The 129452-nt window shown below is 44.1% G+C and overlaps 9 protein-coding genes across 18 annotated transcripts in view; 2 read left to right on the top strand and 7 right to left on the bottom strand.

Annotated features, from left to right (window-relative positions):
- The window catches only part of LOC143525909 (AP-4 complex accessory subunit RUSC2), an 8061-nt gene extending 7718 nt beyond the window's left edge, over positions 1-343 (top strand). Inside the window, exon 11 of the mRNA XM_077020372.1 lies at positions 1-343. This exon is cut by the window's left edge and continues 735 nt beyond it. The gene's annotated coding sequence lies outside the window, so the exon portion shown is untranslated.
- A 2154-nt stretch (positions 344-2497) lies between these two features.
- On the bottom strand, positions 2498-6038 carry cimip2b (ciliary microtubule inner protein 2B). The gene is made up of 6 exons (XM_077020369.1): positions 5704-6038; positions 5021-5256; positions 4680-4834; positions 3680-3812; positions 2904-3116; positions 2498-2665 (listed from the first exon to the last, which is right to left on the bottom strand). Exons 1-6 carry the CDS (start codon positions 5811-5813, stop codon positions 2523-2525), a joined length of 990 nt encoding a protein of 329 aa, XP_076876484.1. The 5' UTR covers positions 5814-6038; the 3' UTR covers positions 2498-2522.
- A 1722-nt stretch (positions 6039-7760) lies between these two features.
- LOC143525905 (uncharacterized) lies at positions 7761-14524 on the top strand. Of its 2 annotated transcripts, none has more exons than XM_077020367.1 (6): positions 7761-8736; positions 10664-10825; positions 12075-12219; positions 12486-12562; positions 13100-13197; positions 13423-14524. In XM_077020367.1, exons 1-6 carry the CDS (start codon positions 8086-8088, stop codon positions 13490-13492), a joined length of 1203 nt encoding a protein of 400 aa, XP_076876482.1. In that variant the 5' UTR covers positions 7761-8085; the 3' UTR covers positions 13493-14524. The 2 variants fall into 2 exon arrangements, with proteins under 2 accessions (XP_076876482.1, XP_076876483.1); XM_077020368.1 differs by having other exon boundaries at positions 7764-8736; positions 10667-10825.
- On the bottom strand, positions 14270-29156 carry rnf208 (ring finger protein 208). 2 transcript variants are annotated; one of them, XM_077020371.1, is made up of 3 exons: positions 28227-29156; positions 16635-16816; positions 14270-16096 (listed from the first exon to the last, which is right to left on the bottom strand). In XM_077020371.1, the coding sequence occupies exon 3, from the start codon at positions 15794-15796 to the stop codon at positions 15014-15016; it is 783 nt and encodes a 260-aa protein (XP_076876486.1). In that variant the 5' UTR covers positions 15797-16096; positions 16635-16816; positions 28227-29156; the 3' UTR covers positions 14270-15013. The 2 variants fall into 2 exon arrangements, with proteins under 2 accessions (XP_076876486.1, XP_076876485.1); XM_077020370.1 differs by having other exon boundaries at positions 14270-16816.
- Positions 29157-30748: 1592 nt separating this feature from the next.
- Positions 30749-40951, bottom strand: slc5a1 (solute carrier family 5 member 1). The gene is made up of 15 exons (XM_077020366.1): positions 40657-40951; positions 39703-39774; positions 38814-38918; positions 38593-38652; positions 38088-38192; positions 36908-37013; positions 35608-35688; positions 35316-35527; positions 34771-34906; positions 34429-34536; positions 33972-34122; positions 33495-33663; positions 33039-33254; positions 32364-32469; positions 30749-32196 (listed from the first exon to the last, which is right to left on the bottom strand). The coding sequence occupies exons 1-15, from the start codon at positions 40792-40794 to the stop codon at positions 31982-31984; spliced, it is 1980 nt and encodes a 659-aa protein (XP_076876481.1). The 5' UTR covers positions 40795-40951; the 3' UTR covers positions 30749-31981.
- A 1413-nt stretch (positions 40952-42364) lies between these two features.
- ywhah (tyrosine 3-monooxygenase/tryptophan 5-monooxygenase activation protein, eta polypeptide) lies at positions 42365-45371 on the bottom strand. Its single transcript, XM_077020365.1, has 2 exons — positions 44905-45371; positions 42365-43796 (listed from the first exon to the last, which is right to left on the bottom strand). The coding sequence occupies exons 1-2, from the start codon at positions 44989-44991 to the stop codon at positions 43143-43145; spliced, it is 741 nt and encodes a 246-aa protein (XP_076876480.1). The 5' UTR covers positions 44992-45371; the 3' UTR covers positions 42365-43142.
- Positions 45372-45861: 490 nt separating this feature from the next.
- Positions 45862-66959, bottom strand: depdc5 (DEP domain containing 5, GATOR1 subcomplex subunit). Of its 5 annotated transcripts, none has more exons than XM_077020362.1 (43): positions 66697-66959; positions 66434-66585; positions 65961-66048; positions 65718-65764; positions 65548-65633; positions 65271-65354; positions 64975-65024; positions 64725-64794; positions 64521-64599; positions 64214-64275; positions 64050-64119; positions 63770-63842; positions 63374-63477; positions 63140-63214; positions 61937-62071; positions 61707-61768; positions 61514-61584; positions 61020-61089; positions 60615-60651; positions 60385-60505; positions 59901-60133; positions 59408-59608; positions 58876-59011; positions 58535-58629; positions 58352-58405; positions 56787-56970; positions 56148-56308; positions 55804-55924; positions 54295-54462; positions 53818-54058; positions 53368-53492; positions 52924-53035; positions 52295-52357; positions 51718-51851; positions 51510-51584; positions 51154-51286; positions 50764-50869; positions 50188-50367; positions 48271-48440; positions 47810-47981; positions 47481-47541; positions 46725-46807; positions 45862-46459 (listed from the first exon to the last, which is right to left on the bottom strand). In XM_077020362.1, the coding sequence occupies exons 2-43, from the start codon at positions 66498-66500 to the stop codon at positions 46161-46163; spliced, it is 4758 nt and encodes a 1585-aa protein (XP_076876477.1). In that variant the 5' UTR covers positions 66501-66585; positions 66697-66959; the 3' UTR covers positions 45862-46160. The 5 variants fall into 5 exon arrangements, with proteins under 5 accessions (XP_076876477.1, XP_076876479.1, XP_076876476.1 ...); XM_077020361.1 differs by having other exon boundaries at positions 45863-46459; positions 50128-50367; positions 56787-56943; XM_077020360.1 differs by having other exon boundaries at positions 45864-46459; positions 50128-50367.
- Positions 66960-69617: 2658 nt separating this feature from the next.
- rab36 (RAB36, member RAS oncogene family) lies at positions 69618-77630 on the bottom strand. The gene is made up of 12 exons (XM_077018336.1): positions 77435-77630; positions 77177-77302; positions 76748-76831; positions 75833-75924; positions 75059-75133; positions 74801-74902; positions 74602-74666; positions 74457-74508; positions 73713-73794; positions 73419-73509; positions 72937-73053; positions 69618-70045 (listed from the first exon to the last, which is right to left on the bottom strand). The coding sequence occupies exons 3-12, from the start codon at positions 76799-76801 to the stop codon at positions 69987-69989; spliced, it is 789 nt and encodes a 262-aa protein (XP_076874451.1). The 5' UTR covers positions 76802-76831; positions 77177-77302; positions 77435-77630; the 3' UTR covers positions 69618-69986.
- Positions 77631-83382: 5752 nt separating this feature from the next.
- gnaz (guanine nucleotide binding protein (G protein), alpha z polypeptide) lies at positions 83383-117883 on the bottom strand. 4 transcript variants are annotated; one of them, XM_077020357.1, is made up of 4 exons: positions 117466-117883; positions 108373-108573; positions 96069-97478; positions 83383-85502 (listed from the first exon to the last, which is right to left on the bottom strand). In XM_077020357.1, the coding sequence occupies exons 3-4, from the start codon at positions 96789-96791 to the stop codon at positions 85158-85160; spliced, it is 1068 nt and encodes a 355-aa protein (XP_076876472.1). In that variant the 5' UTR covers positions 96792-97478; positions 108373-108573; positions 117466-117883; the 3' UTR covers positions 83383-85157. The 4 variants fall into 4 exon arrangements, with proteins under 4 accessions (XP_076876472.1, XP_076876471.1, XP_076876474.1 ...); XM_077020356.1 differs by having other exon boundaries at positions 117471-117883; XM_077020359.1 differs by lacking the exon at positions 108373-108573.
- Positions 117884-129452: the final 11569 nt, after the last annotated feature.

Genomic DNA, 129452 nt, shown 5'->3' with positions numbered 1-129452 from the left:
TGAGGCAAGCTATGTGGTGAGTGAGCTAATCACCAGAGCTGGGAAGTATTTTAATGTTTTGTGGTGTGGTAAGCAGAGGTAGTAGGTACATCCATTGTCAACGTAACGGTTCATTTATTACGTGATTATGTAAAGAAGCCGTGATCACACAGAACAGACTCTTAACAACACTCGAAACATGAGGGAATGGCATGACAACACATACACACGGCAGGGAATAATCATGTCTGTACAACTGCATAAAATGACACGGGGCAACTTAAACTAATAACACTCACAATCACAACATAATCAATAATCACACAACATAACCTAATATGATATATATATATATATATATATATATATATATATATATATATATATATATATATATATATATATATATATATATATATATATATATATATATATATTAGGGGTGGGACGCGATTAAAAAAATTAATCGAATTAATCAGAAACTTTATAATTAATTAATCGAAATTAATTGCATTCAGTATTTAACATGAGAAATATTAATTTATGTTTGAATGAATCAATGAACATAATCATAAACTTCAACATCTTGTTTATTTTTCCACCAGTCTACTACACAGACCAATAGATGAGTGCAGAAAACAGAGCAAACAGTTTTCAGAACACTGGAAATTCTGACAAAAAATTGGAGTTTTGCTCAAGATATTGGAAGAATAAGAAGAATTGAAGTAAATCAGTAAATCAGAAGTAAATCAGAAGATGTTTTTAAATACCATTTTAGATGGTTTTTCTTTAATTTCCCAGGCCTCTGCCACAGGCGTCTCCATAGAAGTGGTCTTCTGCATGCTCAAAGCAAATGACTGGATCTTTATTCATCATCTATAATATGAGCTGTCACACCAAGATAATTCTTGTTGCTAACAGAGGTCCAGTGATCCCCAGTCAGAGCCACATTTGTGGCGCTCTTCACAATAACCTGTTTTACTTCCCTTTCCTCATCATAGCTACAGCTGCTGGATTTTCTTCGACATTGTCTTTCTGGATGGCAGTTCGTAACTTGCATCAGCTGACGCAATTTGCAGCACTTCTTGTAAGCCATTATCTTCGACCACAGCAAACAGCGAACAACACTGCAAATAATGTGACGCGTCGAGTATAAACGCCTCCGCCACAGCGTGAGGTGTGCAGAGTCGCGCACTACGGTCACTCGCGAAAGTTTAATCAGTCTTAATGGTCCAATGAAGGTAATTTAAAAACCAAGACATTTCCTCACTTAAAAAAAACCCGGGACGCCCGGGACAGGATGTGAAATACGGACATGTCCCGGGAAATACGGACGTTTGGTCACCCTATCGTACTAGGAATACATTTAGCAGCTAAGTTATCATTACTGACCTTTGCGTTAACACCAACATGTTTCCTTCCTACATAAAGTGCAAATAACACTATTTTTGTTTGTACTTCCATCTGGAAGTTTCTTATATTTAAATTTCCCATCCACCAGCGTAGCCTCTTCAGTCATCTCCATCATGATCTTATTGTGCGTCCATATAATCTGTATATGTCTGGAACTCGTGCACTGAGAAACATTCCACGGTGCTAAAGTGTCTCATGCGTTAATTTTTTTAGTTCGTTAATTCTCCTGTAATTAATTAATCGAAATTAATGCGTTAAAGTCCCACCACTAATATATATATATATATATATATATATATATATATATATATATATATATATATATATATATATATATATATATATATATATATATATATATATATAAAACATAATATAAACACAGGGCAATACCGGAGACGCGGGGTTTCATGGGTAGCTAGCGTCGTCCCTCATAGGACCGACGCTACAGTATGTAGCCTCTTTGAATTACTGTATGTGTACGTAGTTTTTATATATTAAAATAGTTGTTTTTCCCTTTTCCCACTGCTGTTTGTCATGATCCTTTAATCTGGCCCCTCATCGAAAACACAGCCTGGTTAGTGGCCCTCAGGTAATTTGAGTTTGAGACCCTTGGTGTAGAGCTTGGTCCCGACTCAAACTTCTGCAATGATGTCCAAGAGTACAGCTAAATGAGCCGTCAATGTGGGAGGAACTGTGGACATACAGTACAGTCATTACACTGCAGTCTATGTCAATAAACAGCAAACTTTACAAGTGACTCCCCTCTGTCCCCAGTAATGTATTAAAACATTGCCTATGGTTCCCCTTCTCAATAAAGATTTGTCCAACCATATTTAGTTTGGACTTTTCATATAGAAGGTGCCAAGATAAACATAACATAACATACTGCACAATGTTTATGTATATAAGCTTTGTTAGCCATTTTATACATATTTTACAGTTTTGTACTTATATACAATGAAAATTAATTTCTTTGCATTTTAAAATTCTATAATGAGTATAATCACTATAATGTCAATCAAAATGTAAGTATAATTGGAATTATCTTTTTGAACAGTTCCCTATGCAAATCTAAAGGTTTCCATTGAAAACCAGGTCCACATTGAGTTTTAGCCAGCACACGTTCTTTAATAGCTGTTTGAGGCCAAGATCCTCTGGCATGTTCCAGCTAAACGTCCAGGACTCCTCGCCTGCTTCCGTCTGTGAGTCACACCACTGAGGACATTGCTGGTAAGCTGCCCGAACGTCTGGCCATATCGAAATTTGTACCCTGTTGGCATAAAAACCACATCAGCTCAACTTTTGCAACATGGCTGAAAAAAGTGTCCTATTTGCTAAAAAAGTGAAACTTAAAATGAAAATTTAACCTGCCAAAGCAACTCAGCTAAAAACTAATGCTACAAAGTTTATTTTAATATTAGCTATTTTTACACACAGCCACAGGTTATTCTACAGGAATGTAAAGCATTGGTCCTGCAATGATTAAGCAAAAGAAAGTGTTTTGTTACCTGGCACATGGCCTGTGTAGGAGGGCATCAGGCCCTGGTGGGCAGGGTAGATAGTGGGGATCTGGGGCAGATTCTCAGCCTCTTCCTTTGGCATGCTGGGGGCGCAGTGACCAGCCTTCATCTCCTTGCCAAACTGGATAAGAGCCTTGTTGGTTGTGATTGGGTAGCTGGTTCCAATGAGGAATCGGGCTTTGGGCACATAGCCTGTAAAACCTGCAGGAACAATACAGCAACACCCACTCACAGGCAGACATCACTGTGGGCACCACATGGGCCTCCAACTTATTGGAATTAAAATAGACAGATTTAGTAAATATGCATCCATGCCATATTAAATTATAACAATAAAAGTGCTGGAATAATGTGGATTCTCAAGTTTTGCATTAACATTTAGAGCCCGTGCCACACAGAGCAGGAGGTGTGGTAAATGCAGAACGTTCTAGTTGAGACCTTTTAGTAAATAATAAACTTTTCTTTAATTACAAACTATAATATTTGTAAACAGTGTTCAATTGAATTGAAGCAAATATACAAAAGTTTTTCACTCTGGGAATATTAGCGCTAGTTTTCACTCATATTCTTGGTAATCCTGCATAGCACAGTTTAGTCTTTGAACCTCTATGTTAGGGCAGGCCAAACACTATAGTAGTACTAGGGCCATCTGTCACTGAGAGCCACTGCTACAGTATGTCAGACATGGTTAGTGGACTCTCACACATTCTGTGAGTGTGTCTTGTGAAGGTCTTATGTGTCTTCTACGTCTATGTGCGACTTGCCTGAGATGAAGTATTTATGTGGACTGCTGTCTTCTATGAAGTACGGAGAGCCTTGAGGCTTCCAAGCACCCACAGCTTCATAAGACAAAGGCTCTTTACTAATGGCTTTCAGAGGTGTGTTCAATTTATGTGGCTAAAGCATAAAACAAACAAACAATAAAAAACCATGAAAGTCACAATCTCTTCATGTTCTGCCCTGCTCCTGTACACATATGGTTCTAGAGGTCAGGAACCAAACCAGGGTTTTCAGTGGCAGGTGAGCCAGTTCATCGAGCCCTTCATGATCTGGGTCATGTGTGACAGATCCAGTTACACTGAGAATACCCCCCCCCCCAGATTATTGCACGTTCCCATGGGATCAGTAACATTTTACCACATAATCAATCAGTTAGTCAGTCAGGCAGCAGAGCTGCAAGAGTGAGTATTTCTGCTGAAATTTGCAAGAGGGCAGACCTTCACAAGCAGGTCTAGGAAGGTCTTAACTGAGACCACACAGACCAGCCCCACATGTAACAGACTCACTGGGACTTGACAGGCTGCTGAAGGGCTGAATTTCCAGTGGAAGAAGGGAGGACAGTAGCTGTGGTTACGTGCAGACAGATGATGCATGACACACATGAGATAATCAGAGACTGTGTGTTCAGAGATTACAGTAATGCCTCTGCTGGAGGTGTTGTTCCTCTGGCATGGCTGAAAGAGCACAGTCTACATGACGTGCTCTGACACCTGATCTCTACTGTATTCATATTTAATCAGGAACAGCTCAACATCAGGGGCTTGAGGCAGAGGGTGAAGGGATATTGGTCATTTTTACTTAACCTCAAAAAAACAATGGATTTTTAAAAAGTTATCTGAAAGTAAACTATTTTTTCACAAGCTAATCCTTTTCTAAAGATGTTGTTTAGTTTCTGTATTTCTGAATTGTGTGTGTGTGTGTGTGTGTGTGTGTGTGTGTGTGTGTGTGTGTGTGTGTGCGCGTGCGCCTAGGTGTGCATCTTACTTTGGAGTCAGGGAGTGTGTAAGAGATTGTGGGCTGAAACTCTTCAGAAGCCAGTTGAACTCTTCTTCTTTGGTCTGAGCCAAACTCACTCAGGGCCTCTCGACAAGTCTCTGCATATGTCTTTGAGAAGTAGTTCTGACTTTCAGGAATAAAACCTTTTGGTGAACACACACACACACACACACACACACACACACACACACACATACACCCCCCCCCCCCCCCCCCCCCCCCCCCACACACACACACACACACACACACACACACACACACACCACCGGTCTTCAGAATAACATATATAAATATTATGACTGCCAAACACCCCTGTGTAAAGCTGTAACCTGTGTATCCTGGTATCATTCTTAGCAACTGTCTTCCATGAGTGTTACGGCTTCTCCAGATCTCAGTTCGCGGCAGCATGGGCGTGTCTGTGGGCGTGTCCACCGGGTGGAAAGATCCTGTCTGCAGCACCAGTCTACGGGAGTGGGAGATGTTCGGAGAGGTGAGGAGCTTGGCCGTTAGCTTCCCGTACGACTTCCCCAGGCTGTACTTCAGCTGTGGGCAGTAGCCTGCATATCTGCGGAGCAAATACTACAATCATATAATGACCACTTTGATCAGTGTTTTAAATAGTATGAATATGTGAATGGTGGTTTATTATTATTTGTTTTGACTTTGATTAAATCCGCCCTTTGAAAAATCGGCTTTGTTCTTCCTGTTTAAGCGCTCCTTTGTGTGCATAAACTACCTTACACTCATGGTTCTTCTGGCTAGAAGGAAGCGAGGTTACCACGGCAACAGCCGCAGTTAAATAGGCCTAATGCAATTTCAGTGTTGTAAGCTGTTAATGTATTATAATAGTGAAAAACAACCAATGTGGTCTGCATAAAACCACAGTAATAAATAGAAAGTATACCGTTTTGTTTATAGTTCGCAGTAACCTTTAATGATATCCACAACAGTAGTAACCAAAACCTCTCATCCTATATATAAACATGAGCAAAACTTTTCAGGGTCTACTTACCCTGGTATGTAATGTGGATCAGCCGTTACCAACACCTTGCTGAATTTCGGGGGGAACTGCTCCATGTCGAGGGCGCTTCCGCGGCTGTTTGGAAGCGTTTTCTGCGACATAGCGCTGTGTCCAAACCAGTCAGACCCCCCTACGTTACTCTCCTCAGTCTCCGTGTTTGATGGTTGTCAAGAGTGACGAGTTAAAGGAGTTGGCGGCGAACGCGGAGGAGTTTCAGCCTTGTGGGGTTTAATTATTCCATCCATATTCCGACGTAATAAATCGTCCTCAAGTGATGACATTTATTACTGAGGTTTGGATATTATAATAGTAGACGATTTAACTGCGTCAAAAAACTACTAGGTGAGTTACTGGCAGGCTTGCAGTATTAATTGCAGCATAGCAGAAACTTAGAAGATGTGTATTCTGAGACGTACAATTTGCACATCCCAATTTACAGAAATATTTTTGTACATTATTGTAATAGTCTGTCAACACTATTAGAACAAAACTTGCTAAAGCTCCTCAAATAGCCTAACGACCTATCAAAAAGCATCGAACAGCATTTCCCAACATCGAAAATTTTTTTAATTATTCAAAGCCATCATCATGTTAGTTAAACACAATAATAATTACATAAATTATAAAATGGCGCTTTATACATTTTGTACCTGCAACTGAGACCAGATCTTTGCGCAATGATGTGCCAACCTGAGGCGTTTAGTATGGAGGCCTAGCGACCTCATGCGGCCATCATCAGAACTTCCAGCTCCGTGGCCTTGGTTTGACCTGAACACCAGTAGCGTTTCTCTTTATGTGCTTGTGATTTTGTTTTGCAGAGTAGACGTAGTTACTAAGCTACTAACATAATTACTGAAATATAAGAATGTTTACCACTTTTGTTGACGTGAGCTGTTTTCTTACATAATTTATACAATTAATTCAGTGGTAAGGATTGTAAATTCAGTGAAAGACCCACCCCCTTAGTTTCTTTCACATTCCAGTGCCAGGAAAAGGGATGGAATTTGGGGCATTTGAATGGGAGCAAACACTTGTGTGGAGACTCAGTTGAAGAGAAGGCACTAATGCAGTTTGAAATGCAATGAGAGCTTAGACTGGATATAAATTAAGGTAGATTGGACACTGACACAGACACACCCAATGCTGCTATTTTATACAGAGAAAACTACATTGAACAGGGCAAAATGCTAGTCAGCGCTGGCCGTTTTTAAGGATGGGTGTAGGAAATAGTTTGAATTTCATTCATTTTATTACTTTAGATTTACAGCATCAAAGGCACAAAACGTCAGGCATCGGGATGACAAAAGAATAGTAACTAAATACATATTATAGCTGTAAGAACACAGCAACTAATTCAGTGTTGCTACAGAAGAAATCTGATTTTGGGATAATAGTTGTGAACACACGGTGTGAAAGCAGCTGATTGAAGAGATGGTCTGACTCTGATAAGCTGTACCATCTCCTCATCTCAGCGTGCAGGAATGCAGACCTTATCAGACTTCAGGAATCCTTTTCTGCCCAGGTCGCTTCCTTGCGTGCTCTCTGTGAGATACTGTGTGAAAATGTGCCACCACTGATGAAAGTCGAGCTTGAAGCTGCTTACCCATGTTTATTTGCTCATAAGCAAGACCACATGGAAATGTAATCCAAACTGTATATTTTGCTTTTCGCTTACCTATTATCATTTTAATGATATTGAAGGCAAATTACTGAAATCTATATTTTTTGTATTAGTATTTATATAGCACGTAATTTTCTGAGAGGCCTAATAATTTTGCACAGTACTGTTATTTGATGGTTGTGAAATGAATGATTTTCTAGGACTTCCTATTGTCTATTCCATCCATGTACATAAGTAACAGACTTGGAGTATTGCATGTTACAACTGAGAGTGTTTTTCACATGTAATGTGCTCGACGTGTGTCTGTCACAGACCGTAGTTCCCCCAAATGTCCATTTTGAGTTTCGGTATGATTGGCTTTCCACGTACTCCCAGTTTCTGTATGCTTTGCTTCAGGAATCCTGGCACAGAGCTGTCACGTTCCAACATGCCGGTGCAGACGGACAGGCTGGGAGAATGACAGTGGAAGTGGGGGAAGACAAGTGTCACGATTCCCCTCAAGACGCAGCAGAGGAATGTAGGCGGTCCTTTCGGGATTCTTTGAATTGGTGTCACAAGCTTCAAACCGACTTCCTGCTAGGTGCAGTCAGTCATCACCTGTCAGGTGGAATACGTTTCTGCTCCGCTCTCGGGAAGGTGTACACATACGGCAAGCACACGTCTGCACACTGTGGAGGACAGCAGAAGACTGGAAGTCACGGTGGGAGGTTGGGAAGACGCTGCAAGCAGAGTCCAGACAGATCTGCGGACTGATGAATCTGTACAGGAGCTTCGGGTGTCTACTAGAGACCTGGGTAGCAGAGGGTTATCCAGCCACAGCCTTCCTGAATGGGGGTTCGGAGAGTCAGCTAGATGCTAACGACAGTTACTCCAGGTCCTCAGAGCCTGTGAGGCTGGGGGGAATCCCTCTCCGGTCAGAGTCTGAGGATTCTGGAGTGGAGCTGCCGTCAGTGGCCAGCGCCCAGAGCCCTCTAGCCAGCACACCCATCTCCGAGGACTTGATCCCACTCGCACAGGCCGCCGAAGACAAGTCAGCCTCCTCTTCTTCTGAAGATAAGTCACCCTCCTCTTCCTCACCAGCTCCTTCCCTGTGCTCTTCCTCCTCGTCTTGCTTCTTCAGAGGAGCGGAGGGGCTTGTGGAGTCGCCCGTAGCTGCAGGAGGGGCGGTGGAGCAGGCCCTGCGCAGAACTAAACCAGCCTGGAAACAGGCCACAGTGAAGGACTCAGCAGTTTCACAGTCTGCCACAGGCGACAGTACCCGCCAACGCTCCAACACCCTCTCCAGCTTCAGAACATACCATCGCACTGGAAAAGCTCCCAGGGATCAACAGGGACCAGCAGTAAACCACAGACGAACACACACAACACTGCAGCATGCGCACAGCACCACAGACCTGGCAGAGGTAGGGGCTGTCTTTGGCTCTTGCTTATAGTCTAGTGTACACTGGTAATGTTACAGTGGACAGTGTTTTTGCCACCACTGAACAAATACCACAGTACAAACATTGGTGTCATTAACAAAAAGTCTAAAAAAGTTCTGAGGGAATGGTTGTAATTCTGATAACTGATTATTTAGGTGTTGTTTGGAACAGTTTCATTTCCTCTTATGTTTGGCTCATTCACACAGTTGTGTAGGTGCATGAAGCAAGTGTTTGTGAGCACGAGCATGATAACTAAATGCGTTTTGTGTTCCTGTGTACAGCATTCTGCTTTTGCTTAGCACACCATTAGCATTCAGACATCTGATGTTAGTGCATGTTTACTTGTTACGTTGTAACACCGTTGTTACCTTTGTTTCCTGTTTTGTTTTGTTTTGTTTTTGGGGGGGGGGGGGGGGGGGGGTTTGGTAATACCTTCACCTTAAGCACAGGGCCGCTGATGGCTGTTTGGGGGACGGTCCAGTCGCAGGCCAGCAGTGACAAAAACACGCCACCTAAATATATGATCAGATTTCATGTGCCACAGTCGATAACTAGAAGCCTGTAAAATTTATTAAGACAGGTGTACCGAGTAAATTGACCAGTTAATGTCTGATGTGTCGACCATATCTGCTTTAACTGGGCTATTTACATAATCACAAAAGACACGTAAGTGACTTTGACGACGTGAAGAGAACACGGATAATCGAAGCATGAACTTCATACCACGTGACATTTATTGGTCTACAAATTACCATCAATCATCCAGTTTCATTATTTTTTTATCACATTGTTGTATAATTAGACGTTCACCTCTCACATACCTGATTGAGGTAATAATCACGCACGTTTAGGCCCAGACAAAAGCACGTCGTGCTGCGCCGGGTGTAGAGAAGCTCTTCGACGATGCTGTTTATGAAAACCGGTCGGTTCGGGCGAATGAAGCACGACTGGAATGGTTCCAAGACGAAGCGGTTCGGCAGGAATGCGGGGGTGTCTAGGACGCGCTTGTAGATAGCAGTGGGTACAGTACGTGTGCTGAGAGGTGAAAGGATGTAACATTTTAGACATGTTATTTCCTCTAATTTGTCTTACACGTTTTAATCTTACACGTTTTGATTTTGTTTTTGGCTGACGAAGGTTCGTTGCCGTTTGAAATTTACTAGTAAGGTGTATCTAAATTATTGAGAAGGTTGTATATTGTGCAACCTATTGTGATATATTACTTTTTTTAGATTATTTGTTTTGGAGGTAAATGAGTGGAGTATAAGATTAGTTTATTGTCTACCATCACTTACAATATAGTATCAGAAGCATTAAGCTTTAAGGACTCTGGGGCTGAATCTGAATATTAGGGGAGAAGTGCACTGCAGAGATTAGAATGTACTACACAGGGGAGATGTGTACTACAGGGGAGAGTTGTATACCACAGAGGGGAGATGTGTGCTACAAAGGGGAGAGTTGTATACTACAGGGGAGAGTTGTATACTACATTGGAGAGTTGTATACTACACAGGGGAGATGTGTACTACAGAGGACAGTTGTGTACTACAGAGGGGAAATGTGCAATATAGGCAATAGAAGTGTACTACAGAGGACAGAAAACCCTACAGATGGTAAATGTGCACTACAGAAAGGAGTTGTGGACTACAGAGGGTACCTGTACATTACAGGAATGATATGTGCACTGCAGAAGGCAAATGTGCATTATAGAGGACGGAAGGGTACTAGAGGATAGAAGTGCACTGTAGAAGGGAACAGTGAACTTTACAGGGGATGCCACGTGCACCTTTCATAGCACACAATTGAGCACTGTGTTGAATTCACAAACTTTCTTACTGATGGGTGTGTGTGTGTGTGTGTGTGTGTGTGTGTGTGTGTGTGTGTGTGTGTGTGTGTGTGTGTGTGTCAGCAGGCTGCATGCGACACAGAGTCCAGTATGTCCCCTGGCCTGCTGTACCTGGAGCAGGTGTGCCAGGTGATGCAGGAGATGGCTCGCCTGCAGCAGCTGAACCAGAGGCTGCAGATGGAGGTGGAGTCTCTCCGAGACCGCCGGCGAGAAACTGAGAGAGAGGTGAGATAAGGTTTCTGCTGTAGATACATGGGACTTAACAGTTAGCTGCCCTTCCTGAATGAGCACACAAATTCAAAATTGAATCCAGTTATTTGTATGGGTGCCTCTCGATGGTCTACACATGTTCAGACTGAATGGTGAAATATATTTGATAAATCCAATGCATTGTCAGGTTATGGTTATCAATAGGTTCTGGGGAAACAATACATTTTTCCAAGGAGATTTGCTTGACCAATGTCTAAAATCAAGTCAAATACTTGATAGTTTGGTCCGGGATGTCTGTTATAACTCAGCAAAATATTTGCAGATCTACCTTCTTACCTGTCCTTGTGCCAAAGGTCATTCCGTTTATCACTCTCGGTTCCTGCCGAGGTTCTTCCACAGCACCATTTCATGGATGGTCCTTCTCATGGTCTCCCGTAGTGAGCCCAGCAGGGCTCAGAGATGGTCCTTCTCATGGTCTCCCGTAGTGAGCCCAGCAGGGCTCAGAGATGGTCCTTCTCATGGTCTCCCATAGTGAGTCCAGCAGGGCTCAGAGATGGTCCTTCTCATGGTCTCCCGTAGTGAGCCCAGCAGGGCTCAGAGATGGTCCTTCTCATGGTCTCCCGTAGTGAGCCCAGCAGGGCTCAGAGATGGTCCTTCTCATGGTCTCCCATAGTGAGTCCAGCAGGGCTCAGAGATGGTCCTTCTCATGGTCTCCCGTAGTGAGCCCAGCGGGGCTCAGGCCAGCTGCTTTGTGACCATGTCTGCTGCCACACTGCCTGCTGTGAAAACTACTAAACAAGCTGATTGAATTGAAGGGCAATATTAAAACAGTGAAGTGGCCGGAGTGAATTCTAAAGCTATTCAGGTTCTAGGTTTATGCTCCCAGAACAGACCGGAGCAGCACGTGTTTTAGCGAAGCCATCTGCTTTGTGCAGCATTTGTATACTGTATATCCTTCAGATGCTTCTGTTACCCAAGGTTTTGATATACAGTATTCGTCTTAAGCTCAGTGAGTTGATTTGCTGAGTGTTATGTAGTTTTTACTATTTCTTCTGTACTTTTAATAACCTGGCTGGTTTGTGTCATTTGCTTTACTGATTGCGTGTTAAATGGTTTTTTTATTTTTGTGCATTTGACTGAAATGACTCAGATTTTTGTTATAATCAGGGTTGCATATGTGAAGCACTTGTGTTGCCCTAAATATTTCTGCAATGTAGTGTATTTGTGTTCAACTAATTCATTTGTAATTTTTTTCTTTTTGCAGTCTGCTTGTTTACAGAAGGGTGAAATAAAGTGCACAGTCATAGACAGACTAGAGCTTTGGGGTGTGGAGGAGCAGCCGGACTCCTCTTCTCCAGTCTTCCGCCGCAGGACTGTGTCTGACACAAGAGCTTTTCTCCGGCAGGACAGTGAGTACTTATGTGCTTATCCACCACAGCAACAGCCCTAACTAAGTACACAAGAGCTAAAGGAATATTTCTGCACTGTCATTACAACAAATGACAGGGTTATGTGACCATAACATAGAAACAAATGTTTTCATTAACTCTGTCCCAGCTCTTAAGAAGATACTGAGGAAAACTCTAAGTTACTTTTAAGTCCAGTTCAGCCATGAATCTCCTGCTCCTGTTCCTGCTGGAAGTGTGATGAATGTGGTTTTCTGTGTTTCTTGCAGACAGAGCTAAACTCTCCAAAAGTGGACAGTTCACATCCACAAACATCTTACTGGAGGAGCCAGAGACCATCCAGCCGGTACAGAAAACGCATTCACCCACTGTAGCAGTTTGTTTCCAAAGTTACCAGGATACACACTGAGCAAAACTGGTTAGGTGTGTGTTGAACCAACATGTTGTAACGTGAGAAGAGTATGGAATTTAAAATTATTGTTGAAATGTAGTTTGAGATCAGCACAAAATGTAGAGCTTTACTGTGGAACTGCAGCTTGATTTACTGAAAAGTAATCAGCACAGCCCAAAATTGCACCATAACTTTACAGTTGTGGTACAGCTAGTTCAGTAACCTAGAACGTCCATTGGAAAAATTATACTTAAATGTTCAACAAATCAACCAAACACCAGAGTAATAATCTTATCTGAAATAAAATTGTTTACCCAGCAAAATTACTTGTATTGTGTGTTGTAACTGTTGTGTTGAATGTTCTAATACTGGTATGGGGACATGTCATGACTGTTATTGTTGCATGTTCTAACACTAGTGCGAGGACGTGCATCGTAACTGTTATTGTTGAATGAGCTGGCGTGGATTAAGGTTTTGCATTTGTTTATCCAGGCAGGGGAAACAAAGATGAGGAAGGTGAGTAGTAGCCTGAAGCTGAAGATTAGCTCACTGAGAAGGAATGAAAAGTCAAAACCCGCTGGGAGAGACAGGTGAGACTTTGGCATGCTGGGTTATCATTAATGGGCTTAGCATTAAGAAACTATAGTGCAACATTCGTCACTTCAGAATGTGTCCAGTTTATGGTGATGTTCAAAAAATATTTAATTAAAAAGAACTTTAAAAATAAAGTTCCTTCTGTTTGCCATCATTGATTCACCATTCTTTATTGGTGCTGGTGTTAATTTTCTCTTCCTCTGTCTCATGTCATCCTAAAGCTCACAAAGTGAGAAGACAACATCACTAAGGCAGCTGTTCAGAAACAGGAGGCGGTCCACTCGTCTGTGAGACTCACACAGCGCCTTTACCCTAGATCAGCAGGAGGAAGAACCTTAGCACAAATGGACCTAGGGGACCCTGTAATGGATTCTTACCTATAAAGTTGCACCTACACACCTAATGCACAGTCAAAGTCTCCACTCATTTTGTTCAAGGGAAGGCTTAAAACTGTGGCTTGGCAACCAGGCCTGAATTATGGGATTACCTCAGGTGTTACAGCAAGTGTTCAAATTGCATCAGCATTTATAGGGCAAGGCTTAGTTCCGGGGTGAGGCTGGCTGTGAGCTAGGTCAGTGATACAGACTGGATCCAGCCTGTTTCTTGCTGTCCTATGTGTCACCCTAATGGCATTCAGCTATAACTATACCTTTTCAATCTTTCATAGCATAATAGATTTTAAGCTGTTTTATCTGAATTTATGTGTTAGATGAATGCTAATGAATGCACTTATAATGCATCAAACCTAATACTTCAAAAGAATGATGACAGTTGGAGAGAATACCTGGTAAGCTGAGTCTCTCCTTATTCGCATATTTGGTCTGACTTGTTTTTACAGCTCAGGTAAAAGAATACAGTTGTTACATTCTTAAAGCCCAGAGCAATCATATTTGAGGAAATGTAACATATTGCAATATTGTGTATGTGTATTCCATAAACATAAGCCAAATATACTGTGAGATATATTTAATATGTGCCATTTTTGATTGCTGCTAAAATCTTACCAAGCTGAGATAACACAGAGAGATTGCAGGTGTTTCTCTGCCAGAACACTTTTTCACCACACGAGCTGTTCTCTATGTGAGCTGTTCTCTATGTGAGCTGTTCTCTATGTGATGTATTTTCTATGTGAGGTGATCTCTATATCTGGACACTTTCATGCTAAGATACTCAGTGTAAATATTCCTTATTCTCGGACCACTCTTTCTCTCAAAATAATTACTGATTTCCATTGTATTTATGTAATCTGTGTGCTTGTTTTAATGATTGTAGTGTTCTGAATGTACATAGCAATGTTTAATAAACAACTTTTGTCTTATATGATTTCATTAGGACTTTTAGTTTGTTCCTGCTCCTTCATATCATGTGAATTTAACTGATCTGTTGTGTTATGTGTTCATCTCTTTAGCAACCTTAAGGAAGATTGAGCTTTCATGTTGAGACCAAGCCACTGCTTTGACATTATTCATTTATTTGCTTTATTTTATCCAGGAGGAGGGAGACAAGGTCTCCTTGGCATTCCCATGTGAAGAGATGACAAACACATCCAAACAAGAAAGACAGGGCTCAAGGGAGAGGACTTGACCAGTTCGTACATAAAATACATTTACTCTGATATTTCATTTCTCTTTTGGCTCCTTGCACAAGTGTCTCTTTCACTTAAAAGTCCAGACAGCAACCGTCTGTGCTAATAGATCTATAGATACATCTGTGTGTGAGACAGAGGACTTTGGAATAACAGTGTGGCGGGTAGGGGAGGTCGAGTACTGGCGTTTTGGCTCAAACAGTGCCACGCGGTGGTCTGTTTTGGAACTACATGATGCCACAGGAGGAGAGAGGGTTGGAGATGTGGCAGGTGCAGGCCGATTGGCAGTACTGGCGCACCGTCTGGTAGCAGCTGCGGTCGGTGTCACCGCCCCACTGCATGGTCCCACCGGGGTCGGAGGGCAGCCGGCTCAGGATGCTGGTATTGATGGCCAGCGCGGCCAGGCCATAGTCGGTGAAGAGCACCGTCTCCCGGCGGCATGTGGGACAGGAGATGAACTTGTACTTGGGGCAAGACTCGTACAGAATCTGCAGGCACTCCTCACACACAGAGTGCAGGCAGGACAGAATCCGCGGACGCTTGCCAGCAAAGTTGTAGGTGTGCCCACACGTTGGGCAGTCCAGGGGCTCGCATGGCATCACTGGCCCCGAGGACGTTGAGGAAGAGGAGGAGGAGGAGGTGGATGAAGAGCGTAGTACATACTGGTTCACGATCACGTCGTCCATCTTGTAGTGAAACTGGTGGTAGCAGATCTCCGCATTGCTGGCCTTGCGTTGGGCCAAGTAGGCTGCTTCACGCCGAAGGATCGGGACAGGGGGAGACACCAGAGGACGGGGGTTGACCACGGTGTTACCATTGACCTCCAGGTCACTGCAGGCCTGGTTAACAATGACCTCCCCCTCACCACCGCCATCCCAGGCCACGCGGGGGGGTGGAGCAAAGCGAGGCTGTGTGACAGGCACAGGGCACTCCCGAGGAAACTTCTCTGATTGGATGATCTTGACTGTATCCATGGGGATTGTCACAGGCTGGCGCCGGAGACAGGACATTCGCTCAAGGAAGAGAGCGTGGTCTCTGCAGGGGTGTGTGACTCTGCAGGCTTGCGTATCTCTGCAGGTGTGTGCGGTCAGACTCACAGCCCTATTAGTGGTGATTGCAGTTTTCTCAGGGTACAGTCAGCCATTGCAGGGGACGTGAGGGCGAATGGTTTTGTCCATCGTTCCGTTAGAGTCTCTCACTGGTCACGCTAAAGTATGTCTTCCACGGGGTCTGGATGTTTAGAGATGGTCAGTCTAAGCTCTGAGAGTCCTTAAGGCAAACAGAGGCTCCTGTCTTGCCTCAACACGCAACTGATGCTTCAATGTGAAGGTTGCAATATTCAGCTGTTTGCAAGGTCAGTAGTGTACAAGTTTTAGTAGTTTAATATATGCAGTAGTTCACTATATCCAGTAGTTATCAGTTTGATGATACCCTGTTTAATAATACTTCACTAATAGGCAAAAATACTCTATATCCAGTTTTACAAATGAATGGCTTCAAACAGCATAGCACAAATACCTAATGACAAATATATGTCTCAGATTTAATATTCAAGCGAATACTGTATAATCTTATAGTGGCATAGATACAATAAGCACCAACACAGAAAGTCCCTTTAAGAAGGCCTTAAAGAGTACATTTCCAAGCTTCGGTTTTTTGCATTCAGTCTCAGTGGGTGGTATAGAGCAAGTTCTAAAAGGAAGTGATGTAATGTGTATTGGGATGTTCCACAGACAAAACTGGCACAAGCAGCTTCACTTCCTTCCCCTTTCAGAGCGACGCATTGGAGAGGCTGAGATCATGCCCACTTAGGGTGTGATAAGCAGCACCTTTTTGGAAGAAGGATACAAAGTTCTAGAAGATTCTCTTCTGGTGCAGTACAGCTTGTAATTCCTTAAGGGGTGTGTCTGTACTCTGGTCTAAGAAGGCAGGTGTCCACTCATGTCAGGTGTGTTGAAGGTGTCCAAGAGGCTTAGCTGAGTCTCGTCTCTCCACTCTGCTTTTTCCCATGAAGTATGAAGAGTTCTTTTCTGGTGGCAAAGACACAAGAATCGAAGTGGTGCTTAAAATAAAATGACAAAGCAAAACTATTTTAAACTATTTATATGCTTGCAGCGTCCAACTGCAGTACACAGTGCTGTGGTCATTTACAGCACGAAAACGCAAAGTCCACAGTTACAAGTCTGGCATGCCACTGTGAGTTCTTACAGTGCAGAGAGAAGTGCAGATAGGTGTGTGGAGGTTGCCAGGAGCAGGCAGTACGTCTCCAGTACAGCAGTACTGAAGATCTCCACAGACATACTCATACAGAAACTGGCCTGGATACAGCACAGCTTGCCCCATCGCTACATGACACACACTTCTCTGTTCATGCAGTTTGTAACATAAGTCCATGGACCAACTGTAAAATGAATGATGCTATGTGGGTATGTGGTGAGTCACTACCAAATGAACAGCTCATACACAAAATGTGTTTAGTCTGTGGTATGAAATCTAAGATTTAGTCATCTGTGAGAAACTTGGAGAATGTGTGTCTGTGTTTGTGTGTTGTGCTTGAACGCGTATTAGACAAGGACACATTTCTGAGGACAGGAAAAAGTAGGTGAACGTGACACATTTGGAGTGGTCTTCAGAGTAAGTGGGTGGAGAGAAGAACAGAGACACAGGGGGAGAGAGAGAGAGAGAGAGAGAGAGAGATGGAGGCAGGGAAAGAGAGGTGACCTAGATGATGCACGGAGAGTTTGGTGGATGGGGGACAGACAGAGAGAGTTGTTTTATTAAGAGTAGCTATTTATGAACTCTTTATCTCTTCAGTTTCACAGCACCCCATACACCCCCTCCCCTCATCATTTCTGGGTGTGTGTGATGATTTGCAGGCCTTTGTGTATTTAAGCTTATCCACTCTCCATCCACACTCTAACCGCTAGCTACCTGAGCTTTATCGAAAGGATAGCTGGACGTGCTTCATCCTTAGTTAAACACACATTTTAGGGTGTACGTTCACTCGTTCCGTCTAATATGCGTTTATGTGCGTTAGGGTGTGGGATTATTTTCTGTGTACTGTCGTCCATTTTGCTATGCGCCTGCGAGTCTTAAAGCCTCGAGCTGCCGTCACTCACATTTGTTCTCGCTGCGTTGCCACGGCACCGGAGGGCTGCGAGGTAGCTCCGAAAATAACCGCGCGCTCTCAAGCGTAGGGAGGCACGCACGTACACACAAATGACACACAAACTAGTGCAAATCTGCCATCTGATATCAGTTAGTGTACAGGCGTCAGAGCGTGTAAGATGTGGTAGCGAAAAGGGAAAATGGACGTTCGCCGTTTCCTGCAATTGTCATCATTTATAACTGTAAACGGGATATTTTCTAACCGTGGAGATGCTGGTGAGATAAATTGCACACGACACGATATTACTAATATTCACCTGTCGTTTATTATCCTTGGGTCTTCTAATACAAAGCCCAATGCTCACTAAAGCTACTGTATAAGTATTAATAAACCAAAGTTAAATTATTATTGTTGTGGATAATAAAAATTATTATAATATGAAAGTCGTAAAGCCCCAACTGGTATGTAGTGAGTGCAGTCTTCCTAGCTGATGTAATAAGAAACACAAGCAGGCTAGTGCACTAGGGTTCCTGGGTAATGAAGCAGGTTAGTGCACTAGGGTACATGGGTACTGAAGCAGCAGGCTTGGAGACTCTTTCTAGTGCTGGTCAGAGGATGCTCAGCCATTAGCAGAAGTCAACTGGTAATGAAATGTACTGGGCCTGTTAGATGGGACAGAGGGATGGAGTGAAGGTATGAAGCATTTTATAAAACTGGAGAGCAGATGACCAAATTACCTCCAAAGTCCTCCAAATTACCACACACAGGCCTACAGGACACACACTAATCTACACTGAAGTATGCACACCTCTCCTTACCAATGTCCCCATTATTATCATCACCCACACCTCTCTTTACCAATGTCCCCATTATTATCATCCACACCTCTCCTTACCAATGTCCCCATTATTATCATCACCCACACCTCTCCTTACCAATGTGCCCATTATTATCATCACCCACACCTCTCCTTACCAATGTCCCCATTATTATCATCCACACCTCTCCTTACCAATGTCCCCATTATTATCATCACCCACACCTCTCCTTACCAATGTCCCCATTATTATCACCCACACCTCTCCTTACCAATGTCCCCATTATTATCATCACCCACACCTCTCCTTACCAATGTCCCCATTATTATCACCCACACCTCTCCTTACCAATGTCCCCATTATTATCACCCACACCTCTCCTTACCAATGTCCCCATTATTATCATCACCCACACCTCTCCTTACCAATGTCCCCATTATTATCATCACCCACACCTCTCCTTACCAATATCCCCATTATTATCACCCACACCTCTCCTTACCAATGTCCCCATTATTATCATCACCCACACCTCTCCTTACCAATGTCCCCATTATTATCATCACCCACACCTCTCCTTACCAATGTCCCCATTATTATCATCCACACCTCTCCTTACCAATGTCCCCATTATTATCACCCACACCTCTCCTTACCAATGTCCCCATTATTATCATCACCCACACCTCTCCTTACCAATGTCCCCATTATCATCACCCACACCTCTCCTTACCAATGTCCCCATTATTATCATCACCCACACCTCTCCTTACCAATGTCCCCATTATTATCATCACCCACACCTCTCCTTACCAATGTCCCCATTATCATCACCCACACCTCTCCTTACCAATGTCCCCATTATTATCACCCACACCTCTCCTTACCAATGTCCCCATATTATCATCCACACCTCTCCTTACCAATGTCCCCATTATTATCACCCACACCTCTCCTTACCAATGTCCCCATTATTATCATCCACACCTCTCCTTACCAATGTCCCCATTATTATCACCCACACCTCTCCTTACCAATGTCCCCATTATTATCATCCACACCTCTCCTTACCAATGTCCCCATTATTATCACCCACACCTCTCCTTACCAATGTCCCCATTATTATCACCCACACCTCTCCTTACCAATGTCCCCATTATTATCATCCACACCTCTCCTTACCAATGTCCCCATTATTATCACCCACACCTCTCCTTACCAATGTCCCCATTATTATCATCACCCACACCTCTCCTTACCAATGTCCCCATTATTATCATCCACACCTCTCCTTACCAATGTCCCCATTATTATCACCCACACCTCTCCTTACCAATGTCCCCATTATTATCACCCACACCTCTCCTTACCAATGTCCCCATTATTATCATCACCCACACCTCTCCTTACCAATGTCCCCATTATTATCACCCACACCTCTCCTTACCAATGTCCCCATTATTATCACCCACACCTCTCCTTACCAATGTCCCCATTATTATCATCACCCACACCTCTCCTTACCAATGTCCCCATTATCATCACCCACACCTCTCCTTACCAATGTCCCCATTATTATCATCACCCACACCTCTCCTTACCAATGTCCCCATTATTATCACCCACACCTCTCCTTACCAATGTCCCCATTATTATCACCCACACCTCTCCTTACCAATGTCCCCATTATTATCACCCACACCTCTCCTTACCAATGTCCCCATTATTATCACCCACACCTCTCCTTACCAATGTCCCCATTATTATCATCACCCACACCTCTCCTTACCAATGTCCCCATTATTATCATCACCCACACCTCTCCTTACCAATGTCCCCATTATTATCACCCACACCTCTCCTTACCAATGTCCCCATTATTATCACCCACACCTCTCCTTACCAATGTCCCCATTATTATCACCCACACCTCTCCTTACCAATGTCCCCATTATTATCAGCCACACCTCTCCTTACCAATGTCCCCATTATTATCACCCACACCTCTCCTTACAAATGTCCCCATTATTATCATCACCCACACCTCTCCTTACCAATGTCCCCATTATTATCATCACCCACACCTCTCCTTACCAATATCCCCATTATTATCACCCACACCTCTCCTTACCAATGTCCCCATTATTATCACCCACACCTCTCCTTACCAATGTCCCCATTATTATCACCCACACCTCTCCTTACCAATGTCTCCATTATTATCATCACCCACACCTCTCCTTACCAATGTCCCCATTATTATCATCACCCACACCTCTCCTTACCAATATCCCCATTATTATCACCCACACCTCTCCTTACCAATGTCCCCATTATTATCACCCACACCTCTCCTTACCAATGTCCCCATTATTATCAGCCACACCTCTCCTTACCAATGTCCCCATTATTATCACCCACACCTCTCCTTACCAATGTCCCCATTATTATCACCCACACCTCTCCTTACCAATGTCCCCATTATTATCATCACCCACACCTCTCCTTACCAATGTCCCCATTATCATCACCCACACCTCTCCTTACCAATGTCCCCATTATTATCATCCACACCTCTCCTTACCAATGTCCCCATTATTATCACCCACACCTCTCCTTACCAATGTCCCCATTATTATCACCCACACCTCTCCTTACCAATGTCCCCATTATTATCATCACCCACACCTCTCCTTACCAATGTCCCCATTATTATCACCCACACCTCTCCTTACCAATATCCCCATTATTATCACCCACACCTCTCCTTACCAATGTCCCCATTATTATCACCCACATCTCTCCGGTGCTTCTGCTCATGCCTAACCTGTGCTGACAGACGTCTGACATCTAACGTTTACCCTTCTCATTCAACTAAATAAACGAGTGAGTGGGTGTGTGCGTGTGTATACATACTCACTCACCGAAAGACAGAGATAGATAGTGAGAGAGAGAGAGAGAGAGAGAGAGAGAGATTGAGCGTAGTGAATAACTGAACTCAAAATTATAGTGAAGTACACAAAGATTCCAGAGAAACAGGACATTTCAGAGAGAGGAGAGAGGTCCTTCATCAGCTGTGCAAATTATATATATATACAGTTGTGATCAAATTTATTCAACCCCCACTGAAATAAAGTGTTTTGGCCAGTTTGACATTGATTTTGATCATTTCAGTCATCTTATTTACAATTATATCAAAGAGGCACTTATAAATTAGACAAACATAACATAATATTTATGATGGAATAACCACAAATGTCTTTACTGTGCTCACATCATTATCAGTTTTATTCAACCCCCTAGTGACATTATTTTTTAGTACTTAGTACAACATCCTTTTCCAGTTATGACAGCTTTCAAGCGTGAAGCATAGCTTGACACAAGTGTCTTGCAGCGACCTATGGGTATCTTAGCCCATTCTTCATGGGCAAAAGCCTCCAGTTCAGTCACATTCTTAGGCTTGCGCACTGCAACTGCCTTCTTTAGGTCCCACCAGAGGTTCTCAATTGGATTTAAGTCTGGTGATTGCGATGGCCACTCTAGAATGTTCCAGCCTTTCATGTTCAACCATGCTCTAGTGGACTTGGATGTGTGCTTCGGATCATTGTCCTGTTGGAAGGTCCAACGTCTCCCAAGCCGCAGGTTTGTGACTGACTCCATCACATTTTCCTCCAAGATCTCCTGGTACTGAAGGGAATTCATGGTACCCTGCACACGTTGAAGCTTTCCTGTACCATTAGAAGCAAAACAGCCCCAAAGCATAATTGACCCCCCGCCATGCTTCACAGTAGGCAAGGTGTTCTTTTGTTCATAAGCCTGGTTCTTCCTTCTCCAAACATAGCGCTGGTCCATTGTCCCAAACAGTTCTAATTTAGTTTCATCTGACCACAGTACACTGTCCCAAAACCTTTGTGGCTTGTCCACATGACTTTTGGCATACTGCAGTCGACTTTTCTTGTTCTTTGGAGTCAGCAAGGGGGTGCGTCTGGGCGTTCTGGCATGGAGGTCTTCGTTATGCAGTGCGCGCCTTATTGTCTGAGCTGAAACTTCAGTGCCCACATCTGACAGGTCTTTTTTCAGTTCCTTAGCAGTCACGCGGGAATTTTTCTCCACATTACGCTTCAGGTAGCGCACAGCAGTCGCGGTCAGGATCTTCTTTCTGCCACGACCAGGTAACGTTTCCACTGTGCCCTTTAACTTGAACTTACGAATGATACTTCCGATAGTGTCTCTTGGAATATTTAACAACTTCGCAATCTTTTTATATCCATTGCCATTCTTGTGAAGAGCAATAACCTCTTCTCTTGTCTTCTGGGACCATTCTCTTGCCTTCACCATGCTTGGAAACACACCAGTAGATGTCTAGAAGGAGCTGAGTATCACAGTCCTTTTAAATCTGCCTAATTGGTGCTTATCATGCTTGATTGCTGCTTGTTGACATCCACAGATGTTTTCAATACCTGATGGAAAACACTGGAATGAACCTCTGTTCTTAGGAGTGGTAGTCGTAAAGGGGTTGAATAATTGTGTCAATGAAGAAATCACAAAAAGGCCATTTAATACTTTATGACAAAAAAAATTGATGCTATCTTAGTTGCATTTAGTTCTTTAACAAGTCCTTGTAAGATTTCATTATGAACACAATTACAAATGTGCACTGAATTCCATAAAACCCTTCGCAGCATTGGGGGTTGAATAAATTTGATCACAACTGTATATATATATATATATATATATATATATATATATATATATACTGTATATGTGTGTGTGTGTGTGTGTGTGTGTGTGTGTGTGTGTGTGTGTGTGTGTGTGTGTGTAAAAAAACCACCACACACACGTACCTTGTCTGCGTACTCCCCCTTGAGGTTAAGCCTTCAATACCAGTACGCACTCAATACTCTCTTTCAGTTTTAGAACATTCTTGGTCACATCCCCCATTCACTCCCACAATCGCACACCACACACATGCACAGAAAACAAAAATAACACACACATACACACACACATGCACCGCCCAGAACATTCCTCAAGCCTGTCCTCCTCTCTGTCTCCTTCCGTCTGTGTCTCTCCCCTCTCTAGCTTTCTCTGTCTAGTTTACATGTGGAAATGTATGTGTCTGTGTCTGTGTGTATGTGCACGCACACGTGTGTGTGCATTTGCGCTGGATACATTCCACCTGCTCACTGAAACAATCAGAGAGAAGGGAATATGTCTCATGTGAGATGATATCAGCTACATGTCACCATCTCTGTATTTCTAAACATGTCACGGGGCTTCTCCTCGGAGCCTGCTGACCCGCCTGTTACACACACAACCATTCCAGATATTTACATCAGGGCACTGAGATGACTCACTCACCCACAGTGGGCAGGTACCTGACATTCATAACAACATGGCACTAGCTGTGCCTTTTTCTCACTGTAAATAGGAGAATGAGATATTTCAGAGCCCATAATTACAGTATTGTTAATACATCCACAATGTTCATATATTCAAAAGAAATGCCTTCTGTTGCGGTGTTAGAGATGTATACTCATCAGCTGTGCTCTGGACTGTAATTTCATATCTGGTTTAAGTTATTCCGGTTTTGTTATTTCTGGGTTGTGTTATTTCATACTTTGTGTGTGTGTGTGTGTGTGTGTGTGTGTGTGTGTGTGTGTGTGTGTGTGTGCGTGTGTGTGTGTGTGTATAAGGCACAGGTTGTGCTGGTTGTGGGGGAAGGCAGTGGCTTTTAATAATTTAGTGCTCGTCATTGAGAGCAAGCGTCAGCCATTTTGCCTACAGTTCAGTGAGAAACGTAGGAGAGGGATTCTTTGTTCTTGCTACATGTGCTGTCAGTGCAGCTTCAGTTCACTATGTTCTTAACACACACACACACACTCACCTCTACAACACTAACACTAACCGCTCACACTAACACTCACCTCTACAACATTAACACCAACCACTAACACTAACACTCACCTCTACAACACTAACAGCCACCACTATTAGACTAACTCTCACCTCCACAACATTAACACCAACCACTAACACTCACTCTACAACACTAACAGCCACCGCTGTAACACTAATACTTATCTCTCCAATACTGACACCTACCACTATAACACTAACACTCATGTCTACAACACTAACATCCACCAATATATCAGTAACACTCATCTCCACAACACTAACACCCACCACAATAACACTAACATGTACCTCTACAACACTAACACCCATCATAGCACTCACCTTTACAACACTTACACCCACCACTATAACAATAACACTCACCTGTACAGCACTAGCACCTACCACTATAACACTAACACTCAGCTCTATAACACTTACACCCACCACTAAAACAATAACACTCACTTCTACAGCACAGTACTAACACCCACCACTATAACACTAACTTTCCTTCGAGATCAATAAAGTATATTTTTCTTCTTCTATAACACTAACACGCACCACTATAACACTAACACTCACCTTTAACACCCATCATCATACTAACACTCATGTCTCCAATACTAACACACAACTTCACAACACAAACGTGCATGTTTAGAATGCTGACAGTCATATCAATTCTCTCCTTTACCACACTACCAGTCCCCACTACAACACCCACCTTTACAACATCCACCTTTACAACATCCACCTCTACAACACCCACTTCTACAACACCCACCTTTACAACACCCACCTTTACAACATCCACCTCTACAACACCCACTTCTACAACACCCTCCTCTACAACACCCACCTTTACAACATCCACCTCTACAACACCCACTTCTACAACACCCTCCTCTATGGTGTTGTAGCCACTACCAGTCCCCACTACAACACCCACCTTTACAACATTTACAACATCCACTTCTACAACACCCTCCTTTACAACATCCACCTCTACGACACCCACCTTTACAATTCAACCTCTACAACTACCACCTTTACAACATCCACCTCTACAACACCCTCCTCTACAACACCCACCTTTACAACATCAACCTCTACAACACTCACCTCTACAACACCCTCCTCTACAACATCCACCTCTACAACACCCTCCTCTACAACACCCACCTTTACAACATCCACCTCTACAACACCCACCTCTGCAACACCCACCTCTACAACACCCACCTTTACAACATCAATCTCTACAACACCCACCTCTACAACACCCTCGTCTACAACACCCACCTTTACAACATCAACCTCTAAAACACCCTCCTCTACAACATCAATCTCTACAACACAACACCCACCTCTATAACACTCACCTCTAGAACACCCTCCTCTACAACACCCACCTCTACAACACCCTCGTCTACAACATCAATCTCTACAACATCCACCTCTATAACACCCACCTCTATAACACTCACCTCTATAACACCCACCTCTACAACACCCTCGTCTACAACACCCACCTTTACAACATCAACCTCTACAACACCCACCTTTATTACATCCACCTCAACAACACCCACCTCTACAACACCCTCGTCTACAACACCCACCTTTATAACATCAATCTCTACAACACCCACCTTTATTACATCCACCTCAACAACACCCACCTCTACAACACCCTCGTCTACAACACCCACCTTTATAACATCCACCTCTACAACACCCTCCTCTACAACACACACCTCTACAACATCCACCTCTACAACACCCACCTTTACAACATCAACCTCTACAACATCCACCTCTACAACACCCACCTCTACAACACCCTCGTCTACAACACCCACCTTTATAACATCCACCTCTACAACACACACCTCTACAACATCCACCTCTACAACACCCACCTTTACAACATCAACCTCTACAACACCCACCTCTACAACACCCTCCTCTACAACACCCACCTCTACAACACCCACCTCTACAACACCCACCTTTATTACATCCACCTCAACAGCACCCTTCTCTACAACACCCACCCTTATAACATCCACCTCTACAACACTCAACTCTACAACATCCACCTCTACAACACCGACCTCTACAACACCCACCTTTACAACACCCTCCTCAACAACACCCACCTTTACAACACCCACCTCTACAAAACACAACTTCACAATATTTACTCTTTTATAATGCTGTCAGACGCTTAGTTATATCAGCACTTGCCTCTTCACAGCACTAACACCCATCTTTACAACACTAACACCTCTACAACACAATCAACTTTACTAACACAGTACTAAGACTCACCTCAACCTCACAACACTAACTTAGAGCTACATTACTAGAACTACCTAAACAACATTGCCACAACACTAACAGTTAAAAGTACTAGCACACCTTTGCTACAATATTAATGAGATGTTGTATTCACAACAGAGAATATCTTAATAAGAAACATCATTAGTTATAGCACTCTACTATTAGCACACTACAAACAAAATGCAGTAATCTTTACAATAATGGAATTTATAATGTTTTTATTGAAATCTCTGTTGTGAGCTCACATTTAGTTAGATTATTACTTACCAACACACTGAATAATAACAAAGATGACCTAAATTAACAACACAACCATAAACAACTGCAGGCAGTACTGATGCCTACACACAACCTCGATTCTGGTAATAACAAACCACAATGATTATACAGCCGATGCAACCACCTATTATTTCACTGAAGAGATCAATTACCGCTGACTTTAATTAGAGCACATTAACCAGCTGAGATCTACAGCTATGAGATGAGAAAGCAGGTGCTTGTGAAGGATGCCACTCATACACCTCCACACACTCAAGGGAGCGACTCTCCGGGGCCACTGTGTGAACCGACTGATCAAGGCTATTGATCAGGAAGGTTTTGTGAGAGGTGTGTGCTGGGGTCAGTGCCTGAGGTAGAGGTGTGTGTGTTTGTGCGTGTGTGTGTGTGTGTGTGTGTGTGTGTGTGTGTGTGTGTGTGTGTGGTAGTTATGCAATAGGAGCAATGGATATGCAGGATGGACTGCAGGAGGCATGCACGGTCAAAATGGCTTTCCGTACACACACACACACACACACACACCCACACACACACACAAACACACACACATAGAAGTCTCTGGCACACTGTATATCCCTGATGTGTCAGTCAAAATGACATTCTGCAAGTCTTCGACTACACTACTGACGTAGCGTTTTGGTAGTTTGAAGGTGCTCAACATGGCTGTACTGACACTATAACCTGAACATAATTGTACAGATTATACAATTGTAAACACATACACACGATCAAATGTGCATTTCACACACATTCACATACCACACACACAGCTACATATATCCAGCTACATAAGCATGAATGCAGTATCACACACCTGCAGATTCAAAATGACTTGCAACATTTAAACCGCAAAATGAGTCAATTTCATTTAGACTGGGATAAACAAGCTGGTCAGCCTCATCAAACCTTCAATAAAACATACATCTCTGCAACATACACACAAACACGTACATATACTACAAAAAACTATCCAAAACAAATACACACCTCTTTTCCTATGTTGTTGTACCTCTTTGCTCACTGTTGTGTGCTTGTGTTCAGTCCAGTTGGTATCCGTGTTCAATTGTTGGCAATGTTATACAGTGGACAGCTCTGCGTATCCTGCCTTTGTGAACACGCTGTCCCAGCGAGGATGATGATGACAACCGCAGTCTGGGTTTCTGAAGAAGGTCGGCTGGCTTATATCGCCAGAGTCAAGGTTACTCTTCCATGTCGTCCAGCAGAGCAGAAGCCTGATTACGGATGGTGGGAGGTGAAAATCGAGTGAGAGCGCTCATCTGTTCCTGCGAGGGGAGGTGGAGTGCAGGGTGGAGGACATGAGGGATGGAGGAGGATGTGTTGGTGGAGGAAAGATACGTCACAGTGCCACACACAGCCAGCCAAACACAGACAGAGATAGAGGGATGATGGCTGAGTCCTCTTGTTTTTCTTTCTTCCTTCTTTTCTTCCTTATTTCCTTTGCGATCCCACTCTCTCTCTGCCCATCCCTCAAGTCCTCTACTTCGTCAGTTTCCCCCTCCTGTATGTATCTCTCTACCTGTCTCTCTCTCTCTCTGTCTCACTCTCCTTCTCTCCTTTACATGCTCACTGTTTTCGTCCTCGGTGCTGTGCTGCTGCCGTCTGTCAGAGCCAGAGCTCTCTGCAGTCTGCTCTGGCTTTATGATTCTCCACTCTCAGAAGCCGTTTGTCTCTACAGCTCCTTCCCCCACACACACACGCTCTCTCGCTCTCTTTCTCTCTCCCTTGCTCCCTCGCTCTCTCTCTCTCACTCACTCTCGCTCTCTCGCCTGTCAATGCTTCTCTGTGAGTGTGCACAGCCTCACACACACAAAACACACAGGCGGGCACACTCTCACACACCCCTCTCACACACCCCTTTTGGTTTCATCCATGTGTGCACATCTCTCTCCCCTCTCCTAGACTGTTTCCTCTAGCCTTCACTCATTTATTGTTTCATTATTTATTTTTTTCTTGCTCTCTCTCTTTCTCTCCATCCCACCCTTTCTCACTCCATTCCTTCTCTCTTATTCCCTCTCACCCCCTCCCCTCTCTCTTCTTTCTCTCTTTCTCTCTCTCTCTCTCTCTCTCTCTCTCTCTCTCTCTCTCTCCCTCTTTCTGCAGTCTTCTTCGCTGCAGTACCTCTGCAGACCGGATCACGTTTTCCTCATCGCTAGTGAAAAATCTGAGCCAATCAGAGCCCTGCTCTACTTCTCCCCTCCCTGAACAGGTTCACACATACACACACATCACACATGCAGCCATATTCAGAGCTTGCATTCATCCTGAATCACTGAGACCATCTTCCTTTGTTGTGATGTGTAGTTCCAACAGTGAAACCAACCTGTCAGAACCACCCTTCATACCAGCATTACAACAGTTTCCACCAAGAGCTGCAAACCATTAATCAAGTGACCTACAGTTAATAACATTCCATACAAAAACTGCATAGATGCAGACTCTATTGCCCCAATAATACTCATTATCAAAAATATGAAACTGATTGCTGCATAAGGACATTTCTAATTTTTGTGTCTGTGTGCTGAATGACAACATTCAACTGTAGCTGAAAAATCTATCGTAAATTCCAAGGCACTGCATGGTTTCTGAGAGGCCATTGCTCCTCTTAACACCAGATGCATGATTTAAGTATGAGCTTACATTACATAACTCTGGAATTTTTTTATCAGTTTTGGATGTGCAGATTAACAGGCTGACCCACAGATAATCCACCACACCTGAGAGGAGGGAATATGACTGTACACACACACACACACACACACACACACACACACACACACACACACACACACACACACACACACACACATATATATATAAACAAACCCAGCTTGTGAGAGCTGTACATCATGTCTCAGAATAAAGATATCCAATGCTTGCTGTCACATTAGTTTTCGCTGGCTTGTGGGTGCTGCAATCTAATATTCACTTCACACACACGCATGCACACCCAGTTGTGTTATCTGTGGGCCTTTCATATTTAAATAAACACACATACATAAATATACACAGAAACACATGTGCATAGACACACCCAGTTGTGTTATCAGTAGGTCATTCAGATTCAAATGCACGCACACACACACACACATATACACACACACACACGGACATTGACAGACCTACACAGGCTGCCATTCATCCTTGGAACTACGGGAGGGCCTCAGTATGCCCCCAAACCCAAATCACATAGTCTGGGTTGAGGAAATACAGTGATAATATTATTTATATAATTAGCAAATACAGCCTCTGTATGTTTTGAATTTGTTATAGCTTCTGTATATCTATCCAAAAATGAAAGTAATAATACTAAAGTAATATGATGAACTTTTGTATACAATGTTCTCACCTTAAAAAAGGTTTTACTACACGGATCAAGATTAGACATAATTTAGTCACTCACAAATCTTTCTCACCAGAGGCTATCTAAACAGATGACTCTTTAGCTTACACAGTTCTGAGGAACGCAGCCATTCAACTGTGGATCCATGTTAGTCATTATAGCATAAAACACAAAGGTGTGAGTAAAATAAGAAACTCCTGGACTTTGATTTTAGACATGTGAATACAATTAGTGTGAAGTTTAACAGACTGTGTTCACAAAACATTTTACAAAACACACTAAAGCATGGCAGAGTAACCGTGGCAGTAATAGTAGCAGTAATAGTGGAAGTAACAGGGGCAGTAGTAATGACAGTAATAGTGGCTGTAATAGTGACAGTAACAGTGACTAACAGTGGCAGTAATAGTGACAGAAATGGTGGCAGTAATAGTGGAAGTAATAGTGGCAGTAGTAATGACAGTAATAGTGACTGTAATAGTGACAGTAACAGTGAGTAATAGTGGCAGTAACTGGCAGTAATAGTGGCAGTAATCGTGTGAGTATGTCAAACTAATTCATGAACAGGACTGCTGACAGAAAGGAAGCACAAACAACTGGTTAAATATTAAATAGTAAACAGAACATTTTACTTTTATTGCATACTATATTAAGGTTGCACTTGGAAAACATTAAAACTCATTCACAAAAGATAATGAGTTTAAAATGTATGTGATCAAAAAATCAAATATATTTTAGACTCATTAGTTGTTTGTAAATACAACCTTTTACATTTATTACATTTTTAAACTTCAAAAGAAAACAATATTGCTTGCTGATTCTATCGAGTAATAAAAAGAAACCAGTGCTCTTCAGTACTTGGTAGATGACAGAACTGAAAGGTTCAAACATGGCACTACTTTGGTAAGATCTCAGATCAGATTAGACAGCAATTGCATAGTGAACAGGAGAACCATGGTCACATTTACCCAAACTAAGTCCAGTTTTTAAGGTTACATGAATAAATAATTTTAGAGGGAAATACAGTTTCTCTGGTGTTTATTTTGATCATTTATGATAAAAATAATAAGAACAACTAATTTTAAAACAGCAAAAGCTGAGTAATATATTCCCATGAAAATGAAAACTATGCTATGCTTAATGGGAAACAGTATTTAAAGTTAAGAGCAGATGTTAGAAGATGATGACAAACACTGATCTGATACTGACAAATCTGCCATGTAAACCTGTTAAAAGAAAATACCAAATATGCAGCCCTTGGTTAGCCTCTCTACACTATACACATGCCAAGAAATCCTCCTTCATACAGACCAATGAGTAATATTAACTTTAAATATATTCCTACAGAAATCAAAAGAAAGATCAGTGGACGGACAGCAGTCGTTTAACCAAAGAAGCCGTGGAAGAAAACACACACGGTGAGGAGGATGATGGCGTTGGCGTTTACCACGTTCCTCCACAGGGGTTTCTCTGACGTGTCCGTGAGCTGCTTCTTTAGATCAGCCTGCTCCTCTTTGGAAAGCTGTGGAGCTTTCTTCTCATCAAACCCGCAGAAGCAATTATAGGCTTTCTTCCAACAGCTTGGGTCAGACTCGGGCTCTGTGGGGTTAAATGGTGAAGACACACACACACAAACACACACACTTGTGAATATTTCTCCCCTGTCATTGAGGTGAGCTTTGAAGATGTGTTGTGTGGTACTATGCTGAATCAGTGTGTAGTTGTATGATGTGTAGTATCATTCTGTAGTATGATAAAAGACTTACCCTCCACCTCCATAGTATTAGAGTCCGGCTCCTCAGTCCAGTCATCTGCCTCTATATCAATCCGCTCCTCTTTACTGTTCCTCAAAGTCCAGCACAGCCTGTACAGCTACAAACACATACACACATAGTTACACACGGTACTGGGCAATGGAATCCAGTTACACAGAGAACTGCATAGGAAAATATTGGACCAGTTGCAAAAAGCACTGCACAGGGAAATGGGGACCAGTTATACACAGCACTGCACAGGGAAATGCGGACCAGTTATACACAGCACTGCACAGGGAAATGCGGACCAGTTATACACAGCACTGCACAGGGAAATGGGGACCAGTTATACACAGCACTGCACAGGGAAATGGGGACCAGTTATACATAGAACTGCAATGGGAATCTGGGATCACTTACACACAAGACTTAAAAGGGAAATGGGGACCAGTTACAGCACTGTACAGGAAAATTGGGATCAGGTATAGGCATTAGTAAATGGTCTTTGTGCAATCTGTTTTAAATGAATTACATGACTACATGTACAGTTAATGGCCTGCATTTTGAGAATGCAGGTGACATAGATTGGAAGCAAATCTTGCATCTGTAAGAAAAGGATATGCTCATGAGGGAAACCTTTGCGTGTGTGACTGTGTGTGTCAGTGTGTGGGTCTGTATGTGTCTTACATGCTTGTCATCAATGGGTTTGGTCATTAAGGAGATCCCCAGCACCAGGAGACACGAGACCCCAAATAGGATGAGGCCGAAGTAAAGGTAGTGCACCCCACAGATGATGGTGGGGCAGTTACTGGGGTTTGCACAACTTCCTGTACCATACACAAACTCAGCTATCATGCGGGACAAGCCAATTAGCAGCCCGATCACCATCCCATAGAACGCCCCCTGGTGGAGATCAACAAAACATGCACATTAGGTCTAAACAGTCTTCAGAGAACCTCTGTAGAAAATGTATTCTTTGGTTTCTCTGGAAACAGTACTATACAGTACTATAACATTTTTGCTACCCTGTCCTTCTATAAATATATCACCTGTTGCTGTTAACAAGCACAACTATTTAAGTAGAGACATGTGGAGAATAAGTGACAGAGGTGAAGCAGATGGTGTGAAGGCAAACGGACTTACTGGCTCATTGACTCTCTTACAGAAGATGGCAAGTGTGAAGACGGCTGCGATAGGCGGAGCCAAGTAGCTGGTGACAGACTGAATGTAGTCAAAGAGCTGCCCACTCTGGGCCGTCTGAATGATGGGGATCCAGGCAATGCTGATGCCGATCAGAACCAAGATAAACAATCTGTACACACATGGACAAGCATGCGTGCATGCACACACACACACACACACACACACACACACACACACACACACACACACACACACACAAATTGAATAATCAGGTTGATTTTATGCCTTTTTACACTGTACTATGTCCATTCATGTACACAGCCACTAACGAAAAGCCAATATTACCAATCTGCAGACATCAATCTCTCTCAGAGCACTGGAGACAAATTACCATTTTTGGCTGTAGGCCTGAGGCCACCAGGTCCTCATGGAAGTTTGGACAAGTGTTAGGATTAGTTTAGGATTAGGTAGCCATACCTGCCAGCAATCATGAGCTCTTTTTCAGAGGCTTTGCGTCGGAATTTGGCGTATATGTCCATGGTGAAAAGGGTGCTCGAGCTGTTAAAGATGGAGGTGAGTGAACTCATCAGGGAGGCCAGCATGACTGAGAGCATCAGGCCCCTCAGACCTATACAAACACACACACACACACACACACACACACACACACACACACACACACACACACACACACACACACGTAAACACAACAGGATAAAAGTGAAAATCTACAGTGATAGTAGTCAATCTACAGTGATGACCTGGGCACATCTTTACATGTTTACAGTGCATAAAGTTTAAATACATCATGTTGCAGGGACATTGGAGCATGTGCACAAACATGGTTGCAAACATGGGTTAAACATGAACCATAGAGTGTGTGCACAATCAGGGCAGCAGCAGCAGAGTGCACTGGGCCTCTGGAGGAACTCACCATCAGGCATCAGGTCCACCACCAGTTTGGGGTAGGCGATGTTGGTGCAGCCCACCTCAGTCCCACAGAACTCCTTACACTCCTCTGGGATAACACAGGCCACCTCATCTGTGCAGTGACAATTCATAAGTGGGAGGTTGTTGTTTGCACACACACACACACACACACCTGCACACATTCTTACCTGCAAACACATTGATACACATGCAACTGTTAATACTGGCACAGACATGTACACACATCTGAAAACACACACACACCTGCACACACCCACATGCCTCAGCATACAGAGACACCCATGCACCTACACACAGACACTTGCATACACACACACACACACACCTGGGTAGAGTATCCTGCTGATCATTCCAGGCATCACCATAAGGAACATGGGAAGCAGTTTGAGGTATCCACACAGGATGCAACCAGCCTTCACATGGGACATGTTCTTAGCAGACAAGCAGCGCTGGACAATCACCTGACAGCACAGGAACAGGAAGTGATTAGACTCAGCTAGTGTTCCTACCACTCCCTCCAACTAGTCCCAGCTAGAATGGTCTGTCATGCTCAATCCTGATTGGCTGCTACATGGAAGCTTCATAGTGTTGAAGGAAGCAGAACATCAACTATCACCTTCATCTGTCACTGTGCACTGAATACACACTTTACTCATCGCAGCTTGAATAGCACAGAGCAGTCTGATATATACACAGTCAGCCAATCAGCCAGAACCCAAAGAACTAGACACTACTGCTAATTGTGTGTGTGTGTGTGTGTGTGTGTGTGTGTGTGTGTGTGTGTGTGTGTGTGTGTGTGTGTGTGTGTGTGTGTGTGTGTGTGTGTGTGTGTGTATGAGGGTACTCTAATAAAGCCTTGTGCAGCAGTACCTGGTCCGTGCACCAGTACCAGGCAGCCTGGATGGTCAGGCCGAAGATGAGCCCTGGCCATGGCATATCCCCGGTCTGGGCGTCCCTGAAGATGTGGAAGGAGTCTGGCCGGGGGGTGTAGCACTGCGCACTGATATTCACACCCACCCGGGAGGGTATGGCATTCATGTACTGCTCCTGGAAGCTGTCATAACCTCCTACCTTATTGAAAGCTGAAGAGAAAGCAAGTTAAGGATAATACATAAGAGGGGGGGGGACAGAGGGAGCAAAAGGCAACATCTTCTACACTTACCAAAACCCATAAGGATGAATGATCCCACCACCATGATAATGGTCTGTAACGTGTCTGTGTAAATGACTGCAGCAAGGCCCCCTACAGGTGGGAGCAGGAAACATATGCATTATAGATTAAGCTTGAAATAACAGAAACAGCACCAACAGATTGTAAACATACATGTCCTGCCCAGTTCAAAATGCAGTAGGACAGCACCATTGCTGTAAAACTGGCCTTTACTGGCAGTTTCTTACCAGCGGATTAATGCTAGTGGACTCCCAGTGGCCAGGGCACTGTTCTATTACTAAAGAACTGGCACGTTTCTGCCACTGTGCCCTCTGTGCAGGAGCAGGACTTCTCACAGTCAGTAAATTGTTTGCCATCTGTTAATGCTTTTATTTAGGGCAGAAGCATCAGTTGAGATTTGTGTCTGAGAAATGACTAAAGCTGTAGCTTTGAATGATCAAACAAACTAGACCACGTTGCCCTCTAGAGCTGAAAGGATGAACTGCATCTGCAGTCAGGTACAAAGACTCACTTCAGGCCACTGGACACAATGACACCTGCTACAATACAGACAGATACAATGCAGGCTTTTATTTACAGGAATCAACCACATGACCTATGCTGAAACCCTATAAGACTGAGGAGAGATTGTTGGGTAACCAATATGCCAGTTCATCAGGTAACTAGCCTGCTGGTGATTTGAAAAGTAAGATTTCAGGCACCAGAGGATTATAGTTTTCTGTCTGACTGTGAGCTTATCAGAGCACATGGGTAATTACCCATAATGCCTCAGATATGCTATGACAACAGCCCATTCGCCTTGTAAAAGCTCATCTCCCGAAAATGGAAGTGTTATCAGAATAACAGCGTGTGCACTTTACTCTCAGTGTCCTGAGCACTTCACATGTCTGATACAGATCTGGTGAAGAGTTAATGCACTGCTCTAATGTCAGCTGTGAACGTCTTGGGAATGTCAGGCTAATACAGGGGTTGGTTCCATGAAATCAGGAGATTCAAGGAGAAGCATTTAATGCTCCAGTTAAATCATTTTTTTCAGACTGCTTAAAATGTGTCATTAAATGGCTGAACTGAAATTGGTCAACCTAAAACTGAATCAGTGGCAACAAATGATGCTGTTCGTACAGCTCGTGTGTGTGTTAATGTATCATTGTGCATTAGCTAATCATAAAGCCGTTGGTGAGTTGAACCGGACTGAGAGCAGGAAAAGCTGTTAAGAGGTCGATCTCAGGGTTCCAGGGAAACCACCCTAGAGGAGGTTCAATCTGGTCCTGTTTCTCCAGAAGAGGCGCACCTGTCACCGTGTACAGAGCTGTGATCGCCAACAGCATGACGACGGCCAGGTAGATGTTCATTTTCAGGGCCTGGTTAATGAAGATGGCTCCAGAGAACATGTCGGCCTGTCCCAGACAGAGAGAGAGATGGGGGAGGGGTGACTAGACGGCACCAGGAGGGTGTTTTTACAACAAATATAATAACAGACTTTATGTTCTCCCGCTGCAGCCGTCTTGTCTTTGAGAACTCTGGGTTCCATTAGGAAGTGCCCTGTGCAAGTGTTGGGGAGAAGGTCCCAGTCACACAGAAGAGTTTTCATGCTTCTGTAAAACTATCATCCTACCTGCAGTAGAGATGCTGACCCAATACTGCAGACTTGAATACCCTACAGGCTTTAGTTCATTAAATGGTGATCTTGTGATCTTATAACACCAGATCAGTCCTATTTCATTGGTTCATGTGTGGCAGATTTAGGCTGGATGTGATTTAGCCACAGTTGAGAGCACAGTTGTGTGTTAAAGCAGCAGTCAGACTGCAGGGTTGAGGCACTGCAGTACAGTTACATGCGGAGGGTCATTCTCTTCCAGTGCTGATCCTTCCAGGGCCCTGATGAGCTAAATCAGGTGCATCAAAGCAGAGAAATAACCCTTAACCTGAGGTCCTCAATTCTGCACCTCAAATGTAAATCTGGTCCAGACCGTTAATGGAAGCTTTATTGCAGCTGGTTGGCTGCTTTGTCATCGCATTCCACTCTCAGGTAGAGGGAGGTGGGATGTTAATTAGATGGTAATAATCCTCTGTACTAAACTTGGCAGTGTTGTAATTTTAGAGTTAGACACCTGCATCCAACAGGAAACACTCTAGTGTCCTTATTTTACATGGTCAGCTTTATTAATCACAGCCATTCAGATAAGAACAGGGGAGTACCCAATCTCCTGTGATGGACTCCCTCCCCGTCAACAGTGGATGTGGCTGACAAATGTGGCTGTGTGAAATGCTATGACTGTGGGAACTGATAGATTAATTTTACTTCCCCCTAAATGTGCATTCCTTCAGGGTTGAGGTTGGTTGTTTAGCTTGTGGATGGGTTACACATTTGAAAGGGGCTGTATTGATTCCTCTGCCCGCTGAAGGACTATTCTCCAGAGGGTTGAACTTCCTAGCAAGTGTAGAGGTGTGTGGACCGGGGAGCAACTCACAGAGATCTTGGTGAAGATATAGAGGCAGAGAGAGAGCACGGAGAGGTAGATCCGGATGCGCTGACCCCCAAAGCGCTTCTTAAGATACTCCGGCATGGTGACCACCTGCATGCGGACAGATAACCAGCGCAAACACGGACGTCAGGGATGGGAATGAGAGGGATCAGACAAGAGCCAAACATTCATGCACTCAAGTGTGCTGACATTAGCTGACACATGGTGCAGAGCATAACTACGACTTTTGATTAACACACTTGGTTTCTGTCATCCATACCCTTTAGGATTTACAGGTGCTCATGCTTAGTTGAGGTCTATAACACAGATCAGTGGTACAGTCTCATGCACATCTTTCATGGTGTCACCATCATTACCGGAGCATAATGAGAGCACCATTTCTGATGAAACCTGATGAGAGCCTCAGAGCTTTTGAAGCACTCTGAGAAAACTTGAATCTCATTAGACAAACAAATAAATAAAACAAAAGAGTTCTAAAGTGATGTCATACCCCAGCCTTGATGTAGATAGGCACAAACAGCCATCCCAGAATAATCACGACAACAAGAGCCTATAAGACAATGAAGAAGACAAGCTTGCCTTTCTCTATGTTCAAACACATGGCTTTCTTCAGCATTCAAGCAGAGCTTTATGGAACTGCTAATCATTATTAGCAATCACTCAGTGGCCCCTCCACAGTTGCTCCTCGGTGAGGCTACATTTCCCACTCACATTCCACTCAAATCCTCCGATGGCGATCCCTGCGGCTGCTCCGGTCCCAGCCAGGCCAACAAAATGTCCGCTGCCTATGTTACTGGCGAACAGAGATGCTCCAATCTGAACCAAAGGAGCAGGCGGTTACCAAGTAGAGAAGAGGTGGCACAGTTCACGCCTACTTAAAATCATTACATTAGCCTTAACAGTGAAAATGAAGTATTAAAGGACGCACAAAATGCCTGACATGGTGTCTAATGAATCAAATCTACCAAGTAGTTGCATAATTCACAAATATCTGTTTGCAACAGTATATCTTAACTTCCTGACTTATAAAGATGTTTATATCTTTATAAGGCTTTTAAGAACTGTTGTGCATAAAATAAACAGCAAATGGATGATTAGAAGAAGAAAAGGAGGGGAAGGAGAGAAATGGCTGAATTTGATTTATTCTTTATTTTTTGCTGTGATGGGAAGCATGCACAATTACATGTCTTTATAGCTTAATAATGATAAGTTGAATTTACAATGGAAAGGAACAGATAAAGACATATCAGAGTGTTTATTATTCAGATCTCTGATATATTAAGTACATCTGGCATCTGCTCATTATGGCCCCATAAAATTTCTTTCCCCACATGTCCCCACGTGCTGATGAGTTTACGTGCTTTTGTAAAACACGTGTTTGACCTGAAGAAGAATTTTTGTTCTCATTCATTCAAAACCAAAACTATGTTCTGCTGCACTCAAATAACATATTTTGTTATGCAGTGGTCCATCTACTTTTTAATTTCATGTTCAGGCTACAGATTAGGACACAGCTTGGGTTAAATTACAGCATTTTTAAGAGCCTCCATTTAAGCCTCTGGTTTAATGTTTATCTTGTAAATTCTCCCCATGAACTTACCGGCCACCACACCATGCTTCTACCGGCCAGGAAGAAGCCTCCAACGGTGGAGCGGTTCGTCCGCACCATGGCCTACGCAGGTCGAAGGGATCAAGTTACATTCCTTCATTCATATAACACCACATGGAACCCAAAAACAGACCCTAGACACTACTGGATCACTGAGAGAAGCCCTCCCAGTGTGGTTTAGCAGGACTAGGATCGATTCCTTCAGCCTAGGAGAAAGTCAATTCCTGTGGTATTTGGAATAAAATTCATGAAACATCAGTAATGAGATGAAGGAGCTAAAACAAGATCTTCCCACATTATGCTTAAATTTGCCCAAGGGATGAATTCATAAGAAATGCTGTATCATAATTGAGAACAGTTTTATGATTTTTCTCACACTAAACTGAGCAGTAGTTCTCTCTATTAACACTGAAGGACCCATGTTTTACTGTTCCATAACTGAAGGAGGTGCATTTATGCTATCATTAAAAGAACAATTTTTTCTGTTGCAACTTATTTTGAGATATATCATTATTTTCATTTGATTATATTACTCCAAATAACACCCTGTTATGGAAATCCAGTCTCCTCCATCTGGAGCAAATTTATACATTTACAGATGACTAAAATAAAATGATTTAAAAAATCTGTTACAAAATCTATTTTAATAGAAAACCATCAAGACAGAAAACAGAAATAAATAAGCACAATAATTATAAAATAAATAGCTTTTTTTAAATAGATGTTTATATCATAGCATGACCAACTGCGTCCAGTGCCAAATTATTAATAAAAACTGCCTAGCAGAAAATATTGACTCAATATCTTCAGTTTCATGACTTCCACTTCATGTTTGTTTTTTTCTTTCTACATTTCCAGCTGCCACTTGAGTTTGTTTTGTTGAAATAAGGTTAACAATTCACAAGAACAAACCCATACTGGTTGATGCCAACTGGGTTCGCTTACCCATAGTCCAACAGCCAGGACAACCACAAAGTAAATCACGATGACAGAAATGTCTGCCGGATTGTTGATGGCTATGAAATCGGTTTCATTTTTCTTGATGTTCCGGAGCACAGAAAACCCAAAATAATCCCAGGTCATTTTGGGACCGTTGAAGAGCCGTCACACAGGAGACAACGAAGGTTCTTCCTCACTGCACCTGCCTTTACGTTGAACATCAAATACCGAGTGAGTGATTTACCTGAGCGCGTGTGCACACGCATCACCACCTGCCAGGGCGTGCGCATGTGTAGCACAGATGATGGGTGGTTCCCACACGGTTAGTTATAAAAGGTCCTTGTTTCTCACAAGATGTGAGAAATCAGGGATTTTAGATTCAAGTGAACACAAAGTCTGTTAATGATTAACGTACAAGGAAGGGAAAAAAAAAACAACAGTTGAATGAATTTTTCTGGGAAGTCAGTCATATCTCAGGGTCCTAGCTGTCTAAGGTGCAAATATTGATAAGTAACTGATGTGATGTTACTATGCATATTAGCGATGCTATTGCTACTTAAGAGTTTTTCCTTCATAAGTGTTTTTAAGGGAAATACTTTTATTTGTAGTTTGCTGGGCATTCTGGCGGTTCTGCACACCACCATAACTTCCACTTGTGTTTACCTTATTTAATGGGGTTGGTCTGCTGCATTGGTGTGTTTTCTCCGGCTATAGCAAAGGGTAAAGAAAATCATTCACCATTTGTTAACTTTTACATGCGAGTTCCTAGATAGAGGACATTTACCCGCCCAGAGAGGCACTCTCCACACTGCGGTATTTCTCGATGCGGGTTTTGCAGGACTCCAAAAGCGTTGGATCAACTTTCATGAACATTAGCAGGCAGAAAAGAAGGACGAACAGGAAGCACTTCCTGAACTTCCTCCGACAGGAAGGGGCTTTTGTTTTTTTACCTTTACCGCCTCACACTGAAATTACCGAATAAAAAAATCATCAGTTAATCATTAAAAAGTAAAAGCTTGGAGCAGTTCTGTAGAGAAGGCCATCATCTCAAGGTCTTCCCTTCCCCTTACAGAACCACACCAGCCTGTTTGGCTCAATGACAGGGCCTACTCCACATGTCCTGAGGGAGTTGGCATGTACGGTGCGTGCCACGCTGGTTAATGATGCCATAGCAGAGTCCAGAGATACGGCTGACGATATTACCCAACAATCTGAATATTACCCTGAGCTATTACAGTTCCATATCTCTTCATGACCCTGAACATTACCCATCAGGTTATAACAATTTAAGCTTATCGAAGCCCAACCCTCTAGCAACACACTGCTACCAAATATAAGAGGCTACTGCTAATGATTAGTGTTGTTGTTCACCGCATACTGCAATTATAAATCAGTATCACCACACGTGCAACCTTTATTAATTATAAGGAATCCTGGTAATCGTGTATGGAAGACAAGACCCTTATCTTCTGGTGAACAAAGAGACATTTATGCACCAATGAACGCAAACTCAGTAAACCTAGCACCATTTTAAAAGTTAATAAATTATCTTTTTTTTTCTTCACATGAAAAGTGAGATGGAAGACACCTTTTTAACAGCCAGCATATGTTGCATGTGAGAGTGAGCGAAAGTGTGTATAAGATAAAATAAGGAAGAACAAGATAACAACTGAAATGATTTAACTGAACTGTATAATAAAGCACTAGACATAGAGGCGGTTGTCAGAGCTCGCATGGCAGGCAATGTCTTTTAATGGTGTTCTTTCACTCATCGCATGTGTAACCTTAACCAAAGGCTCTTGAGCCCCACAGAGTCCAGCCGGTGAGCTGCCCGCATGACTGGGGGCAGCTGACTGACCAGTGAGTGTTGGGCATGTACAGTTCACAGGACTAGCAGTGTTCACAACAGTGCAGTGTCATAAAGAGACAACAGACTCACACACATCTAAGCAAAATGATAGTTACAGAGGAGGGGGGCTTGTGAGGAGGTTACAAGCACATAACCTGGCCGCAAGGTGGACCGGCCGCACCACACAGTGCCACAAACAGTACTCAAATTTCCCCCTTCGCATAATTTAGCATTGATTAAAAGTCCCTATGGAGAGTCCTTAAGAGAACACACTAAGTAAATGTCACTTGGAGACCAGTAGACTAATTATCAGCTCATCAAGGGAGGAGAGGAATGGCATACAGAAACAGAGCTGCAGGAACACCAAAGAAAGGTAATGTCCGAGAGAGAGAAAGAGAGAGGGGGGGGGGGGTAAAGAGGGGGCTGGAGAGAGAGAGAGAGAGAGAGAGAGAGAGAGAAACACTTGAGATAAACGGGTTTCTGGAAAGCAAAAACACAAAGAAAGGCTGCCAAGTTGCACAAAGCAATACCAACCCTGGCAAAAGCAACAAAATAAAGAGCAAATGGATATCACGAAGAGAAGAGCTTTGAGGAAGGGATAGGGAGCTACTACAGCTAGCAAGAGTGCAGACCAGGGAGGGGCTCAGTTATTGGGGTCACCGCCTTCACTGTCCTGCTGGTCACTGGTCCAGAGGGTCAGGTTGTCCCTCAGGAGCTGCATAATGAGCGTGGAGTCCTTGTAGGAGTCCTCGTTCAGATTGTCCAGGTGGCCGATGGCCTCGTCGAACGCCTCCTTGGCCAGCTGGCAGGCCTGCTCGGGCGCGTTCTGGATCTCGTAGTAGAAGACGGAGAAGTTGAGCGCCAGGCCCAGGCGGATGGGGTGCGTGGCCGGCATGCCCTTGCAGATGTCGAACGCCTCTTTGTAGGCGGCCTCCGAGGACTCAACGGCGGAGGTGCGCTTCTCGCCCGTGGCCACCTCTGCCAGGTAGCGGAAGTAGTCGCCCTTCATCTTCAGGTAGAAGACCTTGCTCTCCAGCTGGCTCTCGTCACAGTTCTTGATGAGGTAGCGGTCGAGGAGGCCCAGCACGTCCTGGCACACGCCCTCCAGCTCCTTCTCCACCGTCTCGCGGTAGGCTCGCACCAGCTCCAGCTTCTTCTCGTTGCCGTCGGTCGCCGTCTTCTGCTCGATGCTGGAGATGACGCGCCAGGAGGAACGTCGCGCGCCCACCACGTTCTTGTAGGCGACGGACAGCAGGTTGCGGTCCTCGCTGGATAGGGGCTCGTTAAGCTCGGTCACCTGGTGGGAGGGGGAGAGAGAGGTGGAGGGGGGGTTGGGGGGAGAGAAATGTGGTGCTGAGTACTGCGCACTGGCCTACAAACAGGCCTCAACTTGCTGAGAGCGTCCGTGTTCAGAAAGAAAATGCACCCCCTTCAGAATACACCCCTTGGAGAACTCTGCTGGCACCGTTTAGAAATTTTTATTTCAGTGGACATTTCAAAATTGCATACTACAAATAAATATAAAAACAAAAAAGATGGGTTTAGCATAATGTTTTTGTTTTTATTTATAAAAACCCTGGTGAAGTAGGCAGTGGGGTTAATAGGACGTGCTTAGACCAAGGGGGACGCAGACGACAGTGGCGTCTCCTTCCATGTACTCGCGACCTCTATCCACTGTCAGTGGAGAATGTGTACAGCCTTAATGTGCAAGTACTGCGTCAGAAACCACGAAAATGACAGTAGATTACGTCATGTTTAAAGTGTTAGACAGAACCTTAAGGTAGGCAGGCTATTGCATTAATCCATTATACCGATTCTCGAGACGAGAAGCTACACTTACTGTCGACATCCTTTGTGCACAGACACAAAGTTCGGGCGGATCATTTTTGCATCTACGGTTTCAGGACTGCGCATTTTCTAACACCACATGCGATGGCGAGCCGTAACAATACCCTAAGGATGTTCAATATTTTTAACATCAGTATTTTTTAAGCGACGGCTCAGCGTTCGCAACCCAGTAAATGTGCGGATGTGTGTAAGCCCCGCCCTCCGTGCCGTCTGCGCCTCAGTAGCGCAGCAAGCAGAAAGGTGCCCAGGTTACCTCTCGGTCCAAATTCTGAAGGACAACATTCATCAGCATTTGGATAAAACAGGCAGGCTTAAACACAGATACACCGTCTCTCCTCTCCCTATACGGAAACCGTGTATTCGTAAATTTGTGTCTTTTCTTCATCACAAAGAGGTCCTTCAGCCAAGACAAAGAGACCGTAATCTCCGTATTGCACAATACGGTTCGGTTCAAAAGTGCTGGCTGCTGGCTCTTAATGATTCATTTCTACAGCAAACATTGCACCTTTCCATTAAACATTTACACGGTTTAGGGTCCCTGCACCGTCGACGCTCACCAGTTTCATCGCGGAGGCCATGTCATCATAGCGCTCCGCCTGCTCCGCCAGTCGGGCTCTCTGGATGAGCTGCTCGCGGTCTGCCATGCTGTCTCCTGCTGTCTCGGCACAAGGCGGGCGCTCCTCAAACAAACCGGCTTCGTTGGCGGTTGAAAAATACTTTTTTAACCTTTCTAGGTTTCTCGGCACTATGCTCGTTCCGCCTAAGGTCGGTTCTACGCAAAGTGCTCCGGACAAAACGCGCAAACGCGAGCGGAATTTGGGGCAGCCGCGCACGTGACTGTGAAACGCCAAGCCAAAATTGTGGAGATTTTCAGCCCGATGGGGAAGAATAAAGCTGCTTTTTTTTCCCCGCCCGTCCCACTCTCCTCCAAGCCTCGCCCGACTCTTTCAGTGCCCGATAACTGGCGGTTGTAGCTGGCTGCACGAGTCGCGAGAAGCTGCTGCAATCGTCCTGTCAATCCTGGCAAACAGGGTGAAGAGGGCGGGGGCGCGCGCCCGTTGTATTTCAGGGTGACGTCATTTTCTAAAAATAGCCGCATGCGCTGCAAGCGTGCGCCTGCGCAGTGCGGCGTGCTGCATTCGTTGCAGCAGCTAGGTGCGCTTGCGTGTAATGGAAGGCTCTTCCGCATTTTAGATGGTTGAATTCCACTAAAGCAGTCTTGCATATTGAGTAATAGGTTGTACAGACGCAATACGCAGTACTAATTGTCCTTGTGCAAAACACACAGACTTGCAATGCCAACCACACCAGCAGGTGTTCTTATCAAGAATTCAGCTTCAGACATCCCTTCAAACCTGTGTTCAGGTTATTCAGACCCCTGCTGACTTTTAAGTGTTTCTAAAAAAATGTATTTTACCACATTTATTATGATCCCTTATGACAAACATGCTCATGACCGAAGCTTGTGTGCTGTGCATGTGTGTGACACACACACACACACACGACCGCACAAGCTGCTGCTGCTAAGTGAACTCCAACGATGTTCCAGGACTTCTTTATTTTCTCTAGGCGGGACTTTAAACATTAAAGCACCACTCACAAATCACATGCTGATGGGGGCCACTCCTGATTGGGCCCTGCAGCTAGCGTATTAGCCATTAGCTCATTATTAAGGCCGAGAAACAAGAAGTGTGCACTGGGCCACGTCTCTGCAGAGGATTTAAGCCAATAGCTGTACTTCTCAACCAAAGCTAAATCTCCTCATCCCAACTTCCTGCCTCTCTCTCTGTCTGTCTGTCTGTCTCTTTCTCTCTCAAGGAGCACTAGAGTTCATTTTCTCCACACAGCTGTCCCAGAAGGCCACCAGGCGATTGTCCTTGTTGGCACAGAAGTCGGTGAAGTCTCGTAGGAGGCGATCTGCGAGCTTCTCGTCACCCAGCAAGCCTGTGCGCCAGGCTTTGGTCAGCATGGTGTTGTAGGCCCAGTAGTAGCCCACTCGCTCCTCACAGCCAAACACACCCTGGCAGGTGGACGAGCCAGAGTTCCGCCGTCTGCGTTGCTGACTGCTCGGGTACTTCCTCTTCGAGTAAGGCAGCTGCAGGAAGACTGTGCCTGTTGGGTGGGACATACAGGGACACGTTCTCTGCCTTAATAATCCTTCACAAACACTTAAGCACCATTCTCACACACACACACACACACACATTTCACTTGTAATTTGCTTACACCATACAATTGGAGCAACAACAATTCACATACCATAATCACTCACAGCGCACAGAGGGAGAGACAGAGAGCGTAACAGACAGGCTAAGTGACAGAGTGACCTTCAGACTAAATGGTTAAAAATGCAAAACGCTGATTGCAACATGTGTACCTGTTACATGAATGTACTGTGGCTTGTTCTCAGCAGGGAAGTTGAAATTCGATGCAGAAAACTTGTCCTGGACAAACCCAAACCTGCAGATAGGAGAGAGGACTGTGTTAGGACTGTAGAGGACAAGATCCTCTACGCTTATTGCAGTGTGATCTGTTCAGGTGTGATCATTTGAGGTGTGATCATTTGAGGTGTTGTCTTCTACTTGATGTTCTGCAGTGTGAATCTTTTACATCTTATGTAGTATGATGTATGTTGTGATCTTATGTAGTGTAATGTTTTACAGTATAATCATATGCAGTGCCATCTTGTATGATGTGATCTTATGTAGTGTAATGTTTTACAGTATAATCATATGTAGTGCCATCTTGTATGATGTGATCTTATGTAGTGTAATGTTTTACAGTATAATCATATGCAGTGCCATCTTGTATGATGTGATCTTATGTAGTGTAATGTTTTACAGTATAATCATATGTAGTGCCATCTTGTATGATGTGATCTTATGTAGTGTAATGTTTTACAGTATAATCATATGTAGTGCCATCTTGTATGATGTGATCTTATGCAGTGTAATGTTTTACAGTATAATCATATGCAGTGCCATCTTGTATGATGTGATCTTATGTAGTGTAATGTTTTACAGTATAATCATATGTAGTGCCATCTTGTATGATGTGATCTTATGTAGTGTAATGTTTTACAGTATAATCATATGCAGTGCCATCTTGTATGATGTGATCTTAAGCGGTCCACCTGTAGAGAATGGCCTCCTGGAAGAGTTGCATCCTGTCCCAGTATGTCTCCGGTTCAAAGCCTGGAGGAAGCACATGGTGATGTCAGTATTTGACATCAGTGACCCTGACAAGTTATACAGTAATTACATCAGTTTCTGTGGCAGGACAGAGGAACAGGGCCCCATTTATCAAAAGCATCATATCGTTATAAACATCTTAGATGACAGACAGTGTTGAGTGTAATACGTGCTCTACCATGTAAAGGTAATCTTTATATTATGATGATTTTGGGGAACCCTTAGCAGAAGTTCAGTCCAGATGACTGTCCGGACCAAACAAACCAAGCACCTTCGAACAGGTTGTCGGTGGCGTCTCGGAGCAGACTCTGGATGTTGAGGGGGATGAAGAGGTGGGCCCGGAGCGGGTCACCGTAGAGGTAGGAGGGCAGGGCAAACGGCACCTCCAGCACAGGTACCAAGAGGAAGCCACATGACGCCGCCTTCCTGTGCCAACCCTGGACCTGGCATGACAAAGCAAATGGTCAAACAACCCCCCCCAACATACACACACACACACACACACACACACACACACACACACACACACAGTGTGGGAGCCAGTGTCAGAATGAGGACAAGGGGATGGGTGTATAGGACCCCTATTAATTTTTATTCCAATAGCACAGTAATTGGTTGAAGCATTTATCATCGTTCAATCACTGCAACGGTGAATGTATGAATGTAAAGCCGTTTCGTGCGCTTTGTTACTACAGCTGTTCACAGGCACGCGGGTCCCAGCGGCACACGGACCATCTCAAAGAGCACAGCTGCCGTCACGGCCATCCAGTGAAGTTTGATCTCGAAGGCTGAGGTGAGCGAAAAGTTGCCATGGTAATAACAGCTACACCATTCCGTGCGGTCGCTGCGATTGTTGACGTCCACATCCAAGGTGACTGTCTTCTGCTCGGGAACCGTAGAGGCTGAAGGGATGGAGAGAGGGAGGGAGAGGGACAGATACATATATGGATGGATGGATGGATGGATGGATGGATGGAATTAAAAGGAAAGAAATTGAAGAACAACAGGAGAGAAGAGTTGGAAAGAGGGATGATAAATGTGATGATGTCAGTGTGGGGTTAGTGTGTGAACGCTCCATTAGCTGAATGACCATTTGTGTTATTTTTTTACTTTATGACTTCATTATGAAGAAAGCCAGACAGTTGTTTACATGTGATATAGTGTTAGGGTTTCTGGAAATATTATATATCATTAACAATTCTAAATAATAATAGTACAAAATATAAATATAGCTACAGGAGCTGTTTACAATAAGCTAGCCCCAATACAATATTGTTTTTATTTTCTATGTGAATTATTCATTTAAACTAAGGAAAGGAAAAAGGTAAGTGACTGAAGATAAGGAGCACGCAGAGCAGCATAATAGTCAGCTCAAATTAGGGGTGGGGTCAGCTTTAGGGGTGGGGTCAGCTATAGGGAACGTTAGCACAGGTATGCCATGGGAAAGTTAACTGTGTCCAGCAAAAAGCAGGAGGACAGCAAGGCAGTGCAACACACACACACACACACACACACACACACACACACACACACCTGTATACACACTCGTACAAGCTTACACGCCACTACAGCTACAGCCGTGCCACCACAGGTTCAACAGGGCAATCAGTCCATAAGGTCGTGCTCTGATTGGATATCCAACACTGTGCATCACTTAACTGTTGGACAGAGCAGACATTACCAACTTGATTGGACACATCCGATTGGACGGAGCCGACGTAACCAATCTGAATGCGCACCACCACAGCGGTTAATGGATTAACAGATGCTAGTACTGATTCACTTGTCCATGTTGTAAATGACTGCTGATTGATTACATACTAATCATAAATGATGATAACATAATAATCATAAGTGACTGATTATTAACCTGACGTTAAGAAAGAGGCAAAGGGAGATATAAACTCTGGAGAAACGAACAGAAAGGACAGGTGTAGTAGTTGTGGGGTTGCGGGTTTGCTTTTACTGCTAACCCACTACTCCCAGCATGCAGCCCTGGAGAACAGGAGGGGGCCCAGGCTCACAGGGTCCAAACAAGCGCAGGGAGACAGCTGGCCTACGTCTACATGCTTTGGCCTTTGAAGGGAATAACAAACCCATGGAAGTATTTGAGAGGATGAAGCGAATACTTTAAAACCATTTTAATTTACATTGAATGCTTAAAAATGAGTCTTTTGAGGTATATTGCTTGGGAATTCGTTTAAGAGCAAGAAAAACAGCCAACTATGAAAAGCCACGCTCCTCCTGAATTGGAGTTTGGGAACAGCTACTGATCAGAGTAAGATACAGGAGTTTTAAAGCCACAATCGCAGATTTTCACAAAGTATGAAACAGTACTACCTCGGCTCTACATACCAAATTCTGTAAGTTACAATAAAACAAAAAGTATTCATTCTAGATGTGAATGGAACTTCACGTAGACAAAAGAGCAGTTGGAAACAGGCTTTACATCAGCATAACAACTGCCTTTGGACTCTGTGACGGCCATCTTTTCTCTCCCTCCCCATTTGACCAGGACCTTTGAGGGGGTGTGTCATGCCGGTGGGATGGGGGGCGGAGCTAGAGTTGCTCTGGGGGGCGGGGCTGTACCTAGCAGGGCGGCGGCCTGGCTGCGTCCTCCGAAGCTGCGGCTGAAGGAGCTGTGCCTACTTGCGTACGACGCTGGCCGGCTGGGCAGCCACGGCAGCAGGAATGACGGCAGGTCACAGGGCCGCCGCTCCTCCACCACGAACGCCACCTCGAACCACTTCCTCTGGAAGCCCTGCAAGTCCTCCAGCGCCGCTGTGGACCACACACTAGGGCCCCCTGGTGGCACCTGCGTAGCAGGAGCTGTGAGAGATCAGCAGAGATCACAACACCACACTATTTCTCCACTACAATCTAGAACAGACCCTGAATTTTCTTCCTGAACAGCCTTAACGGGATTATTTTAACATTTTTTTGTGATCTGTTAATCCTTTGGCTGCCCATAACAAACAGGACTCTGCCGAGCTCCGTGTGGTACTGTACCCTACTGACCCTCATCACCTGTCCCAGGTGTGGCAGAGGCTGGAACAGACTAGTGCTCTCAACCTGCTGAGCAGGGACACTGTCCTAAAGATCTCGGAGGTGGATCACGGCATATCAGGGCTCACGTCCAGACCTGCTGTCCTCCATGTCATCACAGACTGATGACAAACATCCCTCATAAATGCAGGAGGCCCTGTGGGGTCCTCAGAGTCTCACCCTTCTCAGTCTCCTTGTCCACGACGCGGTAGAGGTAGAATCCGTAGACGAAGGTTCGCATGGCGTCACCGGACGCGTGAGCAATCTGGCCTTCTTCCAGCATTTTCTATAAGAGCACAGAGAGAACCGTTTTCTACATTGAACACAGAGACTCACACCGTAGCATCACACCACCCATGTGAACACCATGAAAGTCTTTAACTAGAAACATAACATACAAACATACACAGACACACACGCCATTTAGAACAACTCACAAGAACACTAAAGAGCTACACACACAGACATGCATGAGAATGAACAGAAATTCAGGATGGAACAACCTAGTCACAGAAGCCCAGCACAGAGATACTGAGACAAGGCAGCTTTCCCACGAGTGCTTGCACGTACCTGCATGATCTCCACGGCCACGCCATGCGTTCCCACATTCTCCACTGTGTGCACCAGCCAGTGTACCACATCTGAACTGATGAAGCAGTTGGGTGGTAGACCTTTGTGCTCCGACAACAGCTGCACCCCAGTGCTACACACACACACACACACACACGGAGTCAGCTGAGCAGTCTCTTAACTAATGCAGACGAGTAGAAGAGCGTGGTCACCAGTGCCAGACGCCTCTCGGCTCAGGGCTCACTGCCTCCTGACCTTTGCTGGTTCCTACCAGGTCATGTCAAGCTAAACCACTGGGGCCCAGTCCCATTCCTAGAAATCTACTGCCCTGCACAGCTGACGTATAAAACTCTTACGTTGGGTGTTTGATGGCCTCCAGGATCTCCAGCAGTGTGGAAGACGACGACAGACTCAGGCAGCCCGACTGACCACTGCAGCAGCAAGACAGTCACATTTATATTAAAGGTACGACTCGCCATTTTGTTAGCGTTTGACTGAGAAACGGACGACTGAAACTAATAACATATAATGTATATCCCACCTCTCACACCCCCCACCTCTTACCCTGTTTCAGTGGTACTGCCCGAGCCCATTTCTCCTGTAGTTCCACCCCCAGCTGTCCTCTCACTTGGTTGGTTCCCTCCTTTGTCCATTAACCCGGAATCAGCAGGATTGGCAACAGGCAACTCAGCAGGCATCTAGAAGAACCAATAAGAGCTTCAAACAAGCTTTCGTTAGACCTACATTGCAGTATGCTATGGTATGCTATGATATACACACACTACATGCAAAGCTTACATGCTATGTAAAAAATATTAAAGGAACATGCAGGTTTCAGGGATACCCAGACATGAAGGTTATGGGTTATTAACGTTAACCAACGTCAGCAATGGGAGACTAGCTGCTGAGCACAGCGCTAGAACGTGAGAAACTGCTGAAATATAGTTGATAATGTACAGTATCAGTACAGTGATGTGGTAGTTGGCCAACATACATGTTTATCGAATGCAAGAACCAGACCATGCAAACACACACACGTCTACAAGGCATGCACATACCGTACACACACAAGGGGGAGATAGGGTGGGGGGGGGAGAGTGAAAGTGAGAAAAGAGGAGGGGGGGGGGGGGGGGGGACTGACCTGAGAGTGGGGGAGGTAGGAGGAGCGAGGGCTACGAATAAATTCCAACATGAAGGCAGCTTCCTGTCAGCATGGACGAGGACAACATAGAGGGAGAGGGAGAGAGGGAGAGAGAGAGAGAGAGAGAGAGAGAGAGAGAGAGAGAGAGAGCACCCAGAAAGGATAACCAAAGCTAGAAGAGAATGAGAGTGCTGTGCAGAATAAAGCAGGGGGCTGAGGGGCAGGACCACAGGGCATCAGTACAGCCCTGTTGAGTCCTTCCCTTCTGACTGCCACAGCACACCTGAATGGGCCGGTACAGGTACCGCCCGTTAGCTGCTACGGTAAGCTAAGCTTAGCCGAACGTGTTAGAAGACACTGCAGCTCTGTGGCCCTGCAGAGACAAGCAAGGACAAAAGGACCGAACACCACACATGACGGCCATGAGACGTCATTGAAGCCTCCAAGCGCAGTGCAGGAGAACGCCAAACAAACGCCGTAACATCTGACAAACACTACAAAAGACACCCAGAACACGCGTCCACGAGCACAGGAGGCGCTTGGACACCGTGTCCCCTCTCTCTTCAAGGAGACACAGGCGTCCACCCTCCCCCCTTCCTCCCTCTGCCCTCATTTCAGAGGACTCTCACCTTCCGAGGACTGTCTACGCAAGTGGTTGCCATGGCAACGGTGGCAGCGTCACTGAAAGGGGTGCCAGGTTTGCCCATCACGTGCTGAGACACAACCTGCTCCTCCAAAGACCTAGAGAGAGAGAGAGAGAGAGACAGACAGACAGACAGAGAGACACACAGAGAGAGAGAGAGAGACACACACACAGACAGAGAGACTTTTTATTTTTACTGTAGACTTACTGAAATAGAGGTTTGTGTATATATACACATGATGCACATACACATGTATTTATCTCCAACAGTATGAGAAGATGTTTATGGCATCTTATACTACTGAGTGGACAGTGTCTCCTGGAGTACAATATGGGTCACGTGTGATGTGCCTTATCCACACTTGCGTTCAGCTAAGCAAGTGTTGTGAGCGAGTGAATCAGTGCCTACCAGGGATCCACTAGAACTCACCTGTTGGTCTGGTCCAGTTCCAGGAGTGTAGAGAGAGCTGAAGCTCCCTTCTTGCCCAGCGGGGGCGCTACAGGCTCGGGGGAGTAAGGAGAGAGTGGACCCGTCACCTTCATGGTAGCACCTTTCTGCAACCATGAGAAACCACAACAAGTACAAGATGAATGAAAGGCCTCTCTGTTTCCACCGTACAGCACGCCTGGAAATGGTTCCATCATTTCATATTCAGACCAGGATATTAAATTTAGTCACAAGGTAAGACATGAGACATGTTCCAGTGACGTGTAATGATGATGAAAATGTTCATCAAACTGACAAACTGAAATGAATCTAACGTAAGTGAACTAAATTGGGCCACACGTCAATGTTCTTACTGGGAATGAGAACCAGTGTCGTGTTTTCTGAATGGTCCGCCCCCCCTGATTTGTTCCACTGTTGCTGCTACGTACTCACCCAGATGATGCGATCGGACCGATGCCGTCGCCGGATCCTGTTCAGTCCCTCCAGGAAGCGGATGAATCCATCGAGCAAGGTGCAGTCGGACGAGCCATCTCGCCCCGCCCCCATCGCTGACCCCGCCCCCGGCCCGTCCCCATATACATCCCAGTGGCCCTCGCCATCTGCCACTCGCTTGGCCCCGCCCACGGGCAGCAACAGGAAGCGAGTACGCCAAAACTTGAGTGAGTCGATGAGACTACGGAAGGTTTAAAAACACAATAAATAAATAAATACAACAGATCTAGTGAACCTGTATGTTTGTACATGCTCGCTTTTGCCTCTGGATTGGGTTGCCATGTACCACAACACATTCCACACAGAAACACGCATGTGATTTGCATGACTATGAAACCAGCTAGGGAACATGTTAGAAATGCTCAGGACAGCAGACATGAGGATTTGCGCAGGCGTGTTTGGAGCAGGCTGGCCTACCTGAAGTCCTCCGAGCCGGCGGAGCAGATGTACTGGTCCAGGTAGTTCCACTTGTATTCCTCCAGACGCTCATGACTGAACTCCACCCAGCATGCCACGAAGCGTCCTCCCGCATGGGGCGGGCACAGGCTGTAACTGTACTGGATCTGTGTCGACTCGTACGGATACCTGCCGCGTGCGTACACACACACACACACACACACACACACACACACACACCAGAGCAGTTCCACCAAAGTCACCGGCTCATGTAAGAGAAGGCAATTATTCTACATACAGTCAAGTGTTTGTATGAGTATGTTTGTGAGTTTGTGTGAGTGTGAACGAGTGTGTTTGTGTGAGTGTCTCTGTACGAGTGTGTCTCTGTGCGAGACTATAGTCAAGTGTGTGCGAACGAGCATGTCTGCGCGAGTGTGGACGAGCGCGTAGTCGAGTGTGGGCGAGCGCATCTGCGCAAGTGTGGACAAGCACGTAGTCGAGTGTGGACGAGTGCGTCTGCGCGAGTGTGGATGAGCGAGTGGACGAGTGCGTCTGCGCGAGTGTGGATGAGCGAGTGGACGAGTGCGTAGTCGAGTGCATCTGTGCGAGTGTGGACGAGTGCGTCTGCGAGTGTGGACGAGTGCGTCTGTGCGAGTGTGGACGAGTGCGTAGTCGAGAGTGGACGAGTGCATCTGTGCGAGTGTGGACAAGCGCGTAATCGAGTGTGGACGAGCGCGTAGTCGAGTGTGGACGAGCGCGTAGTCGAGTGTGGACGAGCGCGTAGTCGAGTGTGGACGAGCGCGTAGTCGAGTGTGGACGAGCGCGTAGTCGAGTGTGGACGAGCGCGTAGTCGAGTGTGGACGAGCGCGTAGTCGAGTGTGGACGAGTGCGTCTGCGCGAGTGTGGATGAGCGAGTGGACGAGTGCGTAGTCGAGTGCGTCTGTGCGAGTGTGGACGAGTGCGTCTGTGCGAGTGTGGACGAGTGCGTCTGTGCGAATGTGGACGAGTGCGTCTGTGCGAGTGTGGACGAGTGCGTCTGTGCGAGTGTGGACGAGTGCGTAGTCGAGAGTGGACGAGTGCATCTGTGCGAGTGTGGACAAGCGCGTAATCGAGTGTGGACGAGCGTGTAATCGAGTGTGGACGAGCGTGTAATCGAGTGTGGACGAGCGTGTAATCGAGTGTGGACGAGCGCGTCTGTGCGAGTGTGGACGAGTGCGTCTGTGCGAGTGTGGACGAGTGCGTAGTCGAGAGTGGATGAGTGCATCTGTGCGAGTGTGGACAAGTGCGTAATCGAGTGTGGACGAGCGTGTAATCGAGTGTGGACGAGCGTGTAGTCGAGTGTGGACGAGCATGTAGTCGAGTGTGGACGAGCATGTAGTCGAGTGTGGACGAGCATGTAGTCGAGTGTGGACGAGCATGTAGTCGAGTGTGGACGAGCGTGTCTGTGCTAGTGTGGACGAGCGTGTCTGTGCTAGTGTGGACGAGCGCGTAGTCGAGTGTTTGTGTGAGTAAGTGGGGTGTGACACTCACTTTGGCAGGTAGCGTGTGACAGTGATGATCTTGTCCTTCAGACAGACTTTATGAAAGGTCCGGCCCATGCTCAGCCAGTACAGACTCTCCTCCTCTTCGGCCTTACGTCTAGATACCAGACCTGGGGAATGGAGAGACGGAGAGGGAGAGAGAGAGAGAGAGAGAGAACGAAGATGAAGAACTATAATATTTATTTTGGGCAAAGGTCTTCCCAAGGAGATGGGTCTCAGGATGTAATAAGCTTTATTATTCTTCTGTGTAGAACTTTGAACACAGGAGGGACACACTAACCTGAGCAGTGACATGACACAGCAGAAGGCCAGTGGTTGTGAGAGGACCCTTACCTCGCGAATACAGGGGGCTACTGCTGAGAGGCGGGACTACGGTGGGCGGGGTTTTCCTGTTGTTGGGCTGGACGATGATTTGAAAGCCCTGCATGAGCCTCTGACAGATGAACTCCTCAAACACACGTGGAGCAGTCATTATGGGAGCATCGTCATCACGCCTAACACGTGTACACACACACATGGAGGGAGGGAGGGAGGCAAAGACAGGATGCAGTTAAGATCAAAGGACTCAACGCAATATAGAACAAAGCTGGTGCTCTCCCTGTTCCGGAACGGAACCCGCGCTCTCCGTGTTCCGGAACGGAGCCCGTGTTCTCCCTGTTCTCTGCATCTGTTGCAGTCATGGAAATCCTTCGTTACGGAGACGGAAAGGGTGCATGACAACAGTGCTGGGTTTGAAACGCCTGTGAGTTTTTGTTTGTGAGATTGTGTGTGTGTGTGTGTGTGTGTGTGTGTGTGTGTGTGTGTGTGTGTGTGTGTGTGTGTGTGTGTGTAAGAGAGCGACTGAGAGTAGGAACCTGTATGTGTGTTTTAATGCGCTTGTGCCCTTGTGTGTGTAAGGAGCTGTGAGTGAGAGGGGTGATGTGTGGGCTGTTACATGTGTTTGTCAAGGCCTCAGTGTCCATGTGTGAGTACCTCTCCAGGTCTGTGTGTGGGAGTAGGTCGTAGCAGCCCTCTGTGTAGTCGTTTTGCAGGGTCTGCCGCTCAGGAAAGTAGTCGGTGGTGAGGGGGAGACAGGCGGGCGTGGTCAGAGACTTCCAGTCCACCCCCACCGTACAGCAAAAACTAGGCACTGTCGGGGGTGCAGACAGCTGCAGGACTTCAGGGCCATGTGCATGCGCACACACGCACACACAAACACACACACACACACACACACACACACACACACACACGTGTGCGTGCATAATGCCCCAGTGTAGGATTGCCCCAGGGCAGGCACATATACACACATACATACATATATATATACACACACAGTGTGCCCCAGTGGAGGTACACACACACACACACATACACCCCCCCAGTGGTGCATGTACAAAATCCCATTCACACGTTAACAACCAGAAAGAGGAAGGGAGAAAGAGAGCCAACAGGGGGAGACAAAGAGGTGAAACACACAGGACAGAGAGGGAGACAGACAAAAAGAGGAGGAGGGGCAGACAACAGGTCCAGAACAACACAAAGCCACAGACAAGGAGAGAGAAAGAGGGAGAGTGGGAAGAGACAAAAAGAAACGTGTTACTGTCATTGTCTTCGGAGAACCTGATCCTGCTGCTATTGTGCAGTTCTAGAGCGTGCTCAATTACACATGCAGCCCCCAGGGGGCACTGTGGGGTTAGGGAGAAAAACGTGAGATACACAAGACAGCGGGCAGGGTGGCGTGAACTTTGCACACACCCACACGTGAGATACAGTACACGCACACGGATAGCAAACATCCACAAACACCGAGTGAGTTGGGAAAAGTGCAGCCATGCATCACAGCTCTCTGGTCTGGGGTCAGACAGACCACGCACATAGATTAACCCACGATTATGCAATTAATTAAATGGATTAATCAGAACCACTGAGGAACTGACAGTGAAAATTAAAAGGACGAGAAAAGAGGCTGAAAGACACGAGAATGCCAAAAAGACACAAACATCCTCAAAAAGACCAAAGAGCCGAACGGTGGAGGGAGAGAGAGCTCAGAGCAGAAGCTCTAACACAAGGAGGAAAGTAACTTTTACTCATCAACGTTTCACCCCTCACTCCACCATGAAGGCCAGTGGCCTGTGAACCAAACTAGCACTGTCTAGAACCTTCTGGACAGGGGGGAAAAAAGAGCAGAGGTAGTTTCCTTTCAAATGGCCTGATTGAGTGTTTGTTTGTAACCAGAGGTCTGAAGGGAGAGTGGGAAACAGTCCTCCACATCACCAAATCATCCATCTGTAGTCTGTCCCAACTGGAGGCCCCACCCAGTGTCCACTCGGACCCCCGCCGAGAGCTACACCTCCCTCCTGCTCCGTCCAGACAACGAGCGGAGGCCGTAAACATAACGTCTAAGGACACGTGCAGTTGTGAGCAGGAGTACAGAAAAAACCATGCACATTTACATGTGTGTGTGTGTGTGTGTGTGTGTGTGTGTGTGTGTGTGTGTGTGTGTGTGTGTATGAGAGTGAGTGTGTGTGTGCGCGCGTGTGTTGGTGGACACTCACTCGGGTCTGGGCTACTGGAATATTCTTCAGAAGAACTGCGGTTCATAGGTGTACCTGTGGGGAATTTAGTACTAAGATTATCTCTGGTCATTAATACAATACTACAATATAAGAAGTGCTTCAGGGCATAAGCTACTTCTTAAAAACTATACCTGTGTTGACTGCTGTGGGCGTGTGAGGTACCTGTACTATTGCTGCTGGCCGGACTCCCAGAGAAATCTTCGGTCCCTCCGCTAATGTACAGCCCATTCTCTCCAGTCTGACGCGAGGCAGTTCGTCTGAAACACACACACGCATGGTGAGACATCTCAGCACAAAGTACAATTTATTTTATTTTCAGGCATTTTATACTTTTTGCTTCATATTGATGTAATCATTTCAACAGATCGAACACGGACATCGCAAGTCGTAAATTTGTTTAATGTTGGTTTGACCGTCTCCACAATTTCCCTCGTTTCCTCATAGGGGTTGCTAAGACGTGAGGAAACGATTTCAAACTCTTTCTTCATGTGGGCGTGTCTAACCTGCCTGTGGCCTCGTGATAGGCCAGTTCCAGCAGCTCCGCTGAGGTGTGGGCAGGGTCTCGCCGTTCACTGCCCTGCAGTTCGGCCATGTTCTGCCGTGTCTGATGGTGGATCTGGATGGCCTCGCCAGACGGACCTGACACCCACACCACACCGCTTACATGACCACACCCATACAAATGTGGCTCCTAACTGGACCGTGTCTGGACCAGGCTCATGGAGGCCAAGCTTTCCAGTGGTGAATAGTTCAGATCCACAAAATGAAAGTCCTTCTCAGGAATTCTGTTAAACTGCAAGGACTTGCTAATCAGCTCTAACCAATATGTAGAGTATAGTAAAACTGGGCAGCTAAGAAATAACTAGCTAAAAATAGCTAAAAGCTAAAAATAAAGCTAAAAATAGCTTTAGTTTTAAATATTTGATATGTGTGTTCTTTGCACACTTGTATGTTTGTACAGGTGTCATATCCTTTTGTGTATGAATGTGTGTGCGAGTGTGAGCATGTGTGTGAGCATGTGTGTGCTCCACCCACCCACGGGGAACGTGTGCATCCACCTGCGACGGTTGGAGGTAAGCTTCATTGGCATGCGTGAGGGGGCGTAGGGGTTGATCAGAGCCCTCTGGGGTGTGTAGCCCCCGGGCCGCACATGCAGGCTGGACTCAGCGCTGCCCACAGTGAACCGGCCCGGCGCGCTAGAGTCTCGCTGGGACCCCACCATCTTCTCCAGCAGCTCTGACACGCATGCACACACACACACACAGATTAGCCAAATTTATAGAGAAAGCAGGTTAGCCCAGAATGAGTTGTGGTTGGACGTTTCCTCATGAAGAGGTGTGTGGGGGTTTGTTTCGATGTAGGTGGAGATTATTTTGAATGTAGGTGGAGGTAGAGGTTAGTTCAAGCAGGTGTATGGGTGCAGGTTAGCATAGGTAGAGGTGTGTGTGGAGACAAGTTTGGGTGGAGGTGTGGGTGCAGGTTAGCTCAGGCGGGTCTGTGGGTGGAGAATAGTCTGGAGGCAACTCACCTCTGGTGCAGCTAGTGTATCCGAGGGAGCTGCTGACCTCATATTGGCCCTGAACCTGCCGTGGTATGGGCAGGATGTTGGAGACATGGCCCAGGCTGTCATCAGAAGCCAGACTCCGCTGCTCCTCACCGCCCCCTGCTGGACGCACAGGGGGAGAGCAGCCACCAGCCATCCCACTCACATCTGCTGAGCCCCAACTTTTCCTGCCACCCACATCTCTGTCTCTACCAGACCTGCAGAATATAACAGTACAGGAAAGCACAAAACAAATATCCATGGTATGGGACAGACAGAAAAGACATGGCCATGTTTTCTAAAACATTCTAGTATTCGAGTGACAACAGTGACAGGCAGATTTAGAATTTAAATTGGTATTGTCAACAATATATCATTCACTACATTTTACAGTATGTCTGTATGTCAGTATGTGAGAGAATATTTAATGTGTGGTGTGTTTGATAGGAGTGTCTCATGTGCATGATACCTGAAGTTGGTGCTCCTTTGGGCTCTTGATGGTCCAGGAAGTCTGAAGACTTGTGCATCATGGGCATCGTAGTCCACCTGGATAGGAAGGCTGTTCTCAGAGTCCTTGGGTGCCCCGAGAGCTAAAAGACAATCAAATAAATCATGTCAAGCTTGTGATAAATTCATAAAACCCAACAGGAAACCAGAAGAGAAATAAAAATCCATTTATAAGCTTAGTTAAGTACTTACAGTGATCTTTGCTGTTCTTAAACTTCTCAGCATGAAGCTTGGAACAGTAACATAACAAGAAATAAAACAATATTTTTACAGATACAAGAGCACATGAATGTATCAGAGGAGACACCCAAAAGCAGAATAAATACACACCAAGAGATCCAGACATCAAAAAGACACAAACTAAGTTCATATGCTTATAAATGCACTTGTTTTTAGATGACACTTTAGACCCAAGTGTAATGAGAATATTAATGTGTTAGGCACAGCCCTGCCAGTAAGGCTATGGGGTGGGGGGTGTTCTCTCCATCATAACCATGCCTATGACATCTGCACTCCACTAATCAGTCACAGCTCTGTGTGAATAGTTACTCAGTCATGCACTGTGCATGTACACAGCGCAATCAGACGGGCACTCACCTTTCGCCCAGCGAGTTTAATTCGAGGAGTGAAACTGTTGCACGAGCCCTGACTCTTCGACGTGTAGAAGCTGCAAAATTCAGTTAAATTCAATTTTAACTCCAGACTTTCACAAACCGGCCTGTCAGAGCCCAACGTCCCAGATACGCTTGGACAAGCAGAGGCCAGCCTTAGTAGTAACCATGGAAACAAGACAGCATGCCGAAGCAGGGCGGTTGGGACAAGCTAACTGACACAGATGTGACTGATTAAAAGACATGCACTCAGTTGTCAGCGATATAAATTAAAATTAACATATTTAATTACCTATTGCTGTACATGACTTAACAGAGAATCAATACGTAATGGTTCCCGAAAGAGGACAAGGAAGCTGTGCAGGGTGATGTCATTCCTGGACCAAGTCCCACAGCTTGTGTGTGTCTATGGTACTTTCATGGACATTAATGTCGGCCAATGAGGAAGCAGTGTGTTTCCTGGCCCTCTTGCAGGCCCACCTGTGATTGATCCAGTGGGGCAAGTTGTAGTCATCCAGCCTGGAGTCTCCCGGTATGGAGCGGTTGTGCAGCTGAGGAGACAGAACCCACCGGAGCGTTAGAGCTTCAGAAAACAGCAGCACTAACACACCCAAGGCACAAGCTCCCCACGCTCCCCACGGCCTGCATCACAGACCTGGATTCAGCTACGAACCTTAAACAGGGGGACGGCATGGAGGGGCTGCTCTCCCATACACACCAGGTCCACTCCGATACCTGTGGACCATAGAACACAAGCAGCTGAAAGGACACGCCCACCCTTACCGAACCAGGCCTCAGGTTTCAAACAACCTAACCACCCGAAGCCAAGCAGACTACTAGGACAGGGCCTACCAAAGCTGCTCCTGCAAGAACCCAAACTGAATACTGTTGATTTGAGCTCACCGTTGTCAATCATGCGCTGCTTGGTGAGGATCATGAGAAGGCGGTCCACCTCGAACACGCCCACTCCTGGTGTGATGACCACCGACATCTGGCCGGTGCGGTCGAAGTTCCGGTTGATGTAATGCTTATCAAAGACTGCAGCATAAACAAGACAAGGAAGATCTGTCTGCACAACTGAACTCACTCATAAAGTACACACGCACGTACGCACACACGCACACGCACACGCACACACACAGCGCACAAAGCCTATGAAGGATCTCTGTCTAAAATGTCCTTTTACTGATAACACAGGCCCATCTTTGTTCATATCACATCAACAGTTATGTTGTGTTTATATATACTGACAACACAATTACACTATCAATACTGCCAATATTGCCATAATACAATAACCCACAGATATAATACACATAAAGATCCTTCACAGCCACTTATATCAGTTATAAAATACAGTTTTAAGATATACACATCCTCTCTCTCACACACACACACACATAATACTGCCTTGAAAATTCAACCTAACCTAAACAAACACAGTTCTATTATTAACACAGACACACCACACACTATTATTAATAGACACCACACACAAAAGCAACATTCACGTTATAAGCCACACTGTTCATTTCAGAGTTTTTGCTTGATGGTTCACATTCATAAATGCAGTGTCTGTAATGTCAACACATCTGTCCTCTAACTCGGCACACACTCACAAGCTGAAACAAAACGTCATGTTGGTGAGATGGCTCATGGGATTAAAGCAAGTCATGTAGATGTGCTGGTAGATTAAGGTAGGGTACTGGTAGATTAAGGTGGGGTACTGGTAGATTAAGGTAGGGTACTGGTAGATTAAGGTAGGGTACTGGTAGATTAAGGTGGGGTACTGGTAGATTAAGGTAGGGTACTGGTAGATTAAGGTAGGGTACTGGTAGATTAAGGTGGGGTACTGGTAGATTAAGGTGGGGTACTGGTAAATTAAGGTAGGGTACTGATAGATTAAGGTGGTGTACTGGTAGATTAGAATAGGACCACATATGAATGTGACTCAAATCAGATTTTGAAATTAATGGATTTGCATGTCCACACAGCCCTGAAAAATTCTGATTTGTTTCACATTAAGGCAATTCAGTGGTAATTACCTATTATTGTACATGTAGCCATAGGACACATGTTTGCAGACAAACTTTGGACCGCACATACCGTTAAATGACAGATTGATGGCTTCTAGATAGTTCCCCTGAGCGGCAGTGGAGTTCTGGCCATAGGGAAACCCGTCTGCTCAACACAGAATCACACAGTCAAGCCCAGCCATGCGCCCTCAGGTGGACATCACAAGTAATGCACGTGTGCAGGAGGTAAAAGAGTGGGGCAGGAGTGCCAGGGGCAGGAGTGTTGAGAGTAGATGGGCAGTTGAAAGGTGTGTTGGGAGTGTACCTGCTCCTTTTAGGCGCACCAGCACAGGGTACTGAATGAAGAGCTTTTTAATGGTGACCAGCAGAGATGTCCACTCATCCCTTCTCTCGTTCTGTGCCACAACCCTGTGATCGCGACACAGTGGTGCAATACCACAGGTTGAACAGCAGAATATACAATAAAATACAATAACCTAGCAATGGAATAATGAACTGCGACCATCTGTACCATGGCCAGGGCAAATTTAAATCCAAAGGATTTCAATGTGTTTACTGATTTATTAAGAGATCTGAACATCAGTAATGAAACACTTTGAGTTAATCATGTACAGAGCAATGCATACACCCCTGCTGTACTGACACATTAATTACATTACACCCACTAAAATGAATAGCAGATGAGAGATGAAGTTCTGACCGGTAGAAATCCTCATAGAAGCGACCTTCGTGATCCTGCCGGATTGACCCCCTCTGGCTCTCAGGAAACTCATCTGATAGGAGGAAGTGGGGTAAAAGTTCAATACTACAATCGCTGCGTAAAACAAAGGTAAGATTTGAATATCATCGCCAGACCAACAATTAAGTCAAAAATAAAATCTGATGACTATTCCTCTTTAGATAAACCTGAATTAGATAAAACATGGGGAAAAACATCTAACGGAAAAAGGAAGGAGCTGTGGTAGAGCGCTTGTGCAGACCCAGAGATTTAGCGGTGTAGAAGGTCCGTGAGAATAACACCACTGTGACCTCATGGCTGCAGTTCCTCTCCTGCAACAAACCCACGACGTTAGCACAGCCAAAGCAATCCACGTAAATACAAACACATGCAAAAGAACACAATAACCATCTAAAAAACACTTACCTTCCACTTAGCAAAGAGATCCGACAGGAAACCATTGACCGCTTTTTCAAAATAGAGGTCTCCTTTACAGATGCACAACATAAAACCATAACCAAATGAGTTGAGTGAATTCAGAGACAAACAGTTGCACACTTGCATCAAAAAAATGTCTGGCTTCTCATCTCTGGGAAACCCTGCTCAACTACTTCTCAGTGCAGCTCTATAGCTCTTCTGCAACTGGGACTTCCTCCCTTCCACAGGGGGGCGCCATCACACTGACACATCCTCATTAGCACCACTGGTGAGGAGAGAAAGTGTGTGGAGTTACCATAGATATCAAAGTCCCACATCTCACAGCTCATCTGGATGAAGATGTAGACCATAGCTGAGGTGGAGCGGAACACCACCTACAGGGCAGAAGGTTAATCAGATCAACCACTGACCAAAGTAACAGACACTGAAACATTTCTGCTTAGAGGAAAGTTTGCAAAATGTTTGGATTGGTGCTGAGTGTTTTGGAGAGGGACCTCACCCGTGTGTCCTCACTGATGTAGCCACAAGTGACCTTCTCCCCCTTCACCCACAGCTCACTAGCCTGAGCCCTGACGGGTGGAGCAAAGAGGATGAAGTGTGAGAGACACACGCAGGTACACAAATACATAATGTACAACACACACTAATATCGTATACATGCGCACAGGTATGAAGCAACACACACACACTGACACAAGCAGACATGCAAACATGCCGATGAGCGCCGTCTTTGATTTATTTATTTTTACCTGATCCCTGCAAACTCCACTTTCTGGGTCACATATGCACATGTGCTCACCTGAAGGAGGAGACTGTTACTGACAGATAAACACTACTGCTACAACAAATACCCCAAATACCAATACCACAACAAATACTCCAAATACTACAACAAATACTTTCAGCACAGATCAAAACTACCACTGTACCAACACTAAGCCTTATAAGATTTTTGTTTCATTTTGTTTATTTTTTGTGAATGTTTAGCCTTTAATGTTTATTTATTAGTCTTCATAAACCTTCAGGCAAAGTGAAAGTGTCTCACCAGGCTCTTTTTAAGTCTCCACATATCTCCTCGGCCGATGTACTGGTCTTTGAAAGTGAGCTCTACCAGATCCAGAGTCACATCCTGCCAAGCAGACAGAACAACAAAAGCTTTATTCCATCCCAAAGAAAACCTCTCTTGCTTACATTCCCTAAAACTTTTACCAATGTTACATGTTTGCCGTAACTCAGTAAGAAAATTGGCTCTTGGTCTATGACGGGTTGGCCACCCCTGGTCTAGGGCATCCAATCAATGACTATTTACTGCCTTAGGGCACCTTGGGGTCCACAATGTTAATAATGACGTCCTGATAAGCGCGGAACTTGAAGGCCTGAGCAACAGTCTGGTCCACACTGATGGTCTCTGCAGGACAGAGAAGATCATGATTGTTATTCCAACATCAGGCAGGGATAACTCACACCAGCACCTTCATGCAACAGTCCTTACCTTTCTGCAGGTCTTCTTTCAAACTTCTGACTTGGAGAAGAAGAGGGCTGATCAAAAAATATTGTGCAGAAATCAAAGTTACTGAGTGTTATATTTTCCAAGAAGATGAAGCTAGTGAGATGTATGGTAAAAACTCAGCACTGACAGTGACAGGAACGCTACATACTTAAGGTACAAAGCAGTACTAATAGTACTAATCTCCACATAAATGTCCCAGTAAAAAGACTTTTGTTTCCTTCTCACCTGTACTCATTGTTGGGATGTGCAATCTCAATGATGTCCCCCAGTTTAACCTGAGGAAACACCTTTGGATTCATCATCAGTTCATCGTCTAGAGAAGACAAAACATAAATAAAATGCATGTGACCTTTTTCAGTTTGAAGCTGACTTTTACATGAGTCTGCACCACAGACCTTATGTAGTCTATGATCTACACCCAGAGAACACATGGTCTTATTGGTGGAAATACCGACTGACACTGTTGGAAACCAGAGCTTAACTCCTTGGCAGTTAATGGGTTAAACAGTAATCCAGATGTAACGGGACAATAATCACATAACATTACTAACATAAATCATCGTTGGGATTAGGTTATAGATACAATTTTAACAAAAAAAACCATCTGAAGTAATCATCATGACATTGTTTAAAACTTGTTATTTGAGAAGAAACAAACAAACCGAAGTAATTAGATCGATTAAATGAAGGGCACTCACCGCTTCCTCCAAAGCCCTTCTTGTGGACTACAAGCTTGTAGGTTTTTGTCTTCGTGGTAACCGTCATTTTAGCTACAGGATCCAAATCTGACTTCACCAAATCACCCCGGGCTAATGACAGGCTTCAGTAAGTGATCATACTCCTGTCTACGCTGAGTGTTATGAAAACAAAAGTCTCGTTGGGACAGAATGACAACCATAGACACATACATAAGTATGCAAACAAAATGTGCGAAATGCTCAAGTGTTGTGAGAATACCTACATGTGAAGCGCTCTGAAGGTGCCAAGGCTTCTTAGCTATGGCTAAGTGTACAGCTAACAGTGTTAGCCGGGTTGCACCAGCAGCTACATGAAGTTTGCAGCGTTTGCAATTCAGGTCATGCGTTACTTTGTTTGCTATCTAACAAACAACTTTCACAGACGTCTTAGGTATTAGATGGCACTGCCCATTTATAGTTGGTACTCATTTCTCATGCTCTGTCCACTTGCCACTTCCCATAACAAAGTCTCCTGGCTATGGTAGACAGTCAATATGAGGTTCAAGCGCCATCTAGTGGTACGGAGCACATTCAGTTCACATTCGATTGTGTTGAAAAGTAGGCCCTAGTGTTTCTGTCGTTTTATCTCTAACATATCGTGGCTCAGTGGATTTATAAGTCCCAAGAACACCCACTGCAAAAGTACAAAAGCAAAACTAAACAACAAAGGAACACCAGCAAAACTATACAAACTACAGACTGTCGGGGCAAAATTTATATTTGGTCTTTAATAATATTAATCAGTATTCATATATGTATTGACCACATTAGTAATAAGTGGAAAGGAAATCACTTTATTAAGGTATACTAAACATATGTCAGGCCTAGGATACATTGATCAGTGTATGTCTCTCTCTCTCTCTCTCTCTCTCTCTCTCTCTCTCTCTCTCTCTCTCTCTCTACTCTACTCTTTCTCTACTCTTTCTAGTAGTACTCCTTGTGAGTTGAAGACAGACAACCCTGAAGGTCTCAGGCCTGTAGATAAGGTCTTCAGACGTCAGAATGGTAGTATATCTGACGCCTGGCGAACCGAAAGAACAAGGAAGCCTTGGTCCGAGGACCCTGGCAGGGGAGGGGTGATGGGGTGATACCTCACTCCAACACCTCACCTCATCACCTCACTCCAACACCTCACCTCATCACCTCACTCCATCACCTCACCTCATCACCTCACCCCATCACCTCACCCCATCACCTCACTCCATCACCTCACCTCATCACCTCACCCCATCACCTCACCCCATCACCTCACTCCATCACCTCACCCCATCACCTCACTCCATCACCTCACCTCATCACCTCACTCCATCACCTCACCTCATCACCTCACCCCATCACCTCACCTCATCACCTCACCTCATCACCTCACTCCATCACCTCACCTCATCACCTCACTCCATCACCTCACCTCATCACCTCACCTCATCACCTCACCCCATCACCTCACTCCATCACCTCACCCCATCACCTCACTCCATCACCTCACCTCATCACCTCACCCCATCACCTCACCTCATCACCTCACCTCATCACCTCACTCCATCACCTCACCTCATCACCTCACTCCATCACCTCACCTCATCACCTCACCTCATCACCTCACCTCATCACCTCACTCCATCACCTCACCTCATCACCTCACTCCATCACCTCACCTCATCACCTCACTCCATCACCTCACCTCATCACCTCACCCCATCACCTCACCTCATCACCTCACCCCATCACCTCACCTCATCACCTCACCCCATCACCTCACCTCATCACCTCACCTCATCACCTCACTCCATCACCTCACCTCATCACCTCACTCCATCACCTCACCTCATCACCTCACCTCATCACCTCACCTCATCACCTCACTCCATCACCTCACCTCATCACCTCACTCCATCACCTCACCTCATCACCTCACTCCATCACCTCACCTCATCACCTCACCCCATCACCTCACCTCATCACCTCACCCCATCACCTCACCTCATCACCTCACTCCATCACCTCACCTCATCACCTCACTCCATCACCTCACCTCATCACCTCACTCCATCACCTCACCTCATCACCTCACCCCATCACCTCACCTCATCACCTCACTCCATCACCTCACCTCATCACCTCACCTCATCACCTCACCTCATCACCTCACCCCATCACCTCACCTCATCACCTCACCTCATCACCTCACCCCATCACCTCACCTCATCACCTCACCTCATCACCTCACCTCATCACCTCACCCCATCACCTCACCTCATCACCTCACTTCATGTAAGCCTCGTCGTGCTTAACACATGTCAGTATCATGTAGCAGAAAATAGTATAAAACTATGGTCTGTGGGGGGGGGGGGGGGGGGGGTGCAGCTCTCTCATGCAGACGCTCTCGAGTGTGTGTAAAGGAGATCTCTGGATCAATCCATCTTTATATTTTTCTATTTTATATTTTTATTTTACTTTGATACCATTCCCAACTGCCGTTGACTGTTCTTGCTCACTATTAAGGTTCAAATTTCCACGACAAGACCAAACTACACACTCCAAATTGCTTTTCCAAATTGCCAATTGGGAGTAATTTATGTCGTTGTGGCTATTAGCTTATTATCTTACTAAGACACAAGTCAAGGATAGGGTATTGCAAAACTCTCAACAATATGGTCAATCAGTGACTTTTATGTACTGATACTGATTGCTGTTGTTCTAACAATACTATTATTTTTGATTCTTGATGCTTTTTGAAAATCTTATTTCCTATACGTATGAACCACAATTAGTAATACACATATAAAGTTATGAGTGCTATACCTACACTATCACTAAAGCATGTGCAATAACTGGAGCCCTTTGAACTAAGGTAATTTGTCAAATAAGCACATCCTAACTGATTATTGTTTTAGTAATTCCAGTTGTATTGCTGTATAGTAATAACCCATAATAATAATAATAATAATGTAATAATGAAACCTACAGCTGCAACAGGACATTGTATTGAACACTGTATGTTATTTTAATCAGCAAAATAATTAAAATTAATAATATTATCTTTAAAAAAAATTGGAACTCAATGATAATAATGTGCAGACAACCATACTGAATTAAATTTCCATTTCAGTTTGAGACTTGTGCTAAAACACTGCCAATTCATACCACCCCCCCCCCCCAAAAAAAAAAAATATATATAAATAAAAAACATGTTCCACAGGTATAAAAGAAAATAATACATGTAAATAACGGCAGTGGGTGAAGCAGCAGAATACTGAAGCTAGAGAATACCATGAACATTCTTGTTGAGTGAGTCCTGAAGAAGTCTTGGGTGATGACCTCAGAATGACCAGGAGCTCCAAATACAGCAGGCGGTGGAGAACCAGGCCTACTCTCACAGACGTCTTGTAAGGCATCAGTCTAGTGTACTCGTTTGATTACTTGTAAGTTTATTTAATGTCAATGTTTATGTTCATCCCTCTTGTAGTTCCTCTGGGTTCCGGGTTCAGGGCTGCAGACTGAAGTGCTCACTGGGTCAACAGCAGGTCTTCTTTTTTGCGTTAACCACAGATTCCTGTTGGGCTGTGTCCCCTTCTGCAGAAGAAGATGCCACTCTGTCACTAGCAGGAATGCACCTGACTGCAACTGACTGCTACTTACAGTTGTGATCAAATTTATTCAACCCCCAATGCTGCGAAGGGTTTTATGGAATTCAGTGCACATTTGTAATTGTGTTCATAATGAAATCTTACAAGGACTTGTTAAAGAACTAAATGCAACTAAGATAGCATCAATTTTTTTGTCATAAAGTATTAAATGGCCTTTTTGTGATTTCTTCATTGACACAATTATTCAACCCCTTTACGACTACCACTCCTAAGAACAGAGGTTCATTCCAGTGTTTTCCATCAGGTATTGAAAACATCTGTGGATGTCAACGAGCAGCAATCAAGCATGATAAGCACCAATTAGGCAGATTTAAAAGGACTGTGATACTCAGCTCCTTCTAGACATCTACTGGTGTGTTTCCAAGCATGGTGAAGGCAAGAGAATGGTCCCAGAAGACAAGAGAAGAGGTTATTGCTCTTCACAAGAATGGCAATGGATATAAAAAGATTGCGAAGTTGTTAAATATTCCAAGAGACACTATCGGAAGTATCATTCGCAAGTTCAAGTTAAAGGGCACAGTGGAAACGTTACCTGGTCGTGGCAGAAAGAAGATCCTGACCGCGACTGCTGTGCGCTACCTGAAGCGTAATGTGGAGAAAAATCCCCGCGTGACTGCTAAGGAACTGAAAAAAGACCTGTCAGATGTGGGCACTGAAGTTTCAGCTCAGACAATAAGGCGCGCACTGCATAACGAAGACCTCCATGCCAGAATGCCCAGACGCACCCCCTTGCTGACTCCAAAGAACAAGAAAAGTCGACTGCAGTATGCCAAAAGTCATGTGGACAAGCCACAAAGGTTTTGGAACAGGTTTTGGAAACTAAATTAGAACTGTTTGGGACAATGGACCAGCGCTATGTTTGGAGAAGGAAGAACCAGGCTTATGAACAAAAGAACACCTTGCCTACTGTGAAGCATGGCGGGGGGTCAATTATGCTTTGGGGCTGTTTTGCTTCTAATGGTACAGGAAAGCTTCAACGTGTGCAGGGTACCATGAATTCCCTTCAGTACCAGGAGATCTTGGAGGAAAATGTGATGGAGTCAGTCACAAACCTGCGGCTTGGGAGACGTTGGACCTTCCAACAGGACAATGATCCGAAGCACACATCCAAGTCCACTAGAGCATGGTTGAACATGAAAGGCTGGAACATTCTAGAGTGGCCATCGCAATCACCAGACTTAAATCCAATTGAGAACCTCTGGTGGGACCTAAAGAAGGCAGTTGCAGTGCGCAAGCCTAAGAATGTGACTGAACTGGAGGCTTTTGCCCATGAAGAATGGGCTAAGATACCCATAGGTCGCTGCAAGACACTTGTGTCAAGCTATGCTTCACGCTTGAAAGCTGTCATAACTGGAAAAGGATGTTGTACTAAGTACTAAAAAATAATGTCACTAGGGGGTTGAATAAAACTGATAATGATGTGAGCACAGTAAAGACATTTGTGGTTATTCCATCATAAATATTATGTTATGTTTGTCTAATTTATAAGTGCCTCTTTGATATAATTGTAAATAAGATGACTGAAATGATCAAAATCAATGTCAAACTGGCCAAAACACTTTATTTCAGTGGGGGTTGAATAAATTTGATCACAACTGTAGCTATTTGAAAGATAGCTTTTACCTTTCAATCTACATCTATTTTATTTTTCCATACATTCCACCACATTAAAGCATTCTGAGGTTCTGACTCATTCCTGCCTCCAAATCACTGTTTCAGTCATTTTCAACATTTTAAAATTACTATTGTTCATCTTTCGATTGCAGGTCAAACCCTAGACTGTGAGATAGTAACTTTAATTGATGAGCATGGGTCAAGTGAAAAGTTGTATGCAGTCAAATCAAAATTTCTTTTATAATACATTTTTAAATTGCAGAAGCTAATTTGTATGATAAATGTTATGGAACCCAAACAATATGTTGTCTACACATAGATCTACACAGAGTATGGCAGCTGAAATTTGTTTTCAGATTGGGCTATGCCAGCTCCAACACTAACCCTTGACTAGGGATAAGAGGTGATGAGAGAAGATCATGTCAATTACAACTATATCAGAATTATAACTATATCTGTTCTCAGAGCAGAATGTTCAAAAGTGGGGGATGAGTAAAGTGGGGGATGAGTGAAGTGGGGGATGGGTGTAGCTGTGGATGAGTAAAGTGGGGGATGAGTGAAGTGGGGGATGGGTGTAGCTGTGGATGAGTGAAGTGAGGGATGGTGAAGTGGGGGATGGTGAAGTGGAGGATGATGAAGTGGGGGATGAGTGAAGTGGGGGATGGGTGAAGTGGGGATGGTGAAGTGGAGGATGATGAAGTGGGGGATGAGTGAAGTGGGGGATGAGTGAAGTGAGGGATGGGTGAAGTGGGGGATGAGTAAAGTGGGGGATAGTGAAGTGGGGGATGGGTGAAGTGGGGGATGAGTAAAGTGGGGGATGGTGAAGTGGGGGATGGTGAACTGAGGGATGGGTGAAGTGGGGGATGAGTAAAGTGGGGGATGAGTAAAGTGGGGGATGGGTGAAGTGGGGGATGGTGAAGTGGAGGATGGTGAAGTGGGGGATGAGTAAAGTGGGGGATGGGTGAAGTGGGGGATGGGTGAAGTGGAGGATGGGTGAAGTGGGGGATGGTGAAGTGAGGGATGGGTGAAGTGGGGGATGGGTGAAGTGGGGGATGGGTGAAGTGGAGGATGGGTGAAGTGGGGGATGGTGAAGTGAGGGATGGGTGAAGTGGGGGATGGGTGAAGTTGGGGATGGGTGAAGTGAGGGATGGTGAACTGAGGGATGGGTGAAGTGGAGGATGGGTGAAGTGGGGGATGACCTACTGAGAATTCCTCCATCTCCGATCTGCACACTGCAGTTCCCAAGATCCATGTCCTTCAGAATAGCATCTTCAAAGGAAAGTGCAGCCACACGAAAGAAAAACTCCTGCACATTCTCTCCTGTGATATACACACACACACCAATCAATTTCACAATCACACATAGTACCACAATGGCTCAGAATGCAGGACTTGCTCACTTGAAAAACTTGAGCCACATGACACTAACATGAACAGAGCACGGTGCCAGTGTAGCATGTCTGATACATCAATAACAGTATAGGAAGTCTGAGATGACAATATGAGTGTGGTGTGTCTAAATGGCAGTACCAGTGCAATATGTCTGATGCCAGTAGAAGCGTGTCTAAGATGAAGGTGCAGTCTGTCTGATATGACAGAACCGAGGAAACATGATAAATCAAAGTGTCTAATATGACAGTATTACTGGAGCATGTCAGAAATTACAATATCAGTTCAACTCGTACCTGTCTTTGATGAGACAGACCAGAACTCAGCATTCATCTCGGTTGCTATCTTCACTGCGTCTCTTTCTGTCCTCTGGCATTCTTCTGCAGACTTAAGACAGTGACAATAATACAAAACTAGAAATCACAAGTGTTTGTTGTTCTATTATTCTGTTTGTGTTATTTGTATGTTAAATATTCTTATGTCAACCATTCCTGTAATGGTTGTGCCCTTCTATCTTTAGGGTTTCTTTATGATGCATAACTGATCGGTATGTTAGTACAGTAGTGAAGAGAAGGTGTAATCATTCTCACCAAGAGGTCTCGCTTGGTACCAACCAAGAAAATAAAGCATTCGTTTGGTTCATTCTCTCTCAAAGCGTCCATCAGCCACTGCCTGTGACACACAAGTCCAGCATCGTTCTCAGTACACTGTGGGAACACCAGCCACCCCACTGCCCTGCCGTGTACATGTCCTTATGTAACCCCTGATTTACACACATGAATTTGTAATCTATGAGTTAAACATAACAGACCATTTTATACCTGTGCAATATCTATTGCATATCTATTGCAACTACCAATTGTCCCATTAATCAAAATTATGGTTTTGATATTCATTTTCACTATGATAATTAAAAGATTAGTACAGTCCAGTTGTCAGTGGGTTTTAAAGCCCTACATCGGCTAAATCTGAGTTTTCTCTCTCCTCAGGTTGTTCTTATTCTTCAGGGGACACAATGTATATATACAAAATGTGCCCTATGAATATTATTCCAATGTTCACAAAGCTACCAGTTTTGTAGAATTGCAAGTTAATTGCAAGTTAATACATACATCTCTCCCCTCTTGTATGATTATTCACCCCTGACACTGAGACTATTAGCATCATGTCCATGCCAAACTCAACTGGGACTCATGACTCCGACTTGTTGGTTTTTGAATAGTACCAAATCATATTTATCCTATTTCAATTCTGCTTTCTATTCTGTTATATTATTTTTTAATCTTAAAATGTGATTAATGTTTAATAACACTCATTTCATAAAATGTTCTCACTGTGTGTGCTCCAGGGTCTTAATATCTGCCATGTCAAAGACAGTGATGATCACTGGCAAAGAAAGACAGAAAACAGCGTCATTATTGTGGATGTCTATCTGTACTGACGAGTCTACATGACTAGCCTGAATGAATGCCTACCCACCCTGAGCTCCTCTGTAGTATGCAGAAGCAATGCATTTGAATTTCTCTTGGCCAGCCGTGTCCCAGCTAGGAGAGTAATACATTAAACTCCACAATTGAATTTTGCATGTAATCAAACACTTATATGGCCACAATATGTTTGTGTTCATGCAAAAACGTGAAACTGACAGGTGAAACTGAAACTGACAGGTGCCGCTTACATTTGGAGAGAGTATGGAAGCCCAGAGAGTTCAAATCGCTCAATTTCAAAGTCAACCCCAATAGTGGCCTTGTAGTCCCTGTCAAAAACATCTTTGCAGAATCTAGAGTATAACAACATTACTGTAAAATTAACTGTAATAATGTTGAACTAATTAATGTTTAACACCAGAAACTACATATAATCAATAAGACATAAATATTACAAATAAACATCACAATACATATTAACACTGATGTCAGTGTTGCCATTTACTCACCTTTTAATTAAGCATGTTTTCCCTACATTTAGGTCTCCTACTACTACTGCTTTTGACATCTTCAATCTGTCCAATCTAAAAAATATGAACAGGAAAACGTGTCATTTCAAAGCACAGATTTCCTTTAATAGGAATCAATGTAAAAGCCCACTGTGATTAAAAACATTGTTACTGTTGTTAATTTAACAGCTGTTATTATTGCTGTAACTGAAGACAGCTCTTCTAACACCTAAAACATAACCAAAACAACATGATTATTTTACTTTCAGAGACTTTTGTACCACACTGACAAGATAAATAAAAAAGATTAAAAAAAAAAACACAGGTTCAAACTGTCAATAACCTTCATGAAGACAACTGATTGAAATGTCCCAGTGTTCTTTTGAAAATAAAAACACAAAACCCCTAGCTCAGAACATTAAACATTTAACTTGAAACTTCAGCTTAATATTTCACAGTGCCAATGAATAGAATAGAATAGAATAGAATAGCATTTATATGTCATTGCACAACGAGACTGGTACCACCGGGGCCATGGTGTAAAGCACCGCAATCCCAGGATCGGCCACAGCATCATAAACGCACCACAATGTAAATGTCACCTAACATTGGTAAGAAAGGTTGGATTGGTAAGGTCAATATGATTCATGCACAAAGCAAGTTACCCATTGCTTCCTTTTGTTCAGGTACACCCACCAGAAACAAACCCACATCAGATGAACCAATGAAAGCAAAGCCCCGAAAGCAAAGCCCTTGTAGCATCTTTCCACTCACCCCTGCTGCCTGGTGGCCCGATCTTGGCAAGCCAGTTTGGCTTTAGAACCCCAGTCCTCCTTCATCTGGAGACAGGCTTGTGGATTATAACACTGAAACACACCAGCAAGTCCAGAGACACAAGAATCAGCAGCCAATATAGACCAAAGAGGCACAGAGGTTCTATCTCAGCAGGATAATCTCTCTTCATTAATCAGCTAAGTTCGCAACGGCTGCACGCCACAGCAGTCCTATGAAACATACATTCAATGTATACCAGAGTAAATAATACAAATAAATTAGACAAGAATATATACAAAAACTGAAGTGTGAGTCTGATTTTGTATCTGCTTGCATCTATGGACAACACTCATAGTTTTTGCTTTGGGCCACTTGACTAATAATCTTAAGATTTAAACACACATCTCTGAGCAAAAAAACTTCAATGCAAATGTAAAGAAATAATGTTCCTCTCATTAGAAGATCCATTTTAGGCTGAAATAGATTGGTATAATGTGGCCAGAATTAACTGAAGTCCGGTGATTCTGCAGTTCACTTCCATAACCAGTCTATTCTGATGTCACATGCCATGCTTTCGAAAACAAATTATGCAGTTCATTACATTACCAGGACTTTGCTGTCCTGTCCTTTTGATTAAAAATAGGAAACAAACAAACAGGAAACAAACAAAAAGGAAAACAACAACAACAAAAACTGGGCTTCTCCTAATGTAAAGAATCTCACTGAACATAATCATTAACAGTAATAAATCAACAGAGAGCACTATATAAATAAATAACATAAAAGGATATAACAGGGAGATTTAAAAAAATGTCAAGAACAGAATAATATTTCCATTATGAAATCGTATTTATTACAAATATATAATCATATTTATTCTGAGTACTTCTGTATGAACGTGGTCGCTCTCTCTACCTTGGGGAATTTGGATATGATCCTGTTTCTGCTGACAGGTGGAGCGAAATGCATTCTTGCGTTTTATAGCAGACCGTCTCCCACCTGTGGGCGAAATGAACACGGTGTGAGCTCAGCCGTACAAGGTCCAATTATGTGTTTGCCTTCTCAGCTGTGTGCTAGGAGACGAAATAATACTGTCACCTGGAAAACCTTGGTTAGCTCCCTGGGCTAATGTAGCTCCATACCTCGGCAATGTATAATGATAAAGTACACAACCAGCTGGAAACTTTTCAAGTCTAATCAAGGCTAGTTAACATAACCTTTCATTTAGGAGGCAGGATAGGATAGCTAGCCAAATACCACCGTTCTCGTCCCTCAGACGGACATAGCTAGCTAACAGTCTACATATCACGCCACACGATAAGAGGAGGGATTGTTTATGCTCACCAGTACTGGTGTTTATTGTGTTGTTCACTGTGACCACCGTGTCGGTGATGTCTGCCGAAAAGAGTCCACGTCCTCCGGTGATCTGTGCATCAGCTTCAACCAAAATCTCCATAGTAACCAATCCGCCTGGAGAAGTCACGTGATCGTGTGAAACCCCATTTCCTTTATTTTTGTTTTGTTGTTTGTTTGTTTTAACCGATATAGCTGTTAAAATACAGGCGCAATACAACACCAATAACAAAACAGAATAGGATTAACCTTGCCTAGTGGACGTGGACGGATCATGGTCTTGCGTGACTGGGCTCAGACATCTGAGTCCCGCCTCTTAATAATCATGGACACAAAGCCACAAGTCGCCTGGCACAAGATAAACACTAACACCATGATCACACACTGTCATGCATATCATGATAAAGCTCATGTTCACAACAGTGTTCTCTAATAGACCAAGATATTCATCATCCACCTCTAAGCATCTCAGATAAATGCAAAACGTCCACCATTATATTCTTGGTAATAGCAAAGCCTGTCATTGTTTTTGTAGCAAAGTCATTGTTTTTTATCTAACAAACATTTTTTATTATATATATATATATATATATATATATATATTTTTTTTTTTTTTTTATTATATATATATATATATATATATATATATATATATATATATATATATATATATATATATATTAAAAATAAAATATATATATATATTTTATTATATATATATATATATATATATATATATATATATATATATATATATATATATATATATATATATATATATATATATATATATATATAATAGCATTCCATAGCCTTGCAGATAATTTATCCGGTACGAGATATAAGCAGCCATGATGATGTTCTTTTAAAATTGATGTATAAAAAGTAGCATCCTGATAGCTAGCCTATCATTGAATATGCTCGATGTGAAGAAAAGTTCTGGCTTTCCCGGTCTCCGTAATTAGGGGATAAAAAAATTCTTACAAGGTCTGGTTCTTACAAGGTCCACATTTCTGCTTGCCTGTTAATTGTAGGCCTATGTATGTACACTCTGGATATTTGGAAAATAGTTACAGTATCTTTAAGGAGAAGGTCACATTGTGTTAGATCAACCACTGAACTGACAACTACTGTGATTAATGTTAGATCATTCATCAGCAGATGTCGCTGTTACATTACAATAATTTGACTCCAATAAATACCGGTACGTAATGTTTTTTACGCAGTATGCATTAATAATTGAGTTAAATAATGAATAATTAATTAAGATAATAAACAAAACAACTAAACAGTCTATGGCATTACATGACATTGGCTAAATCGATATGTTTATATATGTTGAATAAGTGTTTACATTAAGGACACGGTGTAAGTGGTTCAACACTCGAGTGGCAGTAGATGGTGAACACTTTGCTACCATGTCAAATGTGTAAAATTTGCGCTATGTATTCCCTATGTGCTGCTTCAGGCCCACATTTGACACAAATCTGAAAAAATAGTTTTTCGGCACAACTGCTAATGATAATACGTTTCTCACGCAGGGCCCGTTGAGCTGAGAGAGAAAGAGAGACGGATTCTGACTCAGGTGGTTAAGGACAAGTGTATTTCTGCTAAGCACCACTCATTTTAATGGGCGATAAAGCCCGGTGTTTGGACCATAATCGCTCTTCCTCGGCCATCGTGTTATTCCACTTTGTTTTAAATCAGTAATAGACAGACCTCGTGTGTGTAGCTTCATCATGACGTCGAGTCTGTTCCTCTGGACCGACCTGTTTAGGAACAATATTTCCTCGGTATTTGTGTACGAGCTGACTCATAGGCCTACTATGATATATGCAAAACAAATATGCACTATAGGCGTAGAAGTGGGCGGTGGGGTAATTTCTAAGATTTTTTTTTTTATCTTACTCGTATTTTCCGTTATATCTCTCTACAAGATAAAACAAGATAACACGTCTCAGTAGTAATGTTTTGATACTTTACGAAGTTGTTTTTGTGAACGCTGTGTCCGCTGATGGACAGATTACCGTAACCGAAGCATATTTTGCTGTGTGCGGCTGCTGCAGGTTGGTCGCGCGCTATTTGTTGTTTTTGAGGTGAGTCTGACATGGCCACATATCTTAAAACGAACATCCCCAGTACACGCTGTGCTATATTAAAGTTTGATAATTGAAGATTATATTGATCAAATAATTCAGCCAACCTATATTTATCATCCTAAATGTCACTCGTGCGGTTGTTGTGATCTAACAGACTAGCGGGCCAATTGACTTTTCATACTATAAGTCATGTGGGAGCGAACATCAATTTACCCTTCGTGAGCCAGAGAAACTGACATAAACGAACTGGGTAACCAAACCAAAATGTTAAATCTCTTAGTTAGGGTTTCCAGCCATTACGTTAGGAGTCACTACTCGCTTACATTTATAGTACACGTTGTTTTTAAATAAACGTTTTAGGTTTGCTGTTGCTGCCAGGTCAAACTAAATGATGTTGGAAAATAGTACACACGTCAGAATTACAAGGCAGATGCATTGGTGTGTCTTGAGCTCGCTATACTCAAACGCCTGAGCCTCTCATAAGTCTTTTGGCCCTGTGACTTTAAACGTTGTAGGGTTTTTTCCGTAGTGCGTGGCGGTCCTCCACCATTACTATATTACTATTACAGCTCTAATAACAAAATGGGACTTAACACAACGCAGATGTCATTCAGCCTCCTACGTTCTGGTGCTGGTTTACTTTGAAGTGCCACCGATCATTCTTTTATGTTCAGAGGTAGCAAAACACAGCTATAAAAACTACATGAAAGGCTTTTTACCGTAATGATCAGATCTTTAAAACTGCACTGTACAATGTTGACTGTAAAATGTATTAGTTTTGAAAATACAACAAAATTATTGTGGGTTCATTCATGTAATGCAGCCATCATTAGTATTTCAGACATTTAACAATTGTATCGTGCAGTTTTACACATAACAAAGAAGGAACTAATCGATATAATGTCCTAGTGTCACTGATTTTCTCTTTCGCTTAGCTAACCTTACTCTAAAATGAACCCAATGTATGTATATATCATATGTGTGTGTGTGTGTGTGTGTGTGTGCGCTCGCACGCGCGCGTGCATGCGTGTGCGAGTGTGTATTTGTAATCTCTCCATTCTCGCTCATGACAGTCACAAGACTCTCCACCAGCCTGTCTCACTGCTCAGCCCTAGGTGCTGCATGCGTGTGTGCGTGCGTGCGTGTGTGGGTCTGTCCGTTCGTTCGTTCATTCATTCATTTATCTCTATTGTCTCAACAAACATTTGCCCTCTTTCCACTCTCTGTGGTCTGGGCGCTCGTCGTCTTCTTGGTGTGAAAGACCACAGATGGCTCCCAGACCCAGTTAGTGGACCTCTCAGAGATTTGGAGATAGGAGTGGAGTGTAATAACCTGTGGGAGTGTGGAACTGTAACACTGGAACTTTTGCCCTTTGCTTAGCAGCTGTTTGAAACATCGACGGCATTTGACTACAGAATACATAAATGTTTATTAATTGCAGTGGCCAGAATAAGCCATTTGTACAATATGTCAAGATGTAGACCCTGCAGTGGCTTAAAGTCACTTTATAGGCCAATGAACTACTTACCAATATTGGTTACTTAACATTTGCTATTTAGAGTCAATTTACATGAGACTTGTCTTGAAAAACCCATGAGTGTTTAAAATGCACAAAAGCAATCAGATCTGTACAAGACAGGTAATTGTGTTCATTAGTATGGGCACCCTCGCTCTAACGGTGATAGCTATCGGCCTGGAAGTCACACCCACTCATCCTGCTCAAGCTCTGCAGGGTGTTTGGATCCATGGGGTCTGCTTCAGTGCACAAATCAGTGTATTCTTTGTTTTAACACATTTTGTTTAAGTACACAACAATCAAGCTTTTTATGAGTTCATATGGCTGTTTGAGACTGAAAAGCACTAAACTACATCGTGTTGTGTCCTTTCTGGGGCTAAACGTGGCTGAATGTCTGGATGAGTAAGTTTGGAGCATGTGACCGCTTCCATGGCAACCACAGCTGTGGTTTTATAGGGGTTTCATGTGACATGCAGGAGTGATGTCACTAAGGCAATGCATCACTCTCACAATGCCAAAGAAAGCACAAAAACTCCAGAGATAAGAAGTGCGTCATTAAGTTTCAGTTTGATTCAGATTCTTATGTTTTTATTGGTTTAAAGTCAGCTTCATCAGATGATTCCTGTAATGATACTGAAATAACTATGTGCCGAATAATACCAGAGAAATGTCCCAAAGAGAACACAGTAGTAGTCCATTTGTACATAAAACTCTTTAATGGTTTGTGTGTTTGTGAATATATAAATCAATTATTATAGGTTCATCCTAAGGTTCATCAAGTATATTGATTCATGTCTTCGAAGGAAAGAGCACTGAGGACATTCAAACAGAAGCAGTGAGAAGAGACGTAAAGGCAGTGAGGAGAGACAGATATAGGCAGTGGGGAGAGACAACTAGAGCCAGTGAGGACAGTCAGATAGATACAGTGAGGAGAGAGACATAGAGGCAGTGGACGAGACAGAGGCAGTGTGTAACTCAGATAGGAGTGAGGAGAGACATATACATACATTACATAGAGAGGATAGGCATGTGGGGCAGTGTAGAGACAGTAACAGAGGTGTCCTCTGGTTTGGGAACTAAATGGCATGAAATGGGTGTCCATACCAGCCATTTTCTCTCTCTCTCTCTCTCTCTCTCTCTCTCAACATACACCCACACAGCTGTGTGTAACACTGACAAACTCTCTGTAGACATAAATCAATTTCAGAATAATTTAATTGCACACTTAATTAGTGTGTTGCTTGTTTGGCTCTGGTGGCCAGTCAGATTTCAAGGGTGTCAAGAGTGGACTGGGAAAAGAGAGAGATCCCCCAGCCAGCCAGAAACAGATAGAGAGACTGGAAAAGCCAGAGAGAAACAGAGAGAGAGAGACTGGAGGAACCAGAGAGACACACAGAGAGAAACAGAGGGAGAGAGTGACTGGAAGAGCCAGAGACACAGAAAGAAACAGAGAGAGGGAGAGAAAGACTGGAAGAACCAGAGACACACATAGAGAGACAAAATGGAAGAACAAGAGAGCCACAGAGAGAGAGAGAGAGACGGAAGATCCAGAGACACAGAAACAGAGACAGACTCAAGATCCAGAGACACATAGGAAGAAACAGAGAGAAAGAGAGATAGAAACTGTGTATTGCTAGATTACAGCAGTGAATACTGAGACTTCCCATAGTGAGCTGAGAAGAGTTTCATAATGACTGGCAGTGGTAGCAGGGAAGCCATTTTCTCATGGTTTCCTCGTTGCTGTTAGCCATGTGCTACAGCTTCATGTGAAGCAGCTCCAGGATACGGAGGCATTCCTTGTGATTCAGGTATTAAGAGGATAAAATACAAAACACATCTGGGCTGCTGCACACACAGAATAGAACATGACCTGGTTTTATACTGAAAATTACTTTGTGTGTAAACCTAGGTATATTCTAAACCAGGGGTGCCCATAACGTCGATTGCGATCGACCGGTCGATCGCGAAGGAAGTGTCGGTCGATCGTGAAGGAATGTCGGTAGATCACATGACATTAAAAAGTAGTGAATGAATGACAGGCTATCGTCCATCTGCACTGACGGTTGTATATATACACCCCCCCCCCCCCCCCCAACCCAACCGTCAACAATTTACAGTTGAGGCGAGGTAGATCTTTCTGATTTGGTCATCTTATAAGTAGCTCGCAAGCTGAAAACTTGTGGGCACCCCTGTTCTAAACCTTCTGCATCAGCCTTGATTACAGCAAGATAAAGCCAGAGATCCTATTTTTTGTTGCAAATGTCATGAAAAAATGTAATCCTTGCAGTAAAAATGTCAGTGGTAACAGTACTTGATTTGTGACTGTTTTTCATTCAGAATCCTTTCTGTATCTTTGAGTAGACAATTCCAGTAAAATGACTATCCGGTAACATGGCTGTTTGGAACTCTTGGCAAAATGGAGACTTATGTGACTTTCAGTGAATCATGTGAGAAACATCTGCATTATACATTTAGAATCTTCAGAGCAGCATTTGGCAATTTAATGTGCCTCGATGACACCCCTGAAATCTTCTCCCACCCCACCCAGAATCCCCTCACAAAAACATCTCCAACACAAGAAACAATTTGCATAATCATTTTTATTCACTGTTATTGTTCTTTTATATTTCTTTTTAAATATTCCTCTGTTTGTTTTCAATAGACATCTTGTAGTCAAAGCCAGAAGCCCTTAGCTGGGGAAGGCTGCACAGCGTCAGAGCTGGAGGGGGAGGGGACAGGGAAAAGGGGGCGTGGCACTCTTTCTGCCAAACACCCCCATGCAGTTAAATGTGAATTTTTTTTTCTCACAAAGAATGCACCTCACATACTATTTATACATCATACCGACAACAACGTCCACTCAAAATGATAAAATAAAAAGGAAATTTTTCTTTTTCTCATGAGATTCGATTTTTTTATTTTTTAAATATGTTTTTATATCTTTGTTAGTTTTGTTGTTAACTGCTTTTCTTTTCTTTTTTTATTTTATTTTCTTTTTTGGTTTTGTTTAATTTTCGTTTTGCAGTCACCAGCATCCTCTTTGCTTATGTCCCCATGCTGGGCTTGGATTTGAGGTGAATATGAGTTGTTGTCTTTTCTTACAGTTCTTTTTCCAATAAATACATCTCAGAAAACAATTGTACACAGTGTTTGACTTTTTGATATATATTTATATATATATTTTTGGGAGTATATTAGTAAAATCAAAAATATAATAAAACAAATTAAGCTGTAATTTATCAAAACTCCAAAGTAAGAAAATCATGCATATTAGAATGACAGCATTTTTTCTTAATAAAAACCAAAAGTTTTTGGATGGGTTTGTTTTTTATTTACATTTATCTTGGCACTATTTACGTTTCTTTTGGAAAGTGGAATGCTCTTAATGAAACACTTAATGCTCAATTCAGTGTAACACTCTTGGAACGCCCAATGTCTTTTCTAAAACAGTGTATCAAAGTACATGCTGTTTTAGACAAAACAGACAATAAAGACAAAAAGAAAACAGAGCAATTTTCCATGGGTAAGACAGCCAAAAAAAAAAGTGTAAATGTGTGTAAAAAGCCATATTATTATATCAGCATTGTACTGTGGCAGTTTTTACCATTGAAAGGAAGCCAAAGGCATCCCAGTCTTTTTTTCCTGATAGATTCCCAGGATTAAACAGGGCAGTTCAGTTGCCCTGAATGGGGCAGTTCATTCTTTTACCATACTATCTATACTCTAAAATCTCTTCAGAAAGAATATACTCTTTTTAAGACTCTTTTTTTTTTTTTTAATCGGTCTTCTCCCAAAGCAGCGTTACACACATTAGGCGAGTCGTTGAGCCTGACAGGATGGAGCGAGGCAAGGCGAGGCTGAGGGTGGAAGGTGAAGGGTCAGGATTCAGGAGCCCAGAGGAAGCAGGAGAGTCACGGCTCCCTGGAGCTGGCCTGTGTCTCAGTGCCAAACGTGTGTCTGATCATTGACTCCAAGTCTTTTGAGAGATAACAAAAACATAAGGATGTGTAGCAAAGTGTGTGTGTGTGTGTGTGTGTGTGTGTGTGTGTGTGTGTGTGTGTGTGTGTGTGTGTGTGTGTGTGTGTGTGTGTGTGACTACATATTCATAAATTCAGTGCAAACACATTTATACCAATGCTGAAAAGTCCCCCTCAGCCATTGTCTTCTTATTATTAATAACTTGAGCAAAGATGGCAGCATTTAACCACTTCCACATGCAGCTCATCCAGGTCTCCATGGTAACTAGCAGGAGCAGCAAACCCGATGGAGTCACCTGTCGGATATGCTCCTCTTCCTGTGAAGGGTGCCACAGAGCCCTACCTTCTGCTCCCTACCCCCTCCTCCCCTTCCCCTGGTCCTAGCACAGGCCTATGTACTTAAGATTATTTTGTATTATCACGTCCGTGACGGCGTCAAACACAAACTGGATGTTGCTGGTGTCGGTGGCGCACGTGAAGTGAGAGTAGATTTCCTTGGTCTCTTTGTTGCGATTGAGGTCCTCGAACTGGCGCTGCACATACACGGCCGCCTCCTCGTAGGTGTTCTGGCCCTTGTAGTCGGCGAAGCAGACGGTGAGAGGAATTCGTTTGATCTTCTCTGCCAGCAGGTCCTTCTTGTTGAGGAAGAGGATGAGCGACGTGTTGGTGAACCAGTTGTTGTTGCAAATGGAGTCAAACAGACGTAAGCTCTCTGCCATGCGACTCTGGTTAAGGTAGGAAGAGTGGGGAGAGATTGAGAGAGAGATAGAGAGAGGAGAAAACATTACAGTTACAAAACACCGGGATATGAACATAAATGCCTCTAGATGTTAAAACGCACAAGGACAGACTGTCGAAGAAACTTCACTGCATAGTCCTCCTTCAGCCAAGCCAATCCTGATCTCATGACTGAACCTGCACTTAAGAGTTTAGTTTGTGCCATGAACTCTGCAAGCTCCTCCCAAAAGAACACACTCAGATCAAGCCACTCCCACAGCACACATCAGCATCTTTCACACTCTGCGGAAGGCTATTCATTCCCACCTGGTCTTTATCACCTCTAAGAACCTATTTAAAATATTGCCATTGAGAAGCAACACCATTCTTGTAATGCCCACTAAGCTGTTCCTGTGTTTGTTCGTATATCTGGGTTTCCAGACTGGTTTCCCCTTCAGACGACGACTTCTGTCTAACCCTTCGGTGCTGCTTGAATTCTCAACTGGAACTACGATAATTGAGATCACGCCCTCTGTGCTGCTAACCGGTCATGCATAGTGTGTGATGGAAAAATCAGCAAACCTGCAGCCAGTTCCAACGCGGTTGGATCCCGTCCCTCTCTGTGACCTTATTATCATTAGCGTGTGGCACTAGCCAGACCACAAGCCTGCTGGTCAACGCTGCTGTTTACCACCTCACACCTCATGCTCCTGCATGCATGATTCAGCTCTACATCAGTGACAGTCCACCTGCTTACTCTCTGTATAAACCAGCTCTAGTCCACCTGCTCTGACTTAGTATAAACCACATGTTTAACTGTATAATGAGTAAAATATTTGTCAAGGAAGACAACAAGGAAGGATGTCAAAATGATCACAAGCTCTGCTTTCTTTCAAATGCATTAGTCTTTTTATTTACACTACTGATGGAACAGATTCAGATAGATTCTTGAGCTCTTTCCATGCCAAATGCATAAGATATAATCTTTGTCTAATAAACCATCTCATTGACCGAGTCTTCAATGACTAGATTCCATCAACATGTCATCTGAATAAAAAGCATTCTTCACAGAGGCTTCGGGACAGGCTGATATGAGTGGGATAGACCTCGCTGGTGGGACAGACCCTGCTGGTGGGACAGACCTCGCTGTCAGACCTCGCTGGTGGGACAGACCCCGCTGGTGGGACAGACCTCGCTGTCAGACCTCGCTGGTGGGACAGACCTCGCTGGTGGGACAGACCCTGCTGGTGGGACAGACCTCGCTGTCAGGCCTCGCTGGTGGGACAGACCCCGCTGGTGGGACAGAGCTGGTGGCTGAGCTGGGCAGAGCTGGTAATCATTATTTTCTGATGAGTTGTTGAGCTAAGGGCAGTGTTCTCAAAACAGCAGCTCAGTGGCCAGAGCTGTTTAGTGCTGTGCCAAGTCACTTCTGTTATCAAAGCAATCAGAGTAATATCAGCCCCCAATCAGCAGATCACTCTCATGGGCTAAACACTGAATTTGTGATATAACAGCATGTCAGTTGTGAAAACTCATTTGTTAAAAATCCATTAAATTTCAGATATGAGAGTCATTGATTTTTGTTTTCTGTCTTTCTGTATGTGTAGTCATCAATTACACCAAACCAAACAAACTTCACTATGGCAATTTAGAAACAACAACGGTATATTTAAGTGTGAAAAAAGTAGATATTACTGCCCCTCCATTAGCAGTGATCCAGCAGCACTGGGGTCCTGCACCTACCCCACACTCCTCCCAACTCATCCCCCTCCTGTTTCTGCCCCACACACCTCCTGTCTCTGCCCCACACAGCTCCCAACTCTGCCCCACACCTTCTGACTCTTACAGTTTAACTCCTGGCATTTCTGGGCCCATGCAATTGAACAACCTTGTCTGTTTTAGACTGCCCATATGGACATTTGTTATTTATGCACTGGTAAACAATAATGTAAACAATGTAAGCAATCCCTTAACAGTTGGTATTTGGTGAGCTATAAACTAGATGTTTTGTTTTTTGCATAAATCTACTTAATTGAGGACACACAGGTCACAGTGAGGTCAATAGTTTTGCATCTCTCAGTATCAGAATGTATTTAATCTCAGTGATTTATTGTGGTTGAGTGTGCTGTATTTTTCAGGGTATAGAAAAACCAGGCAAGTCGGGTGGGGGAGAGCGTCTGATTCCCCAAGGACTGCAGCGAACGTCTGATTCACTGATGATGTGGGAGAGCATCTGATTCACTGCTATGAGAGAGCGATTGATTTACAGAGAATGGGGGGGGGGGGAAGCATCTGATTCACCGAGGATCGGGAGAGAGTGTCTGATTCACAGAGGACAGGGAATAGCATCTGATTCACTGAGGGTTCAGGATAATGTTCCACTCCTTCCAATCGGAGCACACAGTAATTTCCAGTGTCTACAGTATAAAAATAAATGATCTCCGTCCAAACGGCTATCAGAAGGAGCCTTGTCAGATGCACAGGCATCCCCCCATGTCACAGTCCTAAGGAAAAGACGCAAAACACCACAAACCTTCATGGCATGTCTAATGAGGGCAATCTGCCCACTGAATCGTTTAGATTTCAACAAGCCCTGGTCAGCGTATGAACCTCTGTTTCTGCAGATCTGCTCAGTGCCCTGTCTAATTCAATTAGTCACCTGCCCATGTGCAATTACCTCACTGTGTTTGTCAAGCCAGTGACCACAGTAATAGTGACAGAGGCCAAGATTAGAATAACATCTGTGAAATACACACAATCGTTCTACTTCATCGTCCTCCGAACCACGTTGCTGTCAGACGGCGCATCGGAGCCGATATCTGAGCCTGACAGAGCTACGTCTGAGGCATTTCGTGGCTTCCTGTGCAGTTTTCCATTTCTCTAGAGTGTTTCTCTTTGTTTTAGGCTGGAAAGCGCTCAGATTAAATACACTGCATCATTTTGTCCGTTAGTTGAACCCCGTACTGTATTTCACTGAACGGCTATAAATCTCCATGTGGGTGTTGTTTGTAGGTTAGTTGTACTTTGAACACAGCACTCACACCAGCACTGCGGCTGTGAGAGAGAAAGAGCAGACGTCAGCGACTCTGCGTAGACGTACACACTGACCGCACCGTTCAACTCCGCCTCATCTTACGTGATGACATGTTCATTAGAGCTCCCAGCCCTGGCGTGCACGCTGCACCTCCCACTAACTCCGCCCCTCACCCCATTGTGCTCAATCAGTGGCTGTTGCTGGATTCTGGAGAACATTCCAGAATTTCGTCCAAGTTCTGTGGTTGTGACATGGAACACTTGATTTTACTATGGCATGACTGGGACGTATTTGTTTCCTATGTACATGTGAAACTCAAAGACGTGGAGAAGCCTGTCCTAGCTCCTAGGACAGCATCTGACAGAGACACCCTCACTGACGAGCTGCAACTCTTAAAGTCTTAAAATCTTGTGGAATGTAAAAAAGTTTAAAATAAAATGTTCAAATTTATACATTTATAATATCCAGTTTATGTTTCTGTAATTACTATTATAGTGTTGTTCTATATATGAGTTAAATAAAGATCATTAAATGTTTGTATGTATGAGGTAGCGGCTGTCGACATGAGGTAGGGGCTAGTGTCTGTGTGTGTGTGTGTGTGTGTGTGTGTGTGTGTGTGTGTGTGTGTGTGTGTGTGTGTGTCTGTCTGTCTGTCTGTCTGTCTGTCTGTCTGTCTGTCTGTGGGCACGTGGTGAGTAGAAGTGGCTTGTGATCAGAGGAGGAGTCAGTGAAGAAGACTGGGCTGATGTTGGAAAGGTTAAACAAAAACATCATGGTGCTTGGAGCAAGTCACAAGATCTGCTGCAACTGAGAGAGAGAGAAAGAGACAGAGTGAGAGAGAGACGGAGTGAGACACAGGCAGAGTCAGAGAGACGGAGTGAGACACAGGCAGAGTCAGAGAGACGGAGTGAGACACAGGCAGTGTCAGAGAGACGGAGTGAGACACAGGCAGAGTCAGAGAGATGGAGAGAGAGATGGAGAGAGAGACAGGCAGAGTCAGAGAGATGGAGTGAGACACAGGCAGAGTCAGAGAGATGGAGTGAGACACAGGCAGAGTCAGAGAGATCGAGAGAGAGACAGGCAGAGTCAGAGAGACGGAGTGAGACACAGGCAGAGTCAGAGAGACGGAGTGAGACACAGGCAGAGTCAGAGAGATGGAGTGAGACACAGGCAGAGTCAGAGAGATCGAGAGAGAGACAGGCAGAGTCAGAGAGACGGAGTGAGACACAGGCAGAGTCAGAGAGATGGAGAGAGAGACAGGCAGAGTCAGAGAGATGGAGAGAGAGACAGGCAGAGTCAGAGATGGAGAGAGAGACAGGCAGAGTCAGAGAGATGGAGAGAGAGATGGAGAGAGAGACAGGCAGAGTCAGAGAGATGGAGAGAGAGACAGGCAGAGTCAGAGAGAGATGGAGAGAGAGACAGGCAGAGTCAGAGAGATGGAGAGAGAGACAGGCAGAGTCAGAGAGATGGAGAGAGAGACAGGCAGAGTCAGAAGCAGAAGTGGGGGAGTGGAAGACAGAACAGGGGCAGATGGATGAATAGTGAGTGCTTCTGAGGAGAACGTCCCAGAAATGGCACAGGCAACGAGACACAGCTCAATGTGGTGCGCAGCTCCAGACGGTTCTGCTGTTCCTGCGCTTTCCTTTCTGCTGCGTGCTACAGTTCAGGACACCACAGCATCTTACAACCTTCCTCTACAAGCATGCCAAATAAAAAAAAATAATACAACTCACCGTACTCACAGCAGTAACAACACTAATGATGTTTTATTCATGTACTGTCTGTGTTGTTCTCAAGGCTACTTTACAAGAGAACAAGTTTTTAAGGCAAAGAATCTGTTGCCTAAAAATCTGTCCCAACAATTCAAATGGGTATCCACCGTGAAAGAACAAATCACGGGTTTCTGGGAAAACAGGAAACAGAAAGAGGGAGAGAGAGAGAGACAGAGAAAGACACAGGGAACAGACCAGGCACTGTGTGTGTGTGTGTGTGTGTGTGTGTGTGTGTGTGTGTGTGTGTGTGTGTGTGTGTGTGTGTGTGTGTGTGTGTGTGTGTGTGTGTTGCCATGACTGAATTGGTTAGAAACAATTCCACAGGCCCGATGTGAGAAGCCCTCGGAGCTCTGCCCCCCGGTCGGGCCTTTAGAGAGTGGATCAGCGAGGCAGTCCGTCTCCCTCCGCTGTCCTCTCCTGAGCAGAGAGAAGGGGGCACGACCTTTGAGACGGCCTCACCTCACTGCAGCTGCGCGTGTCTGTAACCACCATCACCTCAAAGGACACTGCAGCATCATTAGCAACAGAAGGGAAAAGAGAGCAAGAGAAAGAGAGTAAAGGGAAAGGGAAGAAATGGAAGATGCCTCCGTACCCATCTACTGTGTACCAGAGCTCGGCAGGAAGACCCCACCCCGCACCCAGAGTGCACATACAGTCTTTAAATTAGCTGTAGAAATAATGATAATGAATAAGCTGTAGATGTTCACCAACATTTTAATTCTTTGTGAGGAATGAGAAAACATCTCAGCCTCTGGAGAAATCCAACGAACTTAAGTTCACAAAACGACTCAGTGACTCTCCTCATCGCCATGGGGTTTACACTCAGATTCAAAGAGAGAGAGAGAGAGAGACCGTGTGTGTTATTTTACCTGACAATAATCATACTGTTCTGCAAATTTTTTGAAGAAAAAAAAGCCCCACAGAATCACTGAAACCAGTGCAGCTTAATCCTAAAATACAAGTGATTTCCAACCACAGACCAAGCTAAAATTGACTGGATGTTCATTTTTGACCTTATGCACCCGATATGGCTTTTAAATGTCAAGAAAGGGGCAATATCGACATGTTGTGTAGCTAGCACCACAGGCCAATTCATCTCCCTGTGCGTATGACTCCCTCTGCCTCTCCCTCTCTCTCTTTCTTCTCCTACTCTCTCTCTTGCTTTATCTCTCTGTCTCTAGCCAAAAATAAAAATGCCATTATCTTTTTTTAATTTAACCCCAGTGACTGTATACTGTTTTCTTTAAAATATCTTTTCATGAAAATGTCCAGTATTGCATGCCTAAAATTATGACATGGTTTGTCTTTGCCTTAAAAGGCCATAAGTAGTTCAACATCTCACAACATATCCAGAGTAGACTTTGTCACTACTGTTTGTCTTATTGACATCCATGCAAAATACTGGAAATCCGCGTGTGTGTGTATGTGTGTGTGTGTGTGTGTGTGTGTGTGTGTGTGTGTGTGTGTGGGTGTGTATGTGTGTGTGTGTGTGTGTGCATGTGAGCTTGTGTGGGCGTGTGTGTGTGTTTGGGTGTTTGTATATACTTCCCCAAGCACTACGCAACCTCATTTTGCTTATGGTTGCACAAAAGCGCAGGATGTTGAGTACAGCAACCCTGAACGTGGCCTGGTCCTCCTTACGCAACAGCCTCTACTTTGCCTCAGAGACTCCGTAGAATCAACCCTCACCGGCCGGTAACACTGGGTAAAGTCTGAGTACCGTTACAGTAACGTCACAGGCCTTGACACGAAGCTACCATTCATGCTGGACGTGTGCCACAGATTTCTGGCCTCGGACTTTCCCAAATTCCAGTAGGAAATTATACCTGACAAGGTATATTGCATAATCATAATTACCTCGGATCTCGGAATGTAGGTCAGTAGTTTGAGGCTCTGTTATCATCACCAGGCAAGACGAAGCGAGCTGGAGCAGCTGTCCTTTATTAGGGGAGGAGAAAGGCAGCCTTGTGGCCACTGCTCTTCCGTGACCGAACCCCCTGCCAGAGCCAAACGCAGCCCGGGCTCAACGCGGCCTCCCGAGATGCCTGTGCACTTTTCTCCCATGACCCAGATGCGGCTGCTTCACCTCACCCAGGCAGCAGGGAGTCTGTGTGTCCTCTCTCTCTCTCTGTAGGGCTCTGTTCAGTGACCTGCAGCTGGATATGCTGCCCACACCCAACCCTGCCCAGTACAACATGGACACACACCCTGTCACTCTCATCACACACACACACACACACACACACACACACACACACACACACACACCATCACTCTCATCACATACACACTCATTCACATACACATATTCGCTTTCAGTCACACACACACTCTCTCAGACTCATGCACATACACACAGAAACACATACATATATAAATACACAAACACACAAAGACATACACACACACACACACACACACACACACACACACACACACACACACACACACACACACACACACAACAAACAGACACACACACAAATACATACACACACACTATCTCTCTCCCCCCTGCTTGTGACACAGCTCATTGTGAGTAGCCCAGGATTAGGAGCGTTGGACTGCTCTGTTGCCAGGCAACAGTTGCTGTAGCGACCTGTTTTTTTTTTTTTTTTTAGGGAGGGACGGGTCAGAAAAAGACGACTGACAATAGGATGTGGGGGGGGGGGGGGGGGGGGGTGCAAGAGAGGGAGAAAGGAGAAAATGCTGAGAAGATACTGAGAATATGACCAAAATGATACCCGCCGCACCCTTTTGGGTCACAGGTGAAGCCCTGCTGGAGAAGAAGCTCCATGAAAGAGCTAAATGACAAAAGCTGTGGAGCACTCTGCCATCATCAGGATCTCCCGCTCTAACCATCATCACCATCATCTCCACTCTAACCTCTGTGCTCAGAACAAGTCTTGTTGCTGGATACAATGCAATTAAGAACCACAGAGCAGCAACATTAGTGCTCCTCTAAAGACACCATTACTCTGTTTTACTATGACAAGCTTTCAACCTACAGTCTCGGGGATGAAGACTTAATGGCCCAGTCTACGTACAGCACACAAAGTCAGTGTGGCTTTAAATATTATCCTCACTGCCGGGTTATCTTAAGGACTGATGGAGAAGAAATACAGGATTTTTAATGATTAAATGGAGCATCTGCCATCCCACATCCCAATTAACAACCTATAAAAAATAACTTTTTATGTGTATTCTGTTGGAGGTAATTAAGTCTACAAGCCTACACGTTTAAATGCAGGATCTGAGGACCATGTTTGGCGCGGAGCCATTAGGGTCAGTTTTCTGGCCCCATTAATGCAGTTAAAGGTAATGTGGAACACTAGAGAATCAGGATTAGCACAGCATCGTAACCATGGACAACAGATTCATCTAGTTTCTTACAGCTTTCATGCCTACATCTGTGGCATGAAACTGTGGCTTTACTATTCCAGGTGTGAGTGTGTGTGTGTGTGTGTGTGTGTGTGTGTGTGTGTTCCCTTCCTGTCACGACTGACCTTGGCTGACCTTGGCTCTGTTGCCAGTTAGAGCCCATGCAGGAGTGTCACACCATCTGTCCCCGCCCCCTCAGCCCCTGATGCTTCACCATCTGTCCCCGCCTCCTCAGCCCCTGATTCTTCATCATCTGTCCCCGCCCCCTCAGCCTCCGACACGCCCATCCACCATCCTGTGAGACACCAGCACGCCGGCCCAGGCGTTCCCCTCTGATGGCTAAATCACCGAACGTGTGCTGGTCTATCATACACCACACCACAGCTGCGTGCTGCTAGCTTTTGCAACATAATTTATTTTATATATAAGTAGTCTGCTGAATTACGAGTAAGTGTCGTCCATGTATTTTTACAATGCATGATTATTATGAGTATTATTATTATTATTATTGATCGTGTGCTCCATGATCTGCAGAGGACTCAACTCCTCAGATGGAATGGAACCTGAGAACTGTGTCAAACAATCTGGATGTCGCATTACTACTGTCACGAATAACGATGTGACGCTTCGCTTCCTGGGCACATGTCTGTTCTTCTGCAGCACTGTCCTCTGGCTACCATCACATCATAGGGCTGCGTCCAAGACCCCCGTGGCCCCTGTGAGTCCATCTAATCTTCCATACACGAATGAGTGCGAGAGGTGTGTGTGAGAGTGTGTGTGTCAGCGCCTGTGTTTGGGGAAGCAGTCCTAATGCACTGAGAGGTCAATCAGTAATCTGATTGAGACGTTCAGTGTGGCGCCTGCCTCCTGGCACACTCTCCTCTGTTTGGTCCTGGATTTATGAAGTACAGCAGCAGCCCTGGGCTTGCATGGGCTTTGGGTCGCATGGCCTTGCATGGGCTTGCATGGGCTTGCATGGGCTTTGGGTCGCATTGGTTTCAGGTGGCTGGAAGAGCACCGCCTGAACAGCGGATGGCTTTTTAAAGCATGAAGCGTCTATCATGCATCGTATGACTTTTTGAAAAATTGACAGATTCACGTAACTTCAGGACAAGTTTGACATTTTAGTACTAAAGATATTAATGTGCATATGCAGTTTTTAAAGCCTGTGGCTTTAAATGTAATGCATTCATTCCTCATATTTCGACTAGTGCACTCAATGTCACCGAGTGAACCATTTAAATGGAGCAGTTCATTCAGTACTGCTAGTGTGAGACTGCACTGACTCCTCTTTGAAGAAGGTGGTTTCTAAAGACTCCGCGGGCGACTCTGTAAGGGCACCCAGAGACGCGTCAGTGCGAAAGGGTGACAGCCTGTTCCTTCACCCAACACACCCTCACACCTCGGCCACTTTAATTTCCCACCATCTCTCAACTTCCTCTGCATGTAATTTCCTTATGCCCTCTCTGACTCACACACACACACACACACACACACACACACACACACACACACACACACACAGTCAGGTCAGTCTGGGCTATTGAAAACTTCACATCAGCGATTTCCCTCCATGCCTGCTGCTAATTCTCTCAGATACACCCTAACACCTTACACTGTGAACTCAATTATCACTTGTGTTCCATCTCCTTTCTTAGAACTCGAGAACACTTTTATTTTTAACTCTCAATCACTAATTAATATTTCACAATAATGCATATGTATTCATCTTATTGTTGTGATAATAAATGGTTAGTGATGCCATATTTGAAATCATCGATTAGTGGGAGAGCGAGAGGTAGGAAAATAGATCCTGTCCAGAATTCACCTTTACTAGAACCCAGCTGGTCCGGCAGAGCAGATGCAGATGGCCAAGAGAAATATCATCCGCACATTAGAGAGCAGGTATAAGAGTGTCAGCTCTCATTGGAGAGTGTAGTGCATGAGCGGAGCGGGCAGCAGCGCAGACAGGACACGTGAAACACCGAGATAAAGATATGCCAGCGTGGAATACGAGCGGCGAGACGGATTTACATGGCGTGGCACGGTACGATAACGTCAGGCTTGTGTGACTCTGTTTGCATTATCTACACACTTCAATTACCAGCACACAGCAGGTCTGATTCGTCCTGTCTGGTAACACCCCAGAATCCACCCCCAACACACGCGCACACACACCGCCCCGGGTGTTTTATCCTAGACTTCAGGCATATCGATTAGCTTTCAAATGTGGCAGCATTATTACCCCCGTCCCGTTGTATATTTCCGCTTGATAGCCTTAGCTTAGATTGTTATTCTGTCAGACTCTTGTAATACCATATCTGTGCTTTAGCACAGCGCAAGCTATAAATACAATACAAGATGACAAAGCAGACTGTGGTTCTTACCGTCTGGTTGTCTTCATAGAGCTTCAGGTCATAGCCGCTCAGCTCCACGCAGAAGATGATCGCAGTGACGCCCTCAAAACAGTGAATCCACTTCTTCCTCTCTGAGCGCTGGCCTCCCACGTCCACCATTTTGAAGGTGAGCTCCTTGAAGGTGAACTTGTTCTCCACGATGCCAGTGGTCATGTCTCGAGAGCGCAGGATGTCCTCCACGGTGGGGATGTACTCGGGGGCCGAGATCCTGTCCAGGTCGTTCAGGTAGTAGGCGGTGTTGTCCTCCAGATGGTACTCGTTGGAGCGCTGGAAGCACTCCTGGACTCCCGCGTCTCCCCACAGCCGCTTCATGACACCCAGCAGCTCGGTCGTGATCTCGCCCTTGCTCTCGGCGGGACCCGTCAGGGCGAAGAGCTGTACGGCATCGTAGGCCCGGTCGGGGTTGTGGAAGTCGATCTTGAGCGTGGTGAGCGCTCGGATGATACGAGTGAGCGAGTCGATGGCGTTGTAGAGGATCAGGGGCTTGTACTCCTTGCAGGCCTCCAGGTTGAAGCCCCCGCTGTGGATGATCTTCATCTGCTTGACTATGGTACTCTTGCCCGAGTTGCTGGTCCCAAGCAGGAGCAGCTTGATCTCGCGTCGCTGCCTCTGGCTCTCCGAGCGAAGGTGCCGGTCGATCCGCCGTGATCGCCGTGCTGCTTCCTTCTCTTCTGAACTCTGCCGGCACCCCATGGTGGACGACGGCTTGCGCAAGCACACACACACACACACACACACACACGTGCGTGCACACTCTCCACAACACCAGGAATGTGCAGAGTCAAATCAGGACCAAAGCAGAAGAGGAAATAAACAATGAAGTGAAGACACTAGAGAAACATCCACTGCATGAGGCTGGAACAAATCTGTTTTGGTTTTGTTTAGTTTCTGCCCCAGACCAGACCAAAATACAGACCCAGTAAACAGCAAGGTGGATTTACACAGCTTGCATTGTACAAGCTCGGTGATCAGTCCAGGTTAAGTAGTTCGTAGCAATCAGTTTTGTGGTGACTTGTCATTCACCGCCACCAGAACATGGTGGAAGTGAGCCCACTCCAGCCCACATTCGGCACTTTGGCTTCCGTTTAAAGTCCCTGTCAGCGGGGAGGGGAGCAAGAGGTCTGAGCAGGGGTCACCCCCTGCCGAGCAGTGATGGTCAGGATGAAGCGGTCAGTGCTGAGGGCAAGAATAGGGACCAGGCAAACACCCCTCAATGGCCTCACTCATGTTCAAGAGCGTGCACTGCTCCGAGTTTGACAGGTTTATATGATGCTGTCCTGCAATCCTTGAGCTCAATCCAGCTCCTACCCGCGTGCTCTGCCACCGGGTCAAAATACCTCTTCTTGGCTTCATACGCCGGTGGTTCTCAGGTTCAGTTTCCTGGTCAGAAAAAAGTTTTACATATTAGATTTCATAAGAACCAAATTCATAAAATTCACACACACACACACACACACACACACACACACACATACACACACAAAAAAACATACACTTATGAATCTGCTGGACAAGAGATACATTTAACACAACTGGAATTAAACTGTCTTTGCTGTCTAAAGTTGAAATTCACTTCTGAAATGTTTCTCTAACAACCACTTTTCCCCCCGTTATTGATTTTATTTTCTCTGCCTCTGTCTATACAAGTTAATATTTACTAGCAAACCTTGCTGTATTCAGACCACACAGTAGAAGCCTGCAGTGCAGTTTGGAGTCTAGTAACCCTCAGTTAAATCCAGCTGATTTTTGAAAGTAATAGAATCACGTCCAACTAAATGTAAAGAGCATAAAATGCAATCATGAACTTGAATACGGATACGAAGAACTGTGTGTGTGTGATCAGGCAGAAACGTTCTCCCCCACATACCCCTACTCTCTGCTGGAGGGTACTTTCTCAGCAAACAATGACACTCCAATTACACAAGTAGAATAAACAGACACATACTAACGGGTTTGTGCATGCGCAAACCTTGTCAAGCGCACACACACACACACTCACAAGGGCAGGAAGGGTGTGAAATGAAAGCAGATGTGAAATGATCGTTCTTCCTCATACTTATAATTATTCCATGCCTCTCTGCCCTCCCTGCTGTTCTCACTCACACAAGACATTATTTCTAACGGAGCCATTAGCCCTGTGAGAGAACATAGCTGATCTAAGCTAACAGAGCCCATTAGCCATGTGAGAGAAGCTAGCTGAGCTAAGCTAACGGAGCCCATTAGCCTTGTGGGAGAATGTAGCTGAGCTAAGCTAACGGAACCCATTAGGTTTGTGGGAGATACGTAGGCTGAGCTAAGATACGTAACGGAACTGAGCTTGCAGAGGACACCTCCTCTGAGCCAGGAACACTGGGCACATGTTTAAACTAGGACAGTGTGCCTACTGCCTAGCAGGTGTGTTGCTCAATTATGAACACAGTGGAAGAAAACAAGACTCTGAAACCAGACGACTGTTCACCGCGACGTGACAGCATGAACTGTTAAGCAGCATTATCTCCTGTTCTGATTGGTGAGAAACCTATGTAAGAGCATCACTCCCCAGTTCTAGATTACAGTCACTTATGTAATTGAGGATAAGAGTAGGAAGCGGATGACAAATGACACACAAAAAAATAGATTTGCTTGCAGTAATGTTGGATGGTTATGAAATCCCCCCCCCCCCCACACACACACACATCCCTACCAGATGCATAAGCCTCTCTGTTGTTCACTTCTGTCCTACACAACACAAAACTACAACACTGTCTTTTAGCTCATATTATGTAATCCTTCATTCATCGGTCTGAGAGCATTTCAGAGCATTAAATAATGTCCTCGTAAAAAATAAAACTGATAAAAATTATTTTATACTCCTGTATTCAGCTGTGGCTTCTAGTGTTATTCAGATTGAAAAATCTACACGCGGGAGTGGAATGGATGAATGTTAAAGGCGATCTGTTACCAGAGCATGCAGTGCAAACAGGAGCAGGGGCTAAATGGATGCTCTTTGTTACAGGTCTTAGGGTACTGGCTGTGTAAAATGTAGTCTATTTTCACCTCAGAGACTACATTACCCACACCTAACAAACAGTCGTTAAGGTCAAAGTCTGTTTTAGGTGTGGCACTGATCTCAGGAAGCAGGGAGGGTTGAGGCAATTGGAGAAAAAAAGGAACAAACACAAACAAAGATTGAACAAAAGGTGTTTTTCAATAAAATGTGGTGAGAGGGATGTGGCTAACAATGCAAACAGTCCATAGGTGTATACCTGCAAGGGCCAGAATGACCAGTGTGTACACCTGTACAACCACATACCTGTACATTCATTCTCCGCCATACCCGCACACAGGTTCACCCTCCCACCCATACACCACAATATAGCCTGGGCCATCCTTAAGAAGGACTTCAATCTATGACACATTAAAGCAATTTGAACACATTTTCACAAACCTATTCTTCACTTACCAAAAGAAAACTCTTTTGGTTATAGATAAGGCAGTAATGACCTTATACACACAAATTGCAGATCTCCATATCTCTTTGTACATAACCTTGAGAACAAGTTAATCACAAAACACAGTCAATTTGATGGTGTCATACAGAAAACACAGACATTCAATACACAACATCAGTTACAACAACGAAACATGCAGATATGGTTTATGTCTTAACAAGCTTCACTCTTCACATGTAAAGGTTCTAAAGGTTTAACAGTTCCAAAGTTCCAGTTCTAAAGGTCCAAACAGTTCCAAAGGTTCTAATGGTTTAATCAAACAATGAATAGCCTACATAAAAAAGAAAGCATGTGAGCTCTTGGGTGTTTGGTGAAATAAAACCACCAGTGTTAGTAAGTGAGATACACTGTAACCCAACACCCAACATTTCTTGTTGCTCTTGGATGTGCTCTAATAGAGAGCACAAGACCGCGTGCTTCTTACATTCTTATTTAGAATATCATTTTTCATCACTGTTTTTAGGGTCATGAATAATTCAATTACTATCCACAGTGCTCAAATGTCTGAATTCCACCTCTTTGTCCTTATTGGGAAGTGTGTTTATGGCCAGTAAGGACATGTCATGTGCTGCAGATTAACTTTGTTGGCCCAAGCCCAGAGATGGTATACAGAAACAGGATGAAAACAACATTTTTATTTTGCCCCAAAGTATGTATGGTTTCTATGTGTATATTTTCTTTATGTATACCTTCAATACGTATACTTTATTCTGTGTATGTTACTGTGACTTTCACCAATGTGCATTTTTTATACCTTTTTAATTTTGCACAATTGTTACCAGTACATTAAAATCTTTCCCGCTTACATATTATTACTTGTTGCAAATCCCTGCACAAAATACTCTAAGCCAATTCTTTTGGACAAATTTTGATAAGATTACGATAGAAAATACATGAATTTGGAAATCAGTGACAGAACAGACCACAGCATGACTGTGGAGCTTTTCACTTCTGGATCAATGCTGGGAGACAAATGAAACCAAAAGGTCCCACAAAGAATAAAATGCACAGAGGCTGAAATATACTGATGTGTCTAAGAGAATTGAATGTATTTATGAATGTGCCTTATAGATGCTTGTGCATGTTTACATGAAGAATAAACCATGTGGACATGGTAGTTAAACAAGACTCCATGCCATGAGCCCACATAAGTAAATACTATGTTACAATAAGAGAAAGTGTCAGTAGCTATTGTGAGAGGCGTTGGGCTTTGAGCTTCAGAGCTGTTAAAAAAGAGAGATGGAAATGAAGAGGAGAGGATGATGAAGAGCAAGACAGAGGCTACACTGGCTGAAGATGTCATCAACTGTAGCTTGAACATGAGAGGCAGGTTCATTTGTGCAGTCAAGCTTGTGCAAAATTAGAGTTTGTGGAAATTAAACAAAGTTATAATCACCGGAACTTTGATTTGACAATTTCCTCTGTTTTCTTAAAGTTTTGTGTAACTCTACTTCAGGTCCTACTTCAGGTAAAGAAATGAATCATGTTGCAGGTAAAACAGCCTGAACTGATGGTAGAATGGTATAGTAGAATAGTGTGGTAGAATGGTATAGTAAAATAGTATGGTAGAATGGAATAGTAAAATAGTATGGTAGAATGGTATAGTATAATAGTATGGTAGAATAGTATAGTAAAATAGTATGGTAGAATGGTATAGTATAATAGTATTGTAGAATGGTATAGTAAAATAGTATGGTAGAATGGTATAGTAGAATAGTATTGTAGAATGGTATAGTAGAATAGTATGGTAAAATGGTATAGTATAATAGTATGCTAGAATAGTATATTAGACTAGTATGGTAGAATGGTATAGTATAATAGTATGCTAGAATAGTATATTAGACTAGTATGGTAGAATGGTATAGCAGAATGGTATGGTAGAATGGTATAGTAGAATAGTATGGTAGAATGGTATAGTATAATAGTATGCTAGAATAGTATATTAGACTAGTATGGTAGAATGGTATAGCAGAATGGTATGGTAGAATGGTATAGTAGAATAGTATGGCAGAATGGAATAGTAGAATAGTATGGTAGAATGGTATAGTAGAATAGTATGGTAGAATGGTATTGGCCACTAATACAGAGTCAGCAGATGAATTTTTTATTTATACTGTGTCATAAAAAACTGCATCAGCTGTGTTTACTGTATCTGCTGTACACACTTCCAACATGATAGTATATTCATCCTCTTTCCAACTCTTTAGCTCACCATTAATAATAATTCTATTATATATTATAACATTAATTGTAGTCCTATTATATAAATGTTTCATTTAAAGCTTTTTTTCTAATTAATACATTCAAATTAAGCCTATTGGAGCTGATTTGTCTATTAGTATTACAGAATTATGTTTGTAAGTGAGAGATCAAGATTATAGAGATTAAATTATTTTCAGGAACCATTCACTGTAATAGGTGCCCACTGACACCTCAAACACACATGTGCTAATCAACCGAGAAGTTTGTTAAACCACTGCACATGACCTGACCTGCCTATATCATATATGATCACGCAAGCTGATGTTTTGTTATAATTTGATAAATGTGTGCCGGTTCAATGAGGATGTGTTGTTTGTTTTTTGTCATTTTTGACACACTGATATAAGACTACCTTTCCCTACACAAATTCTTCCTATAAAGAAAAAACCCTTTAAACTGACCTTAAATCAGAACAGGTCAAAAGTATACCCACCCTGACCCCAGACTCCAGAACAACCCCAGCTTTGTGCAAATGATAGATGGTTACATAAGTCCTGACAAGAGTGCAGTAGTATTTCTGTCTTATTGATGAATGCTAGAGTTACATAAGACTTCTTCTTGTGATATCGTCTCATCCTGCTTTGGTCATGTCTGACAAATTACACATTAGTGTTCTCCAAAGAGTTTGGACATTGCATTTATGTGTTTATATGTGTGTGCAAGAGAGAGAAAGAGAGAGAGAGCATGCATGAATGTAATTGAATGAGTCACTAACTATGTCAAGAATGCATGAAATCAAAAACGCAAGATCACAGTTAGATAGTGATTCTGGTTTTAAAAATAGCATCTTCACAGTTTTTCATGCTTGTTGAAAGGAACTTTGAGATGCCTTTTGATATTAAGTTTGCTTTCCTGTTTCCAAGAGCTCCTGTAGGCAAATTCATTACACGCTCCCTGAAATAGACATTTAGCATAATGACCTATCCTAGAGGCTGTAAACAACATTTACAGGAGTAACAACTCTCACTCTCATAGACTAAAACACAGAGCAGTGAAAGGTGGAGTTGCTGATAATGACGTATCTGTTTCTGGAAACAGTACAGCACAGACCCTCAAACTATTACCATAACAACAACATCAACAACACAAGACCACACCCACTAATACAGCAATCTGTGGCTTTATTTGTGGATTTATCTGTGGCTTTACAGTACTCTGATTTAAGAATCAAAACCAGTCCTGGGCATAGGAGAGGTGCTGTTTTAGCTTTATATTTCTAACTGGGACTTGAATTTCCAATAAAGATAACAATCCAGATAATCAAATAAATATACAAACATCCAAATTCAAGGGTAGAATAAAGCCAACCCTCTTGCTAATCCCTCTTCCAGTTCCTCTCTGCTCTGGTGAATTTTTCATTTCCTCTCAAATGTGATTCTCAACATTATGCCCCAAATGAGAAGCAGTTCCTCTAACACAGAGGAACAAACTGCTCAGGTAGTCTAACGGCCTCTGTGCCTGCACCAAACAGGAACCTGAAACGGCAGAGACATTCCACTCTCAACTATATATATCCACCCACTAAATATAATCAGTCTCAGTTCAGCAGAGTGTGGTCTCAGGTAGAGCAGAAGCACATGCTGAATTCTCAGCTTCCTCCGCCTCTGCTAGACTACTTGTCTCTGGGCACGCGTGTTTGTTTTACTTCCTGTTCTTGGTTTGTTTATTACATGTTACCTATGCACAGGTAGTGGTACTCCATATTATGGCAAATTATTGCCTGTGGAGGGGGGGGGGGGGGGGGGTCGGGTCTCCTACAGCCCCACCCCCTTCTGTTTCATAGCCCAGATAGTAATTGGTTACTGTGCACAATGGTTTGAGACTCATTATTTTTACACCATTGCTGGTTGGGACACTGTGTAAAGTGGTCCCACAGGTCTCACATTTGCACTCTAATTCCCAGGCACTGTGAGTGACACAGAGATAGACAGTGGTCAAATGAAACCACCAACTCAGGCTCATGTACTAGGAACCAAAATGACCGTTGTAGTTCTTATATTCTTCAGAAAGGAAAGATAGAACCAACATGAGTTTTCCACCGCTTCCTGATGGCAGCCACAGGAAACACTGCAGCCAGTTTTTGGTAGAGATATAAAACAAAAGATTGAAATAAAGAAGTTTATTTGTGTGCCTTGAACAAACACTTAAAGGATTGTGCTGTTTTACATGTGCCTTGTGTCCTAAACTAAACAGCTGCAGGTTCACAGAGAAGGGTCTAAGCTTAGAAGGGTCTGGGATCAGGAAAGTCTGGGATCAGGAGGGTCTGGGATCAGAAGGATTTGGGATCAGAAGGTGCTGGGATCAGGAGGGTCTGGGATCAGAAGGATTTGGCATCAGAAGGGGCTGGGATCAGGAGGAGCTGGGATCAGAAGGGTTTGATCCCAGACCCAATGCTCATAAATAGTGATGATGAGTGAAAAACCCCTTTACTAAAACTTTTTAAATGATCTGACAAGCACATACACAAAAAATGTTTCAGAGTTGCACTGCCATGAATGTGTGACCCTTAATATAATGACATACCATTAAATGTCAACCATAATAAAATACCTACACAACTCTGCACACAGACTCTCCCACTACAGAAGGAAGAACTGCAGTTGCATGATGGAAGGATGGTGTATGTGGTGTGTGTGTGAGTGTGTGTGGGTGTGCATGTGTGTGTGTACTAGTAGGAGCTCAAGTGGGTGTGCAATGTCATAAATATCATAAATAAGGGTGTGTGAGTGAGCAAAAACACACAGGAGTCAGTAAAGCCCTCTGATCACTCCAATGCCCATAAAAATAAAAACAAATATTCTGTAGTTCACTATAACTCAGTCAAAGATAGCGTCTTCTTATTTCTCATTATGGTTTCACCCCAAAATCACAAACCCGTTATTGAAGTCACTCTAAACAGGAGTTTGGGGAAAAACAAGGCGATGACAAAGCTCAGATGGTTGTCTGCAAGTCATCACATTCAGTTTCAGGCAGGCTTTGGTGTTTTGCAGGAATGTCCTGCATTTCTGCTAATCGCCACCACACAAGCTCCACACTGTTTTTTTGTTTTGTTTTGTATTGAAGACACAAGTTTTCAATCTTGTCAAGCACAGAGCCAAGAACTCTGAACTGCACTGTGACATCAGAAAATGTAATAGAACCCACATGATTCAAATCAGCCATTTAATGGTTCCAGTGAGTTCCAGCACTGTGGATCCTGAATCCCCATGGCTGACTGGGTTAAGGGGGGAGGAGGGGAGGGGTGCAGAGGGGGGGCAGCATGGGCACGTCAAGACCTCTCTGGGCAGGCAGGGTAACCTAGCGTGCTAAGCCTCTCAACATGTTTGATGTAGTAAATGTTAAGCGTATGGTGCCGTGTATAAGCTACAATCAGACTGATACATGAGTCAGGTTGCTCCTTCTCAAAGCAGAGAGGTACATTTCAGCAGAGAGGTGCATTTCAGTAGTAACAGTGCCTCAGAAGGTCCTTTTCTGATGCAATCAATAACAATAAATCCATGGATACACGAACCAACATAGTTTTATAATTCAGCACAATACTGCCAGGCTTATATAGCATAATACTACAAGGTGTATGTAGCCCAGTACTACTAAGCTTTTATATCACAATACCATCGGGCTTATACAGTATTGCATATTATGACCAGACATATTTAGCACAATGCATCTACTAAATTTACGTATACAGCACAATATTAGGCACATATAGCACAATACTACCAGGTTTATACAGCGCAATACTATTGGGATAATAAAGCACAATAGTACCAGACTTATACAGCACAATACTACCTGGCTTATATAGCACAATACTATCAGCCTTATACACAGTAGCACAGTACTACCAGTCTTGGGGAGAGCAGTGGAGCTTAAATTTGACACAGTGAAAAACAGCATATCAGCGGCACAAAAGGCCCATTATGTGAAAACCCATCACGCCGTTACACTATTGCCTCGGCCAAAATAAATGCAAACAGAAAACAGGCTATTAAATCTGCTTGGGCCATCGATCGTAACTCCTTAACCTGCTCATACAATCTAACCGTTTACACTAAATCCACACCCCCACAATGCTTGTCAATAGATGTCAAAATTGGGCTAATTTGGGTGGGAGTATTTCATCATCAACAGAGAGAATCCACCAGATTTTGTTGCATTGTGACAGCACTGCACATGATTGATTGATGTATGGTCAGCATACCCAGTCGCATGGTGTGGTGGTAAGACTGACTAAATGACATTAAAAGAATGCCAACTCAGGCTCTTACAGATGAAGACTCTCAAAGTCTGCAGCATACAGTATGAAAATGTTTAAGACTCATAGCCAATGCTGAGGGAATGTCCAGTAAAACATCAAATTTAGGACTGCCTCTTACTTCAAAAAAAAGATTTTAGTTAATGTTGAATTCAAAGTTATATTAGTCATGTTAAAACAATGCCACGTTTACACCGACAGTGAAAAGGCAATGTTACTCAGTGTTATGAAGTCTAGTCTATTAAGTTTTTTTAATCTTTGAAATGGAAAGGTTTCCTAAAGGAAAACTTAGAAGCTTTAGAAGTTTCTACTATGGTTCAAAACTGTCCCATGTTCCAGCTACCTACTCATATTTTATTGATCTCTTTTTTCAATCTGGTAAGTGCCCATCTGAGAAGTATTTTCACTTTTAAGTTCTTTAGTCAGCTTGCAGCCAAACACTTCAGTTATTCAGGTTTAATATCACACCTATAAATGTAATCTATCTTTTATTCTGGTATAAATGTGAGTACGTAGTGGCACTGGGGCATTTCTGATGTCCATCCTCACAAGAATTTTTTATGAAACTGAAATGGTTTTTGAAATGAAAAGTTTTTTGTGTTTTGTTATGGACTTTGACATTTTAAAGCTCTCATGTTTTGGAGTGCTGTACAGTTGTGGGGCTAAACAAGTTTTAAATCTTGTTCATAGAATTAACATCAGAGGTGGGACCAAGTCAGTGTTTTGCAAGTCTCAAGTAAGTCCAAGTATTTATCCTCAAGTCCCGAGTCAAGTCTCAAGTCAAGACAGTCAACTCAAGTCAAGTCTCGAGTCAAGACAGGCAACCGTCAAGTCAAGTCCCAAGTCTGAAACTTGGAATTTCAAGTCCTTTCGAGTCTTTTTTTTTTACAGGCACCAACTCTTTACGAATGCTACGCTGACGCGTTTCTTTACTCGTTTTGTTGGTGTCCGCCAGCCAAAAGACGACAGATCATTTACATTTTATCTTTTCCTAATTACATAAATGTACTTAAACAAGAATGTTTCGTTACATCATTTTACACGAAAATAGCAAGCTTCATCGTAAGCAAGATGCTGTCATTACGAATGGTTATTCTAAACATTTGGATAAAATGTTTAAATATAGACTAATAAAAGGTTAGGGTTATTTTTTCATTGTTTTCTGTTATTGTGGGCTCACGGTGTACTATTGTTACCTGGAGATTCAGTGGGGTCACATATTCTGATGGCTGCCGTCAGAATTGGTGACCCCAGTTAAAAAGGCTCACCTGTACATCCCATTCATGATTTCTTTGTTGGCTGCAATGGTGAGGGGATGGTAAATCTTGTTTAAGTACATTTATGTAATTAAGAGACGATAAATGTAAATATAAACATCTGTCATATTTTGGCTCGTGGACACCAACAAAACGAGTAAAGAAAGTGCATCAGCGTAGTTTACGTAGCATTCGTAAAGCGTTTGTGCCTCTGAACAGAAACTGTGTAATAGCGCCCCCTGTGGTCACAAAACTCGACGGTCACAGAATCTGGTGTAACGCCGGTCTGCGTCAGAAGGACGGAAATGAAATTAATGGGGCGCACTTTATAAACATTAATATGCATTTTAAAATTTAGATTTGGGGTAAAAAAATCAAGTCTTTGCAAGTAAACAGGTTCAAGTCCAATTCAAGTCCCAAGTTATTGGTGTAAATGTCCAAGTCAAGTCTAAGTCTCTGAATATTTTTTCAAGTCAAGTCAAAAGTCTTAATATTAATGACTCGAGTCTGACTCGAGTCCAAGTCATGTGACTCGAGTCCCCGCCTCTGATTAACATAATGTTAAACTAGAATTTAAATTCAATTACCATCCTGTTAAATATTGTTCACACCAGCCATTACTTCAGTTAATGTGAAGGTCTCACTAGTGTACCACTTTTCTACCAAAAATGGTAACCACACCCTGTTTGATTAAGCCTGACTGTGAACAGGCAAAACAGATGTGAGACGTTTCTGGATGAACACTACACTGTGACCTGATAGTAATCTTTATTAAAGACGACCCAGGACTTTTCATGCAATCTTAACATTTACATGCAAAACACAGATATACATATACGAAGAAACAGCCTCACAGAGGACAACAAAACACCACAGAAACCACCCACGACGCAGTGGTCAAATTCCACAGAAACAGCCGAAGGTGCCTTCCCTTTTCTGATGCACTCAAGTTGTGAGAAATTAAAAAGGCGCAGAGGACAAAAATCCATAGGTGTTAAATCAACACCCACCGTGTATGAGCCAGCTAGAGCTTCCAATTAACATGACGCTCTATGTTACCAAATGCCCAGAATCCTCAGGGGCTGATGGTTTATCAGGCAGGAGGAAGGGCCACAGGAGAGAGATGTCCACACTGAATGGTGGTTGGGGGCTGGGGCATCAGTGTTCTCTTTCAGCTATTGTTGAGTCACTGGTGTTCTGCCAGAGTCCATCTGTGTCAGCAGCGAGAGGGAGACATGTAGGTCAGACACTGAGAGAGATCTGTTCACACTATGCAAGAGGGTGGGCGTGGTCCAAGCATTCATTATGCAAGAACCTGGGCGTGGACAAAATAATAATTATGCAAGATGTTGGGCGTGGTCCAAATAATAATTATGCAAGATGTTGGGCGTGGTCCAAATAATAATTATGCAAGATGTTGGGCGTGGTCCAAATAATAATTATGCAGGTGACTGGGCATGGTCCAAACAATCATTATGCAAGATGCTAGGTATGATCCAAAAAATCTTTATGCAAGAGACTAAGCTTAGTCAGTTCGATTATTATGCAAGAATCTGGGCATGGTCAAAACAGAAGTATAGGTGTGGCCTAAACAGCCATGACACAGAAGGATGGTTGTGGTATAAACAGCCATTATGTTGAAGAATGGGTGTGGTCCGAACAGTTATTATGCAGAAATATGGGTGTGGTACAAATCATTTTAATATACAGAATGAAGCCCTGCTAGACTTCGGCAAGACTGACCCAGAGTTCGATTCTTGCTGTTACAGAGTTATGACTGTGCTCTTTGCACTCTGTATTTTTGGTTTGCTTGTTTGGGTTTTTGTTTTAAAGTTAATACATGTGTTCTAACTAGGAACATCCAGTGCATATCTTTCACTCAGAAGCCACTCGGACCCCTGCACACTGGCAGGCTGATTGGGCTGCCAGCCCGCAAGTGTAGAGATTGGTAAAATAGGGGGGCCTTTAGCCAGGTCACAAACTGCTGCATCTCTGTACACATCTCTGTACATTTCTGTACATCTCTGTGCATCTCTGAGCATCTATGAACATCTTTGAGCATCTCTGTGCATCTCTGAACATCTTTGAGCATCTCTGTGCATCTCTGAGCATCTTTGAATACGTCTGAACATCTCTGTGCATCTCTGAGCTTTAGTGTCAGGATACAATAATTATATAAGCAATGTGATGCTTTACAGCTTAAAGTCTCATCACATTACAATTATGAACCAAATAAAAAATGACATTACTGACATGATTTCCTGCCTTGGCATCACAGTTGCCATAGCTCCATGTGTCATGTGGTTTTCTTTCACTTCCCTAAATTTATCTGAGTATTTATACTGTGTCCTGTCCCTGCTGTTAGCGCTGGGTGTGGAGTTCCTGCGGTTATCTCTTGTTTTTATGTGTGTTTCAAGTTTTGTTATGTATTCAGGTTATGTGTCTGTGTTTCTTGGGTTTTCGACTAAGGACTACTCCAAGGCTAATGATTATGGAATTGGCCAAAATAAATGTCAATCCTCTCCATTTTTGCATCCCGCCTCCACTCACTCCACACTTATTTGCGTTTCTACAGTGTGTAAGAATATGATTTTTAATACTCCACATAAAATATTTACTGTTAGCTGTTTTCTGTGTAACTTGCACACACACCCACACCCTGACTGCAAAGTCTGTCCCAGCTGACTGCACTAACGGTCATGTGACTGTGAATGTGACCAGAGCAGCATGAGCACAGTGTGGCTACAGTGGCAGAGAATGACACTGTGACACTGAATGTTTCCACAAATGGAGACACCAAATCCTCACAAACTTTCATTATTTCAAAGTGGTTTCACACAAGCATAAAAACATTACCAAAGTATACATTATGTCCAAGCAAAGAGCTCTCAACTGCTGCAAAGTTTTTCATTGGACTAGACAGTACATTTCAACTGCAGACATATATTATATTCAGAGCAACTGGACTTTTTCATAGAAATCTATTATAGGAACACCAAGTGTAGTGGCATTTCATTTCAAACATGTTTACATGTCTACTTTTGATACTACTGCTACTTTTTGTTCCAAAATAAACTATTGAAAAAACGATTACCTATCATCCTGGTATTTTGTATAATTGTAAATTTAAAAGATTTTTAAAAGATACTTTTGCCAGAATGTAATCCCATTCCAATTTTAGAGAAACAAGGTGTCACGTTATAGACCCGGGCCCCTCACCTTGGGGATATGTAGGTGTAGTCTATGTCTGCTTATGTCCATATGTGTATTTCCTTGGGTGTGGTTCTGTGTGCGTGTTCATCCGTCACACCTGTGGATCGTCTCGTCATCACTTCGGTCTTGTTTAGTTTACCGATATAATGTGTGTTTAGTTTACCGATATAATGTACGTTCCCACAGTGTCCCGTGCTCGTCTTTGTCTGAGTCTGCACAGTTGTATGTTCACTGTTTGTTGTGCGCTACCTGCGATACCAAACTTATTAAACTTTCTACTTGTCTCTGTATCCTGTCTCCCTCGCATGTTACACAAGGAATCTGAGCATCTCTGAGCATCTCTGAGCATTTCTGAGCATGTCAGGGTGTCTCTGGACGTCTCTGGGAACCACAATAGAACACCCTCACACCACACTGAGATCCTTGCACACACCAACCAGCTGCTATCTGAAAAGACCCAGAGAGACAGGTGAACCTCTCCAGAAACACCTTTACTGTAAGAAATTTTAAATCTTTTAAATCATGAGGATTGGAGATTCTCTGATGACCTGAGAAAAGTACATGGGTTTGCACATAATCAGAATGAAGTTCAACATTATTACTGTTAATTCCATAGAGTGAGACAAAAGGTGGTCTTCATCTCAGATTTGAGTCATGGGATCTCAGTGTGGTAGTAGAGTGAGGGTATTCTACTGCTGTGGTTCCCAGTAAGAAATGGAATGGATGTAAATTTAGCTACATGTGCAAAAGCCTTTTATTTATCACTCTTTCTAGATTAGTCACGCTCACATCCACATGAAATATGTGAAAGCTATTGAACAAACATCCATGGCAACAAAATATTAAAGTATACCATACAAAACATGCCTTCTCTAAAAATGGGCTAGTGTTGGAAACTGCTAGATTATGATAACAGATGTATATTTGGAAAATAAAAAAGACCGATGGTGTAACTGCATCCAAATATTTGGATGGACCTAAAGGGCATCAAATAATGAACTTCAATCAACCACATTTGCCCAAGACTCTGTGTCACAAGAGTCTTGTTCCGACCCTGGAACCGGTCCTCACAGGCCAGCAGACTGCCGATGCCATGCCCACAATGAATGCCAGTGTCTGGGCCCACAGAGCCCCGCACCCAGGGTCACGGTGGGGGCCAGGCGCGGGCTGCTTGTGGCTGGCTACATACTGGGCCTTTTTGTGGTAGCCGGGCAGAGCCGGACCTGTCTGGCCCTCGTGTCCCATGAGAGTTTGGAAGTGGAGCGGCTCCTCCACGGAGTCGGTCACACTCTGTCACATGAGCGTGCCATGACAATGGCGTGACTGTGTACGTGTGAGTGTGGAAAAACAAACAGGCCTGACGTGCTGGACGACTGAACTGAGTTCAAGATACGTACTACTATTCAGCACTGTAATACTACAGTTCTGGCCATTTTAAGGATGCCTTTAAGAATATGCAGTTCTCTTCATTTTTTCCCTCTTTCTAACCCAATGGTGGAGCGGTTGTACAGCAGAGAGGTAACCTGGCTCACTCAGGATGAACTGAATACTAAAAATTTCTAAATTTTTAAAAGCTCTGTTTAAAAATCCACAATACTAATGCTACAGTGCAGGGCGCTAAGGTGTGTGCAGCAACACGGGGCCTGTCGGCAACGTCCATATTCAGAGTGGAATAACACATGAGCTGTGCTGAGCAGCTGGCCTCTGTAGGGAAGGGGCCTGTTCATTTCAGCTCTCACACTTAGCGTCACACTCGGCCGGGGGTGTGATTTCATTACTCCCTCAGAGTGCGTCCAGCAAGAGAGGCTGATTGAGCAGCAGCGGGGGCACAAGGACAAGCGTCCAGCGTGTCAGCACACGCAGATTTCTCCCTGTACACCGAGCATTTGAGCAACACATACTCCACGTGCTCTAAATGCGTGGGAGCATGCATGTGTGCATGTGTGCATGCGTGCATGTGCAAGAGTGCATGTGTGCGTGTGCATGCGCACGTGTGTTTGTGCATGCATGGAAAGGGCAAAGCACGAGGATGTGGAGAACATGGGCTCCCCACACCTGGGGTGGAGAAGCACCGCCCTCCATGGCTCACAGCTCTCATGGGAACTCCACCTGGCTTCTGCCTCTAGTGGGCCTTTGTGGAGAGGGGTGTCAGGGCAGAGGCTGTTGAGGAGAGACAGGCCCCTTATAAACGAGCCTGCTACACCCTCCCCCACCTCCTCCACCCCACAATCCCCCGCCCGCCGTCATATGAGCACTGGTGGAGCAGAGGGGAGGAATACAAAGATTCTCTGTGTGCCTGTGGGTACAGAACACAGGGTAGAGAGCGTGATCTGCTCATTACACACGCACACACACACAAACACACACACATACAAACATAAACACACACACACACACACACACACACACACACACACACACACACACACACATATAAAGATATGCTCATAAACATACACACACAGATTTAAACACTCACATATGTACACATACGTACACATACATTCTCACAGCAGTCACCCAGATTAGTTATGGGAGACACTACAGAACAGAGACTCTGCAAATCAAAACAAGATCGAAAAGTGAACAAGAACAAGAATAAGTGAAAAACAAGAATAAGTGACTCCTCCCCCAATGAGTACCTTCTCATCCCCACTCTGGCTGTATAGACTCCTCTCAATCTGATCTCATTATTCACAGAGGAATTTTGTCTTGACAATTGGAAATATGCTATCAACCACATGTATACGTTCCCAGGGCTTGGGACAGACCCAACAGCTTAGTGTTTGTGGTATTAGCAATTACAGTTTTAATTAAAGAACACTTATTAATGTCACACACACATATAAGCTTATAAGCATATAGCTTGTGTATCTTCCAAGAGCCCTGTCAGTGCATTTATGCTGTACACACACACACACACACACACACACACGTGCAGATTCACATATGTGTGCAAATACACATATGTGTGTGTGCATACACATACGTGCGCACAGACAGACATCTATTCTACCTGCCAACAGCGTCACTTTCATGAGGAGAGAGCAAAAATGGAGAGAATAATGAAAAGAACTGGAGAGAAACAGTTGATTAGGGAGAGGAGACTGAAGGAGAGTATGAGAGCGTGACAGTGAAGCCACGTCTGAACGACGTTCCTCCCCTCACGCCTCATTCATCTCCCAGGATCTACACCTGTGTGCTCACAAGAACTCTGTTCATTACCACAGGAAAACAAACTGCTGGGAATAACAAAATCTAAAATGAACATAAATAAATCATGAGCAGAGAGGGAGGAGATCATGCTGACTGGGAGAATATTCAACATCGGTCTCAAAATTCACACTAATGAAGCTTGTGTCTTGGCTTTGTTTATGCGCGTCTTGATATGTAAATGTGAAGTTTATCCAATGAAATAGGTCAGGCGTTAATGCAATGAACTGTACATATTTGCATGACATTTTTTTGCCTTAGTTAACAAGGCTGTGAACATAGGACAGCAGTGCAAGTTCAGCTTCTAGCAGTTAACATGGATGTTTATACATGCTGAAAAGATTGTTTGAGATCATTTACTCATTTAAAATGGTTATTTCCCTCTTTAAGAGAACATTTGCCGTCATTAGTAGTGTTTTGATTCTGTTGGGATGTCACTGGGTTGTCTTGAATGGCCAGTGTACTTCAGAGTTTAGGGGTAGTTTTAAAAAATGTTATCTTACAAATTCATAATTACTGCTCTCTGGAAATAATTCCTAGAAAAAATATTTAAACGACTCATTACTTTACTTCTGAAGTAATTCTGAAGAATTTCCAAACCACTTCTTGTTTTAATACTTAGCAAAGAAGAACTAGTTGACCATAGTAAAGACAGTTCAAAGGCAAACTCCATTACAAACATGGATGCAGTTTACAGATGCTACCTGACCAGATTCTGGCTTATGAGTTGAGGACCCATGATTTAATCCAGGTTGCATGATATAATCCTCATTGAATCATATAATCCAGTCCCAAAACTAAAAACTGGTCACATGTCCGGTGACCTCCACAGTGCAATGAGCAGCATTTATTAATGATGTCTTTATTCCAGTATGAGGTAACTTCAGAATCCACTTTCCTTGCTGACTGTAAACGTTAAGCTTCCTTAAACTCTCAAACTAATTGTCCATGCTGCGTCCTGAATGTCTAGCATGTGGGATTTCGGGCTAGCTCCCAACATAAGGGCCAGTTTGTTATTGCCAATGACGCATTTCAGACTGATGTGCGTGGACGTCACCTCTGTGGATACCATCTCCCTCAGATGGGACACCAAGCTGCTAGACGACCTTCTGACCTCCAACCTGTCAGAACATTGGGGTTTTCCGAGATCACCATGCCTATGACCCTTCAGCAACAAGCTCCCAGACTTCTGCTGGTGTTTTGTAAGATGAAGTTCTGTAATACACCTCATGTTCGTGTGAAGTCAGAAGAAAACTGCTCTGCGGTATTAAGGCAGGATTGGGGCTCTCAACTCCACAGCCCTTGGCTGGTGAGCTCTTCCAGCAGACCCTGGACGGGCCACTGGTGCCAGGCCAGACACAACAGCTCAGGTAAAAAAAAACTCAGGTTTAGTCCCTTGTATTGGGCCTGCAGAAACAAGGGCACTTCCTCAACAAGAAAACCTTCCCGCTACGGAGTCTCCTGTGAGGTCGTTTGTGGCTGAAGTGCTTTGCGCTATGAGGATGTGATTGCTATGGTAGCGGCCATTAAAGTCCTGCGGGGATACAAATTCAAGTGGAAATGTATTGTGTTGCTTCCGTGCCTTACTTGGTGCTTTACTGTGCATACATGTGATTCAACACTAGGGAAATGCAACCTCAAGACCCTAAATTGCACCCCTGCCAATTTTACGCAAAATGTGAAACGATAGTCACCTAATATCATTATAATTTCATCTGCGATTCAAGTTGCATAACTTCTTGGAGGTGAGGGGTGGGTTGAGGGTACATGGCTCTTTGTGTCAGAGAGCTGGAAGAGACACCACAGACCCCAGTGCAGTGTGTTCTACTGCCTGCAAACAATACTCAAAGCCTCACACTCACACGGTCCTGCTGTGGCAGATTCAGAGTACTGTCCCCTACAGAGGGCTGCAAAGGGGCCGGTTCTGTTCTGTTGTTCCTGAAAATTCAGTCAGTTTATTATTACTGTGTGAATAAACATCAAAGCATGATGCATATTACCATAGCATAGTCATAAGACTGAAAGACACACACACACACACACACTAGCTACGCAGCTAGCTACACAGACAGCATGTGATTGTTCAGGCTTGATGTTTAGAGGGAGAACAGTGAGTAGGTCAAACTCGCCCTCACCATCAGACCTCTATATCTGGCCATCATGCCTAAAACTTTGAGATACGGCCCATGACCACACACACACACACACACACACACACGCACACACACACACACACACACACACACACACACAGATGTGCAACAAGCAATCATACACACCCCTTAGCCTATATACAGATCTTACACACTCTCCGTCTTTGTGCATCTCTTCCTGTCCTTGTCTCTGTCTCTCCACCACATCACTCCACACACACACACACACACACACACACACACACACACACACACACACACACACACACACACACACACACACACACACACGTGCAACAAGCAATCATACACACCCCTTAGCCTATATACAGATCTTACACACTCTCTGTCTTTGTGCATCTCTTCCTGTCCTTTTCTCTGTTCTCCACCACATCACTCCACACACACACACACACACATTACAGCCACATAGTCTCTAACCCTTACCTAACACTCATAAAACTCTTGTAACCACTAACCCTCTCGTAACTCACACACATCATATTCCTTTAGCCACTAGGCCTCCTCACACACACAGACACACACACACACACACACCCCATAACTACTAACCCTTACCTAACACACTTACACCATTATACTCCCATAACACATTACCCTCTTCTAACACATACATACACAGAAATTGCTATATTCTCTGTAACACCTCCTCACACACACAGAGACTCACACAGAAAAACATTCACAAAACACACACACACAAGATCCTAACCCCGTTCCACCACCCACCGTTTGCCCCATTAACAATGCCAGGAATTTTAGATACAGAAAAATAACTAACGACCCCTACAGTCTAAGCCAGAGATGAGAACATCCAACCACCAACACCCCTGTACAGCTCACACACACGTACACACACTCACGCCAATAGAGTAAAGATCTAGTGGGTGTTATTATTGTTGTAGAGAGAAAGAGATCAGCAGGAAGATGATGGTCAAAAACCAACAGCACTCTGCCTACAGAAACATTACCGCTACTCCCTCCCTCTCTCTCTCCCCCCTCTCTCTCTCCCTCTCTCTCCCCTTCCATGGGTTTTGTACCTCCTTAAGCTACATTCACACTCATTAGCCAGTAGAACGTGGTGAAAACATACGACACCCAGTGCAGTGTGTCCACACTCTGAATTATGGACCTCACCCTGCCTCCCTCACTCCCCCTCCTCTTTGTTAGCGTAATAAGAAAGCCGATGACACTAAAAAAACAAAAACAGCAAAAAACGCTTTGATCTCACACTAGTATGTCACTACTGACAGTCCATATTGTCTCAGTGTCTCGTGTGGGCTTGACAGGGAGGGGAGAAGGCGTTCTTCTGTTGTGGCTGAACATCACCTCGCACCATGCAGAAGAAGCCATCCGCCTTCCCCGATGCCCAGATGAATACCTCCATCAGCCCAAGCCCAGAACACTCCGAGGGCAATTAAAACACCGTCTAACCTTGCAGAAATGATGGCGTGTGCGTGCGTGTGTGTGTGAGATTCAAGAAGGATGAGGAAAAAGAGCTACCTCACCGTTTCAGCGAGCCTTTCCTCCGTTGGATGGGTGCACTGCAGCTGAGCGTGAGGGAATACACAAGCCTTCCCCCGAAACCAGCACCATCCTCACATCAGCCCGACTCTCTCCTCCCTCTCGCAGTCTCTCTATCCCTCACTCACACACACACACACACACACACTCACACACACACACAGACAGACGCTCGTTCACAAACTGCTCTTGCTTTGCGTCTTTTTTCTCGGTCCCCCCCGCCTGCTTCTGTCAGCGCCTTGCTTTCTTTCCTGCTCCAAGGCAGTTAAGAGACACTGCAGTGGCGGTGGGGGGGGGGGAGGGTGTGTGTGTGTGTGTGTGTGTGTGTGTGTGCACGCATGTGCAGTGCTCTGTGTGTGCATGCGCGCGTGTGTGTGAGAGAGTGCACGAGAGAGAGAGCGAGAGATGAGAGAGGAAGGGAGAGAGAGAAAGAGAGAGAGAGACAGAGACAAATAGAGAGAGAGAAAGAGAGAGAGAGAGAGAGAAGCTGTGGGAGGAGTCAGTCAGGGATAGAAAGAAGACGGAAAACAGCCAGGATTAAACCATGAGAAAAACAGAGAGAGAAAGAAAGAGAGAGAGGGAGAGAGAGAGGGAGAGAGAGGACGAAACACTGCTGCTGAGAGACCCAGAGAAAAATTCAAGCTGTAGCGAATTTAATTCCAACCGTTTAAAAAAATGCTGAAATGGGAGCAGAGGGAGGATGGAGAGTGTGTGTGTGTGTGTGTGTGTGTGTGTGTGTGTGTGTGTGTATGTGTGTGTGTGTGTGTGTGTGTGAGATGGCAGGGTTTACAGATGTACACCATTCCTGCTGTTCTTCTCTTTATGAAAGCCAGTCTACAGCAGTCTGGACTGTGATTTCATTGATGGCTGAAAGAGCCTGTTAAAGAGGGGAGAGAGAGAGAAGGAGGGAGAGAGAGGTAGAGGGTGGGAGATGTGGAGGGAGGGAGGGAGGGAGGGTGAGAGAGAAAAGGAGAAGAGGAAGGCGCGTCGTGGACGACAGCAGGCGGCTGGGAGGGGGTTGGAGAATAGTGCAATATACTGTTTCCGTGCCAACTGCTTCTATGTCTGAAGGGGCACTTCCTTTGCAGGCGCTGTTTCACTCCATGTGCTAACAAATAAAACATCCTGCTCTTCTCAGCTCCGCCCCCAAGGAGGGCAGGGCTCCGGTGCAGCCCCAGAACAGGGCGGAGTTATGTGGTCGTTGCTAGCACCAATATGCTGTGGTGTGGTTTTTGATTTCTTGGTTGTCCATTAAAAATAAATAAATGCCCAATAAAAATGACATTTGTCATGGGGATATTTGTCAGGGATTCTAATGTTACCTTATTACTAGCTTGTTTCCTGTGAGACACAAGCTGGACAAAGCAGCTGCAGCAAAGGTGAATATGGTCCCAAGTAGAATACAGTCCCCAGGATAATACGGTCCTATAGTAGAATACAGTCCCCAGGATAATATGGTCCTAAGTAGAATACAGTCCCCAGGATAATATGGTCCCAAGTAGAATACAGTCCCCAGGATAATACGGTCCTAAGTAGAATACAGTCCCCAGGATAATACGGTCCTAAGTAGAATACAGTCCCCAGGATAATACGGTCCCAAGTAGAATACAGTCCCCAGGATAATACGGTCCTAAGTAGAATACAGTCCCCAGGATAATACGGTCCTATAGTAGAATACAGTCCCCAGGATAATATGGTCCTAAGTAGAATACAGTCCCCAGGATAATACGGTCCTAAGTAGAATACAGTCCCCAGGATAATACGGTCCCAAGTAGAATACAGTCCCCAGGATAATACGGTCCTAAGTAGAATACAGTCCCAGAAGGAGGGCAAATGAAGTCCAGTGGGTAATACCAACTCAGCACGTTTGCAGGCATCAGCCTCCATAGGTGACATCACCCTTTGTAGCTGGCTCCATCTCCCAAGCTGGCCGATGACTCCAGAGTCCCCAGTCATCTGCATTTCGTCTCATTTTGTATCCTTTGCTCCCAGCACAACTATCAGGGTAGTCCCATTCCTCCATGTTGTAGATAAAAAAAAATTTTTGGGTTGCAGAGGTGTCCAGCTCAAAGCTCAAAGCTATTGCAGCTTCAGCTCCATTGCAAGCTGTTCCAAACACAGAGATTTAGTAATTCTCTTAAACCAGCAGTGTGAATTAGTCCCCGAACCAACGGTGTGATGCAAAGTACAGTAATGATAAGACATTTATTTATTTGAATCTGGATTTCTCTTTAGAAGCTAAAATGTATGTCAAGAATTGTAGTTACTCTAAAATTTGAATATTTTATTTTATATATTTATAAAACATTTTAATATATATGGTCTTATTTAAGACCAGGCTGCCTTAATTTTCATCAGAAATGTTACAATTAGATTGCTGATGAAACTGAAGTTCGACTGAAGACAGTAGGTGTTTCTGTGGAATGAGTCTTTGAAGATAAACGTTTCAGGGTGAGGCTTCAAAGGCACTCAGGCCATATTAAATAACGACGAGAAGGATGAGTTCTGAGACAGGCTGACCATTTTTGTCTGCGTTGTACTACGTTTGTCTGGGTGTCAAGCATTGAGCTTGTCATGGATATGACTGTTGATTTGCGCTGAACTTTCTTCATAGAATGTCTCCCAAACTTCAAATGAAGCTGTACTCACATACATTTAGAAAGCATGACATCAGTATTTAGAACCACGTGAGAAGTCTGTCTAAACTGTGTTTAAAGTAACACAATTCGTTTTATTTAGTCAATACCCATGATGAAATAGTTTTCTAAGTATGTTAGACTGTGTATAAATAGCATGTGAATATAGATGTGTGGCAGAACACCTTAGATAACACAAAATTAATCATAAACTGAATCAGATGTTGCTATGATACTATCGAATTATCAGATCTTACACAGCGAAGTCACTGGATGCTGGTTACAAAGATATCTGTTGGTTGATTTGTGAGATAACATTAGTAGGCCTACTTGAAACATACATTTTATATTTTTAACACGTTGTTTCACTGATGGAAATACTGGTTCGGGGATCTGCCATGGCATTAACGTGCCAAACATTACCAGACAATTTCCAAAGACAAAAAAACCATTTCCAGTCCGAGTCAGTTCTTTCAGCAACAGGCCTGCAACACGACGACTGCTATGGAGGTGAACGTCAGGGCTGAGATCTTCTGATCACGCAGGGAGCAGATAACAACGCCCAGCGTCCAGGCCGGGATTTCTCGCTTAAACTGATGTGTGCTGGGCCCGTTTTTTCAGTATAACACTGAAGTCCGGTTCGATTCAGTTTTATTTTGTGCAAAGTTCTTTCGTTTTGTCCCCACTCCTCACTCGTCCGCCCCTCCCTCCATTCCCCTCTCCCTTCCAAAAAGGCTCTGTTCCTCCCTGCGTTCTCTCTACATAATCCTTAATCCTGTACAGATCAGTCGGATGGATCCGCTTTGATCAGGTGCTGGTTACTGGTGTTGTCACACCCGGATCCTTCCGTGCCCAGGAACTCTCAGTGCATCTCCACCATGGCCAGTGTCTCAACTAGCTTGAGCCAGAAACAAACGCCAATCACCACATCTCCCTGAGTTCTTGGTGTATAAGCTATATTGCCCAACCCGTAAATTCTAATTCTGCCTTGCGTTTAATATTCTAATAATGTTCTTGTGTTGTTACAGTATATAGTTTATTAATTTGAAGTGGAACCGTAATGACAGCTTCCGTTTCTTGGCGGCGAGTGTATATTAACGATGCTCCTCTGGCCCAGCTTGTGCTCGTGCGCTGTCAGAACGTTAAAGGCAGCAGGATGTGGCCGAGCAGCTGTTTGACCTCAGCTTTGTTTTCGTGGAGCAGTAATTTTGGGACACAGTATGTTTTTCTTTGGGGTATTTTTTAATTGATTTATTTATTTTTTTGTGATAAAATGGGGTTGACAAAAATAAAACCTGTGAGAGATAGGCTAATACTTACAAATAAACGCTGCTAGTCGAATATATGTGGAAGCTCTCTGCGTTGCTCCAATTGTAAAATGGATCCACGAACACACTGTCAGAAACTTTGTGTTCTGCAGGTTTATCTTGGGAAGCTACACTGGTTAGTACTGCGCTCAGGTGGTTTAGCCTGCGGTTGAGTGACTCGGTCAGACTTAAAGCATTCCGCCGAAATACGGAACAACGTTTCATAATTCATTTTCATTAATATACATTACTGCCAGTAATATTGTACTCTAATATGTTAGGCTACGTATTATTGTCAGAGAAATTGGAATAATTTTGTGTGGTGTAATATCTATATTAAAGTTCTTTTTGATTTAACAGGTGTAGGTTTTGATCATCAAACATGATTTTTTATTACTACTCTATAGTGTCCCTATAGGACCCTATAGTGTATAGACTTCCCATAATTTATGTAATAATTACAGCTGCGTTATGTTAGTATAGAGCCTTCTGGTCCTCTCTCTCTCTCTCTCTCTCTCTCTCTCTCTCTCTCTCTCTCTCTCTCTCTCTCTCTCTCTCTCTCTCTCTCTCTCTCTCTCTCTGTGTGTGTGTGTGTGTGTGGTTGGGAGCAGCTCACCCAGGGGAAGTACACTTTCCACTTCCTGCGTAGTGCTGTGTCTAAACCGTTTTTGGCAAGAGGGGTGCTTCATCCAGTGCCTATAGAAACCCAGCACCCGGGAGAGGTCACGCCAGCCTGTGCCACACAGACCGCCTCCCGAGCCGAGGGCGACGGCAAAGCTTGTTGTGCTGCCACAGGGTGTCTGTGTGCTATCAACAACACTCAGGAACCTATGAGTTCATCTTCTGACATTTGGTTTTCATCACAGTCATTTAAATCGAAGCAAGATCAGCCTTAAAACAGCAACACAGCAACACTGGGTAATGGAGTAGTGCATTTCCAAACAATAATGGTTTGCTTTGCTTGTGGGGGTTACGGGCTGTGAACAGATGAGGATGCCTCTGCATTTTTGGTCTGGTGGACCAAATCTTATTTCTGCCGAGTCCAGACCAGAAATATTCTATGCCAAGCAGATCATTTACATTACAAGAAGCTTGTGCATGTTCATCAAGGACGTCACCTCAACATCAGGACGTGCACACACGTACGCGCACACACACACACTCGCACGCAAATACACACACATAAGCACAAAGTTTGTGTTGATCTTAGCACAGAGTACAGAGCTAATCTCCCCTCCATTATAGCTAGAGTGTGCTGATAACAAGGTGTTCTGAAGGAGCTCACAGAGGTTGACCACCTGGGCCCAGTAGTCTGGAGGATGTGCTACATCTGATAAAGGACCTTGAGCACTCGTCCTCCCTTCATCTTTCTACCAGCCGCCCCCTTTCTGCCGGTGCAGAACTGAGGGCCTTGTGCTGTATATGCCTGTGTTGCAGGTTTAATGCAGCCTAACGCAGCCTTGCCCCCTTCTTTAAGTGGTGGGCAGTGGAGCAGGTGTGTAGGGCAGGGCTGTGATTCAGAGACATGGCTCTGGGTGGACACACACACTACCCTGATACTGGCCTATTGTTCCTGGTTTACTTACTTATTTGCAATAAATAAAGCACAGCCCTATTGCCATTCAGCACAGTTCCCTTCACCTCTCCCCCTCTCTGTTATCCCTGTCTCTCTCTCTCTCTCTGTCTATCTCTTTTTTCCTCTGTCTCTCTCTCTCTCTCTCTCTCTCTCTCTCTCTTATTTCTCTCTTCTCTACTAAACTTTTCACGGAAAGTGCATCCCTGTCTCCACTTTACCTGTCGTGCAGTGAGCACATTTTTTTTTCCTCTTTGGCCCTCCAAACCTGTGACCTGTGGCCTGACTGTGCCATTTCTCTGCCTTTACTGCCTTGCTGAAACTCCCTGATATAGCAATGATGAGTCTGAGGTAAGGGTACTGCATCGTGTGCTATAGAGTGAACTTTTCTCTCTCTCTCTCTCTCTCTCCCCCTCGTTCAACATTTTGATTTTTTCTGCCAAACACATTGTTGAACCTGTTTGCATAACCCATGATTATGTTGAAATATGAAAGGGAGGAAATAATGGAGTAAATGATGTACATACTCTGCAAGAAATGACACAACGCAAATATTGGACAGTGACTTATATTACTTTAACGGAGCATGCGTTTTTAACGGAACATGGTTCTTTCGCTTGACAAGCTTGCCACATAGTGGTGAGAAGTGAAATTACAAGTAAGTGTACGTGTTTATATTGTTCTTGTGCTGTCCGTTCCCGACCAGAAGAGGATGGATCCCCGCTTTGAGTCTTAGTTCCTCTCAAGATTTCGTCCTCTCTAGGGAGTTTTTCCTTGCCACTGTCGCCTTTGTCTTGTTCACTGGGTTCTTGGACTTGGACATATGTAAAGCTGCTTTGTGACAACAGTTGTTGTAAGAAGCGCTATACAAATAAATTTAACTTACTTGTTTACTGATATTACAGCTGCGCAGCGCACACAGGATTAAGCATTTTCTCGTGAATTAATTTATTCCATAAACAGACTCTAAATGGGAAGACCTTAGCTTGTGTAATTTGAAATATTATAGTGTAACGTGAAAACACATCTGTGTTCATCATGAGTGTATTCTTAAACAAACACTAGAGCTGATATGAATCAAAATTGAAACACGTTCTGTGTTTCAACACAAGTTTGTGTTATCTCTTTCAGGAGCTGGAGCTGGACCGATTTATCACATTTTAATTCTACAGAAACAATCCTACTGCTTTAGGCAGCACACACTTAAAACACAGGCACAAATGCACCTGCAGTAAGGACTCAGGAGATCATGATATGACGTAAAACTCCAGTCAGAAATGGCTGAACCAGCACAATGGCAACCCAAGAGATCAAAGCAATATGGAAGACGGCACAGCTGGCCCACACTGTAGAGGAGTATTCAACCCAGTCCGCAGGAATCAGAAACCAGCACGTGTTTTTACTGTAGCCCTGCCCCAGTACACTGAGGCTCAATCCAAAGTAGCATACTTAAGCAGTACCCACTAGATTTCAATGCAGTATGTTCTGCTCAACCATTAAAGTAGTACATTCTTACAGTAGGGCAGTATGCATGCAACCTCAGACATACTATATAACCTGTGTCATATAACATATGATGTCACACGATCATAGTTAAATACTCCAGTTGAATCATGGGATAGGACAGTGTGCTGCAATCGCATACTTCAATCACAATGGCATCGCTTACTGTTTAATGCATACTATGTATTCAGACATACTACCCTTTATCGCATACTGCTTTGGCGTACTGTATAGGAGGGAAGTACAGCATCTCAGACGGCGCCATACACCATATATTGTCTAAAAGGGGGGTGAGATGGATCAAACATGTGGACCGTCCTGTAGACCTTGATAGTTGACACACAGTCTGACTGTGTTTGCAAAAACTACATCACTGACCTAAACATGTTTATGACTCTTGATTGTGGTTTAATTTTGTACAGGGTTGAAAATGTATTGATGGCCTTTAAGATAGGAGATGTAGAAGAAGAAGGGAGGAGCTTTAGACGAAGAGATGAGCTGTAGAAGGAGAAGGGAGGAGCTGTAGAAGGAGAAGGGAGGAGCTGTAGGTGAAGTGAGGAGCTGTAGGAGAAGGGAGGAGCTGTAGGAGAAGTGAGGAGCTGTTGAAGAAGAAGGGGGAAGCTGTATAATTTTTCCATGTGACAATGAAAAGATGTGTTAACCACACAGCCCCAACCCTGTCCTGTGAGGAGATGTGTTAACCACACAGGCCCAACCCTGTGCCTTTGACATATCCAGTTGAATCGCCTGCTGCCCTGCCTCTTAACTACCATGGCAACTTCACACAAACATTGAATTTGAATCGCAGTTGGTTTCAGTTGCTGCCTCCTTATATATCAGCATGTCTACCAGGGTTGAGGAGTTCCACAGTGTTCCTCCCAGTGCTCAACAGTGGAGATCAGGGCTTCCTTGTCACTGCTCAGAACAGCATGTCGTGTCCTAAGCCACCAGTTTGGATTTCTTTTTGTCTTTCCTGTCCCATTAAACCTGATCACAAAAGTTGACCCTACTGGAAAATGTCTGATAACACAGCCCCACGGTTCACTGAAATTAATTACTGGTTAAATAAATTTACATTTAATTAACATTTATTCAAGAGATATTTTGCTCATGTTCCAATGTCTCAGAATAAGGTGTGCCCACAGATTCCCCACAGTTCCCATTGATCCTGCTTAGATCGTTTGATTATTTGCACTACAAAACATATATGTGACTACTGGTAAAGGGGTCTTAATGAAATGTCTATGTTGACATGCTTTGGTGAAAATAAAGGATCAAGCTCAACCGCACCATTCTCACCATGTTAAAACAGGCCTGATCAGAACAGCTAGTTTGAGACCCTGTTCCTTTAAAAGATAACGAGCCTCCACTCACCCGGCTCCCCTCTTCTGCAGGGTGTGCTCACAGGATTTCAGCTTGGCACTAGCATTATATCTGTTGAGTATGAGCCCTGGGAGAAACATGTGGGCAAGAGAAAACATACTTGTGCAACCATATAAATGTCAAAGTGGGGTCAGACCCTGAGTCTGCTCTGAAGTCAGATCTGTGCTCATTCTAGCAGACAACCCCACCCTAACCTACACCCCCACCCTAACCTACATACCATAACACTGGAAAATATGCCCGTTGCCAGACTGGACGTAGTTTGATGGAACTAACTCATTATTTCCTGAGTGGAACATAACAGTAACTCTGACTGTATTTGATTCTGTAATTCATGTGTTGATAAGATAAAGCTATATAATAAGACAATAACATTGAATACCTCAGCTGTTGTTGTCACCAAAAGGCCAAAGAAACCAACAGCATAACACATTTGCCTATTTGCCGTTCTGCCATAGACAGCCAGTATGTACCAATTCCTCTAATAACGGTTTGTTGCCAGCCCTGTGTTGTACTGACCCAGGTTGTAAAAGCAATCAGATACAAAGTGGTTAGCACACACATTGCATTTAACACATTTGTAAGATGCTCTTATCCACACTGACTTACAATTTTCAATTGTGTCTCAGAGGTAGGTGAGAGTAGTCTTAGGAGTCTTGCCTAATGATTCTTATTGGCATAGCATAGCACACTTGCCCAGATGGGAACTGAACCTCCTGAAATCCCCCAGGAGAGAACAGTCGGTTGTTGCCAGCTGTAGCGGGGACATTGCTATCAAAACTAACTTTCATCCACTCAGCTCTTCTGTGCTCCGAGGCTGAGGGCTGACATAATGTGTAGTGCTGATCTGTGCAGCCAACAACACAGCAACCCCCATGCTTAGCGCTTAGCTTCCTCACAATGCTATAGGGTCCAGCGCTCACAAGAAAATATGGTGCAAATTCACAAAGGGAGTTCTCATCTGGTGGGTGGAGACACTCAGATGGGGCTGGGGGCGGGTGTAATATTAATGACTCCCTTGACTCATTCAATGTCGTGCTTTCTGATAGGCAACCCACAAGAAACTGACTGGGATGTTTTAATTCAGTCTGTGGACTGGTAGACACTGCAGATGCCCAAATATATGTGCAAAAGCATCGAAAAGGAGAATTTTTTCATATGTCCATTAGCTCTTACAATTTGCAAAAAAAAATCAATAACAAAGTCTGGGATGCATTACGTGGTTACAAGTGGCTAATGATTTATGACTAGGTAAGTGGATGATACATAAATAGTACTACTTAGTGTCTACTGAGCACACTAAGTAGATAAATAAGAGATAGGCAGTATGTGTAAAGCCTACAGACTCTGTAAACACAACAGATTGGTCATAATCTCCAGGAACAGAAGGTGCTGACAGATGTTTGCAAGCCATTCCGTTGTTCTGTGAGAGAGGCAATGTCTGACCCCTGCTCTTCTCTCAAACATTCTCCAAACAATTTATGTACTTCACTCAGTTTAAAACAGACATCATGTGTGCTCACATGAATTTATAGCTCAAAAGAGATGGCTATTTACTATATATAGCCTCAAAAGGCATTTGGCAGGTATAAGACTCAAGTAGTAGCCAATTAAAGTCTTGATAAGCTGCTTAGTGTACAGTAGGAGATACTAAGATGCTGTACACTACATGACACTATAGTAAGATACCATTTACCTGTAGGAAATATACTATATAATGTAGAAATTCATCTTAATATTTTAGTATACTGATGATCAAATTATCATGTATCAGACACACTCTGTATAATATCAGACAAATATACATCATCCTATCAGTTGCATGGTATATTCCACCTCCGCTGCTGTTACTATGGTGCGCTGAAGTCAGCTGACAGGTTGTCTTCTACTCTGTGTATGCCAACAATCATTATCTCTTTTGTGAGTGACCTTATTTGACCAAGGACAGATGTTAGATGTCTTTAGACAAGTTATCACCAGTCACCTACATTCTGAGTGCATATAATCTACTCAAGTCACCTAATTTTGAGTAAGGTTAAATTGAAACAGTTGATCAAAAAGAGCTGGTACATGCAGTCATGCAGCAGTTGAGTATAATAACTGGCAACTCTGTGTATATAATAAATGAATAAAGGACCTAACATTAAATATGAAACAGTTTAATAAAAAATCTGAAGAATTGCAAATTATATATATATATATATATATATATATATATATATATATATATATATATATATATATATATATATATATATATATAGAACCAATCCCAGTTCACATAATAAGCCCCAGAATGAGACAGAAGTGGGATTTTGTAACGCTCGCGGCATGGCGAAGGACGAGGCACGAGTCCCACGGTCTCACAAACGTTACTTTATTAATCACAAAAATAGCGCAGACAGTGCACATAAAGACGTGTTAGACTCAAACAAAGACGAGCACGGGACACCGCGCGAACGCACATTAAATAGACAAACCACATAAGTCCCGAGTGATGATTAGACGAGGCACAGGTGAGACGGATGAACACATTAAGATGTAACCGCACCCACGGAGATCCACAGACGCAGACGACTAGACGTAGACAACGTAATCACACGCCCAAAAGGGAGGGGTCAGGGGCCGTAACATGACAGACCCCCCCACCAAGGGCACTACCCGTCCCGGGGTGCCAACAGGACTAAGTGCCCTGAACCCACACAGATGGGCGGATACAGAGCGCTCAGTCCTGCGTCTGAGAGATGACCGCCCTTGGTGGAGAGTCCGCCACGAAGGCTTAGAACACCCTCCCTGGGAAGACAGGGGAATACACGTTAGACAAACACACTGGAACATTCACAAACACACAGATAGGAATATTAACACACAGAGGCACGAAAGGGAAAAGGGGAATTGGGAGAAACACAGGGATGGACACAAACACAGGCACAGACACACACGTAAACGGAGCGAGGCATCACGCCTATAGGAGAGCAGTCAGGAGGGGAAATCCTCCTGGAGCTGCAGGCGCTGCCGTAGACGGTCCTCATCCCGCCCTTGCCGCAAACCCTCCGTTGGGTGCGGCTCGGCTGGCGGATGCGCTGGATGCAGCACGGCTGGCGGACACCCTTGCAGCCCTCTCCGTGGGCACGCGACGGCCCTGCCGACGCTCATCCTCCCCTCTCCAGGGACCCCACCAAGGATCTTCACCTCCCCTTGGTGAACGCACCCCTGATGTGGTCTCTCGCACGGTGCTCTCTATCTCCATCTCCTCTTCACCATCTGAACGCCAGATCATTGGCTCGACCGGGGTTTCGCCACGGAACCAGTCCGTCTTACTCCTCTCCGAGGGATCGGGAGAAAGCTCCTCCCTCCTCCCTCTCTTGCCCGTCACGATTTCAGCAGAGTACTCCGAGGGGGGCGGGCTCAAGTCATCATCCTCCGTGCAGGGCTCGCCGTCCGAGTACTCGGAGAGATCGGTGCACTCGGACGGAGGAGGGGTCGCATCTTCTCCCTCTGACTCGGAGGGATCACCCGAGAACACGGAAGGAGGAGGGCCTTTTTCTTCCTCCTCGCCCTCAC

Source organism: Brachyhypopomus gauderio, chromosome 10 (genome assembly GCF_052324685.1).
Source record: "Brachyhypopomus gauderio isolate BG-103 chromosome 10, BGAUD_0.2, whole genome shotgun sequence".
Taxonomy (NCBI): Eukaryota; Metazoa; Chordata; class Actinopteri; order Gymnotiformes; family Hypopomidae; genus Brachyhypopomus; species Brachyhypopomus gauderio.
This window is presented reverse-complemented; position numbering and strand designations above follow the sequence as displayed.

Excerpts from the sequence above, each read along its gene's own strand:
- rab36 (XM_077018336.1), bottom strand. The coding sequence starts at position 76,801 with ATGCATTTCGCTCCACCTGTCAGCAGAAACAGGATCATATCCAAATTC. Across the intron at positions 73,795-74,456 it reads AAGACCCTGGAGCACACACA|GCAGTGGCTGATGGACGCTT; the intron begins GTGAGAACATTT and ends TGTGTGTCACAG. Across the intron at positions 73,054-73,418 it reads GTCTGTCTCATCAAAGACAG|GAGAGAATGTGCAGGAGTTT; the intron begins GTACGAGTTGAA and ends TGTATATCACAG.
- ywhah (XM_077020365.1), bottom strand. The coding sequence starts at position 44,991 with ATGGCAGACCGCGAGCAGCTCATCCAGAGAGCCCGACTGGCGGAGCAG. Across the intron at positions 43,797-44,904 it reads TGGCCTCCGCGATGAAACTG|GTGACCGAGCTTAACGAGCC; the intron begins GTGAGCGTCGAC and ends CCCTCCCACCAG.
- depdc5 (XM_077020360.1), bottom strand. The coding sequence starts at position 66,500 with ATGACGGTTACCACGAAGACAAAAACCTACAAGCTTGTAGTCCACAAG. Across the intron at positions 56,971-58,351 it reads TTCCAGTAGCCCAGACCCGA|TCCTGCAGCTGTCTGCACCC; the intron begins GTGAGTGTCCAC and ends ATGGCCCTGAAG. Across the intron at positions 54,463-55,803 it reads GTCACACGCTACCTGCCAAA|GTATCCGTACGAGTCGACAC; the intron begins GTGAGTGTCACA and ends CGCACGCGGCAG.
- cimip2b (XM_077020369.1), bottom strand. The coding sequence starts at position 5,813 with ATGTCGCAGAAAACGCTTCCAAACAGCCGCGGAAGCGCCCTCGACATG. Across the intron at positions 4,835-5,020 it reads AATGATACCAGGATACACAG|GTTTTATTCCTGAAAGTCAG; the intron begins GTTACAGCTTTA and ends GTTCACCAAAAG. Across the intron at positions 3,813-4,679 it reads ACACACTCCCTGACTCCAAA|CCACATAAATTGAACACACC; the intron begins GTAAGATGCACA and ends TTTATGCTTTAG.
- rnf208 (XM_077020370.1), bottom strand. The coding sequence starts at position 15,796 with ATGTCCTGTCTCCGGCGCCAGCCTGTGACAATCCCCATGGATACAGTC.
- LOC143525905 (XM_077020367.1), top strand. The coding sequence starts at position 8,086 with ATGAATCTGTACAGGAGCTTCGGGTGTCTACTAGAGACCTGGGTAGCA. Across the intron at positions 8,737-10,663 it reads GCACCACAGACCTGGCAGAG|CAGGCTGCATGCGACACAGA; the intron begins GTAGGGGCTGTC and ends TGTGTGTGTCAG. Across the intron at positions 12,220-12,485 it reads AGCTTTTCTCCGGCAGGACA|ACAGAGCTAAACTCTCCAAA; the intron begins GTGAGTACTTAT and ends TGTTTCTTGCAG.
- slc5a1 (XM_077020366.1), bottom strand. The coding sequence starts at position 40,794 with ATGACCTGGGATTATTTTGGGTTTTCTGTGCTCCGGAACATCAAGAAA. Across the intron at positions 38,919-39,702 it reads GAAGCATGGTGTGGTGGCCG|ATTGGAGCATCTCTGTTCGC; the intron begins GTAAGTTCATGG and ends CCTTTGGTTCAG. Across the intron at positions 37,014-38,087 it reads ATATCTTCACCAAGATCTCT|GCCGACATGTTCTCTGGAGC; the intron begins GTGAGTTGCTCC and ends TGTCTGGGACAG.
- gnaz (XM_077020357.1), bottom strand. The coding sequence starts at position 96,791 with ATGGGGTGCCGGCAGAGTTCAGAAGAGAAGGAAGCAGCACGGCGATCA. Across the intron at positions 85,503-96,068 it reads TCTATGAAGACAACCAGACG|AGTCGCATGGCAGAGAGCTT; the intron begins GTAAGAACCACA and ends TACCTTAACCAG.